Source organism: Ischnura elegans, chromosome 5 (assembly GCF_921293095.1).
Source record: "Ischnura elegans chromosome 5, ioIscEleg1.1, whole genome shotgun sequence".
Classification (NCBI taxonomy): domain Eukaryota; kingdom Metazoa; phylum Arthropoda; class Insecta; order Odonata; family Coenagrionidae; genus Ischnura; species Ischnura elegans.
In genome coordinates, this window is record NC_060250.1 from 26,230,216 (window position 1) to 26,354,757 (window position 124,542).

General features: G+C 38.9%; 2 protein-coding genes across 2 annotated transcripts; both read left to right on the plus strand.

Moving 5' to 3' along the window:
* Positions 1-64,337: 64,337 nt before the first annotated feature.
* Positions 64,338-67,167, plus strand: LOC124159800. Its single transcript, XM_046535718.1, has 2 exons — positions 64,338-64,672; positions 66,500-67,167. The coding sequence occupies exons 1-2, from the start codon at positions 64,657-64,659 to the stop codon at positions 67,111-67,113; spliced, it is 630 nt and encodes a 209-aa protein (XP_046391674.1). The 5' UTR covers positions 64,338-64,656; the 3' UTR covers positions 67,114-67,167.
* Positions 67,168-73,787: 6,620 nt separating this feature from the next.
* Positions 73,788-121,695, plus strand: LOC124159656. Its single transcript, XM_046535566.1, has 17 exons — positions 73,788-73,824; positions 86,546-86,751; positions 87,147-87,278; positions 88,385-88,588; positions 94,067-94,333; positions 98,798-99,130; positions 100,495-100,809; positions 101,458-101,638; positions 102,640-102,821; positions 104,035-104,224; positions 104,945-105,025; positions 110,057-110,292; positions 112,887-113,103; positions 115,347-115,600; positions 116,446-116,832; positions 118,828-118,929; positions 120,089-121,695. Exons 1-17 carry the CDS (start codon positions 73,788-73,790, stop codon positions 120,167-120,169), a joined length of 3,405 nt encoding a protein of 1,134 aa, XP_046391522.1. The 3' UTR covers positions 120,170-121,695.
* The last annotated feature ends 2,847 nt before the right edge of the window (positions 121,696-124,542 follow it).

Below are 124,542 nucleotides of genomic sequence, written 5' to 3' on the forward strand. Positions count from 1 at the left end.
TGATATACCATAGGCCTTGTTCACAACTTCGTGAACTTTTAGGTTTAATATTTTTATATTTTCTTTGAAGGTTGGTCCTTGCGCATCAAAAATCTTTTCATCACCGACATTACGTCAAATATTAAAGTTAAAATTATTATATGCACAACCAGCAGATTTACTCTACCTTATCCACATAAGACTGCTAGTTCCATAAGGCATACAATGAAGGTTTTATCAAAACATTATAATGTTGAGTTACATTTGCTATATTCTCCATAGACAGATTACAGTTATAAAGCCTTTTCTTTATAAATGATTCATGACTCATATCACAATACGACTTTCCTTCCTTTGATTCTCTTAAAGTGGTACTTCAGCGTTCTTCTTCAGAACTCGTTGATACGGTTTGTCCCTCTTACCTATCACTAAAGCCACTGCGCCTGATGTTGAGACAATCGTTTGGGTAAATATCGAACTGTGTAACCCAATTAAGATAAACGTTTGGTCTCGAAAATAGAATTCAAACATTGGATGGAGTGGTGTGATTAGTAATTACGAAATAGATAGTGTCTTTCGCGCCTCGTCCGACCTTGCCGATAGTGATCAAGTGAGTAAACGAACAGCTAGAAAACATTCATGATAGGAGCATAGGAATTCTTGTGACTTCAAATTTTTATATAAAGCTTTTTTATATAAATTAACTCTAACAGTAGAAAACCACACTTAGCTTCATGTTCCATCTGTAGATTATTTATAATGGCATGCTTTAAGATTTATAATGGCATGCTGGTATGGTATGGTATTTGGAGGGGGCGACCGACAGCTGAGGTCATTTGCGCCATGAGGGGAGGGTATGGAAGGAAGGGTAGAGAGAAACCCGGCGTCGGCATTAGCCTGCTCTTAACGAAAGGCACCAAGTGGACCACGGCTTAACGTCCCATCCGACGGACGAAGTGTTGCGCTTGAAATATCCTCCACACAACATTCAAGCAGGGATCGGGCAGTCTCTAAAAAATTCTCTGTCGCTGCCGGGATTTGAACCCGGGTCCAACGGGTGAAAAGCCAACACTCGAGCCACCACACCAACCCGATCCCCTGTATAATGGCATGCTGCAAGCCACGTCCGCTATTTAGGTGTTTCTGAAGAGCACTGAATATGAACCTTTCGGAAAAAACGCCGATCAATAATCCCCAATAATAGACGGAGATAAAACTCGAATTATAAAAAAAAGACGGAAAAGAAAAATTTTATGTTATTTTCTTGCTCAGTATTTTCTTTAAGTTACTGAGGAGGGCGTTGAGAAATTAAGGGGAGAGTATTTAACGGTGGAAATCAACTGGTCAATCAGTCTCTCGGGACATGAAAATGATGAAAAATACAGTTCTGAAGAGTTACATCTCAGTGGGCATCTCCTGCTCTTCCAAAAACCATGGAAAATATTTGCAAATCACATTTGTGGTCTTGCAAATCACAAAAAAAATGTCATTCGACAGCGCAACTTCAGAACTAAAAACATGCTTACAAATAAAACTCTAGCTGAGCACCCATTTTTTAAAATTACGGATTCTATGCGACCGTCTCTAACATCAACATTAATTAGACGAATTCAATAATCTCCACGACCATGTTTCAATGATTGTATCATACTTCATGGTGACTGAAAAATATTTTCGTGACGTAAACCAACTGATTAGATTCTTGGTTTCAGTTCCAATGAAGTAAGTAAAAATTATAGAAAAAAATCTGACAACAATTAGGAGTCACGCACCGAACTCAAAAAATATTTTCCTGGTTAAAAATCTTAGGCTTAGCCAAATTTTTAGGGGTAAGGTGGCAGATGGATGGGTTGGCATTTAACACGAGATGTTTTTTCACACTGCTCCAGCATCTAGTCAACATGCTGCCATCATGAATCTGAAAAGTCCGATGAGTGCCAAAACGCTTTACTACCGTGAAAATGGAAAAACATTACACCAGGTGAATGGAAAATACTTTTACCTTAGCCGAATTGTGGGAATATATACTTTAATTTTTTAGGTTAAGATTTCTCACTGTTTCGTAAGAAAATGATTAATAGCAATCCACATTCTAGTTATATTCTTTGCCTGGGTAGTTAAACGAACCTTTTAAATTGTGATACATCTATAATTATCGACCCTTATTGTGCATTGAGTTATACTGCATCAACTTAGATCATAGACCAGACGATGATATACGACGTCTCATTCGAATCTTACGCGCTTTGCTGTCACAGTCAACATTCATGAATCGAGCGTAATATTCGATCAAACAGTAGTCAACTTCGACGTATTAACAGATTTGAATATGAACCTTGGAAATTTCAATCAAGTAACGAAATTAAATCAAATATATTAACACCAAAGGAAAATATTTTCTGGGAAAAAATATTTCGTTGTGACCAGGAATGGTTTGAACTACGATTTATCGGCGGTGTATTGGAGCATGAAATAGCGAGAACGGATTTCGAGTAAAATTACTTTTTTACCCAGCGAATTCCTTCGAATGGCGTTCACATTCTTTCACCAATGCGCGTCTACGTGCGCGATCGCTAATTTTTAACTTTAATCGAGCAGAATTTATTCAATTCATAATTATATTAGCATCATTCTACTAAACCTAAGTTTAATAGCATTAAGTAATCACATAAGTACCCTTCCACTAAAAGTAACATTGGTGAAAAATAATAATATAATTATGAATATAAATAACCTCCAAAAAGTGACGTCTGATATTATTAAACATACATGTATAATTTATTGAACCATTCCATTTCCTACGACTTAAGAAGTTCTATCACATTTCACCGCTTCCTTGAGATCTTTACAGCCTTTTTGACCGCAAATGGTGATCACTAAGAGCTCTATACCAATTCCAATCACTCGAGTCCAGAAAAATGGCCACTATGAAAAATGCATTGCACGTATTGACCAGGTAATAAAGTAAGCAACTGGAATTCAAACACATTAGCCAAAAAATCGAGGGCAAAATCTTATTCATGAGTTAACACCTCGCCCGCGCAATGATCGTCTTTCAACCAGTTCGCTGAATATTAGCAGAAAGGTCTTTGAAGATGCGCCGATTGCTATGAGATCTATTGAATAGGTTTTTGATGCTACCAACATTACATTTTTCAAATCCAGCAAATCTGATCTGGTGCGAAAATCAACACCAACAGCCATGGATACGACTAATAGAGATGCAGCTCCTTCAGGAGCGATATCTCCAAATATCTACATCTACACAACTTAATGTGAATTTAGGCTTCGCCTAATTTCTGTGCGGAGATTATTTTTCGAAATGCACACATACCTTTACCAAAAGATTTTTTTTAAATCCATACTTACAGGCATTTGGTCATAATACTGCAACATTGAACTCACCTAAACCCAACAGAAAATGAGCCATTCTTCTACGAAAAACCAAATCTTTATGTTCGAGCGCGTATTTATTCTCCTGGGTTTCCGTATGGCTTATATAATTGAAGATTCACCTCTTCTATACTCAGCGTCTGTCCCTACTACTTCATAACGACAGTTTCGCCGACATTGCAGCCTGCTTCATCAAGTCGATTGATTAACGGTGAAGCATCTTCTCCGCCTTATAAATCCTACCCGTCGGTCAAGTTTCTCCTTATACGTTGTTACCAATAGCCCCGAGGCTTTTGATTCACTCTATATTTTCTTAAATATAATGAAGGTCAAAGGGAAACAGACTTAACGAGGTCCTTAACAATAATTAACGGCCCGCAAGAGACGTTTAGGCGTATGTTTGTGAAACGATGGGAAAGTATAATGGTTTATTTGCACTATCACAAAAAATGAAATGATACCGTAATACTCATGTGTATAGAAAAAACAGTAATGCCACCCAAAACAGCGCTAACAAACATACGTGAATTGTGATAAAATGATGAAATTGTCAGCCAGCCTACGCCCAAAAATGGCGGACAGACATTGCGAGTCCTTACTTGGTGATAGTTCGGCGCCAACTCAAGGTCACGTCCGCATTGTAGTCGAGCACCCAATCCAACGAAGTCACATTTATGTCAATCGAGCACTCATTTAACACGTTAGGCTTCACAAAGGAATTAATGGATCACCTCCAAATGTGATCTCGCTCATTCTGTCCTCGACCCCGATATCACACGTCCACATAAAATGTCAATCTTAACTCATATAATAGAACTCAAAGGAGTAATGTTGTTGATATCAAGGTAGATATTTCCTCAGTATTATTATGGCATGCCATGCATATACACATCAAAATTGAAGCTAAGCTTATTATTTAAAATAACAAAGTTAGCATAATACTTTCAGAATTCACCTAAGAGAAGAAGTCTCAGATTTTTAGGAGATTTTAATAAGACTACCTAAGCTATTTAGTCATGGAAAAATTGCGCCCGAAGTCTCTTCTTTTCACTACTCGCAATTCCGAGAGGGCGCTAAATCCAAAATGCGTAGACAAACTGAAGAATCAAGGTTTCGATACACAAACATTCATGTACTCAAAATATAAAGGCACATACATTCCTGCAGTCCCAAAACGCGTATTTGGAACAACGTAATATGCGAGCATGGTCGTAACGGAATAATATCTCAATCGAATACGTTTCAAGGACATATAACGGAAACACAAAGGGAAACTAACACTTACCTGACGTTAAGCTAAGTAATTTTATCAGAATCAGGGATTCACGATATATTTCCCAATTGTTTTTAAAATTCAAGTCCGAAATAAATAAGAAAAACGCCATAGAAGATGTGGTGCATGTTAGCATTCGTAAATGAAATCGTCATTCTATGCTAGCATTCAATTTCGGCATGGTATTGTGATAATTGCCCCATGAGTGCGGAAATGCCTCGTGCAAAATTACTTGTAATTTAATAAACCATTATACTCTGAAAATAAATAAGTGCACCGAAAGAGTAAACGGTGAAAAACGAAAAAAATTCCAAAAAGTTGAGAGAACGAAACTTCACTGAGAATATAAGAATAATCAACATGTGAATATTGATAAATACACACTGCGTAAAAAAACTAATTCTAACGATTGCATCAAAAATCAACGCTGCAGGAATTATTTCATGTCTCGTTGAAATCAATTGATGCCCAAAATATTAATGAGTTGGAGTGGTAATCGACTAGGTTTTTTAAGTGGTCAAATTCAGCTATTATTCTGCTCGCTCTAATCTCGAGTAATTCCCCCTTGAGTTGGCGGAAGGTGATGAGCATCGGCGGCAACAAAGAACACATGGAGCCAGTCCACTGGGGTAGGCATTAGAGACAGTCAAAGTGCGAATTAAATTGCGTGGCGCTATAAGATTTCAATGAATAAATACAAAATGAAATGGAAATTTTCCATTTTTATAAGGGTTTATTTAAGACTATTGACTTAAGACTATTATTAAGACATATACACATATGTATTCTTTTAAAATAATTAACGATATCCAAATGTGAAAATTTGTAAAATGATGATTACCTTAAGTAATCTTTCAATCATTTTTACCATGGGAAGACGCACTGCACGAGTATCCAAAATCCCTTGAAAGCACTGTGAATTCAATGAGAGCGAAAAAATGAAATTGACATATTTACCTAGTAAATATAGCTCCAGAGTCGGCCACCATAACATTGACAGACAGATTACAATCAATTTTAATTCAAAATCGAAGAGGAAAATCGTTCTGTTTACCAACCATGCAATGGAACTGTTCCTGCAAAATTCCTCAAAATTATAAGAGTATATCGATCCCTATACAAGTGAATCATTTCTTTATACAAAGTCTCTGAGAATTGAGTTAGCAGTAAAGTGGGGATTGGCTTGCATAATCTTAAATTGGACGCCCACATGGGCTCGCGAAAGGGACACTGGTCCGCCGTCGCCTCCGCTCACCTCCGGCGACACTCCCGCGCGTTGAAATCGCCGAATTACGTTCGGGAGCGGCGGCAGCGTGGGCGAGGGCCGTCGAGGGAGTGGTCGCCCGGGCGACAGTAATAACCCATTGGCCAATGACTAGAGCCCTTTGCGATCCCCTCCGTCCGTGTAAACACGTTGTACTTTATCACGAGATGGAGAGAGTAATAGGGGCGATAAAACAAGGCCTTGGCATAATGCCGCCATTAAATAGTTTCCCTTTGGACCACCAAAGCCCCCGGTCCGCAGCCACCGTCGCTGCTTTTAATTCACTCCGCCGCCGTCCCGATGCTTGAAAAATAGTCCCCTCGCTCGGAGCCGTGAGAGCAGAGGGAGGAACATGTGTCTGGCGGAGTGAGATTTGCCGTGGAGGAGGTGGGTGGGTGGGCGGCGGGCGAGGAAGGGGAGACCCTCCCGGAGCAGCAGCGTAAGAAGGAAACCATCAATCGCGTCGTCGCTCCAAAAGGTGGACTTAACATCGCCCTTAAAGAGGGTCTCGACATGGATTGGACTCGATGGGTTCGTGTCTCCCGAGGAGAAGGGGAGGGGGGGGGGACAAGGGCAGCGCTTCGGCCCGTGTCCCTCTCTCTCCCCCTTCCGTTGCCGCCAGGCGCCCTGCCAGCCCACGCGAAGAGCCACCATCATCCCACTCTCGGAGAGTGTGAAAACAGAGGGCCCAACGTGGCTGCGCAGTAGCCGAAATATGACGCCAACATTGGGACGAACTAAACACAAAATCATAACGATGTCATAAGGGTATATAAAGAATATAAAGAGGTATATAAAGACGTTGTAGCTTAAATATTTATATTATCATTGATTCTGTTTGGGGTGGCTATAACTGATACGGTGGAGGCAGAGGGTTTGGATGAAAGCTAAGCGAATAGGTTAAGCTAATAATAACGTGGTTGAAGTGGAATGTAAGAAATCGCGGGCAAGTGGAGGAAGAGCATAGAAATTGTCGACAAACTGAAGACCAAACGGCCTTGTTGTGGAATGAAAACGAATGACACTTTGAGATGGGCAAAGAGCCATGGTAATTTGTAAAATGCGCCGCGTAAACCTATACTAAACAGTAGAATACTTACATAAAATATCTAAATACACTGAACGGGTTAGGGAGTTACTAACTGGAACAGCACGTTTGAATAAATAAAAATGAAAAATTCTTCGTGATTTCACATCATAAGATTTATTAGAGCGACTCGGGTTCTGTCAACTCCGCGGGAATGTTCAGGACTATGCAAGCTACCTATCTAAAAACGACATCCGGTCAGGCCCCTTGTGGGAATAGAGTGTAAAAGAAAAACCGCATCTACTTCCCTATAAATGAAGACAACTAGACACAATATTTTGACTTTTGAGGACTTGGTTCTTTAAAATACAGTATCGCAACCAAATTTCAATAAAGTATCGTTCTCCCATCACAACGAGACAAAAATTAATCATATTTTAACTATTATAGGTTAATTGAGCATAAAAATGAAATGTTGATTTACTTTCCATTGAATTTTACGTAAGCTCACGGGCCGTCACCCTTTTTTTTTATAATTACAAGTCGTTATTTACACAAAAATAAAAATATTCGTAAAAATCAAATGAAATTTTAATAGTAAAAAAAGATATAATTTTTCACCGACGTCTTCTATTTCGATGAAGCTTTTACAAGCCAAGAAGAAGATATTCTGAAGTTAGCCAGGGCGCTAGATCAAGTGCCTTGGTTCGCCTAAATTTTAACATTCCTAATTGTGGTTTGTACCATCTGGGTCCAACATGAAAACATCCTCCTCATCCGCGATGAGTTGGGTTTTAAACAAAATTTTATGTAATTTTGTATCGCAAAAAATATTTTCAATTGATTTAGACTAATGAGGAATAGCTGAATAATAGCTTTAAAAAGGTTAAGATTATTCTCGGATTAGTAAAATCTTTTATTCGTTATGATATTAGTTGTTTATGGACAGAATTTTTAATTTCATATTTTTTTTAAATGATTTCAAATAGCCAGTAGTGACTATTGGGTCACAATCATGATTGTAAATTTTTACTAAGGGCCACATCACTCCTTATGGGACTGTTTAAATTTATTAAAACTAAACTCCTGCAGTTCGCTAGGAAATTTCAAACTGCCACATGATGGCTGTAGAATTCACTAATAATGCCGACAGAAAAAAGTTCGCTAGACTGGGAATCGAACCACAGATTTTTGACTTCTCAGTCACTGCGTATTATGCTGCTTGTTTCTCATTCAAGTCGTCAAACAAATGACATCATTAAGGAAATAAGTGAATTTTCCTCTACTATCGAAGTTGTGAGTTATCATATGCTTGCCTATTAATTGGAAAGTAAATAAGTAAGATCATAATTTATAAATTGGATAGCTCGCAAATGGTGAGGCTATCCACTTCAGCATTCACCTCAACTAAAAACAGGGAATTATTGGAGAGTGCTTTCAGATCTGAGTGCCCGGGTTCAAATCCCGGTCGTTGCGGAGATTTTTCAAAGACCTGCATGAGTGCTTCATTGAGGGCACCCCAAATGCAGCAATCCGTCCGTCGAATGGGACGTTCATCAGTGGTCCCGTTGGCGCCTTTCGTTGAGAGTAGACCAATGGTGTCGGGTTTCCCTCCACTCATATTTCCCAACCCTTACACGAGATCCTAACTGTCGGCCGCTTCCTCCAAATACCATACCATACTCATTCCTGAGGTCCCACCACTGCCCGGCTGATGGCGCCCGAATCGCCCTATGCCTGCTTGCAAGCCGAGGTGGTGAAATCGGCTAGGAGGAGGGCACTAAAAATCCCCTCGGAGTGAAAAGTCGTCAATCCGGGTCAATCGAAAATGGAATGAGGGAAGCAGAAGCACGAGTAGGAGTATAAATTACACAGTTTATTTTTCCTATTACGGCGGTTAAGCAGTAACTGCGGTAATTTATGGAGGTGCTGAGCTTTCTTACGATGGCAAATGCTCCTCACATTCATTCCCTGTTGTTTTTTATCCACCTCCTAATGCACATTTTAACGACTCATTTGATTCCCTCTCGATTTTTATCTCCCCTAGGCGTTCCATCCACGTTCAAAAAGCAAACTCACGCCGAACACTAAAATGTACGGCAAAGGATGATTTAAATCTAATTGCAATCCAATTTTCACACTTGAAAAATCATAATGCAAACTTCGAAACATACAGTGACGAAGGCAATAAAAAGCACTTTAATAGCAATTCTATAAAACTTAAATCAAAAAAGTATTGAGTACCCTCAAATATATTGAGTAAAGACTTGCCACATAGTATTCCACGTACATTGGAGTATTTATAAGTATTTTTAAATAATAATATACATTAAAACTCAGAAAGAGACATAAAGCAAACTTTACGAAATGACCTCACGCCTAATACTAAAATGTATGGCAACGGATGATTCAAATCTCATTGCAATTAAATTTTGCTATCTGAATGCAAAATTAATAACATTTAGTAACAAATTTATAACCAGCCAAGGGCAAAACTGTGTCGTAATCTGCGTTAAATTAAACTTAAAATCGAGAATTTTAAACGAAGATTAATAATAAAAATTCGCAATTTCCACGAAATCAAGCGGAACCGTTTATTTCTGAGTTTTAGTTCTTAAAGCAGCAAATCATTTCGTGCAAGTATAGAAAAAACTACCTTCCTTTCAACTTGTCAATTTTGTAATAGTTTTGAGATTTTCTCAACTAAAACCTAGCCCATTTTGAGTATTCAAACGACTAGAATAATTTTTAATCTAATAATTAACTTCCATTGGGTCTACCATGTATGAGCCCTTTTATATATCTAGCACCGATTTTATTTCTGCTTTTTCAATGGCTCCGTTATCAATAGTCTTCCATTCCGCTCTCATCATCAATGGCTAGTCCATTGTTATCATATGCCACTTGAACCTATTCTCACCTTCTTTTCATTGGGTTCAGGTTGATCAACTCTACTTCACATTTCAGTTTTTTGGCTCAACGGTTGCGAGAACATTCCGTAGCAATTTCACCTCATTAATCTTCCATATTTATCTCGATTTATTAAGAAAAAAATAAGAAAAAATCATCTCGTAAAACTTTCTTATTGATTCCAGCATTTTGATGCCAGACCATTAACAACGGCAAATATTTTAGTCATTGTTTTCGTGATCTACCACGTATTAATCGTTGCCTAGTCGTCATCTCATGGTAAAAACCAAATAATGATACCCTTAAAAACCTCCTCCTTACATAATGTTATATAATTTATCATATAATGTTGATTATCCTTATCAACATTATATGAGAGATTGAGGGGTGAAATATACGTTTGGGGGAGAAGAGGACTTGAGTCAGTAACAATAAATTTAATACATGCTACTTCCTCGTGATAATACTAAACTTTCGACCAATACCATTTCCTAGCGCTATAACGCAGAGTAATGATAAATAAAACAATTGATTAATACGAATTTTGTGCACATCTATACAGGGGCGGATCCAGAATTTTTACTTGTGTGGGGGGGGCAAGGATCTGATATGTCTTCTCATATTTGAGATTAAAACCAAAATGCAACTATTACAGTACCTACAAAATATTCTATTTATTTTGATATGAAAGTTATTAATATTAAATTACATGACTTAGGCTCCGCAATACTCTAAATAAAACGAACGTAGTGATAACCGTATTAAAAATCTTATCTATTCTTAAGCGTCTGGGGGGACGTGACTCCCCCCCTAAAATCCGCCTATGTATCTATAAGCATGTTGATAATATCCACACTCCGCCTAAAACAGTTCAGTTTCGGTCGCACGACGCTGCGCTGTGACTTAACTATAATCAAGCGTAAAGGAATTTAGCTCACAAAAAATTACACCTGAAATTGTTCAAATGTAAGTACTTAACGTTAAATATGGTTAATATATGTTACCTTCACTCACAATTTGAAATAAATAGACCTTTTAAAATACACAGTGCACATACCCTATCCATGATTTCAACTGAAATTATTGCTAATGACACTAACTTTGTTAACACTTGGTTTATGAATTGATCGAATCCACTGTTCCAATTGGTAATGTTTATATTTTCAAAAATTCAAATTCGAAACGTTCCTCATGCAGATCAAATACAGTATGAAAATGCGAAATCAATACAGATGAAAATCTATGAAAAATTCCGCATTTTGTTCAGGGAAGCAAGAAAATAGTTTCCATGCGTTCCACAATGCTATGGACCCGATGGCTCCCTTCAGACACATAAGTAAAGCCATCCAGTCTACGTCTTTGCGTCGTCCACAACCATAGCCGTCAACGGTGAAATAATTTGAAGCCTTTGAAATAACACTAGATCCTTCTTAATAATTGAATATGTATTTTTATAAATTAGCAATGCACATTTTGTCGGGAAATTTAAGCGCAAGACTAAAATTTGGTTTCAAGTCAATCCACAGCCAACTGCCCAAATGTTAATGCCAGTTTGGAGTGAATTTCGACAAATAAATGAAAGCGTAAGAGTTCAATATCCATGCTACATCCTCTGCAACTAGTGGCAGTTATCACGAAGTTTTAAAAGTCAGAATAATGTCCACATTGCGTTTGCAGCATCAAATCACCCGTCACTGAGATTTCATCCGTAGAACGTCTTGTCCGTTGCATAATACCTAATCCACAACACAACCGGAAAGTTGTGCCCTTGAGCAGTTTCAGTTCGCAATATGTCGACTGTGCTCGCAGATGTCCCGACGAAAGTAAACTCCATTCTACATAGGTGAGAGGTGGGCAAAGCATACTTCGGAGAACATGGGCATTTTGTAATTTGGTCCTTCAAGCGTTGTCATACTGCGACGGATGTGATTAATTTCATCACATCGGGGTTTGTGGGTTGAAAATTCCCGGTTGCATGAAAGCATTACGAGGCCAAAATTTTGGAAGACGGACGTTTTCAAGCAGTTCCTGAGCTGGCATCTTTCAGACTCTAATGAGGTTTGCGTTTTAATTTTTTTATTGCCACTGCATATGAGCTTAGGAGTATTACACCTACCATTCCCAGCAAGTGAAGCTTGCGTAACTTAACTACTTATGAGCCTCTCCAATAAATGAGACATTCCTTTCATCACAGTACAACCCGTGTATTAATCTCAAATCGATTTCAGAGGGATAGTTATCGTATATTTCGATAGAAAAGACTACCTTCCTCTCAACTTGTCAATTTTATAATATATTTGAGGTTCTCTCATCTAAAACCTAGCCCCTTTTGAGTATTTAACTCCATATTTAAGTTAAGTTAAATCAAATTCTTGCGAATAAAGCTTTCGCCATCCATTTTCGATAGATAAGCAAAATGACCTCCAATTACCTTACATAATATCGCCAAGTGCTTGCGAGCTAACTTCATGAAACTTGCTCATGGTTAAATAAATATAATAATAACTTCGTCTATTTCATGCAGTTGTACTTGGTACAACCTCGACTGGTTTACAACGCTCCCGTTTCATTTTCAGGAGAAAATAAAAGTCGTGTACAACTTGAAAATGACACGGGAGAGTTATACAGTAGTTTGGAATAGACAAAGTTATCACCACATTTATTTTACCTCACGTGATCATCCAACTTCCCATTCGAAGCGATCGAGACGAGCGACGCCTTCCCTTCACTCTAGCTTCTCCCACCTCACCTCTGCATGGACCATCTCCATCGGCTCCAAGGACACGAAAGACAGGGAGGTGGAGAGGGGAAATACAAGGGTTCGGCGAGGTGGCGTTGGTGCGGAGGGGCAGGAGGCGCCAGAGATGTAAGAGGGAAGGAGGAGGCGCCACGAGCGACGGCGCCTTAGAAACCGAACTAACAACCAACTTGTTGGAAATGCTTCATTGACGAGGGCGCCCTGGTCATCACTCACACCTTCAGGCTGGAATACAATGAGACATAAGCCATAAGAAAGAAAAATATATTCTATAATGGACAATATTAAAGTATTCCATCGATTGCGGTAGGTTTGCATGGAGTATTTAAGAAGTTTTCTTCGCTTCATTCACGGACTTCCCTGTTAAATTCAGAATAAGGCCTACTTCCATTCATTCAATATAAAAATTCTATTCTCTTCCTTCCTCTCCATCGTTTAGCCAACCTTCAACCCTCAAACACTGTTCTCAACATTCCCTCCCCGCTCAGTAATCGCTCCAGCTATACCTTCTGTCTCCTTATCTCATCTACAAGCTGCCTCTGCCCACCATGTCCAGCACTTCGTCGTTCCTCCTCCCCTCCGTCCACTTCACCTTGTCCAGTCTTCTCTAAACCCACTCATCGAACGCCTCCAGTCTTCTCTCGTCCTCCTCCCTTACTGCCAATGTTTTCATACCACAATAGTACATAAGCCATAAAATAATTACTCATAGTCTATCCATATATCCATAATAAAAGAACAAAAATGGTAAATTCCACACTTTTCATTCAAACCTCAACAACAGACCATGGTTTAAACACATTGTGTCATTGTAAAGAAATCCTTGAAATTTCATCCTTGAAAATGGCATAATGTGTTGAAACCATGATCGGTTGTTTAGTTTTGAATTATAAGGGTGGAAATCACCATTTGTGTTCTTTTATCATGGATCTATCGAACTTCCCAAAAATCGAGCCTGAAAAGATTTTATACGTATATCCATAAGTCTTACAGCTTACGTCTAGCCAATCAGAACGCGTCTTGAGCACAACTGCAGCCAGTGCAGCGTCTCTAAATCCAAAAGTTGTCGGAAGGTAATTCAGTCGATCACAACTGCATGTCAAAGAAATTAAAACTGTAAGAAATTTGGAATACATTAGTGAATGAAGTACTTTCATTTTAACCAGGACCTGAGAATAAATAAATAGCAACATCAACATTCTGAAAAGGTAACACCAACAATATTTGTGTTAAGACGCTCGATGTACATTAGAAGAATGAAAAATTATGTGAATACTAATACAGAGAAAGAGAGAGAGAGAGAGTACATTGAGTGTATGGAAGGATAAATTTTGTAAAAAGTGTTTCTGCAAACTTCGGCATCATGCGAAAAATCGTGATGAAAACATAAGTCTCGAGAGCCAGACATGATATCGGAACTCAACTGTTTCCGTCTGGGCCATAATTTAGAATTTTTTTCGAATAGCTTGCGTCCCACATTGGAGACAAGCAATTCTTTACGGCATACGTCTTATGTCAGCTTATGTCCCATTTTTGACCAGCCCTTAATCCTCTTCCTGCAATCACCTCCACCTCGCACCCCTTTCACGCCACCCAGTAAACGCTACCCACTTCCTATCCAAGGTCATTTTTAATTACTGCCGCTAAATCCGAAATTTTTAGTTGACGAGTGCGGTGCCTTGAATTAGCAAAGCTATAAGCACGGCTAAATATGCGCGGATTATATTTGGCTGGAAAGATAATTAAACCCGCCATGAATTACGGAACAGGCTATAAGTAACATGATCCCTCCATGGCTGCAATGAGAAAATAATAATTGGTCAATCTTATTCGTCGGTTTCTGCAAAAGCCTGCCCAGTGTTAACAAGCGTTGTATGCCTCCTAACTTTATAATTCTCTCAAACGCGGTATTTCTTTGAGAAATAAATATGCTTACAATGGTCTCTCTGATACGCAGTGACCACGATTTTTCTACTGTATTTCCTTCTTGAAGTATAATTATTACTATACATAAAAGCAGCATATAAACATTAATAGTGAGTAAAAAGTATTTTCTCATAGGATACAGCAATTTGAGTAAGGAGAGGTGGATTCACTGTTAATTCACTGCGCTACCATTTATGGTAATGTGAACTAATTTCTCATGCTTTTTCCGTCAATAATGGTAACATGTATTTTCAACATCTCAAACATAAATTTAACGCAGGTTCTAATTTATTTCAATTTTACATAGGGACAATTTTACATAAGGCTCGTAGTTTGATATAGGTTGTAAGAATAGAGCCATATGGCTCGATCCTTACTCCGATTTCCAATGTCTATTAGAAAAGTAAATATTTTTGTGATAAGTAAGCGATAATTAAATAAGAATAATGCTAGATGGTATATATGTAGGAGAGCTCGATTTTATTAAACGTAATTCCGTCTTTATGAGATACTATAGTCTATTGCGACTCCTGAATAACTTGAGTGAATCGATAGAATGACTTAACGGTGAGCGCGTGAAAAAAACGAAGACGTGGTTTTTCATTAGCTGAGGAGAACTAATGATTGCATAATGAGAGCGAATTGTGAAATGATGGGATAATTGGTTTCTTTTTTGCGCATTATATGTTTGCGAAAGATACAAGGACAGACAGGGAGAGTAAACGGCGAGCAAATGCAAGCAGGAAAATTGTAGAAGGAATGTGGAGAACATCAAAAAAACGGATATTTTTTAGGAAACTAAACTTGCGATATAATAGGGTGTTCTTTTAGCCATTTGTGGAGTTCACCCCGCTACACGAGAGCTCAGAATCAATCAAACGCAGTGATTCACCCTGAAGGCTGGTTTCGATAGGTAGGGTAGAGCTCACCAACCAAGCCACAGCGTTAGGGTAGTGAGGTCAATTCCTTTCCTTTGACCACCTCGTAATTCGATGACTTTAATGTGGGAGGTGTCCGAAGACTTCACCGGAGCTTTGCACCCGAGACCCCTCGTTCGGTAGCCCTAGGTTTTACCCTCTGGGCCACCACGCCACCAAACACAGAGTAACGTGTCATTTTCATTTCAGTCCATTTCACGATGAAAGATTTTCAAGAGTCGGGTGGTACTGATGATTTCATCAGTGACACACATAGGAAATACGAGCTTATTGTCGTTATTTTTCTGCTGAATCAATACCCTCCAATGGCCCTTCACTGGCTATTAACTACAGGGTAAATAGGACGCGCACTAATACACTTCATTATGTGAGAACAACCACTCGACTGACTCCTTTTATTCTACTATAAGTGGCAGCATAAATGCAAAAAAAAACAAATAAGTGCAATGATGAAATACAAATTGTTTGCGATGCTTACAATATTATACATGCAACACTTATAACGGATACAACCGCGTGCATACTTTCGCCGATTTGAAAAGGATACGCATGCACCGAGGATTAGACGAGAGTTACGAGGAAAATAGGAAAAATCCAAATCCTAAACAGATATTGAGTAAAGCGCAGCAAAACATCGCCCAAACTCGCCAATTTTCACTCGGCTGGCGGATGAAGCGAACGTTTGCACTCGACTCTCGAGTTAATCGAGGGCGGCTGTGCTCAACCACTCAATCGCCTCGAATCCACGGTAAAACGCCGATTATGAACGATTTCGGGCGACCGGAATTAGATTGGTAATTCCCTTACAAATTTGCTTTGCTTAGATCTGAGACAAGTATGGCTCGTTCCTTACTCCGTGGTCCAATATTTAATAGAAAGGTAAATATTTTTGCGATAAGTTAAGATGACTAAATAAGAATAATGCTAGATAGTATCGATGTGGGAGAGCTAGTTTTCTTTCGACGTAATTCGACAAGGCTATTTTTGAGAGAATTTTATATTGAGAGAATTTCGACGAGAGTAAAGAGGAGAGGTGGTGTTCTGAGAAGTTGACATCGAAAGAGAGAGATTTAAAATGTCAATCTTTCCTCGTACCATTAAGGATAGCAAAAGTGTCTCGATTAAGAAAAGCAATGGCGTCATTCACTAGTAAGACTCATTGCATATTTTATTTTTATTTTTCCATTGTTCTAAATTAACCCTGTATGGATTTATTATACGATTTATTGACAGTTGGTAAGTTTTACATTTGCAAGAATTTGCAGGCGTTTTTTTGCATTATGCGCAATATTATATGCCTGTGTGGTGTGTATGTGGGAATCCTCTTTCATCCCGGTGATTGTTCACCCCCGCAAAACAACCTTGAGGTGGCTCGTAAGGAATTATGTAGATGTAGATGTGTGCGGGATCTTCGCCCGATACGTCGTCGAATACGTGGAAGAGAAAATGACTCACGGGCATAGCACGAGCATAGGATGGTAGCCGAGTGCAGAGGCCGTTTTTGCAGAGCTCTAATAACGAGGTAAATTTTGTGGCGAAAGGTCGGGGAGAGAGACGGTGGTCCCTCCTTCATTTCGGGCGACCGGCGAAGGACGCCCCTCCTCAAAGATCTCCCCTATATTCGCGTTCGTTGGCCACGACGAGGGCGTTGGTTGTAAAAGTGAGGAAAGGGGGGGAGGTTGGGCGCCGGCAATGGAGAGACGCATAAATCAGGGATCGGGTGGGTTGGGTTGGGGTGGGAGAGATGGGAACGCTTCGATAGGGGAGGATATGCAGAGCCGGGGACGGCGGCGGCAGCGCAAAACGGAAGGCTGATGCGATTCCAAAAAGAGTCGCTTTTTTATGCAAAGGAGAGAGGAATCTCCCTCCCTCTCCCTGTATTTGGGTGAGCCGAGAAGCGAAAGTGAACCACGCGAAGGAAGAAGCAGCAGCAGCATCTCGCTTCTCGGCAGAAGACGGAGACGGGGGAGCACGAATATATGCTCGTCACACGACCCGTAGTCAAATAATTCATAGAATGTCGAATCAAAAAATCCTTGGAGATTTCACATTAGATCCTCCCCAGTATTTGCACCGGATGACGTCGCACAATAACAAAACTGGTCGATGTTAAATTTATTTAAGTGGTCTCTACAAGGTTTTTTGATTCGATATGAAGAAATGTCACGAAGTCACGCCTCAAACTATCAAATTCATAGAATTGCAATCCTAAATTGGTGCCACACGAATTTCAAGCCTGAATAAAACGATCATTTTTCCGTCCTTCGGAGAGATAGCTCCAGTGATAGCTTTTCAACGACGGCCAAAAAATGATCACTGGAGCCATCATTTTCTGAATCACTCGGTCTTTCCCACCGTCCCCTTTACCATCGCTTATTCCATCACTTTCCGAATTAAAAACTGTCATCCAATCAAAAGTTATGCGTGGCGTTACAATGGCTGTTAGCGGCCGTGCGTTCTGATTCGTTAAAGAACGGTGCAAGCTATGGTTTCAGCAACGAAAAAAAGGGATGGAAATTCCATCCCACGAGCCATCGCAGTAAATGATCTCGTGATACTGTCATTTTTTCTGCATCGCTGGATCCATCCCTCCAAAGGGATGAAAAAATTATAGTGTGATTCAGTCTTAATAGGAAGGATTGATCACAAACGTCACATATATGACAACCAAGGGGAATACAATGAGGAAGCTCCAGTCCGGACCGTAAAATTTTGATTTATGCTGCTACTTACGGTGCATTTAAATCTGTTTCCAAAAATGCCCGCAGCGCGGCGACGAGTGATGGCAAATATGACCAATGCGGTTTCAGAAAAGGAAAAGGCTCAGGAGGAGCAACATTGGCCTTAATGGTGCTCATTGAGAAGAGGATGAAAAAGAACAAGCCCACGTTCTTCGCGTTTGTAGACTTAGGAGAAGGTGCGTGGATTAGGACTGAATGCTTAGAATCCTGAAAGAATCTGGAATTCTTTACAATGGCAGGAGAATCATCCACAATTTACAATAACCAAGTAGTGGTTTTTAAATCAGGACCCAGCTGTGAGGAAACAAAAATTAGGATAGGAGTCAGACAATGCAATTATCACTAATTTTACTATCAAGAGGACTACACTGAGGAGGCACCAGTCCGTCTCGTACAACCTTAATTAATGCTGCTACTTAGGTTGCATTTAAATCGGTTTCCAAAAATTTCCACTGAGTGGCGATGGGTGCAAAACTTTTCTGTTATAAAATTCCAAGGTCATAGCGATCACCAAAGCGGCTGTGCCAATGCAAACATGCATGATGCTAAATTCTAGGGTTGGTCGGAGTACCAAGGCTCAGGCACTTAGCAAAGACATATTTTTAGCTGGGCGAGTTTTTAAGGATATTGCATTGCAAGGAATGAGCGTGGTTAAATTTTACTGTTGTTTTCCAGTACTTGATGCAATCAAGCTACCCTCTCTTATCGCAACATCTTCTTCACTGCAACGAAACAAGTCATAAATTTGCGGACTTCGAACTTTCAACCAAGCCAGCTCTCCGTATCTCATGAAAGTTCTGAAACTTTCTTGTGGCTCCTCTTTGCCGTATCCATCTGCACTGACCTCCAGTACCCACTTGCCTCTCTCTCTCGGTCTGCTCTTATTGGTCTGATGCAAGGGAATATTACTTAAATTTTCCCTCCATGATGCTTCCAACGTGATTGACGAGTCTCATGTCGTAGCCAACATACCTTGTACTTGGTGATGGTTTTCCGGGTTTACACCGCGTATCAACGCGGTGTAAACCCGGAAAACCATCACCAAATAAATAACCGCGGAAGCCTCCGTAATAATACCTTGTACTTGTTAAGGCGCATGGTGAACTACAGTTCCAGCTCTCTATACCTAGTCTGCATATTTGCCGATAACTCATTTAATACGTTCATTTTTCATTCACCATCTTCCTCTTCCAGCCCCAGACGTCGATGGTGACAGTTTCTTGATGAGAAACCACGCCAATAACGTTCTTCACCGTTGCAAAAGTGTACTGATTCTCCCGTAGTTATCAATAACTAATTTCGGGACTGGCGACGTAACTAATTATTTTCCCTTATTTTTGCAAATTTCTATACCGTTCGATGATACACATTTAACCAAATATACGCACGCTTTAAGAAGAATTAAAACACTAAATGGTCCAAATAAATATTAATCTTAAATAAATCGAAAGTCACGTTCTAAAAATTGATTTTAAGAGTTATGGAGCAACACCTGAATGTCATTTTGGGAATGAGACCTTCACTCACCGAAGGCTTATCTATACAAAAGATAGTGAGGAAACGTCAACAGTTGACTCTTAATTAAATATGATTTCTCCAGGCTTGTTCGTTTTCCTGATTTTCATGACTTTCAACACACAATGAAGTTCCACACGTGATTTTCCAGAAGAGTTGGCCACTTTGATATATTGATACTCGTGAACTCGCTTCTCGGAAGGAGAAGAAGAAAAGGAAGGTGAAGGGTGGAGTAGGGTGGGGTTATTAGGAGGGGGGAGGGCGCAAGGAAAGAGAGAGGGAAGGAGACAGCCAAAAATAAAATCGGGCGCTCGGCGGACCCCCACCCTTCCCCCCCCCCCCTCCCCCAAAGGGAGATCCGTGCGCCACTAAAAATGCGGCTGGAGGATTCAAAACTTCCAAAGGCTGACCTCTGGCGCCGTCGAGGCACAGCGCAGAGGCAATGACTGCGTGATTTATACCGGCCCGGGAAGAGAATCAAAATTCAAAACAAGGCACCATGCAAATTAACATGAGCAGGTACACTTCGTGTGTGAAGGGATACGGAGAACTTCATTTTGGAAAAGAGATCCCTTTGGTTCACGGCGAAGAGTAAACAAGGGAATAATTTGCGGCAATTGACGAAGGAACTCCGAAGCGTGTAAATTCATGCACTCAGATGCATCTTAACCATCAATTCTTCGTGGAGAATGAGTAGGTGCTAGACAAAACACTGAAATGATATCAACTGAAATTTGCTGCCATTTTTTGGAATAATAAAATGAAACAGCATAAAAAATCAAAATCTACTTTTTCTCGTGCACTTCAAAATCAATTATCCACCTTACTTTTAATATATGAGGTAGAGTAGGTAGTTTTTCCCTTTCAAGATTACAATAATGCGGACCCATCACCATGAAAACAATAGTGAATGATACTTGGAAATGAAACCAACATTTGTATGAATTGATGATCTAATACTTAAGTAATACTATGTAAAAATATATTCCAAACGCGTTGATAGGCTTAAATATACTAAGAAAATTGCGAAGGCAACAAACGGAAATATACAATCAACCATGAATAATAATTGTTCGACGCCTGTGACTGATATGTGAATGAATACAGATAACTCTCTTCTCAATAAAGTATTTGAGATTCTTGAACAGAAAGTTTGCTATTGGACTATTTAGGGCAAAATATTATCCCTCAGCAGAATGCTATTTCAAAAAACTAATACTAACATGGATAGTGGCACAAAATAAGAAAAATAGAAGGTATTTAGCAATATTTATAAGGCATTTTCATTTTTAAATATCTATCATAACTAAAAGATAAAAAATACTAAACGCACATGACTTTATTCAATGCGCATGTGAGCATTGAATAACACGCTTTCCGTCATACCTCTACCGGTTTTTGGCTATTATTATTAACTGTTTCGTTAATATTATAAACGTATATTTTCACATATATTTGTATAAATATTGCAAACATTTTTACATCGAGTGTGACAAAAAATTTATAAACGCAGATAATTATTTCCTTTACATATTGCGTAAGCCTCCCAAGCCATATGTGGCTCATCCGAAGGTTCTCTGCCTTTTATTGTTTTTCATTTTTGCAATTTAAATAAAAATTCAACAAGCGATAATATAAAAGTCATAGCTCAAAGGTTCAACGTCAGTTCCCTAATGCGGGAACACGCATGAAGAGGGATCTCATTTGCCATTCAAAATGGGATTCGGCATAATTTTCAAACGTGCAATTTCCTATCTTTCAAGGCACCAAATTCGACGGCAGTTTGGAGGAACATGGAGACGGCAATCAAGATAGAGAGGGAAATAAACGAGGGGATGAAGACAGAAGGGTTGGAAATATTCCGGGGAGGGGGGGAGAAAGCAGCGAAAATGAATGGGAGACGAGATAGACGAAGAGGTGAGACTGGAGAAGAACATGCAGCATAAGGACGAGAGAATGATTATCGCACATGTTAAGGATTCATTTCAGACGGCATGAAGGGAACTAGGTAACAGCGCTGAGGCAAGAAATTTTTTTCTCGCTGCTCAACCAGAGTGAACAAACAAAAACGCCTCGGGTATCTTGGAAACGTGGCGGAAGCAACAGAAATTAATGAGAACTTGGGCAAAAAGCCACGTAATAACATGCCTAAATAAGGGAAAAAGGTTTCAAAATGGTAATTAAAACGTTGAACAGTTTTCTATTGACCAAGCTACGTTTCGAAATTCAAAAAGTCACCATCAACGTGTAGGACATAGTTCATTATGCAAATAATGCAGAATAAAAAAATCTGTGGGACATAAAAATTGCCCTTATGTGACCGTTACTAGTTACTGAGTTCCATAAGTTATCGCCAGGCACTTATAACATGATACTACCTTAAGATAATTCTGCCTGGGGCAGTAACCTAATGCATCCTTTTGCTACCGAGGTATTAAGCTCCACCAGCAGGCGCAAAATTTTAACCACTCGGAAAAATTATTGGGGGGAATAATATTAGGGGCATTTCGGAAATACATAAAGGAAATATCCACTAGTCTGAATATTTTTACCCGTTTACAATAAATTGCAAACGGGTAAAAATATTCAGATATATATAAATTGCAATTATTATGCAGTCCCTGACCCGGTGGCGATCCCGAGAACTCTTCACTAAATTGCAAACGCATCGCGCGAGGTTAGTAATATTAGCATCGAACGTCGAAAGTATAATAGTTAATATATCAACTCCCTGTATGGATACGCTAAGAGACTTATCAATTAAATGCGGGGAAAAGGGATAAGGACCATTGGTTTTGAACGAGACTGCTCCATCACCATCGGAGGAAGTGAGAACCCCTGAGGGGCACACCGAAATTATATCCGCTCACAATTCGTACACGTATTTCAAGGGGCTGCGCCGACTCCATTGTGCGATAATATTTGCCACCCTTCAATCCAACTTTTTAGAGAAGAGCCCGCAAGCAGCATGCGGGAAGGTAGGCGAGGTCCATTGGGCGTCCGGCGGTGTGACGAGAGAGCCACTTCCATACATCCCGCCTCTTATCTCCCTCACTCTAATTATCCAGCCGGCCTCATGAGGTGCAAATGGCCTCTCGGCTCATGTCGAGCGCCCAGCCACCACGACTAATACCCGGCCCGCAAAACAACCCCCTCTCCCCTCCACACACGTCGTCCGCCTTCCCACTCTTTATCTAACCCTCTGCCTGCCTTCTTCGCCCGCCCACCAGCCCCGATCCGCATTCGACGTCTGGCGAATAAATCCTGCCCCCCCGAGAAACCACTCGGTCGCGCGTAATTTCAGGAGCCTACACCCCCCCTCCCACCCTCTGCCTCCCTATGGGCGGCCGGTTACGAAGGAGGGGAGGGTCGCGGCCGGCCCTGGGAGGCGGGAGTTGTTGTGGTTACGGGCTACCACCGAGAGGGGACGAACGGCGGCGGCGCGGCCGAGCGGTCCCAGGCCGGAGGATCCGTTGGCGTTATCTCGGAAGGGAGGAGAGAGAGACTTATGGCCCAGGCGAGAGGGAATTTGTTCTCATAATGCAAATCTAAGGAGGCACGAGAGGAAGGTGGGAGAGGTGGGGAAGGAAGGAGAGTAGGAGGGGGGAGGCGGTTAAAAAAAAAGGAAAAAATTGGCGTTGGATTTTTAACCCCTTGCGCTGTAATGACGAGTCTAGCTCGTCATGAGCTTTCGACGCCAAACCGCGCAATCACGAGTGTATCTCGTCATCGGATTTTCAAGATTTTAGCACTATTTAGAGGAACAGTATAATTATTTTGAAAGCTTAAAAATGTTTAAACATACATAGTATACATAAATAATTCATATTTTATGAAACACTATGCATTGGAAGGATTAAAATGATTTTACTCGAGTAGCGATAGCTGTGTTCTTCATGTTTAATCATCACACTTTATTTCACGGTTCTACGATTATTACAAATTACAAAATATCATTTCATAACCTACCATTTAAAGGAGAACTACAGAAAAAAATAAATAGAGAATAGGAGGACGATATTCGGAAAATTAATCGAATTGGAAGGGGTTAAGTGACGACGGAACTGAAGACCGCGAATACCACCGGTGACGGCCCACGGGGATAGTCGTGAGGGAGGAAAGAAAATTAGAAAACACCTAAAAACAAGCTCAATGAAACTGGAATACGGTGACTTCAAAATCATAAAATTTCTCATGATTTAGAACACCGCAAGGGAAAACTGACTGATCTGTTTTCGGAAGAAATTAGCAATACCAGTTTTAGCAATTTCCATATTTTAAAATATAAAATTAAATAAATTTAAATTATAAACATTTTACGCGAGATAAGGGATGAAAATAAAGTGAAGTTTGATTCCAATAGCTCACTATTGTGCTGTGTAATTGAGGGTAGTGAAATGCAAATCAATCCCTTCAGGAGTAGATTTGATAATTTAGGTTTGCAACCAGATTTCCCACTGGTGAATTACACTATCTAGAGTATATCCTGCATGGATGCCATACACATTACCAGCTAATACCACCTAACGAGAAGACTATAGTAAATATCCGAATGGCTGTTATGAAATAAATGATATAATAAAAAGTAGATCAAGAATATGATCATCATTTCCTAATCAATAGGATTATGTCTTTACTCGAGGCATTTTATTAATATCGGCTGGTCACTAAACCATTAAAAAAAAACTATTCAATTTACCTAACTATGATGACCATTCTAGATATCTACTGAATCAACCCCCTTTCATTTATGAGACCTTTTCAAAGCATAATCGATCCAATAAGCCTTTTCCTCTTGCTTCTCGATTCCTGTCACGTATTTTCCAGGTAGATATTCGCAGAGACTTAGTCGGTGATTCTTCCCATCCATTGGTCCTCATTGTTCTTCCACAATGCAACGCATCTCCAACCATTTCCACATGGCTTCAAGGCCTAAAAAAAACGTTCTCTATTAAGAGGTTTGGATCTAACAGTCAATTTTGAGTTGCCAGCTCTCAACATATTCATATTTTGAAGCAATATCTTCTTTCCTGGAGCTGTTCCCCTCACTGCATTTTCCTTTTGCCTTCCATTTCAATTTGTCGGCGTATCACAGCTATCCACTTAGAACATAAAAACACTTATTACATAAGAAAGCGTAGGGACCATTAGCTATGATGTGTAATTGGCCATGATGACTACAACGACGATAAAAGTTGAGCAAAAAATACAGTCTCCTTCGAAAAACGATGGCATTTTACAAGTTAAACAAACGAGTTTATTGGTATTTGAGCCTCATTGCATTATTTTCAGCCATATTTCAAAGAAACCGATTTGAAAGAAAATGACCGTTACTCATTTTCAGGATATAATTAATTATTACCATCCTACAGCGATAAAATTCAACGATTTGTAGATAGATTAATATTTCACGTCCTTAACAATTTAGTTAGTAATACTTACGCACGTCGGGGCAAGAAAATGCAGTTAAAATATCATTAGACCGAGTACAATTATTTCACATAATATGGAGGATTTGGCTCAAGTGCATTGTAATTATTGTTACCACAACAGCTGCCGATGTTTTGGCTTCGTCTTCATATGCATTACTACTTCAAGTTATAATCAGCCAGTACCTATATCCCGCAGCATATCACCATAAACCGTTGAATTCATCCTTTGAAAGAATTACCATGATATTCGTTTGTTGCTGCAAAATTGTATTTTGTATTTGTCCTTAAGGTCTTTACAAACCCCTTAGTTCATGATAAACTAGTATATACTGCATAATCCAGCCATGAATTCAAATTATTATTTTCACCTTTGAGATTCTAAAATGAATGTAACTGAAATGACAAATGGCAGTACTGTCTGTCCTTTTGTATCCATCTAAAACATCCTGGTCCTTCACTTTGTGCCTCTGAAGTCTGAAAAAATCAGTTTTTACAAAAGTATCTTACACTGCAGTTGCATTTTTAATCGTATAAGATGACCACTGATATACTTGAAGATGAAATGATACACAAACCTCAACTTCTATAAAAAGGCCCTTAAAAACGGACAAGGAGAATGTTCAGAACGAAGTCCATACAATGCCAATTACTTAATAGTATGCTGGGTTACGGAACGAAAATTGGAGGTCCCCATAATGCTAGCCAAATCAATGCAACTAGATATCATTATTGAAAGGCTGCGTGGATCTAGCTCTAATAGCACTCTTCCTAACTAGAGGAATTGAAGTATGAAACAACTACGCAACCTGAAGAACTTATTTAAATCCATCCTGTAAGCGTTATAATAAAAAGTATTTTTGAATTCCTCCGAAATTAATGTTCGGAAGTGTTTCATCAATTTTTATGTCCTGATATTTGGGACTTCATTTTATAATTTACTTGCTTCCCTTCAAATGATATGCTTCTTCAATGCTAAATAATATAATAATTCACGAAGCCACAAAAATATGGCTAACTTGTAACGGCATGTACTGCTAAATAAATAAAAAATAAGGGAAAATATTTTTAAATACACAAGTTTCTTACGGGCAGAAGTCAAAGTGAAGAGCATCTAAAAAGTTGGTGTTATAACGGCGTATAATGAGAGAATAAAATTAAATACTTATTAAAATGGGGATATGTCAGTCGGCGAGATAAACATCGGTTAGAAGATGAATAAGCCACATGACACACTGAAAAATACTGATGAGAAAAAGGTCGAATTTCTACCAAAATTATGACAGGCGGGTGTAAGCTACAAAATAACCGTAGAGTGGAGCATACATTCCACGCATAAAAATAAATAAAAGAAAGATGGCAAAAAAGAAACAAATATAAAAACGCTAAGAAGGCACTGGCACCATAAAATCACCTATTAATCAGGTTGTAGTACATCTCAAGATGAAAATAGAGCTTTATGGACCATAAAGTGAGATAAGTAGGCTACTTACGAAAGAGGGAAAGAGGTCCAGCTCGTTACACTACGCTAAGAGTAACAAAATAAACGAATTACCTATAAAATATACTTGCAAAACAGATTATCAAGTAGGCTGTGAAAGGGGCTCAGTATCCATGTGATTACAGAATTTGACACTACGAGAAAACTAACAGCAAGAATACGACATTAAAGCTTACAGGCAAATTGTAATACATAGCTATATTACATGGGGAAAAAAGGAAGATATCGTTGCTGTGGTTACCCAATCCATAGATAGGTTTTCCATTAGAGATGTTTATTTCGCAGTTTGTGATGCTAAAAAGAGGATTATGACGACATAAATGAAGTTTCATGATTCCTTCTCTAATAGTAAAAACCACATTTTACCTCTGCCCAGAATTTTTCTTTCAGCCCATTTTGCCATTCCCGCTATCACCTTCTCGTTCAAAATGATGATTTATGAAATTCGACCATAGTGGAAATGCCAGCGAAACGTCGTAAGAGGCATAAATCAATGCGAGGAAAAAAACAGATGACAAACCGTAGAAACATTCAACGTAAGGGCATAAAAAATATAATGGTTAAACTGTCACTATATCGCCTTCTAAAAACTATTTTCAATCCAAAAGAAAGCTGGAAAAACACGTCAGAGGAGATTTTGGGAATAGCTACAGCAAAATCAAGCATGGATAAGCATATAAAACTACATTAAAAGCAAAAATAAAGAAAATTCTTAAGAGGACTCGCATAAGAGAGAATAATTATTAGACTTTAGGCTTTACGGATGGTGAAGTGAATCATTAGGCATAAGGCAAAACTAAATACGCCAAAAAATCTGGAAAATCGAAAATACATGTATCTCTTTATTCAACCCCTCTACGAGTAATCTAACTCTAGAATGCGCCACGGATTAAAATTTGACTGAAGCCTAGAGGAGCGGTGTGAGATAAAAAACATTTTATTAGGAAGAATCGTTCATAACAGTGAGCATTGCCTTAACCGCCTTAACCACTTTGGCTTCTGATTGTGAGAGAGCTATAACAATTTGTACTTAAGAACCCTTTCTCCGGGAAGACTTTCCCTACCCAACCGACACTTTCGGTAAGGACATTTCCCTCAAACCAGCGATAACTGAAAACATTCAGGAATGCTAAAGCCTCCTTACATTAAAACGAATTAATTTACCGGTTATCTTCCTCCCTCTATATACGTATAATAGTACGAAGAATCAACTATAAGTTGCTTGTAAGGCGACCCAAAAAATTGATTTTCCAACGAAATGAATTTCCTGTGATGAAATACACGATACTTTTATCTCATCCTATGAAGTATCGCAGTTAAATGTACCGCACCGAATATGATGTGAAATAATGAATGAAAGAGACGATGCCGGTGATTAATCCATTTTCCGTGAAATACTTTCACTGAAGATAGAATAGCTTCAATAACAATGACGCCCAAGGAGGAATGGAGAAAAGATAATCACGAAACAAGGTGACCATATCCTACAGTTAATACAGTTCTACGCGCAAATATGAAGCTGTATCACCAAAAAAATAAACGGTTATCTAATCCTGCGAATGGATTTATTCCGACAAATATAAGCTTCAAAACTCGGTTCTCTGATTTTTAATCAAAGGATAAGAATACGTATGCAAAACAAAAGCTTGGCAATTTCCTATTCGTACTTGAAATATTCTAGACCTATGTCAAACACCAAGAAGTTGAGAGGAGGTTTGGCAGCAAACATTCAACCTCTTCCAAATAGTCTCACAGCAATGGAGACGCTGTTTGGAGCCAATTCGGGGCGCTTGTCTTCCGTCATTCTTCTTACGCGCTCATTCCGGTATTTTCCGCTCTCTTATCCATCCAGTGCTGTCATTTACGTTTTTTGCTTCCCTAATTCTGAGTCTCTTCACCGCGGTGCTTTATCAGTCAGCATTTTCATCACCATTGTAATCTACTTAATCTTCTGGCGTGCGATGGTTCTGCTTCATTCGTCACCACCAACACGTTCTATTTATGCACCTGCATACACGTGCCAAGTACTTTCACACAATAATGACGAAAACCTGGAGGCTAAGACACACTTACCTATACTCCACGTGTCTCTTCTAGAAGGTCCCGAGACTGGATACTTTGCTTCCAAGGTACTCGATAGAAACGCATTGTCCTAATATATGGTGCTGCCGATGACATGAGTGCAAGATATAAATCATGAATTTTGCAAATAGGTTATAAAATTTTTTAGCCATTGTGCTGATGGTAAAGTGCGAGTACCGTCTGAAAATTTCTCGGCATCGCTTATACACCAATGAAAATTTATATTTTACCGTACTGACACGTTGTAAAATCATTGACGCGTATAATTCCATGGCAATCCTCAGTAGAAGTCGGTAATCGGAAGTTTTTAAAATTATGAATCATATTCAAATACTTAAAAAAACAATGTTGATTCAAAACCTGAAACATTTTTATCAACCTAAAATTCTACGTAAAGTAAGTCACTGGAGAAAACCCTGCGCCACAATTCAAAGGATGCACTCGTCGGAATCCGCAGTCTCCTCCGTCATGGACAAGTTGAGTTGGGAGTAGCTCAGGTGACAACGGGGTTATTCATTTTGGTTGCACACGCAATAGCCAATGATCGCTCATATCTCTCTAGCCTCTGAATTAGTAACTTCCAGGATCATTTTTCCGCCACCAAAGGCGAGATTTAAATACCATATGCGAGTGATGAATCTCCACGGAGGGGATGAGAAATGCAAAGAAGAGGCCGCGTGTACAGGATGCGGACGAAATTTCTTCCAAAAACCTCGCACATTACACGGGAGAGGGACCGAATTGATATTCCGACCAGAGACCGACCATCCTCATGGCCAGCTCCCTCGAAATAATTCATCCACTCGGACAAACGGAGGAAAGGATCGCCTTCGTTCACTATTGCTCCCATTGTGTTCCCAAATGCCATTCCTAATGAAGACGGCCGGGGGAAACTATTCTTTGGGAGGTTATGGAAGAATTGGACCCCGCGGTACGAGCGGACTCCTCGACCGGGAAAGGAGCGTTTCTCGGTGTCCTTTCGAATGCGGATGGGTGGGAGGAGGAGGGGAAGAGAGAGAGAGAGAAAGATGGACGGGAGAATGGCGAAAAGAGCGGACGAAAGGGAGGGACGGCTTTATCGGGAGGGAATGGGAGAGATAGGCAGGCAGGAGGAGGGTGGGTGGGTGGGCGGTCGTCTCGGTGGGGAACGGTCCTTCACGCCAAATATGGGTGGCCCCCAGTGCAGGGGAGAGAGGCGAGTGTACTCGAGTACAGGTATTCGGTGAGATCGGGTAGGAGTGGTGGCTTCACACCCTGTGGACCCCGGTTCAAATGCCGGGGATGGCAGAGGATTTTCAGAGGTTTTCCGGTCCCTCCTGGAATGCTGTGTGGAGGGCACTTGATGCGCAACATTCCGTCCGTCGGATGGGACGTTCAGCCGTTTTTTTGTGGTGCATTTTTTTAAGAGCAAGGACTGGATTTTCCGTTGGATTGACGTTAACTAATTCAAGATAAATCCATTTCAACATAAGATATCATAAAATTACTAGAGAAACACCTTTATTCATTACGGTACTCAATTAAAGGGACACCAGAGCCCAAACAAGTATTTCAGTACCCAAGATTGTAGCGACTAGAGAAGCCATGGCATTCGAACTCCCTATCCTCCCAATTTTTTTGTGGCATACATACCGAGAGCCCACTTCAAAACATGGTTATTCTAGTACCTTTTTGGGCATTCATTTACTTTTCAATGTACTCGAGTACCATTTGGGAATTCGATTACCTGTATCCACCCGCGCCCCTCACATTTCCTTTCTCCAAGTCACTCATGTTGCTAGATATTCTGAATTCCGCCTGACACTAACCCATCTTAAAAACTTATAACGCCACAAAAAATAAAAAAGCAGTTTAAAATGGATGCGAGAAATGACCCAAAACGTCAACGGGAAGTTTTAAGCAAAGCCTGGTACTTAAAGCCATCTTCCTTGCCCATTTGCATCGACCCTTGAGCATAGTGAAGACGCAGGTATTTTCGAATTCCGTAAAAGGAAGATACAGGGAAATTACAACATACTATATCGTCGCCTTTATCACATGGTCAATTTCCCTCAAAGAAACGTTTACAACAAGTGAATTTTTTGGAGTGGTAAAATTTATTTTATATTATGCAGCCCTCCAGAGCTTACGTTGTGAATAAGGAATGTTTTACTCAAGCGTACATTAAATTCATAAGTCGATTTACAATTATTTCCCCCTTAACTTATTTCAATTTACTTACTTCATTTCCCCTACAGCAGCCCCCCAGAGGTTGCAACGGCTCCTCCTGAAGGCCGTTTTACACGGTATACGGAATTGCGCAATCTGACGAACGTACGAAGGCGCAATCTAAATTGCGTCGTGTAAAGCGGTGAATTGCTAGAACACATGCGAGAATGCGTGGATGCGAGACGGCAAAATAGCCTCTGTTCTAATTTCGTTCATGCATTCGCGCAATTCCACGCCATTTTAGAAATTAATGCAGCTCTAACCTGCGCAATTCCGTGCCCCGTGTAAAACGGCCTTAAAAGACCCTAGATCAGCCATTGCTCCCTTGACACGGACGGCGCGGCGTAGGGAGTTCCGATGTTGCCTGTTCCGGGAAGATAGGGGAGGAGGTGGGACCAACGAGAAGGCAGTAATAATCCGGCGAAGCAGAGAGAGAACTCGCCAATTTCTTCACGGTCGTCCCGATACGCCACGTCCGCGACGGTTACGCGTCAAAAAATTTGCATGACTATGGGACAAGAAAGGCCTGTCATCATGAGATGCGGGCGAGGCGTATTTGTGCGACTTATTTGCGACGATCCGTATGACACACAGCCGTTCGAGGTAAGCCTCGTGGGAAGAAATAGAGAGGTTGCACCATGGGACGAGGACACCGCCAAAATAGTCCTCGCCAGGCGATAAGACTTCGGCGGGACCAACTGGTCGACAAATGCCATTGTTGGCACGCTGGGAATTGAAACGAAGCAAATCGTTGGCATGACGTCAAGACTCATAAAATAATGACCAAGGTAAAATGATGGCGATATTAAAAAAAATTTACTTTCACGTCATCAGTAATGCTATCCAAAGACTGCATCACTTCCAAAATTGGAGCTAACTTAGATAAAAATTGAAATCAAACAATTACAAAAGAAACTATGGATACGAGGGAAAATATTCAATTTTTATTAACTTATGTAGGTATTGCAGATAGAACATAGCTTAAGTTACGTTAGTAGATAATTATAAAATGACTTATACCTTTAATGAACGTTTTAGTAAAGCATTGCTTATTCACAACTTGAGGGCCTGTTTCCAGAATAGCACTCCACTTTTTGAGTTTTTATGGACAAAAAATGTCAATTATGGCAAAAAATTACTACTTCAAATAGCAAAAATTGAGGTCAGCTTTTTCAAAACTCTATTTCATGCCAACGTTTTGGAACTATGAGTTTCAATTCCCTAAGCTACAATAAAATATAATTACATCAGAATGGCACTGAACAGAAATTCAGAAAAAAATACACGTAATGTAATAAAGGAGTTTCATAAAAAAGGAGTTATACTTAAAGTCTCATTATAACTTTTAATTCCACTTCTCTACTTTTGACAATAAAGAATGTACACCGCTTGATACAGAGTGAAGTACATTCGAGGCCGGAGTCACAATAAAAATGACACTGGCCTATTCAAATTCTCATTCGCTGATACAAGAAAAACAAAGAATTAAGAGGTGTGTCATCCCATGGATCCAATTTCTTTCCGCAGCAAAATTATTTATCCACAGACAGTTATCCCTGCACACAGAATGAGGGAATGACACGGTGATCCTATGTAGTTCATTGCTAAAACATGAAGTCCCCGAACGAGATCTCAAGCTACCTCCAAGAAAAACGACGAGCTAGCGATCTCATTTTAGCACTAAAATATTTCAAGAGGCACTTGCCGTAATCCCTTCCGGAGTAGCGCAACACTGAAGACATTGTGGGAAGAAAACCTTTCCAGAGGGCGCCTGCGTCGCGTCGGTGGCAGGCGAGGAGGACCGGAAAATATGTATCCCCAATGTGAGCGGATTACGGGCCAATTTCTCGGGAATATAAATAACAAGATGCTGCTGAAGGGATTTAACTCCTGCTCCAAACACCTTCTCCTTCGAGCAGTGACCGTCGTTAAAAATAAAATTCGGAGACACGCCGCCGCGGGTAACTCAATAAGAATTTACTGCGTGTGCCCAGTCACGTAATTAGGAAAATGGAGGATTTGTGTGCTGAACGGGGGTGAGGGGAGACAAGCAGGGGACTTGAGGAGTTGGAGGCGGACACAATCCGGCCGGAAATTCCGCATTCACGCGCGGCAAGTTGTCGTCATCTGTTATATGTTACGCACGCACCCTCCTAACCCGGCCATTTTACGTTTATGGCCATTGCACGCTTGACACACAAGAGGAATAAAACCGGCGGGATAGTTGGCCATCAGTTCCAGATTAGGACTTAAAAATGTATACCTTTATATATATATAAAAAAAAGAGGAACGACGATAAATCTTCCCCTCTTAAACGAAAGGGAAGAGACGTTTTCATTTTTTGGAGGTGGCAAAATACGATCCCGACCTCGCCATTCTTCACGGGCAGAATTCGCCCGTGAGAGGGCGCCCGCCGTTAACAAAGGACCGAGTCGGAGTGGACGTGGTGAGGATTAAAATAATTCTGCAGGGCCTTGCGGGTGAGAACCCATCGGATGAGGGAGAGGCGACAACGGGGCGCCGAGCGTGGCAGCACGATAAAGGGATCACTCGGACTAAAGTTACGATATGACACCACCGCGATGAAGAACGCCTCCCCCACTCCAGTGTAATAAGGAGGAGGAGGAGGGTGGACTTTCATCCGCACATCTAGTCGACGCATGTCAGTTTTACACCTCTACTGTGGAGGTTTTCGACCATTCAAGGTTAGAAACGTTGCTCAGGCAATATAATGGTCCCAACTTCACACATAAGGAGTCCCAGTATCATGAGTAACTTGGTCAAATTATGACGTCACACGCTCCACAATCTTACGTAACTATATCCAATAAAATAATTTTCATAACGATGGCAAAATAAGCCATAGAAGCCTGGGATTTGAATATACTAACTTGGATATTATCCACAGAGTTCACTATTTCCAAACGCCGGGAAAGTACCAAGCCCCACTTCACAGAGCCGGATTTAGTATGTGGGTGGCCCGGTGCCCATTTTGATGGGGGTCCCACTGTTTCAAGGTGTTGCAATTTAAAAATTAACAATAGGAAATGCAAGTAACACCATTTTCCATTTATTACGTCAATGTTGACTACACGTTAACAAAAAACAACCCAGCTTTACTTCGACGTACATGATGGTTTTTTTCTGATTTTCCTTTTTATGTCACCTCCACTCTATATGTTGGGTCAAGTTTGGTCGGGGTCCCAGGGCCCGCGAACCCCTTAGGTCCCCCTTGATCCGGCCCTGTCACATAATATGCAACACTACACTTTTAAGGAATTAGCATTATGTGCAAAAAATATTTTCCTGCTCATCTTTCGAATTGAATTACAATCACTCAATTAGTGCTTCAATCCAAAGGCAGGTTTATATAGCTGATGGAAGGGTCCACCCAAGACCAAGCCAAAAGCGTTTGAATTTCACACATTCAGGGCACGGGTATCATTTCCTTTCCTTGGGCCACTTGACTAAGAGAGGATTTTCGCTACGGTGTACCAAGGCTTCATCCGGGTTGAGATCCCGGGGCCCCTCGGTTGACCACCAATCTTTCTACCCAACAGTCCACTACGCTACAATAATCTATAATGATGACAATTATAATCAGTCACCATTTGTAGGGTTTTGCTGGCAAACAATTAATTATATGCTCTTTTTACCATTCTAATCCGGATAATTCTTTACGATTACCGGGCACTTCCCTTGAAGTTGATATAATACTTGATACTATGGACATCACTATCTAAAAAGGACACACAACTTATTCTCGACTGGTGTTTTTTTGGTGACGGATTAATCGCGTAAAACGCATGTTTTCGTTTTCCATTTTCAGGGTAAGGGGAATAGAACCTTTTCAACATTTTCCTGTACTTCAAATATGAAAAAATACACTTCAGAAAATGATTGAAATATAAAATTTTGAGATGCCTCGGAGAAATTTCAAAAATATTTTAAACTATTGTCTAGTTTTGACATTTAATAACTGCATATGCTTAAAGTTAGATTTTTTATGTCAAAATGATGCAAATTGTATTTCCAGGCATTTGATTTTTATTTTCCCGGACTCCCGTTACCCCGGAGGGGGTCGCCAACCCAGGCCAATCCATCCCCCCCCCCCCTATCCACCCAGACCAATCCATCCCCCCGCGTGAAATTTCGCGAATACATGAACGAAATTAGAGCAGAGGCTATTTTTTCATCTTTATGACAAAATAGCTGAATAAAGATATTTTTACATCGTCACTTACCTTTTTCCACCATTCAGCAAATTATTTTAAAGAATTTCGATTCCAGGTAAGAGTGAACAACCCCATTTTGATTCAACCTCCGTCCGCAATGTCTCGTGGTTATAAACTAAACTGACATAAGGAGAGGTAAGCCGAACTTTCCTCAATTTATGTGCAAAAAAGAAAGGTAGCGTAAACATTTCTAATCCATTAAAATAGTATTTTTCAGACTTATTGAAAAATAATAATCTTTAAGGGGTATTAGTGAAAAATTTTACATTTGGGTGAACAACCCAATCTCGCTATAGGATATTAAGTATTATACGGAGACATTTTTACGTTGTATAGACACGCGACATCTTCAAAGGTATGAATGGTGCAATCACGTTTCGAATATTCTAACTAGTATTATTGTTAGATAAATTATATGCATAGGCATACACTTACATACTGTCATCCATATCTAGATTCACCAAAATTACGCTTTTAGTAATCAGAGTCATTCAAAATGCATCTAAAGCTATTTGATAAGAGGAAAATAACTCGCTGACTCAAGGAAACTATTGATATTCCCTGTTTTGATGGCTTTAGACCGATCTAATTTATCCGTGAGCATTTCCAGAGGATATACGTGCGTGATTTCCCATTGACCAGGAAAATAGCGCACTATATCAAAGACAAGAAGGTGACCTTAGCGTCGTTGATTTCTGGCTCAAATACTCCACTTATTTCAAAACTATTGCCTTTTATTTCTATTTTCCATGCCAAGACGGCTGACATCATCGCCTTCACGCATTATTTTATGCCTTCTCTCCTCTAAGTCCTTCAACATGCCCTTAATCCTCACGTTAGCTTACACATTTCCATTTACCTTATCTTTCCGTGATTCTCCATTAACACACTCCGCTCTTTATCTCTACCCCTTTCTCAGAACTCAGATTTACCCACTCCTACGCCTCATAAGAAAAGTTTTCCTCAGTTCATACCTAAGCAAACAACTTCTGTAAACTTTACCTACACGGTGCTCTTCGTCCTTCAGAGCGCAAGAAAATCTTAACAACATAATTTATATTGCTTAATTCAGCATACCCAGCTAATGGTAGTTACGCATGCGGCAGCAGAAAGGATTAAGAAGGGAAAGAATAATCCCACGCCGAGAAAGTTTTCCATGAACTAGAGAGAGATATTTTTAAATAGAGGCTATGTAGGCACTAAGCTAAACTTGAACGCACGCTAAGAAGTCCAAATCCTGGTTAAAATAATATCACAACATTCAACGTGCGTAGTTCGCGGCTCTAAAAACATGCGATATTCCAAACAACCTTACTTGAGGAATAAATTTCATTCGCTCCGATTCGCGGATGATATTTCATGATTCAGAAACGGGATAGTTCTAAACATTCTTAAACTTTAAGAATATATAAATAAAATATCGGGTGATCATAGAGTTTACTTAAGAATAAGGAAGTGATTCCATCATTTCTCTTCCTAAAAAGTGCCCTTTGTCCTTTAGAGCTTAAGAAAATCTTAACACCATACTTTACATTACTTAATTCAACACACTCAGCTAATGGTAGTTAAACATACGGCAAATGAAAGGAATGAGGAAGGAAGGATTATCCCGCAGCGAGAAAGTTCTGCATAAGCTAGAGAAAAAAATATATAACTTATTTCCTGATCCAATTCCAAAACAAATCTCGTAAAATTTACATTTCAAGGGGAAGGCGAAGCTTTAACATTTTAGAGAAATCGTCTTCATAGTTTCTTCTATTTCTAAAACTATTATCATAATCATTTTCGTGAAATTTCGGCTTAGAGAACTGTAGCCCGAGTATTAATAACTAAGAATTTTCAAAATTTGGTTTTACAGGGAATGGGAACTCATGGTCATACAATTAAAAACAAGCCAAAAACTCTGGAAGAAAAAGACATGCATAGATTACCCATACCAGAACTGTCGCCTTAGGAACGTCATCCGATTACTTACCCGTGCTACCCTCCCAAATTGCTGGGTCGAACTTCCTCTAATAAGAAATCTAACAGAGAATTTCAAAATACATCTCCATTCAAAAGATTTAAGTCTCATTTTATAACCCTGTCACGCAAGTTAAAATTCAATCCATTTCAAAAAGCAAATGTGAATTAGTAGATAAGAGCAACATACACCAAGCACCAGCTGTATGGGTCAAAGGGAATGAAAATTAAAAGAAAAGAGCCAAATAATGCTGAAAAAATTTACTGACGCAGCCAAAAAAATCCTACTACGCAGCTGCATACATAATTATAGCAAGTTGATTTGACTTGGAGCTCAGTAGAATTTCTTCGAACAACGTTAAATGGTTCCAAACGAGGAAAGTTTGTGCAATATGCTGTAGTTACCACAAATGAATTATCTTCAAATATTTCCTTTCAATCCTAAGTAAATTTTTGACAACAATTCCTCACCGTCACCACTGACGTCATTTCCTTATTAAACCTATCCTTTCCAATATGGTTTCCAGATTAGCTCAAATTATTGGGGTATTGCCTTGAGGGAAACACAATGATAAATCTGACGAATATTTCTCGGGTTTGCAGCCAGTTTAATGCTTTTATACAAGCCGACGTTTCGGGAGACGACTTGTATTAAAGCATTAACCTGGCTGGAAACCCGAGAAATATTCGTCAGAAGTATTCACCAGGAAAAATTAAAATCGTTTACAATGATAAATAATCGTGGTAGAGCCAAGAAGAAGCTAGGGTTCTTCAAGCGTATTGTGGGAAGGTGCGAAAAGTTGAAAGAGAACTACTGATTAGCACTCGTAGGGCTGCACCTTGAATAAAACATTGCATGTGGTAAAAATATGGGATCAGGTCTAACTTGTTTCCAAACTCATGGTAACCCAAGTCGGTCAATACGGTCAAACCCTCAAAAAAGGGTACACTTATTGATGCAACTTTGATAGAAAAATAAAAAGCGTCTCTTTTAAGAAAATTTATTTTAAAAAATACAGAACTTAACATAGATAAAATTATGGTTCGATCATTTTTTCTCCATCACTTTTGCTTCCTAGTAACCGCATAGTATTCCAGCATGTAAGACGACCCCCAATTTTCCAGTTTGAACTTAATTTTGGGGTAGTACTCACCGTACACGACTACTCCCTTCCAACACACATCAACATGTATCTCGGAATAATATGTCCTTACTTTTAATTTAATATTGATTGATAATTGCTGCCCTTACTGGTATCATACAGACGAAGAACATGGCGGAGATATGAGTACGGCTGTTTTTGACCTTCCTCCACCGTTTGCAGCGGCTGTAGATGGTATAGTCTGGGATGAGAGTCAGAAAACTGGCACGATGAGAACAGACCCGGCGTATAAGACGACACCGGACTTTTAAGATTTTCCTGCATTAAAAAGTGGTCCTACATGACGGAAAATACGGCACTACTTGCATCCAAAATACGGAAGGAGTGATTATCGTTGAACTATTACCGACAAAAAAAATGTAAAATGACGCTTATGTCGTCCGACTCCCAAAAAAAAAACAACGCCCACGTGCAATCTACTGACATGAGACCTCGAATGCACTTTCAATGTAAGGGAGACGGGTGCGCAGCATCGCCCGGGCGAGTCGTGCAGACACGGAGACCACCGCCCCCCCGTGGGGACGCCAACCAGCCGTACAAGGCACCCGGCGCCTCGTCCGGGCGGGACGACAAATTATGCGTGGCGGCTCACGAGAGAAACAGGCGGAGAGAGAGAGAGAGGGAGGAACAGCCTCCTCCACCGTGGATACACGCGCGAGAGAGGGCAGATCACGCGCGCCACCAGAGCGCGCAGAGACAAGGGGCGACATGCGGCGGCAGTGGACGCAAGAACACTCAATTACGGTGGCGGGCCCGGAGGCTGGGCCGTGTTTCGGATCTATAGGCTAGGTGAGCGGGGGACACACCCCCAAAGGGTTCGAAAGGGGAACCGCGGGGAGGGGAGACGCAAGTAATGGTTTGGTGTACCGAGTAAGACCGGTCGTTCTGAGATACTGAGGAAGCTGAATCGTTCTGTTCCTGATGAAGTTGCTGAAACCATGGTCTGTATACATTACGATAATAAGAGATTAGTGAAAAGTTACCATTAGTTACGATGTTTGGAATACAAATGAGTGGGTGAGAAGCTAAGGGGTACAAATGATTTCTTTTTTCTACACAGAGTTACGTAAAGAAATTAGGCATAGAAAAAAAACGAGATCAATTAGATGTTTAGTGGCGCATTTAATTTTCCACTCGATGTCAGCACAGAACAGAGACTCACTCGTATCCCTTGGCAACCAAGTTTTTGTGTATTTATTCTATCAATTAACTTTATCTAACTCTGTTGAGAAAAATATCACTTGTACCCCTTGGCTTCTCAACCCCTCAAGTATGAATGTAGCAAAATACGAATAAAAATTGAACTCAGGGTTCTTAACTTGAGGAACGAATACGGCTGCAGGTATGAGCGCGTTCCGCCAGAGCTCATCCAGAAACGGGGACACAAATTACGAGGAAGGATGAACCAGGCTATTGAAATATTTTTCAAAACGCCCTCATATTTACTTGGCAAACAAATGATGACAGAAGAAGGATTTGGTGCTTTCCCGGCGAATGCTGTTGATGAAATCTTCACGGGAAATCAGCCGGGTAATGATGGTCATTGCTGCCAACGTTTCGATGGCCTTCTCTGCCATCGTCTTCAGGGCGAATGATGGACCTGGTTATTGCGGGCTTATATACACCGTTGGGGAGGTCAGGTCGTCTGTGATTGGTTGTGCACGGGACGACTTGATTGATGTCCCAACCTTGGCGAAACTTGGAATAAGCCCATGGTCCTTACACCGTAGGAGAAAGGTCAGAGAGCCAAGGAGCTTGGCTCTGTGGCAATAACCAGGTCCATCATTCGCCCTGAAGACGATGGCAGAGAAGGCCATCGAAACGTTGGCAGCAATGACCATCATTACCCGGCTGATTTCCCGTGAGGATTTCATCAAATGATGACAGGTTAATTATTTATTTATTATTTACGCTTTCAGAGGTCTTATTCTAACTAAAATATATTTATGTAAAAGGTAACGTACCAGGTTTCAATATGCCTCATCAAACCTCAAAGCTGTGGAGTTTAATAATTGTTGCTGACCACAATATATTCTCATTTATCGTCACCGGTAAAGGTTGATAACGAGAAACTCCGTTTCTGCGTCAAATGTACAATTAATACACAGGAGTCTTCTTTTTACATGTTAACTCACTGCTCACTTTTTCCAGTAGTATGCAAAAATGTTAATTACGCGAGAAAACTTAAGTAAAACATTTAAAAAAGTATAAATGCAACCCTATTATTATTGAAGAATGAAGCGTTTTAAAATATGCTTTCATTAACTTCCTGGTTGATTGCTTAAGATGAAGTTGATACCAAACACACCTTGTTGACACTATTTTTACCAAAAATAGAAGCTGAAATTTTACCAAAATTAGCCACTGAATAGATGTATCAATATTACCTGGAAACTGAACGAAAGAAATGGATCCTTGAACGGGCGTGTTTTAATCGGATTATAGGGTAAATCGGAGCAGTTTACCCCGTATGCCGTGTCTCTCCCCCCGCAAGCAGTGCTTACCCCCCTTAGTTTCTGCGTATCCTGATAGATTTCGGGCAGGTGCGCAATGAACGGGGCACAGCAGATGCCTGGGGATAATTGAGGATGTCTCATTTGTTTTTAATTAGCTATACATATTTTAAAGCGCAGTTACTGAGATAACTCTTGCTTTTCCCTTCAAAATTTTTCCTCGCCTTGCATTAAATTCGTATCGGACGTTAAACTGCTGCTTTATTACGATTTTTTTTAGGTTTGCAGCAACGGTAAGTTCCGCTCGGAATGTTTTCAGTCTAGTTACGTCACATTGGCCTCAAAGGCCATAGAGCCACGAGGTGCGGCGTCTCACTCGTAGAGAAAGGGAGAGACGTCACAATGAACTTCGGTGCACATACTGCATTTCTCTCACGCGGGATATACCCCGCACAGAATGAAAAATGATTTCAAATGAATTATAATACGTTTTTGGCAATGTTATAACTATTTTAGCGTATATACTAAAACTTAATTTTTTGTGCTGTTTAGTATTTAATTGCTTGCACGCATATTTTTAATATTACTATGATAAGTTTGTAGGCAACAGCAAGTTTTGACTGAAGCAAGGTATAACTTGTATTTTGGAATTCTAAAAAAAAAGTGGTGATGTGAGTCTCTGTTATCTGAACTTCTTCGGTTCAACTTGTATTTTCACTAAAAATTTGATAAATATAGCCCATGTTAGCTAAATTTCTTGGTTTTCACATGTGCCTTTTTTAATGTAACGACATAAATATAGCTCTAGTTTTACAACCTGCATTTCAGTTGCATTAAAAGTACGGTTTCAACAACATGCGGCCCATCACCCTTACAGGTCACCCGCAACAACAGGATAGACGCCGCGAGGTAATGTTTTACAAAAATAGTTCTTACAGCTAAGAGAAGAATGATATAAGTATACTTTTTTGATTGTACGTCAGAAACAAGACCAGTCACCATATTTACTACCTAGTTTAATCGGAAAAGCAAAATAGGACAAAATACAGTTTTTTACAAAATATGGGGCATATCTCCTTGATTTACCTACTGTATTTCGTAACGCTAAATACATGCCTCCTGGACTCGGCAGGGAATGCGCTGAAGAATCGGGGATACATACGTAGTCTGAACTGCTATGAAGATCAATAATATGATGCAATGTGAACACTCAAATACGATAATTTGTGCCTATCTGCCATGCTTGATTTTAACTCGAGCACATACAAACCCTAAATTAGTACATTAGGGACAACAGGAGCATAAGAAATATGTAAAAGAGAGAAAAATATCGAAGAAACGGACTTTTAATTGCAAGATTTTTTACACGCTAAAGATTAAAAAATCCAACAATTTCAATGAGAATATGCTGAAAATTTACTTTTTTGGAGTCACTGAAACAATGAAAAAGGAGTGCAGTTAAGAGAACAGTAAATTAGTGAATGACTATCTAAATAAAAACTACCAAAATAGCTTTAAAAAAACAACAATAACTAGGCTTAATACAGTGCCCCTCTTCATCTTCATATCCGATTATCTTTTATGCAAAAGTATTTATTTTCCAGTAATGAGAAACAATTGCTCTAACAAATATTATTCGTGAGGCCTTCCTTCATCATTTTAACGTGTTTTTCCTTCGATAACTGTCTCCATAAGATGACCATTGATGAAATATTATTATACGTTCTCTCACTTTATCAAAGAGTTAAACAGTATAAATAAATTTTGTAAAAAGACTAAAAATTGGTTGTTATCCCATGATAATATAAGTGTTATTTTTTGATGTGTTAGTGAATAATATTCATATTATTATATATTATTTTATATTTTTGTGAAAGTAGGAAAAAGAAATTTATTTTATTCTGTCCATATATTATCTTTGTTCTTGTTTATTGTAAGTTATTGTCACATATATGTTTCATAATGATAATGTTTCAAAAATTATATACACTTTCTTTTTGTTTTCTGACCTGCCTTGAATTTAATTTTGAAGATGGTAGCTTCCATGCTGGTTTTTTATTTTAACCATTGAAACTACCTTAAGCTCCTCCTTAATTATTTTTTGTTGTTAAAAAAGGGTACATTTCAGCTGGAGTAATAAATTCATTCATTCATTTACATGAGTAGGTACGCTAATATTTTCCACCTAAATTTCATCGAAGAATTCTTGGAGTAATCGATTGCGAAATCTAGTGATTTTTATATTCACATTATTTGAAGCAAAATGTAGCTGCAATTTTTATCTCAATAAATCGAACTTCCACCATGTAACGCCTGGATTGGTTCAACTCATTCACGTCATTTACCCATAAAATATGGAATGGACGTGCATTACTAGGCCACGGTCACAAAACTAGACGCTTAGTTTTACATTCACGAAAATTGCTGACAGCTAATGCGGGTGTATATATGGCATTTACATTTCACATTATACGGCATCAAACTGTGGTCGTAACATTGGTCTGTGGTCGTAACTGTGGTCTGCACCGTTATGCCTGGATGAAGCGATTTTAAATGGTTTAGAGTATTGAAAAAAATAGTCAACGTTAGTGGTCACTTTTCACTAGAGTGAAACGTGGCATTCAAGAATTCGGTACGACGAGACAGAACGAATAATACACGGAAGGTGGGACCTTAGCAAATCACCTCATTTGTGTTTAAAGCTCAACGAGCTCAATTATAAAGAAATAATAGCCCCTCTCATCCCATATTTTTCCACAAGACTTTCGTATTTTACCCGAAATAAAAACTTTTCCGACGATCATGGCTTTTCATCGCATCAATATCACGTGATATCAGTTTTATTTGGAAGGACTTAAAACAATGCCATATGCTATAAGGCTATGCAGGCAATAAGCATGCGTTGTATACAAAAAAGACCTCTAGCGTGGCTCGATGAACAAATAAATGCATGTTTGCTGAATGGCAAGGTTTTCTTAAAGTATTGAAAGACGATAAGCATGAAGGCAGTGGAGCAGTTATTGATTTACTTTAAATTGAAACAAAATTATTTTCTCGCTCGTCCATCAATAAAGGGAGAACTAAGTTCTATCTCTGTCCACATCACAGTCCGAAAAGCAGATAAACCCAACATATACAGCATTTAAGTATTGCCTGAAAAGAAACACAATTTAGAGCTGTTTTAGTGATTTGAAAGAACATTTTATTTTTTGCTCTAATAGAAAAAAATCGCATAAAAATCACCGACAAAACGCAGCTGCCTTAAAAGCGTTTCCTAACGGAAATGTTTTGAAGCTCAAGGCTGTAGAGATTATAGCTTCCCTGTTTCCGAAATTTTCCACTCTCAGACTTCCATAAATTCCCTAAGCTAAAAAAAACGGGGCAGTCGTGGGACTGACCCACAGAAGTGAAAACTGAAATCATTATTATCCATTTATTTTTTATATAGATTTAATATTATTAAAGAACTAATTTTTCCAGTAATACTCATTTTTCAACAAAAATTTAAATTATTTTTTCAGCAAAATGTTTATTATTAAATAAATATAAAAAATACGATGTGTATGAATAGAAAGTAACATCATTTACATATTAAAATATAATATGCTTTTATTTCTTTACCGTACAAAATTTTTACATCTATAATTTATGTTACAATGCAATATGCTTTTATTGCACTATTTTACAATATTTTTAAAACTAGTTTACATAAAACATTTTATACTTCTGAAAAGTTAACTTTCATGTACAATTCGAACAACACTTTCACCATCTTGACGACCACCACCATCATCATCAATTTGTAAAACTGATACAATAGGTTTATGGTAGCTAAAATAAGAAATGAACAATTTTGATTCAAATCTATTTAAATGTCTTGTAAAGACCGCATCTATTGCAGTTTTATATTTCATAATACTGAGATTGCGATCATTTGACATTTTTAAACCAAATTCATTATTTAAAAAATTAAATTAATGATATATTTTTATCGTCTGCAAAGTTTATGTTGAAATCTCCACTCAAAATCATTGGCAAATCATCAAATCTTTTTCCAATTTTTTTCTAAGCAATGCAGATGCGTCATGAGAATATATAAATAAATTTTCATACAAAAAGATTAATTACGTATAGCACGTAATGAATTATCCGGAGAAATGTAAACGGCAACCATAATGATGAACTGACTATCACCAGAGTGGCAACGACATATACACATATCGCCGATTTCAGAAGAAGTAGTGTTGAACATGCTGGCGTATTTCGCATGCACATCCATGTAATTTTTGCAATAATAAAGTGTGTCCACATTTTGATAAATAGCTACTCTTCCTGCTGGTCGATTATTTCTTTTGACACTTGCAACAAAGTTAAAATTTGGGATATTAATTATTTCATCGCTACCCATATGAGTTTCTGATAAAATTAACACATTCATCTTCTTAACAAGAGCGTCAATTGATAGATCCTGAACATGCATATTTGAACATGCATACTTTGACAATTTAATGTAAAAATAGATAGTGTATTATTCTTAGAAATTAAATCAAGGAGAGTTTTGGTGATGGTTTGCAAAGGATTGTCACGTAATCTTTTCAATTCAATAGATAAATCTTCTCGATGAGTTGACGATCTCTTTTGATGTATAGAAAAAGTACATATGTACAGTATAGAACTAGAAGCAGACAGATGCCAGTATTCAGTATGTAAAAGTATAGCGGTGACACAACCTCTACCATTGTACCTATACACTATACACACTATACATATGTATATCTCGCTGTAGCGATCGCGGTGTCGGGTCGGTGACGCTCACGCGAATTCTATGCTTTTTCCCCATCCCACAAAAGTGCTTAACGCCGCTAAAGAAGTTTTCACTTCAAAAATTTTCCTAAGATCAAAGCTTCGTTCCGTTTACACGTTTCATCAGCTGAAAAATTAATATTTTTCTCACCTTTCAAATAATCAATTTCGTCAATTCATTCTTCAACCACCCTCGATGCCATATTTATGACGTAATATCTCGTTTCTAGATGTAACTTTCATTGGTTATTCCCTTGGCATTCGAGTATTGAATACATCCAATACACAATTCCGTAAGGAGTATATGTGCAAAACCACATGATCTCACAGTCCTCTAATTTTAGCATGCAGCAACCTGTCTTCTTTATAATATCTAGCAAAGAAGTGACTCCCTTCGTTCAAAATTTGCTTTAACAGATTGATTGGATTAGGACTGGAAGATGTGGACCCGCGAAAGTATGAGAACGATAGGAAAGTCGGACTTCGAACGCAATATTAGAAACACGAGCGAATTCCAGCGCTGACATATAGCTACTACGAAGAAAAATGGAAAGTATGAAATTATTTAATACGTTTGAATTTAAAAACAAAATAGAAGTTAATGAAAAGAGAAAAAAACAAATCAAGAGTCTAGGCGTAAATAAGCACTGATCTACTGCATTTCGCGAGGGTAATTACCTTTGATATATCGAGGAAATTTGTCCTTCTTAAATCCTGCTGCTACACACTGAATTCCAGTTATTTTACTCTCAAAATCCATTTCACCGAAGTACGTCCTTCTATTTATCACAATCGTTCATTATCAGCATCCGCAAAATTAATGAATCAAGATATATATTATCGACACAGTAAACGAACTCAAATAATGAACTAATTTTCCTGACTGAAACTTTTTACGATTTATCCAAAGTATGAAATTCCATTCTCACAGCATGAAGTGGGTACATTATGTGCACTTTTCAATTCTTGAACGCTAATAATACATTAGAGGGTATTTTGCCACACTTCAACGTTAGTATTCATGTCCTCCCTTGTTAAACATCTAGAACTTTTCTAATCACCAATGTTCATATTTTGTAATTGATAATGGGTATCAAACAACATTGATACAGCTAAGGAAACTGAACGCTGTAAGACAAAGAAGAAATATAACCACACAATGAGATCCTCATTATTTATGCTACGATACCAGCTACGATTTTGGAAAAGAGAAGTTTCAAAGTTTCAGAGACTTTAACGCTCTCCATTATTCTCTAATGGGGTCGATCACGCAGACCAGAAATCGCAATTTATTTTTTTTAAATAGTATCAGTTAACGTAGATGTAAGGTAAATGAAAAATGTAAGAATGTAAGGTAAATGTAAGAAGGTAAGGTAAGATGTAAGGAAATTTAAGACATGTAGACTCATTAGCGTTGCTGCATATCATCAAAACAATACCATATTGAGCTTTATCTTCCGGCATATCCAGATGGAAAATCGAATTCGAGCTGCTACATCGAAATATCGCTCGATTTATTGTTATGTTGAGGAAAAACAGAATAAAAGCTAGCGTTGCATTAGCTAGTCTTCATCCTTTCAATTCGTATCCAAAGAGAAAGGTATCATGAAATAGAGACTAAATAGGATCCACTGCTAAGAATTTTTAGCATTACATTTGCAACTGATTGTGGGATAGAAAGTTCCCTGATAAGGACTCTTCACTCCCACTTGTCCGGTCCTACATCGTTTTTCTTTTTTGTCATATTACTTGTTTAAAACTTACGCTATATTAGAAATTCTCATGAACTTTACGGTGGATCCATGTCAACAGTGACATCAAGATAAAAAATAAAGACTATGCCTCAATACTTTCCCGGGGAAAAAAATTCATATTACAGAAACAAGTCAACGTTGGCAATGGCCTACCCAAAATACTCTGAAAATTTGAATATGTTACCATATGCTTCATACAAGTAATAAATAATTCAGCAAATCAGACCACTGGAGCGAGAGTGATTCTTTCTGGCCTTCAGCGTATGAAGACAGAAGTGTACGCCATCTCACGGCGCCATTGCCTGCAGTGAGGAGTTTGAGAGAGCAGAGTCACTCCACGTCGGCCTCCACTCTCCCCATAAGCCGAGGGTAATAGGAGGTGCGGGGAGGGAGAAGGGGTGGGTGGAATCCGACGGCGGGGAGGAGGCATTCGTGACGGGAACAGAGGAGAGAGGGATCAAGAGGCCCAGGGGCGCGCGCCCTCTCACATGACAGCCACCCACTCACTTCCCACCCCCACTCGCATTCCACACACGCTACCCTCCCCCGCCCACCTCCTTCAAACACTCTCCGACCGCCTCCCAACGGTCTGGAACTGAAAAAATGGGGGAAAAATCTCTACCATTGATTTTTAAAAATGATTGTTACATTTTTAATGCAATGACTTTTTAACTTTTTTTTTTAATTTCAAAAGGTGCAATTCACCGTTTTTCATTTACACTTTCAACTTCTGTCGGTAACAGCGATTGACTTTATTACATGCATTTCCTTCATTGAGGAGATCAGTGGGTCGGATAATAAGAGCAGCCCTCGGAACAGACTATCAAAATAATGACTTCGGAAATATGTACACTTCATTCACTTTTTTTCCATTTCATTCCACTGTGCCCCTCCATCGCCCTTTGCCCTCGCCGAGTGGGCCCTCCACTGAGGAGACTCCCGAGAACCCCAGAAGACGGAAAAGCCCCCCCTTCTCCCCCCCTTCGAGATCGCACAGTGCTTCGTCCCCCACTTCCACGGAAAGGATCGCCCACGTGAGTGAGTGCATTGTCGCGAATGCCGATCCCGCCCACTCCCCCGTCCGCCGTTCATGGTTACCGAAGTCCAGGATGTCAAGAGAGCGGCTCAAACCCACCACTCGACAAGTCTCGTTTCCTGGCTTGTCCCTAGTTCAAAACAATTACGCAGACATAAAAAAAAACTATCAGGGTACACTCTAGATCAGGGGTGTCAAACTCATTAACCTTGGCGGGCCACATTAGCCAACTCATACAGCTCGAGGGCCGCATATGTATTTCAGGAAAATTATATAATATACTACCGCAATTATATTATAATTATTATTATTTAAAAAGGCAACTGAAAGAGAAGAAAGAGTTTATTTACTTTAATCCCTGGTACTAATACTCACAGATACTTGACACCTATTTGCCTGTACAAGTGCATGAAGAAACGCATGTGGGTAATATGGATGAAGTGCCAGTAAGTTTTGATCTTCCAACTGCAAGAGCTGTAAATCTTAAAGGAGCAAAGGAAGTGTCGATTGCGATTGAAGAAGCCATGGTGCCGCGGATCGCGTGTTTGACACCCCTGCTCTAGACCCTTTTCGATCATCGCCGGTAACATAAGCATCAAAATTTTATCCCAGTAATATCTCTCAAATATTTTTTGGTAGCAGGTTGATTCCTGCAAAGTTATACTCCGCGTACCATGGGATGAAAATGAAAGTACCTTGATAATGACACAAATTATCGAAATCGGGTCGCTCGGCATTAATATTTTGTGGACATTTTCTACTGCCTTTCATTCTCATCCCATGGAAATAAGTCATTTCCACAAATTTTCGCCGGACACACTCACTTATTTACCATGTGTACCCTGAAACTTTCATGATGATAGCAATGCTTAGAAAAATAATAATTTTGTCAGGAAATACAGACAAAATACAATTCGGTTGCACGGGAATGATTCGTTCTCTTACATTAGTATGTAGAATATAAAATTTATTGCACTCCATTAAGAGTTCAATTACTTATTACCTTGTTTATTATTTTTTATTATGCGATTAATAGCAAGGTAACACTTCCACGAATAGCCACTTTCAATTAGGCAGGCAGCTGTACTCGAACTTACCACGAGTTTATACTAAGAGGGCAGTTTTTTTTACCTCCGATCGCTCAGCGTAAACGCTATACTAGCGACAGGCGGTCAGAGTGAGGGGAGAAAACTGCACTTCCCACGTACCATACGGTCTAGCATGTTCGGGCCTATGTTGTGTCTCTAAGTTAAGCTTGAGTCACATAAATTTGAACGCCTCAATTGATTCTCTCGCCAAAAGCGAACTGCGACAACCACAAAACTTGCCGAATAGCTTCAGCCTTGAATAGGGGACTTTTTAAAATCAATTGAAGCTGGAGATTATACATGTTTTCAATACGACGCTCCAGAAACAAACCAACAATCACAACAATGATGCAGAAAAAATCACCAAGCAAGCCAAGAAAATGCAGACTAACCTTAAACATTCAAAATTTTATGGATACCGTGTTTTGGGGTCAAAAATGTGTGTTGCTTGAGGATTTCATACAGCCGGGGATAGTGAAAATGCAACTGTCTGGTGGTGAACAATACGAATGACGGAGAGCCATTCGAAACAAAATAAGAGACTTGCCGACTCTTGAAAATGTTCTGATTGATTGTTCTGATCAGTGACAACGCCTAATTCCACAATTCTGGTGCAACCAAATAGCCCCTTGAGCAATTTCAGAGTGACATTTTCGCTCGTCTACCGTGCAATATCGACTTAGCGACAAGTGACTGCCATCTTTCACTAAAATGAAAATATAGCTGGGAAAGCAACATTTTTATCGGTCGATGAGCTTAATGACAACGATAAAACTCATTGAAAGATAATTGGAGCAATAATATATAAAAAAAGGTATAGCTAGCCCACGGGTACGACCAATGTATCCATTGTCGAGGCGATTATGTCTAAAAGCAGCCATATTTGTGCATAATTATTAGCCTTTGAACTAATGTTAATCATTCAATTTGTCTACTTAATAGAGGTAGTAAAAACTACCCTCGATAGATAGAAAAACCATATATATTCGATAGATAGAAAAACCGTAGTCAGCATTATTTCTACCCAAAATTGAGCGTTTGACTGCAACAGACTAATAAATTTTGCATTAAAATGTACCGCAGTACTGCCCTACATAAGGCAAAAATACGGTGAAGGAACACTCTCCAGAACATTAATTCCCGCTGAGACATCGTGGGCAGATTCACCTGCCAATGCATACATGATGCACGTAAGTATATCTATTCATAGATTGTATCGAAACGTATATTATGTACAATAATTAGATGAATCCATTCGTCAAAAGCAGTTTTTAAGAAGTTATGATGTCTAATCGCGGTTCTTCCAACCGCCGAGGTCCAATGTCAACATGTTTCTTATGAAGTGATTTTATTTAGCCCGAGAGTAAAGGGGAAGGATAACACAAGTGGCTGAAATAGATTTCTCTAGCACACGGCGAGACCGAAAAGCAATTCAGCATTATATGTCCACCCTAATTTACGGCCCCGTCGACTGGAAAGTTTCCATTTTCTCTCAAAAGAGACCGCTTTTGACAACACAAGAGAACTTCAATGGTCGACGCTCTCTTCAATGGAGCGCCACCTACAGGGATGACACTGCGGAAATGGAAGAGAGGCTCTGCCCACATCCATGTCCGGGTTTTCGCACCGTCTCCTTCCCTCCCTCTCAGCGCCCACGCCTTCCTCCGATCGCGAGAAATATATACCCGCACTAGGTTCTGTCGGTCAAAACAGAATCCCAGATATGAAGCGGCATCAAAATCGCTAGTTTTGAAAATTCAGATTCTCCTCTCGTGGTATATTATTGCAACGATAGGATAAATTTGTAATGTAGGAAATGATGAATTATTGAATGCAGACAATCGACTTCCCAATGATTAAAAAAGATGAAGTAATTCGTTTTCCACCAAAATACTCCCCTAAAACACTTATGACCATTCCACGACGGGTTTTTTAATGAGTTAATTCACGTAGTACAGTAAAAAGGAGGAAATTTTCTTACTTGTCACTCAAAGTATATAGTGAGTGCGCACATATTCCATACTTCATTTAAATTTCATTTTTCACGAGCTACGAATTTTGCCGTCGAAAAGACAAATTTGCGTAAATATATCATAAAATTCCAGTCATCGCATCTATGTCGCATTTATCGCATTTGCGATTTTCATGCATCTCTAATGATGATGAATCGAGCACTCACGGAGTCATTCAAGAATCCGTCTAAATCGGTAGGTATTTGTCTAATCGTCCGGGTACCCATGCATTGGTCGGGATTCTCGTATACCGAGGCGAATAATGGGTACTCGAGAGCCTTATATACTCTATAACTTGTAATTGGGCACATTTGATACTCTCCTTAAGCGCACAATAAGCTGAGCATGAGAGACTTCAACGGGCGAATCCACCGAATACCTACAGCGTGCACTGAATGAGCCACGAATATATATCATTTCACCCGCAAAAAAATAGAACATACGAATAAGGGAAATATCTAATGATAATTAATCCTCAATGTATGCTAAAATTCTTACTGATACGATTACCGGGGAAACTTCAACTATCAAGTTTTAATCCGAACAGTTTAAGTTTTAAGATTAACATTTTAGAAAAAATTGACATTCCTGCCAACAGCATTCACCAGATGTTGAATTTTAAAATAATTTCACTGATATTTAAGTTACATTACTACTTCACCGACTTATATTTCCCATTTTTCAACACATTCTACGATTCAGGTTGCTCTCCTACTCTTCCTCTTTCAAGTTTTTTTCCAAAATCATATGCGTTAAACTATTTAGGGTTCGCCGAATAGTTTAATTACACGGCATTTTTTTCATATTCTCCGTAGATATTATTTTATGTTTTACCATTTATGGCACGATCTACCCACTTCGCTTGCCCACTCGAATCTCTCGCCCCAAATCAGGTCCTAACACGGTGCACTACATAAGATACCTCTAATGCCCAATCCCAACAGTGCCCAATACTCACATTTTAATTTCCCGTAAAACGTTACAAACTATCAATTTATTTTGCTAACAATAAAACTAATAGATTAAAAATTTGTGACGTAACTTTTAATTATGGAACAGGTATTCGTCAGCAAGCTCGTCCTTACAAAATGGATGGATTTTATGAATCTAGGTACTGAAATTCAACTCGACCAACGGACATAATACTTCTGTTCGTCTCAAATGTGCGGAAACCAGTTGTGTACTAAATGAAAGTCGTGGTTAATTAATAAGGACTTTATTCGACGATTTGACTCGGTGTTGAGACCAAGATAAATGTAAATATTAACAAGGGTCTAATCCACATACCGGAAATGTTATAAATTAAGGAAGGCACATGGGCATACCTAGCGGGGGAGGAGGGGTTAGCTGCCCCCCCCCCCCCAGAATCGAAAATAAATTTAGTTCAAAACGGAAGCAAAACGAAGAAAAATGATAATATTATAAGACATAAAACTAAATAAATTAAATATATTATTTCTTCGAGCAAATAATTTTATGAACTAATAAAGCGCTGTCATAATTTTCTAAAAATGTTGGTCACATGAACCTTTTCTGTGCTAAAATGTTACAACTTGAACAACCACGGCTTTGCCCCCTCACCCCTAGTTTTTATCCTGGGTACACCCATGGGAATTTAGACTCCGCACTTCGCTGTGTTACCGATGATGAAGTCTGCCGCGGCGCCAACAGTCCAAGTGAGGCTACAAACAGACGAATTCTATGTAAAATTGCGGTGTTTCGTAATATTTAACTCCCAACAGAAGATAAGTGCAGACAGTTATGACGTAAATTATGGCTATTTCAGCTTAAAAATAATATTAATCGCACGTTGGTTAAAATGCGAAATATATTAATTAGTTTAAATCAATGACCTTCATATAAGATAGATAACTGCAATAAAATTATGCCACAATTAGTTAAATTTGAACAATGGATAAGTTAATACATATAAAATATCACCAACGAAGTTAATGTGTTACAAGCGTTGAATGCCACAAAGTACCTACCCTTACCCCATTACCCTTGAACAAACTTTTAGCCGTCATCCTGGAAATTTTCAAAGGACAAAACAAGACCTTTAACCCATTTATCACCACAATATAAATCAATTCTTCAACCAACTACAAATATCTGCCATACGACGCCATGCAATTTAACAATCGCAGTAGCCTCAGATTGCTCCCTCCTGTCATCTGGTGTCAAATAAGTGAAACTAAAAACACTGAACAAAAAAAATGAAAGCACGAGGAGCTTGGTGGGGCTGCCACATATCCTGAGAATTTCAAAAATGATAGCGTAAGTATTAAACAACCAATACGAGCCTAAAAAAGACCGGTCGAACTGGAGCTGTGCATCCTCGTAGGAGGAGGTTGCTTAGGTCGTCCCAGCCTCCTCCAACCACAACAACCCCTTCCGCTCAAAGCAGGGGCTGTCAAAAAGGCGTCTCGGGTCTTTATCCATGTGTGAGGTCTATCTGACAGTGAGAAGGTAAGGAGGATCTGGGCTAGACCCTCCTTCCGCCGGAACCATTCATCCTCGCGTAAGACGACACACTCTCATTTTCACCTTGAGTCTTTTTCTCATTTTCTCCACGACAAAAGTGGAGGAACTGCGGGAAGATAATCTCGCGTCAATGGCTTTCCGATTTTTCGGGCGGTGCATTTGTCACAGAGCCACAAAAGAAATCCGGCGGAAGCCGTACAAAGGATGTTAAAGGCTCATGATCCGACGCCTGGAAGAGCCAACGGCACAAATGAGGAACACGGAGATAGTGTTTGGAACACAAATAAGGACTGAAATTTCACGCGAATGGACTTTAGCTAACATTCTTCAGAGGAAATGGTTACCAAGAATTCCATCACCTAGTTTTACACCAATAAGATCCGCAAAAAATGAATGTTTCGGATGAAATTCCGGGAAGAAATTCTTTGCCACCATAAGAAAATACCATGACGGACCAGAAGTTTCGCATTCCAAAACTGCATCTAGTAGGGTAACGAGTGGATATAAGAGTTCTCACATACTCTTGACCGCCGAGCTAGTTGGGTTTGCGCCATGAGGAGGGTTCGACACTCGCTTTTCTACACTTAAAAGAGACTCCCTCATTCCCCTCACTCTCTCCTCACTGTGACCGCCAAGCCGTCTGAATGAGACCCACCTTACCTAGGGGGCTCTAAATTACAGGCACGGCTCTTTTTCGCCCAAAGGGCTTAGCAGAAACCAAAATACCCTTTATTCAATAGGCTGTGAGGCATGGTTGCGGACTTCCTCGAACGAATAACTTGTCGACTTTGAAGCAAATATATTTTAGAGCTAGTTTGAGCTTTCTCGCACCATTAGCATGCATGCCAATCAGGGTGAAAAACAACGCTTAAGAAATCAGCCTATCGTAGTGTTAGGATAAGTTAAATGAGAACTTGCATTATTTTCACTGAATTTATTTTCACAAATTCAGAGGAAAAATTGCAATGTCTTATTTAAATATTATTCATAACTTCCTTCAACATCGAGTCAAATATCATTAAAGATAATTTATGGAGTTAATTATTTTATTGAGGAGTTAAAAAACTATACCCTGAATCTCAACCCACGTTAATATGGAGTTAAATTAATTTGCATTTGAAAATTGTACTTCGCTATATGAGACTACGAATCCAGAGATGACTTATGACATCAATGCGTAGGCTTTATGGTCAACAAGCTCATGAGTAATGCGAAATTCCATTTATATTCATGAATATTTGAAGTTAAAAAAGTACACCTTGCACGGTGCACTCAAAAGGTTTATTTCGAGACGGGTTTCGATTCACAAAATCATCCAGATACACTTCAACAAATATAGTCCGTACAGCGTGTAATGCATACTTCATTTCCGATACAGAGGACTATTACGTAGTCGAGCCTGATATTATTAGTCATGAGAATGTTTATTGCAAGTAGGTTTTTATATGACTATTGTAAAATGATAACTCATTCAAACCAATAACTAAAATGTACACATAAGGACAAGTATTGACAAAAAATGAAAGATATGCTCTCTTGTTAAGATGATTAAGAAAATTAGTTGCAACAACAATATTAACACCACTCTCTCTGCCAACATTTTGTATCATTCATTTTGCTCATGAACGATGTATAAATGAGATGACAATGGAGATGACACGTTTCTAATCATCTTGCACTTGTTCACTAGGAATACTTATTCAGTTACAATTAACATTTCACTCATCCTTAGGCTATTTCTTGATTAATTTCGTATAATTGGATTTCTTGGAGACAAAAATATATTGTAAGAAAGTTTTTCCCACATTGGAAAAACAGCTGAAAAACTACGACAGGGCCACGGAGGACGAAAAATAGAGTATCACGGCTCCCTTTGGACAGTAATTGAAGGCGCAGAGTAAGGATGGGAAAGAGCCATATTTGAGTTCTGAGCATGCGGCCTAAATCGAGAAAAAAGTTACACGGAAACAACTGATCCTTCGAAGTTTCCAAGACAGGGAAGATATCTGATGGGCCGGAAGACTTGCATCCTCTCTTTAGACCTAGGTCTTCCTGGTGAGTAAGTTGGTTGAACGATAAATACTTTCGGGCATCAAACCGGGCCAAGCTGATTCGAGCCTGAGGAGGTTAGCAGGGTAAGCTGTCGAAACGTCGGCATGAAGCCAAATCTGACCCGGTTGGAATCCGGAGTCCAAGCGGGACTGACTGACTGAACCAGAATTCATTCACCTGATAGTCTGATTCTCTTATCAAAGTATTGGGAGTTCAATAGAGATGCGCACCTCATCTTTATTGATTTTAAGAAGGCGTACGACAGTATCAACAGAAACCAAATGTGGAAATATCTCAGGAGAATGGGAATCCCAAACAAACTAGTCAAACTGGCTCAGATATGTACAGAAAACTCAAGTTGCAAAGTACAGATAAATAATGAATTTTCAGAAGGTTTTGATGTAGTCACGGGGGTACGACAAGGAGATGCACTCTCACCATTGCTTTTTAACCTGTCATTAGAAAATGCACTGAAAGTCGTAAAGGAGCAACAACCGGGGATTGAAGTCGGCAAAAAGATAAATCTGCTAGCTTTTGCAGATGACGTGACCTTATTGGCGGAGGATGCAAATGGGTTAAAAACTCTTGCAGAGTCTCTGATAAAAGAAACCAAAAAAGTAGGATTAGAAATTAGCGAAGAAAAAACAAAATACTTAATTGTTGGTCGACACGCAGAAAATATAGAAGCAGAGGCTTTAAAAGTCCAAAATTATACCTTTGAAAGGACAACAAATTTTAAATACTTAGGAGTAACCATAGAACAGGAAAATAAAGAGGAGGTAGAGATAAATGCAAGGTTACTTCTCGGGAACAACTGTTATTGGGCTCTTAAATCATTGCTAAAATGCAAACTTCTGTCAAGAAAAACTAAATCAAAACTGTACAAGACAATAATACAACCAGTAATACTCTACGGATCCGAAACCTGGACTTTAACAAAAAACCAGGAGAGGAAATTGATAGTTTTTGAAAACAAGATCCTCAGAACAATATATGGTCCTATTAATGAAGATGAAGTATGGAGGATCAGAACCAACAAAGAGCTCAGAGAATTATATACAGATCCGGATATAATAGCGCAAATAAAAAGCAGGAGATTAAGATGGGCCGGTCATGTAAAGAGGAGAAAAGATGAGTCCATGCTAAGAATGGTATCTGAAAATCAACCCCGAGGAAAACGTCCGCTTGGGCGACCCCGACTAAGATGGCAGGACCAAGTGAAAAGGGACTTAGGGAAGATGAGAGCAGATGCAGAATGGATGGCGGATAGAGATAGATGGCGACATGTTGTTGGTGAGGCCAAAAACCTCCTGAGGTTTGAGTGGCCACATAGGTAAGGTAAGGTAAGATAGTCTGATTCCGTCGAGAGCATTTTTTTACTAGGAGTGTTGTGTATTTCGAGTGAAAATTATGCTCCCATTTGATGCAGGACTCACGATGAGGGAAGAGGTAGTACACTTTCAGTAGAACCAATTAAAAAGCCTTAAATTTAATAACTTTTTCAATTGTTATCCCAGAATTAATAATGACTTACCTTGTGCTTATTTTAGCATCGCCTTCACTACCGCTTCAAATTTTCGGTTTTCACTGTACAATCCAAAACAGTCACAAGTGGAAAACCAATATTCGTCAACATAAATCATTACAGCGCAAAAACGAGGGTATGCCTATTTTGAAACGTCCACGAAAATAATATATCCTACGTGACTTGGGGAGGGGGGGGGCTCATTAAAGATGCAAATAGTCCACAATGCTTTTGAATTTCTCAGATTTCTTGGCGACAATGGTGCATCGTAAAAACGTATTCTCCGACGTGAAGACGCCTGGAAAATTACGTGAGCTTCTTTGAGGAAGAGAAACTTGTGAACTTTTGGAATCCGTCTTTCCCGAAGAACGGTAATCGAACGGAAAAGAATGTTAAGCTGCACATGCTAACTTGGCTCTCCCGCCTCGAGCACATATGCCTCACATACTGGCGCTCATATAGTTCGTCAGGGGGTGGTCGAGGGCCAACAGATGACCGTTGCCAGGGGCACCCTGGAGCACTGGAAAGGCCCTCAATTCAACATGCCGACCCTCAAGAGGGGCCCCTCTCTAAGTCACCGCCGCAACCCCAACGCACGTTCATGGAAACCGCCTCCCCCACCCACTCTCCCATCCCCACGGGCAGCGCCCCCACCCCCCAGCCCTCAAATAAATCCTCCCCCGCGTCGGGCCCGCTTCCCACCCACGCCCAATCAAGAGAGGCACGGATACTAACGGCCTCGCCGACGCCTCCTCGTCCTCGGGGCGTCTTCACTCCACCTCCAGGGGGAGAAAGCAGAGTGATCGTCGTTTCGGGATCTTAAACAAATAAAATCCAAAGCTAGTTCGTTCGCACACAATTTCTAGTAAGCAACACGTAGGGTAAGGAGGACTTGAATATGGTACTGCTAACACTTTAAGTGCTTATGACGCAATATTACGTGCTCACGAAATTTCGTAGAATTACGATCGACTTAATATACTTATCGTATATTTGAATTTAATCGTCTTTTACATAGCCGCCGTAATATTACGCTCCGATATCTACCAAGCATTGTTCTTTAATCTAGTTAGTACATATAAAATACACTAAATGGTAGAGTCTTAGATATGGCAGTTTTCATTTAAACTTTCTATGTACTCTTTAAAAATTAATACGAATTTCTAAAATTTGGGGAAATTGCCCAGCACTGGAGTAAAGGATTGGGCAGTAAGGGCTAGCATTAATACTGTTAAATATTCTGTGGACAATGGGTAGATGTTAGCTTAAAATTAGCACAAAGAAAACTAAGGCATTGAATAAAGAAAAGAAGCATAACCTGGAAGAGGATAATTAATTCTATTGTTGGGAAGCATAATAACTGGCGATAAAAGAAACAAAAAAGAAATTATCAGTAGAAATAGCCCAAGCTAAGAGAGAATTCCACCCAAAGAAAAAAGCTACTTGCAGCGGGTAATTTAAACACAGAATGAAACAATTTATCAAAACTTACATTCGAAATATGCTTCTCTATGGAAGTGAATTATGAGCAATGACAGCAGTGAAGAAATCAATGTTGAAGGCGTTCGACAATTGGAGATAAAGAAGAAGGATGAAAACGAAATGGATCCACCCAGTGAGCCATGAGGAAGTCTTAAAAAGAGAATCCTTATAAAAACCTTAATAAGAAGGCGGAACAACTTAATCTACCATATCTAGAGGCATCATAAACACAATAATCGGGGGACAAGTTGATGGCAATAATGGAAAGGAAGACTTCGAATAAAATACATGGATCAGGTAAATATGGAAGTGAAAAATAAGAAGTACGTGGACGAGAAATGAAAAAAAAAACCTGACAGAAGAAATGAGTGGAGAGCTGCGTCAAACCAAACTTAGGATAGTTGACGGTGATGATGATTATGATGAACACGTATGCTCTTTCTCAACAAACAAATGTTTGTAACCGAGGCGTATTAAGTCAATGAAATCCGTACACGAACTGGATGTGAGCATCTCTTGGTTATTCATAATTTGGTTTTTTGTACGCCATTCGAGAATCCAGACAAGCAATACGCCAACTATTGGCCGAATTGGGAAGTAGAGCTCTGAGATAACCACATTCACAATTCATTGGCATTTCTGGGAATTTACTGATTTTTATAATTATATTTTTGGTATTAAGCCATCATAACGTCGCAAGTAATGTATTTTAAGCATTCATATTCATGTAAAATGCCTTTTCGGTTGCCATTTTTTGCTACAATTGTACTGGGACGGTGGTTTGTTTTTTTAATGCATTTGGGGTAACCGACGTATTGCAATTTTTCTATTCTAGTGGGCTGAGAATAATGTTATTTTTATCGCAGTCACTATGGTCATTAGGAACCCTTTGAGTAATGTCCGTGAGATAGTAGAGGATATTTCAGCTAAAATTTACTAATTCCTTAATCTTAACTGCTATTTGTCGTTGCCCATGGGGAATTGATATACCTCCTCAAAGCCAATAAAATCTTCTTAGATATTTTCTACTTTAATTATCGCAGTAGCTCGACGACTCATCCTATTGCACCTATGTTATCATCACAAAAATATCCTCTATGCTTCAGCCATATTGGCAAATTACGTCACTCCTTTCAGCGCCGCCATCGGTGATGTGAGTCTCGAATACTTTTCATCCTCCTCACATTGAATTTTCTTCTGCAATAGGACATACGCATCCAATCAATGAATCTGTTCAGTTCCACCAACTTCATTATTCATTTCAAAACCTTCCCTCAGATGGCGTCCTTATTCCCTCTCCGCTTCGTACAATCTCCACACTCCTATGCATATTCTCCAACAGTTTTTTTACCTCTGCCCCACCATGCGTAGAACTTACTCGCTTCATTTTCTCTCCGTTTCTTGCGTCGGTATAAGATGTTAAAACGTGGATTAAAGCGTAAAATTCGGAAACAGGCCAATGATGCATTGATTGACTTTTATTTCTTATACGAGTTTGACTGAAATGAAAATTTCTTAAAGTAATCCATTAGTTGGAAATACAGGTCTGAGTAATCACATTACTATATTAGGACAGGGTTCCCACACTAACTAAATTATAAAATTCACGGTCTGTTGATAAGCCATTTTAGGAAGAAATATTGATCACATAACAATCACTGGCCGCACGTTAACTAAAGATATAGCAAACGCGATAAACGCCGGGAATACAAACGCAGCAATGAAAGTGCACTTATGACGTCGCCTATTGTTAGCAAAATTTAGGGCCGGCTAAAGGTTGTGAGTGGGAAAATGGAGGATGACAGGGAAGTGAAGAGGTATCCGATTTCTTGCCAGGGTTAATGATCACTTTGGCTAACGGTCTTCCAAACACAGCCGGTATATTACACAATATTGGTCTGTGTGTCGTCATGGCACACAGACCAATATTTGCGCTTCGAATATACGTGTGCAGATAAATGCTTCGACAGTGTCTGACCTTGAAATATAATAATAATATGATCGACAATTCGATTTTTCTTTTTATCCGTCAATCGTAGATCTAGAATCAAGTTTGAGAGATTTTAAGCTTTATACTTCACGACCCCTTATTATATATATATATTTTTTTTTATATCACGAGATGTGGGTCAAATGTAAATATTATTTATTTTTTCAAACTTTGCCTACGTTTCGGACATTATATTTGTCCATCCTCAGGGCTTTATGTCTGATGTTGTTTTTATTTAAATAAATAATATTTACATTTGACCCACATCTTGTGATATAAAAAAAATATATATATAGAGAGATTTTAAGGTTTTACGACGAATTTCACGGCTATTTCCAGGTTTTTCACGGTAGACGGCATTCACGGCTTATTCACGGTTTCAAGGTTTTCACGGTTGAGTGGGAACCCTGTAGGATTTTATTGAAGAACTACAGATATGTGACACTAGAAGATCAGATGGACCTTTAATTTTATGAGTATGATAAGATGAAATTTCGCTGTAGTATGCCAAAATCTACGACCTAGGCTTGAAAAGTCAAAACCTTTCAATTAATACGCCCTAAATTTTAAAAAAGTGCTTATTTCATTGCAGAGAGAATAAAGTGCCTTTAAGAGAGAAGAAGAGCCTTTCCTCATGGAATTTATATTTTTAACGGACTATGTAACTCAGAGTTATGGCATTGCAAGGATATTTTTTATTAAAATTATATCCAAAATTTAAAAAAAAGTGCTTATTTCATTGCAGAGAGAATAAAGTGCTTTTAAGAGAGAAGAAGAGCCTTTCCTCGTGGAATTTATATTTTTAACGGACTATGTGACTCAGAGTTATGGCATTGCAAGGATATTTTTATTTCTTTTTTTTGGAGGGGAGACGCAGTGACTCGGTCGACAATACTTCACAGCCTTCAGAGAGCCGCCGAATAGTGAGAAATGTAATGGCCCGGAGATGAGGGAGAGGGATGCGTGGGGGGGGGGATGGTTCTACCCCCCCCCCCCCCCCCCACCGTCTTCGGGCGGACATTCCGATGGATGGCGCACTCGGGGGCTTAGCGAGCGCGTCGAATCATTTACGCTCCTTCCACGAACGTTATGACACGACTTGCGCTTCGCCGGACAGGACTCATTCGCCCCCCGTCGTCAGTGCGAAAGACTTTTGTGATTTGGATGGCACGATTATGTGATGAGGGGATTCAATGGGATGTGTGACTGACTCACTCACTCACTAATATATATATATATATATATCAATTCTATACCACTTTTACAAGATCTAGCCAGCTGAAATTTTGCAGTGAGGGGCCTACCGGAAATTACGCAGGGGAAAATTCCAAAATCCGCAAGGTTCCATCTCCTTGCATTGCTAAAAATTCATAATGGCAGATTTGACGATTTTCTTCGAGTTACGGTCTCAGGCTAATGTCCTCCAGCTCTGAAGCTACAGCATTAATTATTAATTTTTTGCATTATCTATGACCGGAAGGGTTAAGTCCATGTATTGTTCACATTTTTACCCGCTATAGGCACGAGAAAATGCTACAAAAATACGACATTTAAAAATACAAGCCGCATTTTTGATTCCTTCCGTTAAAAACTATTATTTGCGGGTTCGATCGGCATCGAATAACATGTATTATAAAATCCATTAACGATGTCTACATCGCATATACCGATTTAGAGATAAAAAAAGGTCGGGAGAAGAAGAGAATACGGCTTGAGCCCCTTTCCTTGGAATCCTTTGGAGAAAGGACCAAAAGGGGGTGTGGACGAGGCTGGGTTGGATCTCGTTGGCGCCTGCCATTCCACTCGCATTCTTCGTTCGGAAAAAAAATGAAGCAGCGGACCGCGGGACGGGCGGGGAGGCGATTAAATCACGGCCGTTTGTGCGACGTGCTCCGCGCGATTACTGCCAAGACAGGGACGGGGGAGGGGGAGGGGAGGATGGAGATTTTTGACGGTTTTAGTGTGACCTAAAGAGGGGAGAGGGGACCCACGCCGTTGACGCCGCCTCGCGCAGCGGTCGGGGCATCGCCGTTCGCTGGAAAGAGCGCTCGGTTCCCGGGATTTTCTCTTCCTTTCTCTCTCCCCTCCCACATATCCCCCACTGTTCCTTTCTCCGACGGCAGCGGAGGAGGGAAGCAGATGAGGAAAGTAGGGAAACGGGCCGATTCGTGGAAATCCTTTCCCACGTCCCCCATCGCTTCCCTTAATCCGCCTTCCCCCCCAGGGGCAGACGTCGGCGAAAGACTTTTTTCCATGCGGACGAAGTTATTTTGGCACTACGGACAATTCTGCTTCAGCACGGATGTGCTGATTTATGCTAGCTACCGTCACAATTTATATGATGGGGTTAATGTGAGGGAATGCAGCCTATAGGGTAGACCGAAGCTACTGCCTACTGACCGAAGTGTCCCGGATTCAAATTCCGGGTGGAGTCTTCAGACACTCCTAACTATGAATAAGCCTGCTTATGCACAATAAATTAGATATTATAGAAAATTAGAATTATAACATGGATAGTGATGGTATCTTCATTATTTGTAGAAAAGAAATCATTTACGCCAATTCTGACTATTAATTAGGATTAATTACCCTTTGATTGCTAAGTAAGGTATTTGATACATAGACGATAGTTAGTAAATATATTTTCAAGGATACTTCCCTCTCTTGCCACGGTAAATAGGCCAATTATGACATAAGACTGTATTCTTCAGTAGTTAATTTGGTGTACGAGGAGGCCAAAAGAAAGGGAAACCTTATATCCAAATGTGATATTCACACGCTAGAGGCTTAGTCTGTGATGCGCTCTACGTGCACCTATCCAAAACAACCTAACGGTTGAAGCACTTAGCGATGGAGAAATTGACGCACGGTAAAATTGCCAAACTTGTCAAATAATTTCAATAAATACGCGAATCTGAGAAGAGAACTTGACAGGTGGAAGCATTTGAACCTAATCTGCTTAAACTTTGTTGCCTTTAAAATGTGAATTCGTCCGGTTTAATTTAGTCCATTTTCGTTGTCAGTCAGTCTAATGGCTTCAGTCGTGGCAACATTCAGGAAAAAATGTGAACTTCATGAATACGGAGTATTGAGGATAATATTATGAGAACATGTTTTTCAAATATATAACAAATCACTATAGACTGAAGTGAATCACATGAGATAATTTTTTCACCGAGAAAGGAGTTTGATTTCTCTCATTAACTTACAGAATATAATGATTGTCCTTTGATACTGTGCTATGCGAAGGAACCCTCATTGCCGAAGTCTGACTGCTAAGGTAGTTTCCATGGAGTCGTTTACGTAGTTGATTAAATAGCATTTGTTTATTAGTTCATAATTTATAAGTCAAACCACATAAAACTGGAGTCGGAGAGGAACGGAATGCGTTGAGAGTGTCTAGCGATAAACAGTGGATCCATATCATTTCCTGATATTTTGTGAATATATATACTCTCTCGAGCAGCAATACGACGCGCGATACACTGGCTGTTACGAACCAAACTGAACCAAACCTTTAATTTGTTGAGATTAGAGACGAGTAACGACGACTGAAAACGACCACCCTCGTGCTTAGAACTGCATAAAGCATCAAAAATTATTATTCAACTGAAGCAGTGCTGTATTATCAGCGATCTACGGAAGTTTCTTGTATCCTAAAGCTGTTCCAATATGGGCCAATTTCTCGGTGAGTAAATAATTATACCCTATTAAACGAACAATTTTTGCACGCGTAATGCAGCTTATCTTCGAAACGGCAATAATGTTTTTTTTATTCGAGTATTCAATTAAGGATTTATGAGGATAGAAATCGATTATGCTTACAATTAGTTCCAGTTGAAAAATATGCATGACGCGAATTTGGAGTTGAGTACACATGGAAAATATGGAAGTAAATCTCGCAATAAAAACGAATGAAGACCCTTTCAAGCAATTTTAAAATAATAAAGTGACTACTATAGGTCTGCACGAAATAACGGGAAGTAAATAAATTTTCAAGCATTTATCTTTGAATTCCAACACATATTTAAACGAGTGAGATAATTTGTTTACGTGATAGTGCTCCAAAAAAACTAAACCTAAAAAACTTATCAACGTATAGTAGGCATGTACGCACAGATTTTTGTACAATGATTAAATTAGAAAAGATCAAAATATCGCAAAACGGCTTTCTTCTGATCATTATAATGCTGATTTAAATGTAATTTTGGGTAACAATGAGCATTTTCTTTCATTTAAAGAGGGTTTTGAACTTTTGAAAGGGTGCACTGAAAACATCTCTCAAAATTTATACGGGGGAATTTGAGCCCCTTACTTCCCTCTCTCCGATACATCAGCCTTAATCAAAATCAAAATAATAGACGATCAAAATATTTGACGATATTAATAGGTGATCGAAATAATTGACGAATGAAAGTCGTCACAATCTTTTAAGCCTTAAGCTTTTCATTGTGCGCAGACATATTTATGAATTAGTTTCCAGTGAGCAGGTATTTTCAACACAAATTAGAATTGACATATCGTCTTGGATGGCGAAAAGAATTCTAGGTATCAAATTTGTAATAAATAATGATAAACCTCATGTCTATAATACGATACTACCTTATATTCCTTCAAAGTAATTTATAAGTGCTTTCGCATAGGGTTGGGAGAATGAGTATGTGCATCGCAATGAAATTAATTGACTCCAAATGAAAATGGGCAATTTACTAAGAGTCGCTCACAATCCTTATCTCTTTATATGAATTCAATAGTCAAAACAAAGCCATGTTTTTAGAAAGTATTCCCTCAGTTAATAACAAAATAATTATTTATAAGGGAAAAGAGGAAATGATATTTTCTCTATATTTCCTATCCAAAGACATCTTAAATAGAGCCATATTATAGCCTCTAAATATTCAGCTAGCCCCATTTAACAGCATTCGCTAATTTTTTGCTCCGGCAGTAACAGCCAATGACATGTAATTTAAGCATCGCCATTATTACTTTATTTTACGAGATAGCACACCGTGTTAAATAAATGCATGCTACAAATAGGAGGAGAACAAAGATTCTTTAAGGTTATGGGCCCAGCGTAGATATGTTAATACGAATAACAGGAATCGCCGAGAAAGAAGAGAGATTATACTAGTACTGCCTTAAATAGCAGATCTAGGCGGACAGGAAGGGAATACTAATCAAATATCAAGAGAAGAAGGTTTTCCCGAGGCAAAAATATAAAATTCCTACGCAGAGCTTCTTACAAGAGAACGGGAAAGATTTCATTCATTCTCGAGCGTTATGTATAGACGACAGGCAGCATTATACAACTCAAGCAATCCTGAGAGATGATAACGGGCGAAGAAGGTGAAGTCGTTTACAGCTGGACGAACTGCGAGTAACCTTCGCGTTTTCGGATACCTTTTCTGAGGATATCTTCCTGTCAAGGGAGTCTCCGCTGAAAGATTTATGCCACAATCAGCCTCTGGATACCATACACTTAGGCGTAATCGTCCACTACCTTGTTTCATTACAGGTGCCTGTATGAGACATCAGAGCGAGGAGGGAAGAAAAGTTGACGGACGAGAAGATAACGACATCCTGGTGACGGAAAGGCTTACACCCTCCCTTACACCCCCTGCCATAGAGCAAGAACTATGTTCGATTTATACTACTGGACTTAGGTCCAACGAAGAACTCAATGTCAACATAGACATACACTCCGCCGCAGAGCAAAATTTCACGGCCAGTGTCGAAGGTGATAGTTCGGAGTCCTCACACAAAACCAGCTCCACTTCAACCAGACGTGCCATACCATCATCATCTTCGGCCCCGACCCTGAATCAATACGAACCGTTCATTTATCGATTCACCTCCTTACTATGGCGACCATTAACGGTTACGATCCAACGTCCAAATTCTAAGGTATTAATTATCGGCTCCGGAAGATCGGCGTTCCCCATTCATCGAGTCACCTCTTCCCCTCAGCTCAAAACTCCTAGCCTTCGGCGCAACACTAACGCCACGACTTCCTCAGCAATCTGGACCGTCACTCGCGGCAAAAGTCTACAATGCATACACCTTCACCCCCAATATCTCATAGCCAGGAGCGACTCTTGGCCGGATCTAAGAGTCATACCGGATCGCTGATGTGGAGGGAGATGGAGTGAATGTGAGTTCATCATTATATTGCAATTATTTTGAAGGGAGTGGTATATGCAAAAACTATTGCTTAATAATATCTCTTAAGTTCATTCAGAATTAGTTATTTCATTTTATACCTAACCAGTCCTCAGACCTTTTCCTTGCTAGGATAATTTCTCATTATCTATTTCATACGATATACGGATTTATAGATGTTTTAATGCCTTGCAGCATCATCAGGAACAACAAAGTAACTTCCATCGCTAAGGATATAAATTCCGCAATGTAGTGAAAGGCAACGTGCCCGTCGTATAACACAAATTTTTCATAATTAAATTAAAAAAGAAGAACTTTGTGCTTTCACATTAAACAATCAATTTTAACAAATTTTTCAATTTTACTTATTTATCGCTTCTTCTTTTCTAAGAGAGGATGTTTTAACGCTAACAACATGAAGATAATATTGACCTTAAACTGATTAGTATACAGTAATTTTACAGGCAGTAGACTTTTCAGTATATTAAAAAAAAGTGTTTTGTTTAACTATATGCATGCAGAATATGGCAGTTTTAGTTAAAATTGAGCCAAGCATGTTTTAACTTTAAAAAATTTACCCGCAAAAAGATACATATATTCTATAAACCTTATCAAACGGACAATATCTGCTTTCACGTACAAATCGACTTCAAACATTCAGGCAAACATAGAATACAAATATTTAAAATTCAGGGAGGAAACTTTGATTTTTCAAATGGCGCATTGCCTCAATTAGTGCGATCCAAAATAGGGCGTATTTCTGTCACTACGGCAGGGAAAGGAATCTAGTACACTGAAATATTCCGCAGTATATAATATTCTGGATGAAAGTTATGAGTACGATAAGTCACCGCTAGAGTACTGAATCACGTTTCATTGGAACCGATTGAATTCAAATTCGACGAATTCGTACGGCTGAAACGCACACTGCCAGATCACCGTTTCCGTTGAGCGCAGCTGCCATCTATAGGGCAAAATGGGAGCTACGAGCTGATGCAGCCATTCGGGAAAAAGCGCGTAAGAGCAGTCAGTTTAATTAGAAACCAGCTGGCAAAAAGGAATGTGACGTAGGAATAACATGCATAAATTACGTGGATATGTAAAAACACTCATTCTAGATAAAATGGTGCATCAAACAAGACATAAGAGTAACAATAAAATCCAGATAAATAGACGGTATTCCCACAAAATGGCATTGCACCAAAGACTACTCAACATCAACATAAAACATATTCTTCTATAATACCAAGTCTGTTGTGTATATTGCTTTTTTAAAAACCTAAAAATAGTGGATAACATTTTGGATAGTTGCTATTCGGAAAAAGAAAATTTGACAAAAGAAATGATAACATTCCTACGAAACGCCTCGAAGAAACTGTGCCATTACTTTAAAAAAAAGGAATAAAGAAACATAAGCTTGGTTAGAGCAAAGTCATCACTAGATTTTCGATATTTTATCAAAATAAAAACATATAGTTTTTTATAACAATTTTCTTGTTTCAAAGAGTCAATTTTAAAGCTTTAAATGTGATTTAATTTTTTAAAAACTTAAATTAAGTGACCTAATGGCCTGCGGCAAAACACACAATTTTTGCACAAAAAGTCATCAAAACTTTTTTCTCTCACACCAGTCTTCTTTCACATCATATAAATAATTACGCCAACCTCTAAACTCAGAATAGTAAGGTGAGATGTAAGTGAAAAGCCTAAGATTAAAAGGTTCGATTGCGGTACATACGTTTTACGAAGCAAATCCAAAATTCATAGACAGTAAAACAAGACATATGTGGGGTTCTTGTAAAAAAAAAAGTACTTTTTGACGAATGGCTTATGTGCTCCTGAACATTATTTCTCTTTAAATTCACTCCCACCAGCTCTTACCTTGTTTTATCCATGTTGATAAATCTTTCGTATTCCCTGCAAAATTACGACTCCCTTGCGTAAAAATAAGGGAATAAATATTGGGGATTCACTAGATTTTTAAATAGGCATAATCTCGATAAAAATTAAATAGTAATAGAAAATTGATACGCTATTGCCAAAGAGGCAATTAGATGCATAAAAATATAAGTGCCCGCTGAGGAAAACAAAGAAGATCGCTGATGGCTTTAGAATTCTATGCAGGGAGCTCTGTAAGAAAAAAGGTGCACTACATTTTACGAGGCACTCCAATTGTTAATACGTTTAGATTACAAGTGAAATTAGTCATTTCATTTTTTTATTTGGGAGAGCATTATATTTTTCAGCGCGGAGGATTTTTCGTTGGAGAAACGAATGAATTATAGGGTGAGCACTCTCCACGTGGGACGCATTTGATCTTTGAAGTAGGTGTGAAGAATTTCAAAATATAAGCGAAGCAACAAAGGATATAAAATTTAGCTTAGATACGGTGGTTTGATTCATACCAAACGCCCAATAAATTTAAAGGTCAGAGGTGAGTTCTGATGAAGGCTGTACTGGATGAAAATGGAAATAATAATGCTTCTTGCGTCAAATAAATAATTAAAAATAACTATTTAAATAAAAATAAACCACGAAATAATACGGCAGAAATGCATCGTTTCAACGCATTTCCTACCAAATGGACATGTTACAACTTACTACAATCATTTACAGTCATCACTTATGTCACACTGAGAAAAAATTCGTAATTGGTTCATTGGTAATGACAAAAATACGGAAATGTGAAGTTAACTGCCTTTAATCAGAGAGGACAATCATCGCTTCTATCCATAAATATGACACAAAAGTTACCGGAGGTCATCTCATTGATAAAAATGGGAAATATAATTAGCATGTTTAGGCTCCCACTCAATTTTAAATAATGACTGATATTTCCATACCTAATCTCTAAATAAACCAAAAACTTTCACTCAAAAAAAGGCTAGCTCCGACTAAAAACAGTAACTGGTTTTGATCTTCAACATCAGGCAATCTGATCACCATTTGTTATAAAGATGTAATGTGTGTGTGAACACGCCGCAGAGGGACATACCATCGATGTGGGCAGCCCAAAAATTCTCGCCAGGGAGAAGTACTTTAGAACGAGGATTTTCCGGGAAGCCTTAGAAATCAAAAAGCATAAAAACAACTTCAACAGAGACAACGGGCAGAAGATCAGTGACACATGGCTTCCGGTCATTTCCAGAAAAACAAGCTTCCAGAAAACTCCCTAACACCACCCACCACCTATAAATTGATGCGAAATATATACAACACGGTCATTTGCCCTGATGAGGTCTCCGGGATAGGAGAAGAAACGTCGGCCATTTTAATAACCTGACGCGGGATATTCCCAAAAAACCATAAATCTACATGTGTGTGTGTGATTTGTTCCGCATTTTAACTGGTCGGTTAATCTGTGCACTTTCTACTTTCCAGGATCGCACTTCCCTCAAATATTTTCTTTGCACACATAAAACGACAATTGTCTATCAGTGCTATGTCATAAAACTTACAAACTGAAGACAGTTCTGAGAAGTTATATGAAATAAAGCAAAATGTTATCAGGTGAATTGAATAACCTCTCATGTACGCACTAATTAAGTTTTAATATACGTTTGGTCTATTACCAATTTCAAATGAGAATATTACGTAGTGCGCAAACTGTCGTGAATATTTTCAATACAAAACTGAATCAAGTTCACAATTTCTACTTCACAATCGATGATAAATTCAAATCTTTACTCTATGCACTTATCAAGGGGAAAGAGAAGCAGCATCTATTTTATCTAGTGTAATAATAATACTATAGAAGTAAAAATACATGATTATTTAGATACAAATATCTAAAACGCAAACTATGTCAGAAACACTCATTCTGGACAGAACACCACTTGTATTGTGAACCCATTACTTGTCACTTTGGTCACGAAAGGAAGTAGCTCATCCAAGGAATTCAGGAAGGTATTAGGAAGGAAGCTATCCCCCCGCTTATCCATCACGTCTCATTCCGTCATGCGCCAGACTGTGATAAGAGTGAGTGCTGCGTTTTCTCAATAGAGGGACCCAGAATATAATGCCTTTCGAAGACAGTGAGTGGCCGATTCGCCGACGTGGAAGGAAGCCCCGCCAAATGATGGCAAGGATAGCACCATTACCCTATTTCCTCGCACATCCATCACGATCGCTTTAAAGCGCTAAAGGAATGGAGAATTTTCGTTGAGGGACGGCGGAGACTTCCCCAGCTATTGCATACTTGCCTTGAACGTGGCTGGGCAATTCACTCGACCCAATTCACTTTATTTCGCACGAGGGCAATTGGCCAGTTAGTTCCGAGAATTAATCGCGTAAAATAAAAGAAATTTTGACGCAGTCGAAAAATCTGCGGAAATAAAGGCGATGACACACTCTGGACGTTCACGCTCCACAAATGAAGGAGTTAGATAGATACGACGGCTACAGGAGACGTATGCCATTGCGAACGCATTGGAAAAAAACGACGAAATTATTTCCTCGGCATATTACCATATTTCATTACCATTACCATATTTCATTCATATGAGATTTAAAATTCACATGTTGAACACACAAATATACCCATTTCGAACAATTATCCCTTGAGAACGCTTCAAAATTAGCTTATCATTGGATAAGCGTAAGATGCACATGAAAAATTATAAGGGAACCAATATTTTTATTTTAATCACCACTTTTTTAAACTGTAAAAATGAAAAATGGCTACATAAACATTTTAAAAGTTTCGTTCTTTACCGCAAAATTCTCTAAAATCCAATAAATTACTATAGAGGGTTCAAATATCGTGCGCTTTAATGCTCTTTGATCGCAATGCTAGTAAAAGTAACGTTGGTGGGATATTAAAAAAATATGAATTAATTCTATTCTGAAGCTTCATTCAGTATCTACCTATTGGGAAAAAATCCGACTAAATATCTATCAAACGTCCACGCAATTCTACAAAATGATTTCCTTCATGACTGAATAATTATTTAAGCAGGTGTGAGAGTGTAATGAATGAAGTAGAAGTACCATACGAAATATTAGTTCTGTCTTATAGGTTGCTGAATTATTATTTAAAATAAAAACATCACCCGTAGTCATGCCTGATTGCGTATGATACTACATTTCAAACCTCAATAATATTTTAATTCTTGATACTTCAAAAAACTGTAGGTATCAATAATGTCAATCTTAATTGCTCAACAAATAGGTTCTTTAACCCTAAATAGCCGCAATAATTAACACATCTCCACAAAAGCGACCAATTTTGAGATAAAAATAACTAAATAATTATTATTAAAAGAATTATTAGATGAAATAAATTTCGGATGGAAGAAGGAAGTTAACGCTTCATTATGCTTTAACTGGCATTGAAATAAAAATAAACATAAACAATTTAAAATGAAATATCCAGTAGGTAACTTTCCCATGTCTTTTACTGCTACGATATTCATTAGCCATTACGTATCCGGCATGAACTAGGAAACTCGTCTTCAACGGGGCTCATATTGCATAAGTAAGGCCAACACGTCGTAGGTTACCTTCTGCTTTCCATGAGGTTATCGTGCGGCACTGCGTAGTCATCTAACTTGAAAAATGTGAATGTAATATGAGGTACTGTGATGCAATTTCCAACTTCATCTAATCTGATTTCTACTCCCTTAAAGTACAGTTGACTTGTTTTTTATAATAAATGAAAACTTATGTCGAAATGAAATAAATGAAAGCTTTTGTCGAAATTTCTTAACTGCGAGACAAAAACTCGGACAGGTTTTCATCAATGTGGGAATGGAATCAAACCCGTTATTTTGAAATTCGTTGACAACTTACTCTGGCTGTTCACAATTGTGTGGGTGAATTTATGATAGTAAAACCGCATCTCGGATTTAAATAGTTGCAGATTATTTAGTTTTTATCTATTCTTTCTGCATTCTATCAAACAACGCTATTCCTACTTACAATTTACTAACTAACCTTGGAGATAAAATTGTCCATATGGTGGAGTAGGAATAGCCTCTATACCGTTCCGGTACCCAAAATTTTAGAAATTAAGCTCTGGTGGTAGGCCACAGAAGACGGAAAAGAACGGGGCGGAAGGAGCGGATTTTTGATTGGTTTATTCGTGAAATGAGGCGGGGTTTGGTCAATGGAATGGGAAGGAGGGTCTGTAATTTCTCCTGAAGTTGATGCCAGAATTGAAACCTACCTCGCGCCAAAATTAAAATTTATAAAGAGAAATTCGCAAGTTCTTTACTTCCGCCGTGGAAAATTTTCACGCATTTACCCCTGAAATCCTTCTATTTGATGATTGCAAATTAATATTTTTTAAATCACGAATTATTCCTTTAGATCCGCGGTATCGGTTTCAATACCATCAGCTTAAATCACTTGGGGGTGACTCACGCCGCCACGCCTGACACCCCTACCCCCCAACGGACCTTCCATCGGCGAGGGTGGGAGAGTGCGCAGTTATCGGCGGAACGGAGAGGGCGGGAGTCGCATCCCTTCACCCCTCCGTGCCAACACCGCTGAGGGGTTCCCTTCGCACACGCCCACCTTCCGCCCTGACGAGTGGACACGAGCGGCACGGGGTACTCTTCACCACGGGGGAAGTTGGATCCTCATCGGAAGGGCGGGGACGGTGGCACTGGGGGCGGGGGAGACCCCGCGGACGCCCACTGACCATGCCGCAAAGACAACGGCCCACCAAGTACCGCAAAGGTGAGTGCATGCAAAGCGCATCTGCCCTCTTCACTGAAGCCGATCAAGCACCCAAAGAGCTGTGGATGGAGAAAAAGCAATATACGGGACGCATAAAATCGTTTCAGGCTTGATTTTGTGGAATATTGCTATATCCATGATAAAAACACAAATGGTAATTTCCAAGCTATTTCATTTAACACTTAACGATCGACCATGGTTTCGAAACTTGGTGTCATTTTTCACATTGTGTTAAATTAAATAGTGGGGAAATTACCATTTGTATTTTTATCATGGATATGCAATATACCGGCTCTAGCGTCTAAAATAGGGGTCTGCAAACTTTTCGCCGCATTAGTTATGCAATGCCATTTATAGGGCCGACAACACTTCGACAGTCCAAAAAACAAAGTACCAAAACATGTTGCTCGGCGGCGCCATGTAAGTGGCGGATGATCACCGCTGTGTGCATGTAAATTTCCACATTTTTTTCCTGCGATAAAAAGATCTCCACGGGCCGGATGAGAGGGCCTCGCGGACTACACGTGGCACGCGAAACGAATTTTGGAGACCCCTGGTCTAAACGAGCACACCGAATTCAATGGACCCAGCAGATATACAGAATATGTATCATTTTCCACGATTTTTTTTCATAATTTTACTCATCCTCCGAAACGTCATACTTATGTAACTTATATTTTCCTGGTTTTAGTTAGTGGAGTCAGGCTGAAAAAGTATTTTCATCGAGATATCAATCAGGAGAGGAGGTCCATGATTACCGAAGTTTCGTTGCTCGAATCGTTTCTCGTCACCACAGTGAATGCCACAAATACTATCATATAATACAACTTGAAGGAGACAGAGCATAAACTCTGACATTCCTCAGAAAATGTTTTGGTGATATTCAAATTCCGATGGCCTCACCTGGAACCGGCGAACCATAAGCTAGTAGTTTAGTATGACAGTAGTAATGCTCCAATCACTAGTACGCCAAGCCTCCACCCCCGGCATTTATATTAGTCTTTCCATCGGCCTTCACCACTGTAAAATAAATTTTAACTCTTTATCTTGAGAACTCTCTAAGCAAAAAGAATACCACCTCGAATTCTACTCCGCCCTTCCGTTTCCAATGACCAAGAAATAGATTGAGAAAATACTACACGACTCTTCTTTCCATGCCGTCTCATGTAATTTGCCTTTTCTACAGTCGGCTCCACAATGAATGAAAGATAATCATTTCTCCACTATGAACGTACTCTCAGCACTAAATACTGCACTAATTACCTCCTCGATTCCGTTCAGTTATTGAGGATGAGCGTCACAATTAAGGCCATCATCACTCGCGCTCAATCGGTCTGATTTCCTCACGTATTTCTTCTTTTAAACGCACGCTGTCACCTTGCCATTTTCATAAAACCTACCCTATTACAGTCGGTAACTGCCTACCTATACATTATTACAACAGGGGTAAGCAAGAGAGAAGGTGAGTAGGGCGCCGCCAAGCTCTCGCGAGGGTGAAAATTTTGTTCTACACTGGCACTGATTGAAAATTATCAATCAATTAACGAAAAAAAATTAAACACTAACTATGATACAGTATACTATTGATTTTTTCACAGTAAAAATAATCGATTATATTAGAACGTTAAATAAGTGAGGAAAAAATGAACAACAAATCATATAAATAACAGTTAATACTTAATCAGGATAAAAGTATTTGTAAAATAAGCCTGAACATTGTTATCTTTAGCATGGATAACCCAAGTCAGAAAAATTAAAACTCTGGAGACCTTTGACGCTTTGCAAGGGCCTTTTCACTTCATGGTAATAAAAACATAGCATATTCTTTTTCAAAATCAAATGATATATATCATTTTCGCCTTGCGGCGACGATCACAATGAAAACAAAATAACGTTCGAGATGTACAGCTGAACCCATTCAGTCATTGCGCACATTTTTGGTAAGCAAAAGAGTGACAATGACACGCTAGTTTTAATTTTATCTTATTTTGTGATTTAAGACAAAAACTGACGTAAACCGAAAATTGGAAGGTCAATAGCAAATTTGGAAATTTTTCATTCAGCTCCATAGTTAATTTATTTTCAAGCAACGCAAAACAATAATTATTTTCCAACAAGTACATTTAATCCTCACTTTCTCCCGTGGATCAAAATAAATTAGTGGCAGCATAGAGAATAAAATCCCACTAAAAGCTAATGTAAAGTTCACCTTCAATTAAATTATAGGGTTAGGTTAATGGTTTTACAAAAAATTCTGGAAATATAATTCGAAAATTATAGAAAGGAGATTAACTAAAATCAAAAGGGAGGCTTTTGAAAACTATACTACGTTGTATTTCTTTCTCTAAAACTAAATTCTACGTAATCAAGCCGCACAAATTTCCTGGAATTTTTTCGCTCCCTTCTTCAATTCATCCATCTTCTATATTATTTCTACTGTATATATATACCTTTTTCTCAACTTATACGCAACCAAACTCTACAAATTAGGTACCAAAATGCACAGAATTTATCAGAGAACATGCGACGGCATATCTTACTTCCTAAATATTGCTATTGTTTCCTGAAATTGGTTTGTAAATAATAATAAAAAACAAAAAAACAAAAACCGGTAAATATTCCTCACGCTAACGGCGCACAAACTGATACATTTGTTCATTTGCAACAATATCTCGCATTCTTTAAATAACTTTTATCAAAATGCGGCTGATTCCACATTCAAGTCTCCTGTTGATACGTAAGTATGAGTCATCATGTGCGTTTAACAGAGGATGGTGTAATTACTTCCAATGTTGTGTTTAAAGAGGTCCTCAATTTGTACATCAACATTCCAATTAAATTTGTACATAAGACCCTGCCTTTTTTTCTACATTTTAAAATTAGAAACGCGCCTATCCCTTTTGTGGATCTGCATTGAAAAGAGCGGAGGAAGCCCGCTGGGAGCGGGCGCATCACGCTCGTAGCTATAATTTTAACTGTAGCTTCAATAAAATCCAGAGTTCGGCCTAAATTTATGTTTAATTATTCTCAGGATGAGTTGAAGTAGCTATTATAATTTTTTTCATTTCTCAAGTGCGAATTTAAGCGAAAGCCTAACGACGTACATGAAAAACTGCATAAGTTACTAACAAGTAGAAGATATTTGCGGTTATTGATTTTGACATGCTTTTCCTCGCGTCGCTATCCGTCACGAACGCGCAGAGGAGACGTTTGAGAAAGAGGCATAAAGCTATTTCCAAGTTCACTGAAAATGACGGACAACCCAAGTAAAGCGAGAGGATAATGCTCCACCCGGGTACAAAAGAAAGGCCTTCAGAATAATTGAAAAAAAAGCAACTTCGCTTGAGTTCGAAGGTGGACAACCGCGTCCCGGCGACACCAATGGCAAGAGCCAACGTCGATCGACTGCCCTTGGGAACGCACTCGACATGCACGACCTTCCTCGGTGACATCGTTGCATAGTTAACGAAGTAACCGTGCTCCCGACGTTCTAGCCGATTTCCCACGCAAAGGTGCCGCCGTCAATACGAAATTAGAGATACATCGATTGAATGTAAGTGCAACTATGGTTTGCGTGCGGGAGATCGAATGAAATGCCATTTCAATTTAACCTATGACCTTCCGCAAGTAAAACATGACTATATTCTTGTTCCGAAACGTTATAAAATATAAGACATCGTACCAAGTAGATGGAAGTCTTCCATTTTTTTCAGGCTTATGCGATGAGAAAATGTTGAATAAAATTTTTGAATTACCAAAAAACAAAATATCACTCCAGAATTTACCGCACTCAGAAATTTTCCTCTGCATGCCTCAATTTACAAACGTCTTTTTAAGTACAAACACCAAGAGGCTAGTGGTAATTTAAATAGGGGTAGTAAGGAAATAGTTTTGGTATACCTAATAATTACCTCAATAACTCAAAGATTCAACCCGAAAGTAAGTTTGCATAGGTGAGGGTAGAGCTCCACCATACTAAGCCACAAGCGTTTGAATATCACACCGGGCCACCTCACACATCGAGGATATAATTCGGGGGTGTCCGAAAGCTTCACCCGGGATTCGATCCCGGGACTCTCGATCAGCAGTTAATGCCTCTACCCAACAAGCCACAACGCCGCCCAGTAATATCTACTTAGGAGAAGAAAATTAATGATCATTATTCTTTATTCAGTATGGCTTCGACATTCTACAACATACAATCAGCTAACATCTAGATTAAAATAATTCGTGAGATGCGATGAAGGTCATGAGGAAAGTCATACATATGCAGAACCAAAGCCTTTACTGATAAACCCCAAATATACTCTACGTTTGCTACTATTTAAAGAACAGATTTCCCCTTTTTGCCATATTCATATATAAACTGCCTTAAAATTTTTACATCAATTACATCAATGCAGACATCAATTATACAATGACAACAGACCAAACGATTGCGATATTTTTTACACTAGCAACGTTTTTAAAATAAAAAGAATTTCATCAACCTTCACCGAAAGAATATCCTGCCATGAAAATCAAAATATGAAATTAAATTCACAAAAAAGTTGCAAAGGTTTACTTAGTCTCATCATCGATTTGACGTATGAAACGAGAATGAATAAATAAAGGTTGGATTTAAGAATCGACTTATTACACCATGAGAGACAAGGTAAATGGCAATGCTTAATTAGGAAGCCGCCCTCTGCTGCGAAAAAAAGAGTTAGGAGCACAATGACGACGATTTACTCGAGTTGGAAACAGGCAGATCATAGATTACCACTAGGCATTGCTTTCATACCGGCAATGAAAATCTGTGGGAACACAGTGCTGCATAACATTTGCTTCCACTTCAGTACGACTATTTGGATATTGAAAGAATTCATCACACTAAAGCTTCGTCCATTATTGTACAGCATCACATAGAAAACGAATGCTCCTGAGTACCACATGTCAGGTATGCAAAAAAGATCAGAATATAGCAATAATAGATGAAAAATAACAGTACACTAATTCAAAACAATTTATAGACGTACGTTGCAGTAATGCATTTCGCCATTGAGACAAATACGCCAATTGTGTGTTCTGTAAATGCTAACGACCACAGTATCTGCGTCTAGAATTTCAAGCATTGCCTCATTCGCATTTTGAGTTAATGACTACTGCAATTAATTCTTATGGAAACAATAGCAATTTAACTACGTGAAATCTAAAAACGACAAAACAGGAATATATTTTCCAACAGCAAAGCGAAATTCGCACACCACGGCCCTAATCTGAAACTAAGCGAGAGAATATGCAGTAACCTTTTGAACATTACTATCATAAATAAAATTGTAATCAGGAGCATCCCATTTAAGGCCGTAAATAACGCAAATTAATTACCCAACACACCTTTACGGCAAATTTTCAAACGACAAAACTGGGTACATTTTTCAAACGATTGGCGCCTCCTGGCCTTTGGAAATGATTTTCAAAAGATCGAGTTAAATAAAATAATAGCCTAGAGGACAATGTCATTATAGTAATTAGAACAATCATAAAGACAATACTCGAACGAAATGCAGGCGGATCCAAAATCGACCAAAATTACTCTACAGTTCTAAAAGGCTCTACAGTTGAAAAAAGCCCGATATTCAAGTGGATGTTGGGGAGTAATCCTTCGAAAAGAGAGCAAGGAGTAGATCAATAATTAAAAATAAATTCAAAGAATCCAAAATATAGAAGGATTTTCTATCCGGAAATGAAGAAACTCCTCTTTAAAGACTGCACGCAACCAATGGTTTGAAAGAGACTTATAAGCAGCCACGTCAACCGAAAAAAGGATACTCCAACAGATGTCTTTCTTCTTCCGTGACTACCAATATCACCTCCCCTTTCCTCACGTTCTCGCTCCAAGGCGCCTATCCATCCTCGACGATTCCTTTCCTCAGTAGACGAGGAGTGGAACACTTCTCAAAGGGCTATCAGCGGAAACAATCAATGGAGTATTTTCCTTAGTTCATCAAGCATTCAGTATTTTGCTTAACGCCATGACACAACGTAAACGTGAGTCTTTTAATCGACTCACATCAAGGTTTTGACGACCTTCAACGGAAAAGGTGGCACACACCAATTTTTCAGGTAACTGCTTGATGCATTGTTTTCCGAGCTATTTACAGAAAATATACAAAACAGATTATTTCGAAAGACATTGGGCAGCTGTACGAAGGGACACCAACAAAGACTGTCCTTTCGACACACAACCTTGTCGATAGCTAGCAAATAATTTCTATTCCTGCGCCAAGCAAATACCTACCGATATTCCTACAATGAACCTGTTGATTGAAATTGTCTTATAGTTTTTAAGTGTACACATGTACGAACATCGTTTACTCATTGGTTTATTTTCAATTTTTACTATTCATTTTGCAAATACATGCAATTACAACGATACTGAGTGGCAGGCACAAGATAAAACCTATATATATTTCGATAAAATTTGAACTAATTCTTCGTAAATATCACTTCAATTTCCTTATAGTTAAGATTAGTCGTAACGAGTTATCAGATAGTGCATTTCTATAACTATTATTATAAACTGACAGTGTAAAATATAACGAATTCGAATATGAATGATTTACGAACGCGAAGAAGTTTTCAACCATGAACTCACCATCACAAGAAAGGAAAAAATATAATTTTAAAACTCACAATCAAGGCATCATTTATCACAAATAAAATATGTTAGCCTTGAATAAAATTACGGAACCAATCATTAATTTCACTCTCAAACGGAGTACTCTCCAGTGGGTCGTAGCGAAAAGCTTCAACATCTTGACCAAGTGCTCTTTGAAAAACCTCTATGTTTCCCTCTTCGTCCAACCCTCGTTCTCATTTTGCAAAAAACGTCCATCTCTATATACACCGTAGGCCTGGAGAAAAATTAAGTAAGGCGTCATGAAAAACCTTAGCTCGGGGCGCAACTGCTCGCAGATACAGAGGAAAAATGCTCTCAGTACATTGACTTTTTTATAGGTCAGAACTGAGCAGGCACTAAAGGGGAAATGAAAATCATCAATTCGATCAATGATTTTAACTGCAATAAAATTACAATGTCCTTTGAGTTATGAAAGACGTAAGGTCTTTCCCTGGGATTGCAATCATGCATGTCTCAATATTACCTCAGCATATATTATGGTAAGATATACGGGATAAAAAAGATTTTGGAGGAAGGCGACGTATAAAAGTCTATGCAAGTAAATTACACTGACTATTATGCAGAAGTCACAAGGAGTAACTTGCATTCCTTACTTGTCTTCTCAATGAGTTGACAGTCTGTTTTGATTTCGTAAAACCAAGCCTTCACCAGAGAGACCCAAGGTATGACTCTTGAGACGTTGATGCTCGATCAGGTGAGGAGAATGAAAGAAATCGAAGACACCATTCCATGTACCCAACTAGATAACCGCTGAAGCCATTAGAGAATGCCATTAGCCAATTGAACACACATTTCAAGGCAACAGACACCAACTTCATCGCTATTCTATATAACCCTGAAATTACCTAGTTTTTTTCAATTCAATTCCCTGTCCATTAATCTGTTAACAAGTAGGTACAGTTTATAGTATTCCACGAGAATTGTAAGAGCTTCTTCTCCATCAAATTTCTGAAGAAAGGAAACAACTTGCAAACTGCTTTCGTATTACCATTACTTAATACCGTATTTCCCATTACTATCATAAAATGTTCTGAACATAGGAGTAAGGAATAAATTCCAAGTTCCCCAAAAATTTAAAAATTTTCTTACGACCTCACAACTTGACAGAACGACAGGTATTATGACAATACACGCTGGTATTTAGTTTGGAAAGACAACACGCATTACATGAAGTCTTTACGAGAATACCAAATGAGTGTGAACTATTTTTTATACGGCACGCCAAATAAGAAAACGACTGATTTCCACCCACAGTCGCCTCACTAGCGACTTATCTCTCATTACAATTACGAGTGATCATCTAGAGTTCTACATAAGGGGAAAGTTTCTAGAATTGAATATAAAGGCAACTAATTAATTTTTAATTTTTTACATAAATTAATTGTTAATTTTGGACAGATATCTTACGGGTGACCTAATTGTTAATCAAACTATGAGTAATTAACACATTGAGCGAATAAACAACGAGAATTACGTTAGGTAGTCTAACAGTATCTACAAAAAGGATTGGAAAGTCTTCTTAATATGCAAAAAAAATCGAAAGAAGGCGGAAATATTTAAGGAAACTGCTGTTTCTGAGCATATTACTACCAATTCGAGGGCCTCCGGTCAATCAATGTCAAGGCACAGTGGGAACCACGGCGTGTGAAGAGACAGTCGTCGGGTGGGAGGGCTCTCACACCAAAAACATCATCAAACAATCAATCGACACCGGATCAATCGATAAGATGGGTCGATTCGTTCCCCCTTTGCGAGATAGGACGGTGGCGATTCTTCTCCGATTTCTGTCGAGGAGTGAGGCGCCGCACAAGTGGGAGGCACTGTAGTGGGGAGGGGGGACACCTTTCGCGATCGGGCCGACTCAATAATTCACTGGTGCGTCGCAACGGTCGTGTTGTTAGCAACGGTTAACAGTGGTCGGGGGAGGCGGAGAATGGGGTTGCAACCCCCATTCTCACTGCTGGACGCCCAAACAACAGTATACCCATCGAATTTGGGCCACGAATGGCATTTGGGTCAAAATTTGGACAGGTCTAGGCTTTCAGGAGGTGTATGCTTTTGGCTACAGACCTGATTGTCGCGGGCCAAGTTGCTGGTCGCTGTCAGCAAAAATTCCTCGTGGTACGAGGTGGATCAGGGAAAGAAACTGGCCGTTAACCCACAACCCTGAATTTGAGCAACTTGTACGCCTCTACCTAAGTTCGGAGTGGCATCTATCCTCACTTATCCAAACCAGCATTCATGATGAAGAAGTTAGGCATTTCTATAGGCAAGCTAGGCAAAGTTTAATTGAGGAAGGCAAAAATTCACAGACAAACACCTCAGAAAATGATTTCTTAGTCTTTGAACACATTGCAGAAGCAAAGCAATGACTTATATTCGGGAAGAGTAAAATTACAGGATTAGGTACTGTTTTTTTATTCAATATTTTCCCATCGTAATATTTTCCCATCAACAAGCAAAAAAATAAGTAACATTATTTTTAGACCAGTTATTCAAATTTAAATGATATCATATGAATATATATACAAATTTCAATTTTTTTGCAAAAGTCATTACAGGAGGAGGGGAATGTTTCTCAGTGTTTGCCTTAGGTGGTGTGTATTGATATATTGCTGTGAAAGGGACTAGTAGGAAAGGTGGACGAGGGTGGGCGGAAGCATTATATTTGAGGTGCTATGGAGCGGTATCAAAAATACTTTTGACAGGTAAAATATTCAGCAGCGAGGTTTTCCAAAAAAAACTCTAAAACACCCAATCCCTAGGGAGAGCCTCAAACGGAACGGACGAATGGATCGGACAGGTCCTTCGACACGAAAAATGGGTCATAATCATGAATGAGAGTGATTTTCAGAGAAAAATAGAAGAAGACTACCTAATTACAAATATGTTATTCAAGATAAAAAAGACCTTGGCAGCTAATCCCAGTCTTGAATAAAACGGCAAGCAGAGGTCAGAAATTTATGGAGAAACGTGACAAGCTACCAACCAGGCTTAGGGCTGAAACTGTAATGGGAAGACTTTCAGCTCGTCGTTGAGGGTTGATACGAAGCAATCCACTACTTCCGTAAATGGAGGAGAGGACAAGTAATGAAAAACAGCCAACGATAAGAAGCCAACACTTCTTCCCCGTATTTCAGTATCATATTTGGGCAGCAAGGAGAAGTGAACGCGTGAATCGAAACCTACCAAACACCGCGACAGTATGCGATGAATGAAAAAGGGGAATGACGGAGCGAGGGTGACAGCTATTGGGGCCGCGGAAAATTGAATGAGCAGAGCAGGATACATGGTCAAAAGATTAACAAAATGGAACGAGAACTGAGGTGGCTCAGTGGGATAAGAGAGAGGCAAAATAAGGTCAATGGTGGCCCTCAAAAGAGTTTCCCTTGGCTAAAAATGAGATATATGACCAAATGGCTATAAGCCATGGTCATTAGAAGAAATTATGCTCGAATGCTAGGTGAGTTTTTGACCTAATTTTAAAAAAAAAATATTATTTAATTAAGTTTCGAAAAGGTCTATAATTTCTTCAAAAGTTAGGTTGTTCACTACGCGACCGAATGAAAAGCCAGTGAAATCTTCAAAAATATCATGCGTCAAGAAAATATAAATCACTTTCTACTTAATTACTGCTCATTTTGCTGCGGTACTTATCAAGTAATAGAGAAAGAATAGTCATCCAATGGCGAGATAAAAACGCATAGAATTTAATTTTCATGAAAACGTACCAATAATGATAACATTAACCGTAAGAGCTATAGGAATGCGTGGGTTCGGTTTTTCGGTTCCACCTGTTCTGGAGGTCAAAACTAAAACCATCGGTAACGAGATAAATGGTGCGAAAACCAGTTTGAAAGCAGTTCAATCGTTGAAAGAGGAGGGTTTACAGCACAGCCGTGAACTAAATACTTAGGCGCATTTAAAGTGGAACTTATGAATCATAGACAAGAAAAAATAAAAACATATCATGAATTACACAAATTGAATAGGAATAATGACTGCCTATTCCATGTTCTCTGATTGACACATGTCAATTGTAATCTCAACCTTGTATGGAAGTGGCCCTCTTAAATTTTATTTTCGGAATTACGACATAATTTTCATACATTCACTTACTCGTTGAACATAGCATTCGTATTTCTACTCATCAGAAAATTATTCTTCATCCGTGATCTATTGTCAACTACACCGGTAAAAAGGTTTCTTAAAAAGGTTTTCCGCAATAGGCAGCGGACAAAAGTCTTGAAAATGATAGGCACCAGAGTTAAAAGACAACTGCAAATGGTAGACACCTTAAATATGCTCTCTATCACGACATGCTTTCGATAATTTCAATTGTGTAACTGACTTGAAGGACAGGTTTGTGAAATATCTCCAAGTGAAAGGGTGAATAAAGGAGGAAGCCAGAACAGGGAACTGTGTAAGGGAAGAATCTGGCCCTCTAGATTGGGATAAGGCATAGATCAAAAATCTACCACCCATCTAGTCACATGTCACTTCAGCGACAGTAAGAGGCCGCTCCTCAATGTTTCTTCGCATTAAGAAAATTTAAAGATGAATTTTACGATAAAATATGAAAATACTAATTGAAATTTGAAACCGGAACCTTCGGGGCAGTAGCCCAACTAGTGAATACATTAAATGAAGCTTTAATAACCATTTTTCTCTCTACCATCCCCTAAGATAATTTTTATACGTCACGATATTTTTCACCCCCCATCCATAACACTATGTGGTGGAAACTTAATTATTGAACAAGAATTCACTCACTAGTGATCTCTAAATAATGAGCCTTTCTTCGCTTGCGACGATGATATCTGTATAGTTAAAATTTTCAAGAGGTGTGAACACGGGTCACGGGATAGTTTTCAGTCTTACCTTAGCAGCCGTTTTGAGAGCAAGCTTTTTCTAATAACATTATTATTCAAACATCGACCTTGCCTGATTTAAGCATTATGAATAAAAATTAGTTCCAGATCGAATACTTCTAAATGCTTTATTCCTTCCACCCCTTCCAAATACAAAATGAATTTATGCCGAACGATGAATTATACGGCTCATATTAAAAATCAGAATGAATACGATTAAAAAAATTAAAAAAACAATAAAATATACGCACATGCATTTACTTCAGTTATGTTTTTAGCCTTAAATATTCGAATAAATACGGAAATGTTTCAATATTCGACTAAATGAGTTATTTGATTTGTAAAACAATACTACTAAAGGCATTGTGATATGAAAATACCCCCACATAAAATTGAAGGACAGATTTACATATTACAAAGGAATTTTCGTGTTTACATTAGTAATTTCAAGGAACACCACTAGATTTATGACCACTCCCTCAAAAAAAGGAGAATAAATCAATATGCCGGAGTGGGGTGATCGATCAAAACGCGTGCTTTACGAATGCGCTCGACAAGAGGAAGCGACAGGTAAAAACACTTAATTTTCCACTCTCCACTGAGCAGGCAAAAAGACATTCCCTGCCCCCGCCATCCCTCAGCAAACACGGCTTCCTGCAATAAAAAGGGGCGCACTCCTTCCGCAGAGCGTCACACAAGACCGTAGCGCACGCATATCCCCACTCGGCGTCTGTCCCTAACCGAGTAACACAGAGAGCTAATGTAACACTTACTGCGTGTCCATTTGATGACGCCATCAGGGCACAAACATACATGAGCTGATTATGCTCGGGGAGAAGTAGGAGAGCCAACACGACAGCCGTATTTCAGACAATGGCCGCTGCTCAATACAATATATTATAATACAGTCACCTACTACATCTGAGGCGCGTTTAACAAAGACCGATAAGTGTCAAAGTGTGTTTTCTCTGGCAAAAATGTCAAAATGGATAACGCGATCTATATCCTTGGGCTATGCAACCAGCTCATCACATATGGTCAAGTGGCAACTCGAACTGCGTACACTTCGCATCCACAGCGAATTTGTGCTCGGAAAAAGTGACACATCTGAGTGAACACCCCCTCGCAAACCACCCATTATTTTCCTTCCTTTCCTGGGGGACCGCAGGGACGTCTGTGGACGGCGTGGCTTCTGGGAGCAACGGGCCGAGAGGTGGGCCACCGGCCCGTGCCCACATACGCAAGTGGATCCACGAGAGAGCGGTGCCGCGGCTGCGACAGGTCGTGTGGGAAGGACACGGCAGCAGACTCCTGCCGGAGACCTCCGCTACGCCCTCAATCCGGAAGTTCCTCGCGGCCGTCCCAAGGGTTCTGGTAAGGATACCTCTTATTTCATTATTCCTTTGCACATTATAACCAAGGGAACGACTCCAAGTCAACTTCACAGAATATATGGGATGCATCAAATGCGTGAAAGTGTCCACTTTCCACCCAAAGATGAGATTTGAACGTTCAAACGCGAGAATAGCCCTAGTCGCACTTATTCAAATGAGCCTTTTTGTACGCAGAAATGGGTTGGAATCAATCAATTTTTTTAATGGTTCTGGGGAATACTTCGAAATGACATTCGAAGATAGTGCAATTCTTACCGTTTACTTTTACAACAGCCATCACCAAATTTGTACCTTACAAAGAAGTATACAATGAAAATGTTGGCAAATATATGGATATTTTAAGTGTTTTTTTATCATTTCCTTCTCCCAAATGAGGCTGCTATCAAGGAGGTGCACGTCCTGGCAATTTCTGACGGCGCTGACCTCCTTAAGGAACGTTCAGCACCACCCGCGCCCCGGGAACTACTCCTAAGCCGTGACGCCCATGGACTAACTCCGCTGCATAAGGTGAGGGAAACCCACGATGAAAAGAAATATGTAACTCAGGAAACCCGGGCCAGGGAGCAAATGAAGTCATTTTTGCGTAGTTTCCACTTAAGAGACTGACCCACGTGCAATACAGAAAGTAAAGAAATACGACTTATTTAAAAGCAACGACGAACAACCCAGCGATTGAAATGCATAAAATCATTCAACTTGGCCATGATTAATAGCATACCATGATTAATAGCAGGGTACTATCGGCGCCAAGAATTTCAACCATAGGCAGCTCGATAAATGTTCATCGCTGACTAATCAGATATTGTTTAAAAAATGAGTCAAAGAGCTACTTAAGCGCTAAACTTAAGGATTGTGACGCATTGCGTACACTGTTACTTTGCATTTTAATACGTATGTTGCGCAGTATTTCATCATAGTTTCCTCTACAAGCCTAAATATATCCAAAGGGATGAATGTGGCTTGGTAATTCGTAAAATTCGGAGGTTTCTGACTTAAATCCAAGATAATGCCGGTATTTTTGCAATTGCGCAATTTTATAAAACTAAACTACTACTACTACGCGCTTAACTCATTGTACTCCTTCGCTGGACAGATTAAAATATACGGGCTCTTTCGGAAACGGTAAACGACCGACTTCAAAAATGTAAAAAATCTTTAACGCTGAAGTGTGACTTACTTACAAATACGCAGTTTTCTCAAAGATGGTAAATTAGTCGAGAGTCAAACGTAATGAACACACGAACTTCTTCACGTGAATTTTTCTAACCCTTCCCCATTCTAGTCCACATAATTTTCATTCTTTTGCATTAACTGTTTTTTTCTCCTTCAGGAATTTTAATTGGACAGTAAACTTTCATTGTAAATTCATTTTCATATTGGACCTTCCTTCGATATTTTAGCTTCCTACACTAGTATAATTCCCCTTTTGCTCTGCGTAGCACATGGAGCTCACACCACCCAAATTAAAGGGCTACGTAGATCTATGTTATCATCAAAAGGAAGAAGTTCAAATATGGCGTACTGAATTTTAACCCCAGTCCAGAAAGTTCTTCAGGTATTATGTACACGTAGATTTGGGATTCTGACATCATTGTCTCGTTCCGCGCCCTCAGGCTGCGGGGTTGGGGAACGTGGCGAGCGTCAAGGTTCTCTTATCGCGGAATGCGGACGCCGTGCGGGCGACGGACGACGAGGGTCGCCTGCCCCTGCACTACGCCGCCTCCGCCGTCGGCTCCAGCGACGTGAGCGAGGAAAGCAAGGAACTCACGTACCACGTGCTCGTCGAGGCGGGCTCCGACGAGGCGCAGACGGACCAAGTAAGTGCAAACTCTCTTTATATGGGCTTGAGATACAAAAAACTGTGTCAAACAGACCATTTTTAAGGTTCCCACTACCAGAGTAACAGCAAATGATCGTTGAAAGTGACAGGGTACTAGTTGTCACTGGCTTCAATAACTACTATGTATTAACAGTGACTAGATTTAAACATGCTGCATTCTAGTATCCGATAGCAAGCAATTTTGTTGTTCACGTGATTCAATTGCTGCTGAAGTGTCTTTTAACTCTTTGTCTAGCAGTGTGACACAACAAGCACATGTAGTGGTCACACATTAAGACGCGCATTCAGAGGGGGTATATTCCGGTGGCATGACATGGCTTCAACATTGACATGTATTGATCTTTGTGCCGATAAAGGATAATTTTTTAAATTTTGAACGTCAATTATGCTGCTCAGTGTGAAACATTACGCCCATTATCATTTTTTTAAATTTATGTACAAAGTTTAAGCCCTGGTGATGGTTTTAAATAAACAGAAACGTTGGCTATAACTTGTTTGTGCATAACATACGTTGACCTAAACTCCAGGAAATAATTTAACATGTATTAAACGAGGTCATGATAAGAAGAAGAAAAAAAATAATTATTCTCATTTAAGACAAAAGAAGATACATGCGTAATGCGCAGGCGCAGACGGACCAAGTAAGTGCAAACCCTTTTTATATGGGCTTGAGATACAAAAAACTGTGTCAAACAGACCGTTTTTAAGGTTTCCACTATATTTCCAGTATTATATAAATGACACACCACTCAAAAGAGAGCGCTGAAAACATCTTGAAATATCAAAAAATAATACTCACGTGAAGGACAGAGTTATTGATTATTGTTGAATAACACACAAAAAAAGTACCTGAATTAAAATTTTACTTAAATAACTATTTGGTTTCTCAATTATGCTTGATCAGCGGAATCGTATATCCTCCGATAGTTCACATTTGTTAAGAGCAATTAACAATATCATTTTTATTACGTTCTGCGTTGAATAATACTCAGTATTTTAACAGGAAAAATTTATATAAAGTAAGTTTTAGAGCAAGACATCTACGAGGGCCGTTTTTCCCGATCATTCGGCAAAAACACCATACATGCGATAGGCTGGTACTGTGCGGATTGGGCAACTCCGCGTCCTACGCTCGCTCGAGTCATTTCTGACTGTAAATTGCTGGTTTACGGCAATCTCATCAACTACACTGCCTCAATTTATTCTCCCGCCAAGTGTGCACTGCGGAGCGACAGCCATAAACCTCACGTAATGGCTTCAGCATTGGCATGTATTGACCTCTGTACCGATAAAAGAAATTTTTTTAAATTTTAGACGTAAATTCTGCTGCTCAGTGTGAAACATTAAGCCCATTCCCATTCATGACAAAAGAAAAGACATGCTGACTTCTAAAAGCGTTCTCATACATGACAACGCCCGTCATCCCAGCGCTGATCCAGCTCTTCCCAGATGGCACAGAATCCTCCGTATCTAATTCGTATGCAGATAGTATCCATTGACTACCGCTCCGTCGCTTTTTGTCAATGGATAATATCTGCATACGAATTAGATACGGAGGATTCTGTGCCGTCTGGGTTGCTGCTCCGTGAGCAATTTCAATGGGACATTTTCGATCAACCGCCGCAAAATACCGACCTAGTGCCGTGTGACTTCCATCTTTAAGCTGAAATGAAGATATGGCGAGAAGCGTTTTCAAATGGGCGATGAGCCTCAGGATAAAGGCAAAATTGATCTCTGCATTTTTCCAGGGTTTTCTTCCGCGTCAGGTTGTTGGTTGATTGACAACAGTTTCGCTGGCTGTCCTGCCAGCGTCTTCAGGTCGAAGGTGTCGGCTGTTGGTTTCTGCCTCGCTTATATACTGTAGGCTGGATGGTAGCTGCACTGTGATTGGCTGTCTGACTGGGTGCTTCTCTCTGATTGGCTCTCTCTTTGATGACTCTTCTCCAGGCGCTGTGAAGGAAGTATCCATCTTCTCTATTGAAATTCAAAGGTGTTTTTTGAATTTCTATCGCTTCCCTGATTTGTCTAGGGAAGTATCGGCACTCCTTAACTAAAAGTTTCTTCTCCTCAAATTTTATGTCGTGGCCAGGTTCCGACCATGCATGTTCGGCGATGGCAGAGAGCTGAAACTGCTTGTTATTGGTCGCCCTTTGATGTTCTTTAATCCTCACATGCATGGAGCGGCAAGTTTCCCCTATGTAGGATTTTCCGCAGGAGCAGGGCACCTTGTATACCCCCTCATACAGTTAGTTCTTGGGGAATGATATCCTTGGGCCCGGGGAGGAAGTCTCTTATCTTGGTCACACAGTTGTATCTGGTGACCACGTCATGCTTTTTTAATATTCTGGCGATCATCTCTGACGTTCCAGCAATGAAAGGGATGGTGACGTATAGCTTCTTTGACGATTCTTCTTCTCCAACGTCATCACTTTGGTTTTCAATGGTGGCCTTGCGTCGCTTTTCCTCTTCCTTCGTGGTCCTTTTAAGGACCAATTCTCTCCTATAGCCATTTCTCTGCAGTGCCGTAGTGAGGTGCTTTATCTCCGTGGAGAGGGAGATATCGTCGGAGATATTATACGCTCTGTTAATTAATGTAGCCACTAGTGAGGCCTTCTGACTGGGATGATGGTGAGATGCTGCATTTAGGTATCGGTCGGTGTGCGTAAGCTTTCTGTAGACAGCATGGCCGAGTCTCCCGTTGTCTTTTTTGGTCACGAGGACATCCAGAAAATTTAATGACTGCTCCTTCTCCATGTCCATAGTAAATTGGATTCCATGATGTTGTGAGTTCAGGTGTCGAAGGAACCCTTGTAATTCTTGTACACCATGCGGCCAGATGACGAACGTGTCGTCCACATATCTCAGCCACAACTTCGGCTTCTTTTCGCAGGATTCGAGTGCCTTCTTTTCGAATTTCTCCATGAAGAGATTGGCTGCTACTGGTGATAGTGGTGAACCCATCGCCGTGCCCTCCGTTTGTTCGTAGTGGCAACCGTTCCATAGAAAAAACGAGTTCCTTAGGCAGTGCTCGACCAGTTCCGGGAAGTCCTTTGGAATGCCATCGGATGTGAGCGATCTTACAACTTCAACTGCATCTGGAATTGGAATGTTGGTGAAAAGCGACACCACGTCGAAGCTCACTAAAATATCGCTTTCTTTGATGGAGACATTTTTTATAATGTCAATGAAGTGAGCTGAGTTCTTCACATAAGACGAAGTTTTTCCAGCATGTGGCTGTAGGGATTGAGCCAGGTATTTCGCAAGATGATATGTCGGCGCGTCAATTTGGCTGACTATAGGTCTGAGCGGCACTCCTTGCTTGTGTATCTTGGGGAGTCCGTATAACCTCGGTGGCTTGGAGGCACGCGGCAAAAGTCCTCGTTGTTCTTCAGTTGGAATGGAAGACTTCTTTATACTGGCCTTGGTGCTGCGTTCCGTTTTGGCCGTTGGATCGGTCTTCAGTTTTTTGTAGGTGGTATCCTTGAGAATGTCACATATCTTCTGCTCGTACTGCTCTTTTGTAATCAGGACTGTGGCGTTGCCTTTGTCCGCTGGTAAAATGAGAATATTCTTATTTTCACGTAGCCTCTTTAAGGCTTTCCTCTCCTCGGCAGTGGTGTTCGGCTTCGGTGGCTTGGCGGCGCGATGGACGCGAGCAACGTCTTCTCTGATCTCGTCCACGAAGGAAGAGGAAAAGCGACGCAAGGCCACCATTGAAAACCAAAGTGATGACGTTGGAGAAGAAGAATCGTCAAAGAAGCTATACGTCACCATCCCTTTCATTGCTGGAACGTCAGAGAGGATCGCCAGAATATTAAAAAAGCATGACGTGGTCACCAGATACAACTGTGTGACCAAGATAAGAGACTTCCTCCCCGGGCCCAAGGATATCATTCCCCAAGAACTAACTGTATGAGGGGGTATACAAGGTGCCCTGCTCCTGCGGAAAATCCTACATAGGGGAAACTTGCCGCTCCATGCATGTGAGGATTAAAGAACATCAAAGGGCGACCAATAACAAGCAGTTTCAGCTCTCTGCCATCGCCGAACATGCATGGTCGGAACCTGGCCACGACATAAAATTTGAGGAGAAGAAACTTTTAGTTAAGGAGTGCCGATACTTCCCTAGACAAATCAGGGAAGCGATAGAAATTCAAAAAACACCTTTGAATTTCAATAGAGAAGATGGATACTTCCTTCACAGCGCCTGGAGAAGAGTCATCAAAGAGAGAGCCAATCAGAGAGAAGCACCCAGTCAGACAGCCAATCACAGTGCAGCTACCATCCAGCCTACAGTATATAAGCGAGGCAGAAACCAACAGCCGACACCTTCGACCTGAAGACGCTGGCAGGACAGCCAGCGAAACTGTTGTCAATCAACCAACAACCTGACGCGGAAGAAAACCCTGGAAAAATGCTGAGATCAGACCATCGCCGCGGAAACCTACGCTCTAAAAATAAAGGCAAAATTCATTGAAAGTCATTGGCTGCAACATCCTTTAGTAAAGCTAATTCCTCAATTGCCGAGGCGATTATGTCGAAAGGATATCACAAGTGTGATCAATATTTAGCAATGAAATAATTTTGAATTAAGTAATTTTTAAATTTCAATAACTTTTTCTTCTGTTCATGACTCATCGGAGGTTGAAAAAAAACAGTCCTCGCATATTAATTTTCACTCATTCTTTATGGAGGAGCTAATGCGGTACTGAAATCATTCGTTTATTATGACTAACTTAGTACTCTGTTCATAAGCTAAGAAAAAATGCTCAGAAAAAAATACGTATGTATGATCATTACAGAAAAATAAGACGTTGACTACGTTTACCTGCCAGTCGCCTGCGAGTTAGACTGCATTTTCTACTGACGTGCCGAAGGAGTTGCATACCAACCCGGTAATGACTCGACTGGCCATACAGACTTATCGTTGCACTTCTTCCTATCAAATCTACCACGATTGACTCAGAAGGATAAAATCAAGAGCATTAATATAATAATTTCCTCAATTGATAGCAACTAGCAATTGAGTTTTAATGATATGGTTCTATACAATGGAAATATGAATCAGATTTGGGACGATGTTATGCTGTGATACAGATTGTTGACTTTGAGCCTATGCAAATGGCATACATAAATAAAGCCGCATGAGTGACCCTTAAATTTGGTGAACTTTTAACACATTAACAGCAACCCTCGGTGAAAGGCTCAACAAATGGTCAATGTCTTATCAAGCACTTCCATCAGTCGATGAAGACAAAATATTTTTTAAACTACAGATCAAAAATGAATGAGAGAGGAAAAAGACGTCGGATCAAAAAATGTTAAATAAGTTCATTCACAAATCTATTCTTGGTCGAGTTAATCTCCTGATGAGCACTGCAACTTCATTTTCACCAGAAAAAAAAACTCAAAATGCCCGGCTAACCCAGACTCATTCGTTTCTTTCGCCTTCCAGCGAGGTAAAACGGCCTCCTACTACCTCCAGCATCCTGGGGAGATTGATTCTTCCCGGCTGAGATTCATTCCCGAAGCCCCGCGGATAGCTCAGGCCGCTGAGGAGACAGGGCTCACAGATTCGGCCTTCTGGGTGTCGTGGCGTCTGATTGCACCCCCAGCACCAGGGAGGAAAGAGGGGAGAGCTGGTGAGAGGAAAGAGACGGCTGAAGAGGAGCGGCCTCCACTGGAGGAGGCAGAACCGCAGCCACGTGAGACAGAGACTTCGGTACCCGCTGAATAAGAGCCCAGACCATTGGTGATTTTTGACGCCCACATACAGCTAAAACACACACTAGTCATACCACTGGGAGGGGCAACTCCCCACACTGGCCGTCAGTTTCCCAACTCTCACGAAGCTGGCCTTTCAGGTTCTCTCCTGTACTTTTTGTCATGATGGACAACACATCTCAAAAAAGTTAGTTCTCTCCTCTATGTTGAAGACAAAGTATGATGAACCATGAAGAAAGAACAGAAGATTGAACCCAAAATACCAGCTTATTCAGTGGCAGAACACATAAGCCATCTTTTCAACAAATTGTCCTTCATACTTGGTTGATTTTGGTTCAGAATATGCACTGATAATATTAGTTTCAGAAATTATTTAAACTGAAGAGAACAAAATGGAAGCTGATATATTGAAGCTGAAGCTATGCTCAAATTCAACTAGCAAACTTCATTATCATCATCAGAAGATTGGTTCAATGCAGATCTCCACTCAATTCCCCTATCGGCTAATCTTTTTACACTTAGATATTTCTTCTCTTTCACATCCTTCTTTACCTTTTCATATAATTTGTTCAAGGCCTTTCATTTCTGTTCTTGCCATCTAATTATCCCAAAATGATTGTCTCCCCATCATGTCTCAAGATATGACGGATTAGGTTAGCAAATTTAACAGCACTAAGCAATAATTGGAAGAGGAACAACATTGCTAATTCAAAGTGGATGCATTTATTTTCCCTTTTCACTCCCATAATTGATTTTGAAGTAAAATACCATTACATTTTCTCACAATCTGATTTATCTCTATTTCCTGATCATATCTCCTCATTTCTCAGTTATCCAGTTACATATTTATAAAGATTATTCAACCTCCATTCAACAAAAGTTTAACCTCAAGGTCTCAGATTTTGATGACAATTGCTGACTGGGTGTATATTCTTCTCAAAATAAATAGGTACTCTGATACTGTTTTGTGAAAAAAATTGTGTGATTTTCCTAAATCTTTTTTTTTACATTTTAGCTTAAAAAAGGTGTCCTGAGTCATATACATAATTCCATCTGCTTCTCCACAAAATTGCCATAGTGTCATGACTTATGAGTTATTCTAAAGCTAGATTTTGCTTTGATTGATTTATTGATACACGTAAAAAATTTATTTAACGATCTTTTCCTTTTACTATTAAATTAAAACGTCAAAAAAGTTGTTAATTAGCTTAATATCAATACTACACCTTAGATTTGTCCAAAACTTTTAGTTTAAAAACTAGAAATATACATATTGCATCCCAAAAATAAAATTTAATGGCAACTCATAAATGGATTTTTTTATATTTAAACATTTACATATTTTACCTGCATGGCAGGCTCCCCTATAAGAAATACATAAGAAATACATACAAATCTATGAATATGTTAATTGCTCCATACAGATGTAATATAACATGATACTTCGCTTCCTACCAATACTATTAACAAGATGTACTTCAATAATACTATACTGCCAATATTTATATTTTTTTAAACATCCTTCTGGAAAAATTTATGTGAGGGCTACATTAAAGATTTGGATGAGAAAAAAGACTATTATAGATACCTCCACTGCACAAACGCTCAACAATCGCCCACTGAATCAAATCCGCTCATCTAGTAGCACTAGTAGTACTAGATGAGTGGATTTGAATTGGTGGGCGATTGTTAATCATTTGTGCAGTGGAGGTAATGTTATGACTACATGTTCAAGTTTACCTATGCAATAGCGGTTGAATAAGATATTGTCATCATGCAAAGATAAAATATTATTTAAAAAAAAAAAATTGTACTGCATTGAATTCACATGGAGTAATCCCAGAGTTTAAAAGTATTTTTTTATTTTTATAACAGATCTAAAATGGTTGTCTGTGCATCATTCCATAACTGCAATATGTAATTCTAACAGCATCATTTACTATAGAAACATTACAGTGTATGCCCTCTGAAATAACAATTACAATTACTTAATCATAAGCAAACAGAACTTCTCATAAAAAATAGACATGTCCACTGAAATAATAGTCTACTCCGCAATTTCAAATAATAAAAAAAAAACTTCAAATAATTATAATACTGAGCCCAATAAAAATAACTTGATACATCCGAAATTATGAATCTCATTTCTTCATGTTGCTAGCAAAGTTATGGAAACAGATGTAAATAAAGATAAAATAAATTGAAGTAAACTTACATCAGGAAACAATATCACTGTAGCCCAAACCAAAATTTCCTTAATGACTTAATACTAGGGAATTGCGAATGCTCGAAAATTCGAGTCGAGTAGTTAGTACTCGACTTGAATGATTTGAGTAATATCATGAATGTCGAGTGGAGTCGAGTAGGTAGTTTTGGTTAATGAGATGACGAGGCCAGTAAGTTCAGAAATCTGCCGATGGGAGGTGCTAGCAGAAAACTCACGTAATAATATCATTTTCAAAGTCGATCAGTCAGTCTAATCCCATGGCCTATTAGATTAAGCTTGTAGTATACGTAGCAATCAACCACAACAGTAGTCAACGTGGGTGCCGAATACCTTTTCGTCAGCTGCAGTGGCCGACCGTCTTCCGGCCAGGCGGTGTAAACGGGGTGGACCGCTGTACCGCTGATATTTTCTTATGCGATACTTTACCCTACCATACTTTCTCTACTCCAGGCCGAGAGAATGCATAAAAGTTATTTAGATTTCTATGGAAAAAAATGCAACTTTTAGATTCTAGTGGACAATGCCAGTTTTCCCTGTGTTCGACGGCACAAGTGAGTGCCATCTTTTCACCTTTTTGAGTACTACATATGTCCGATATTGGTTTTCGTTTATTCCTTTATTGTGTTTAGTTCCCTTCTTGAATTTACAAGAAAATGTTGTAATGGTTGATGTCAAAAGCTGCAGCCTGAGCATTTAGAGCAATTAGTTTTTCTACAATAGGATCAAATATTTCATGATTCATTTAGGTACATAATCTTAATTACAATTGTACAAATGCCTTTACTGAGGGTTCTTCTGAGCAGTTTGGATACATATATTAATTAAACTGACGACATATGAATACAGCTTAATTCATTTCAATTGTCCATAATGGAACTGTTAAACACAAATTAATTTTCATTCACCTCCTAATTCTGACACAATATACAGCAGCGTTCCTCATTATCTTTTCCTTTATACATCAAGCTAAGCATTCGGAATAGAAAATTCACAAAGGAGTAGGAAAAATTAGAATATATGTATAGGATCATGCATTGCTGTATTGCCTGGTTCACAATTGCCATACTCGACTAGACTCGATACTAGCAAGTAGTTTTGAACTCGACTCAATACTCGCGAGAAGCTTTCAACTCGACTCGAGATCAAAAAGTACTACTCGCACATCCCTACTTAGTACCATTATACTTAACTATTAACAGATAACTCACCTTGTATGAAATTTACACCTACAAGGCAGCTGCCAGGGATGTGAATCACTTCCTTCCATGTGGGAGAATGGCCATAATAAACCAATGAATTCCTTACTTCCACTCACATTCTTCCCTGAAAAAAGCTATCTCTACACAGCAACACTGGGAGCACAGACAGTCGTATAACATGTAACATCAAGTATCAGTTAACAACTACTCTTGAGAAGAAAATGGTGCCCAGCATAGAACATATAATCAGACAAGTGTTTTCTGAAATATAACTAGAAATGAAAGATATTTGAAACTTCTGACAATGTAAAACTTCTGCATTGAGTCAATTATGTTGTGATGAAAACAAATTCTCTTCCATTGTTTGAAACTCCATTCTCCCTAATGAATTTGTTCCTTGTGAAGCCCCATTAACTTTCTTCCTTCACACTGCGTTCACATTATGCTATTTTCAGCTGAGCATAATACATTTTTAAGCAAAGCATTTCTATTTTTTTAAATCAATGTTTGGCATAGAAATAATACACACAATAGTAGAAAAATTTTATCGGCATAACAGCTGATGCAACATCACTCCCATTAAGACACTGTGATTAACAGAGATTATCTCATCTTGTGTGATGGATTAATTCCCTATTGAAGAAAAAATGGGTGATTTCCCATTGCTACTATTTCTGCAATTTCTACGCACCACTCATGATTTTGAATTTTACCAACCAAATATTTCACTTAATTCAAAAGGGTTGATAAAGAGGAAATCACTATGACCTTCTCATTCTCACAGCATTTCAATACTTGAACTTGTACATGAAAAGTAACCTAAAAAAGTATCAACGTAAATTAAATTTATAATCATTTTGAGTTTAAAAAAAACTACACAAATCATATGAAAGTTTTTAATGACTGTAACACCTGAAAAAGTCATCAATTTTCCCGCCCACATTCTTTAATCTAATAGTCATCATGAGATAAATCCCTAGCGATTCCCTTTGAAGTTTCCAAAAATCACTGTGACTACCTATCTTCATCCATTTAGAATCATAGAGGACCAAAGCAGCACAAAGATAATGAAAGCCAAAATCTGACTTCAGTGGAGGAAGTTTTGGCACCACCTGAGACAGAAGATACAGTCACAACTTCCCATCAACCTCCGGGGACTCAACTGGTGGTGGATGCTGCCACATCCACCAACTCAGTCCCTGCCACACCTCTCCCTGCACCAACTTCCTCACTTCCGACAATTGTTGGTGAGATAAGCCCACCAGTAGCTCAGGAAAACTCTTCCAGCCCAGATGACAACACCAGCCCTAAATCGCAACAGGCACCAACTGACAATAACCCGGATGTCCTTAGAGGAGCCAAAGAGGAGGTGAGTAAAGAGAAATCTCTGACAAACAAATTATGATGCACAGCAATTTTCCCAGCATTGAAAAGTTGGAAAAGAAATGATTCATTCATTTCTTTGCGACAAAAAATTAAGAAAACCAACTTTAACCATTTCAGTAATTTTAATTCCATTCACTACGGAAGCCATTGTCACAGTTTGCAATAATAACCTGTAAATAGACTTTGCTTTTATAATGTGCCTGGATTAATATTTAGAGGTTTCATACATGGATCTAATATTAAAGAAATGGAAAAACAGTATATTTAGGGTCAGAGGTAGATTCAATGGAGGACACCATAGAGGCCCAGACATCCATAAGAATGGAGATATTTGATAATTGTGGACTGAATTACTCATACTAGGTAATTCAATTGCTTTCAGAACGAATAATGCACCATGTCCCTTTAATCGTTGCAACATTAAGGACCCACTTTTCATCAATATTGTTCATAACTTGTGAAATAACACTCTACACCATTACTCTATCACACCTACATTTCACTCGTACACAATCAAATGATTCCAAATAACCTTACGTTAGTTTCAAGAATTACTGAATCATTCATGATGATACAAATGCTAAAATATGTAATGATATTACCAAATATACCCTCTAACATTTTTAGAAATTCTATCTATGCCAAGTACACAATTAAAAAAAGACACTGATAGTTTCAGAACTCTCTTAATTTAACATTTCCATAAAAGATGGCCATGCAAAACTTGCATTTCCAGCGACTGAAATACTCTTTGAAAAGATGATTCCTGGTGAAATCAAGTGCGCTAAAAATGCTAGGAAGTCAAAGATATAACTCAGAAAGAAATTACTTTTACTGAGTCTAGAATTGCAAACATAATGTAAAGTATTTCCTTCCACATTTCCATTTCTCTATAAAAATGAAAACTTCAAAATAAAAATTTAAAAACAAATTAGACTAATACAAAATCACCGGAATGTCATCTTTTTTGTTTTTAACATTACAAAATAAGCTTCAAGACAAATACTGTTTGTGCAATTTCTTGGCAGCAGGTGCTCTTGCCTACAATGTCCAGGCTTTTTCTGTGTATCACCAAACTTCTACTGTTTCAAAGAGATGGTTTTTCACTATCACTGCAAAAACAGCTCACTTCAGCAATTTCCATAATTCTTCAACCATTACAATTTGTGTGGTTTTCCAAGTGCAATTAAATACACATTTTTAGCTTTCCATTTCAGACAGCTAACCAACAGCTATCTTTAAATGAAGCTGTAATTTCTTTTTATATTTTGCTAGAAGAGTTCATAATGTTGGTATCGAAAAAGTGAAATCAGAATTTACCTGTGATGTTCCACTTAACCATTTCAGAGCATAGTACGCCAGTACTCCTTTGATGAAGAAAGGTCACATATCACTGAGGAAGCTAAGGAAGCTGAGGAGGCCAACATGGCTTCAGATACAGCCCAAGAGTCCTCCGTGCCACAAGTTGTCGAGAGGAAAGACAGCTTCAATGGTATCCGCAGGGCCATCATTGATGACAATGAGATACAAAGGGCAGCACAAGAGGGTGACATTGGTGTCATGGTCAGTGTGGTGCTATCTGGTGAAGGGGAGAGGCTCTTGGGACTCACATCACCAGACCCCAAAACACAGAACTTTTTGTCCAACGTCCCAGTTCATATGGTAAGGCAAGCTGGAAAAAAAAGTACCTCTATGAGCAACCTTCCTGAAACCCATTCCACAAAAACTCAAGTCAAATGAAATTACATATAAATTAACACACATATACTGTTTCAACTCAGCAATAACGACCAAGTCACTTAAATTTGAGGACACACTTTCCTATTGTGTTTCTCTTTCAATCACAACTTCCCTATTTATATTTCTGGCCTCCTATTGTTTACCTTTGCAGCTCATAACTGATTGAACTGAGTATGTATTACAAGACCATAACACAAACTGAGTAAAGTAAGAGCGAAACAAAGAAATTTTATGCAGCATAAAATAAAAATATTAGAATAAAAAAAATATTCATTAAAGATAGTGAATAATTACCCAATCAGGCATACCTTTGAAAGCACAGGGATATTAATGCCAACTACAATGAGCTACACTTATTCAAATCACAAGATTCTGACCAAGATCAATGATGTGCATAAACTTATATCCAGATCAAAAGTGGTACATTTCCCCTATGGTCCAGCAATAGATCCACAATATTAAAACCCCTTCCAGCTTTGCGATTTTGTAGCTATCTAGTAGGTATAATATCTATGGATAACAAGAGTGATTTTCTAACAGAGATAACACCCTTGCTATGGCTAATTTCAGGAGATGATTAGAAGCATCCACGAGGCGGCATCAAAGGGGAGACTGAGAGAAGTTCAAGCTCGACTAGATAGACGGAAATTCGCCATTGCCAAGGAACCTCTAATTGGAGCTACGCCACTACACTCAGCTGTGCTAGGTGGCTGGATGAGAAAAAAATCACTACAGGACAAAGGAGAGGCAGGTTAGTAAATACGTAATCCAACAGCATTAAACTCACTCACTCCATATAATTAAGATTGCCATAATAGAATTTAATAACACATGTTCTGGATAACACTTCTTTGGTGAAATAGTTGAAGATCTTATTTTCAAGCTAGATATATTGGCAAAAGTTAAATCAGAATAAAAGTTCGATAAGACACTTCATTCCCGAGTAACTTTATATTTGATGAAATGTCATCAACAGCACATTCTGCATTAACACATTCAATACAGCCGATGAAATCTTAGGATATGAAAAATGAGAAAGAAGAAACTTTAAGCTTTCACATGAAATATTTATTCACACATCTACACAACCATGGTTTCAACTTAAGACGTCATCATCACTTGATGGTCGTGTAGATGTGTGAATAAATATTTCACGTGAAAGCACAAAGTTCCTTCTTTTTCATTTTTTCATAATGAATCGCTTTCACAAAGATACGCCTCAAACCATCAAAATCTTAGGTGTTCCAGGTGACGAATTTTATTTTAATTAACAGATTTTTGTATTTAAATTTGATATTGAAGTTTGCCGATAACCAACCGCAAATATTTTTCTTAAAACTCTTTCTCGTGACCTTTTAAAATGCCATCTGTCATAATGAAACAATGAACGTTTGCAACCAGTGCTACATCATGACCTGCAAATATTATTATTCTATTTGCAACGAACTCTTCTTTTATTCTTAAGTTCATTTTGAATTAAATTTGCTTACATAAAAGAATTATTAATACTGGTTAAAATCTAGAATGATGGATTTTAATGCATTAAAAGTATGAAAAGGATATGGATTTGGAAAGGTTGGGCTCAAAAGACAGCATAGGTACAAAAATATTAATCATAATATTATATGATTCTTATAATAATAGGATTAGGTCATATTATATTTATGTTATTGTAAGATAATTTAATGTTGATGGATAAAAAATGGTAAGAGAACAATGATCTCAGCTAATTCAAGTGTTCATTGTTATTAGCTTCCGATGTGAAAGCAATGGTACGTTACTTGGGAGGCCGCTTCCCAGAAAGCATAAACCAGAGAGATCGCTCAGGAAGAACACCTCTCCACTATGCCTGTGGCCTAACCGAAGAGGAAGATAGGAGGAGTCTTTATGAAACACTGAAGAAACTGGGGGCTGACCCCACCATCGAAGACAATGTAAGTGCAGCACCTATACCTCACATCAAATATTTATCCCAATGTAAATGGTAGTTTTCAGAAAGATGGATTTCAAAGCTTTAAATGTATAAAAAGGATCGGGATTTGGAAAGGTTGGGCTCAAAAGAGGGCACATGTAAAAAAAAAAATCAGGCAGATACATATTATGACAGTTAGGTGATTTATTAATCGTGGTTTTATGCTAAAATGTTTTGTTGATAAGGATCTTACTATGGTAAGTGTGCATATTTTCCCAAATTGAACATGAGTATTTTAACCCAATACCCAATATCATATATACATTAAAAGTAACCTTAATTTCATGCAGTAAGATGGACCAAAACACGAGTGCCATGTAGAATCAAGAGTTGATAAAAAGTTGACCTCATGCAAGATGAACCAGCCGGCCTTGGATATTGCCATGTAAAATTAAGAATTGTGTATGTACAACCGAGGCATGTAAGATCAAAATTTTTTATGCATATACCATCATTATCATATTATTAATTGAAGGTCCTCGTAGAACCCCACACCTATTGTATAAGGACCTCCTCACCCCACCTCGAATCCCCACCACTTGACCCACCACCTTAGGTTAACTACCTCCTCATCCCTCTCCTCACCTTCCTCTCCCTGTGGCATCCATTTGGAGTGATAGTGTAGAAAACAAAATGCGTAGTTGAGTTTTGCAATAAAGAGGAGGAAAACACAAAGTTGCGTTCATATTTTAATAGATCATTCTTAGATCAATCAATAGCTGAATGCCATTTCCCTACCACAGCATTTTAGTGAAAGTTTTTATATCAAAAAGTAAGAATGTCGTGGGATATAATCAGGGCATTAATCACCAACTACTATCGACAATCTGCTTTACAAATAAATTTTCATAAGAGAATTTTTGTTCGGAAATTTTTTTCATGAAAAAATTTGTGTTATTACTTTATCAAAAATTATTAAAGAATTGCAGATACATAATTGAAATGGGCAACTCCACTCTCTGTGGCCCTATGTCACTTATATTGGCAGGTTAAAGAATTATTTATCCCCGTACGGGCAGATATCAGTCATTGGATTTAATTGTGCTAAATACAATCCATTCAACAAAATAGGATCCTCGACTTTACAGATAAAAGACTTGAGTTAAAACTTAAGAAAATATTAAAAAGACACTAATAGACATGGATTGCTATAAGGCTAATTACTTTACTCATAGCTTGGACACACTCCAGCCTACTACATGAACAACCCAGCTGAATTTCCACATGCGGACTTACTTCCTATCATTGAGCAACTACAAGGAAAGGATGCAGCCTTAGAGCCAAAAGCCAGACTGTCATCATCAGAGGACCAAAGGATCACAGCAACAGATGAGAGCCAAGAATCTTCCACAGAAACGGATGAGGGTAGAGATTTTAAGTACTATGTAAATATTAAAGTTAGACTACACCTGATGTATTCTGATCATCTCCCACACATTGCCACACATTTCTTTCGCCAACTACATAAAAGCAAGTGCTCATAAATTTGCACCTGGGCATGTCATTCCTTTACAAATTACCTGTTTGTGCTATGTTTCATATTGGTGCCTAAGATCTGTTCAACTGGTTTGAAAACCCCAAGCTACACAGTCAATTTTTTTACTTTGGCCCTTCAGTTTATATGTATTAATAATTTTTACAAGCACGTTAAAAATTATTACTAATGAAATCCATTCTAGAAAAATGGAAATTCTTAGTAATTGGATATGATTAAAATTTGCTCTTAAGGACACAAATTTCCACAAGTATGCATGTGTAGATATGGTGCTGCCTTAACCCTTGCGGGAATGTTTTTATACATTTTGCAAACTGAGTGCGGCATTTACCAAAAATTTTTATTGCTGCCTGGATATCTTGCACTAGGGCATTTTCCCTCACTCCAAGGATTGCAAATGGGCTTTACTAGACCAACCCTCGTAGCAGGAGGTGTCTCCTGCAAAGTGCGTCTCTTCTGCACTGGCTGAGGGCTAAAGTCGTGGACTCCCGCAGCCCTAGGGTTAAATTCATTCATAAATGAACACAGCATGCATAATTATACACAATGACTGCTAAAAATGTAATAAGTGATCAATCTTATGATTCCAGCATCAACAAAAAGCAATGACAATGAACAGCCAATGGACCTACCTGTTTTGTGGACAGAAGAGGGGCAATATCTAGCAAAAAGTGAGTTGGGTTACTGATGATCTTCTACACATTTCATGAAGCATGATACATTGATGTCATTGAAGGCTCTTGCTGGCAACACCATGATTTAAACTGCTACCTGACATACTGCATCATTCAATTTGTTTGATTCCTCGCAACTCGTGCTCTGAATGTTCCTGTGCTTGTTTCTCTTTCATAATTAATTACATAACGATATGTATTGCATTTTTGATTGTAGACATTGGTTTGTTTGACCACCATCTTTTCACCTGGCATTACATTAGTGTATTTTATCTCCTACAATGGGTCCCTGCTCTTATCTTGAAGTCAGCCTGAATCTGAATTTGTGTCGTATAAGTTGAGTTGTATGTGATTGAATAAATGTTGATAGATATAGCCAATGAATCCATTCCCACCAAGGAGGTTGTAAATATCTGGAGGGGGCACCACTGGTTTGGAGCTTGGAGCGAAGTGTGGGCAGAATGGGGGTGCTTGGGTAGAACAAGCCACGCCCACTTTGACCAAAACATTAACTATCCCATAAGGGTCAATGCTTACTATGTATTTGGTGAAATTTTTGGTCATAGCTCGTTAATACATAAAATAAACTATGGAATGCATATTTTAAACCTTTTTTTTCTTACTTCATTGATAGGCTTTGCAAAGTTATGACTCAAATATCTTTTCCCAGGGCAAAATTATTATCAATCACCATGGTTACATTCTACAACCAGCTCAGCTGAAAATAAAATTTTATGAGACTAAACTAGTCACTTACCAGCACTTAAACAGGTATTGCATTTTATCATAGCCAATGGAAATTAACAAATACGTAATAATGTATATTTTCAAGGATATTCCCTCTATTTAAGTGGCCAACAGACACAGAGTTTATACATTAATAGAAGTATTGCGAATGATGAGGAAAATCCTATGACAATCACCGGTGAAATACTAATGAATATGGTAGCATTTTTCACTTAATTTAGTTCATTTTTAGAACAAATCTTAGACACCACAAAATATCAGTCGGAGACAGAGTCCAAAAATTTTATAACTAAGATAGCGAAACTTTGACCACGCCAAAAACTCAGAAACAGAACCTACAGATATTTACAATCTCCTTGATTCCCACCTACAGAAGAATCAACGTTAATCACTCCACATATAACTACTACACATATTATGTTACTTCATTTTCTGATGACTTAACACCATGAAACTGAAAGCCTATGTGGCTTTCATCACCTCATTTAACAATACCTTTCTGCATTTACAATGTATCCATTTCTCTAACTCCTCAGGCTCAAACATTGTACGGGCTTCATTGCATGGACTTCATTTCATGGGTAATGGGGTAGTTTTCTTCATCAAAGAAAATGAAAGGCATTGATTGTCATTCGTTACCCACCATTAGTGTATTCATAGTATACAAATTATTTGGTTCTAGAAATCCCACATTAGACGAGTGTTATGTAAGGCCCCTATTAGCCGAGGCAACCCAAGGTGGAAGGCACGATTGCGGGGCTCAGGCGACTGGAAAGTCTGGTGGCACGTCTGGTTGCCTCGGCTAATAGGACTCATTTGATTCTATGCCCCACGACTGACCAGTTCCACCGGACGCGCAACCGGTTGCGCATCTGGTTGCCTCGGCTAATAGGGGCCTAATGGTCAATTAAACCTTATTTGAAAAAAGGCCACATTGGCGCCCATGTGATGCCACTGCACGTGACATCACAGGGACCCAGATGCTATACAAGTAGTCAGGAGTTTTACATAGTCTGAGATTACCAACACATGCATGAGGCACAGAGCTCAGGGAAACATCTCTTAATAATCACCAATTAAAATTACCTGTGGTTGAAAAGTTTCCTTCGTTTGATAGGGTATTAATAATCCTTATTTAAGCCAAGCACTACCTGCTAGCAGCCTGCATCATAGTGGCACTCATAGCCTCGCACCAAGGTGGCCTCACACAGCGGCAGCCGGAACCAGAGTGGCATCACAAAGGCTTTTCCCAGCATTCATAATTAGCCATCACATTTCCGCGTGCTTGAAAATTTTCACTTTTCATTTAATCGCTAAAAATAGATATCATCATTTAAAAATCTAAAAGTGTGAAATACTCCAGGAGTAATAATCTTTCGATTCAGGCATATTAAAAAATAGGAAACTACCATATTATTATGCGTTCCAGAGAAGTAGACAAGCCACACACTAAAGTAAAGTTGTTATCAGGTGGCAAGATAGAACAATCCATGCCAAAAATGAAGGCAATGAATAGAAGGATATTAATAGAACAAGAAGAGGATAAAAATAGATGAAAGGAATATAAGAAAGAAATGTATGCCAGTGGGAACAGGCCAAAGAGACTAAAAATTGAGGAGAAAAGAACAGTGGATGAGGATAGCCTCAAGGCTGGAAATTTGATGTGAAAATAGAGAGAGCCCTCAGAATGTGGTCATAAAAAAATCTCATCTGAGTTTATAAAGACTACCACATGGAAGGTTACAAGAATCTATCTTACACTGGACCTCCGGAGTTATGAGGAAGGTGTTTTAGTCGGGGGACTTGGAGTTGGAGCATTCAAGACGACAGTTATAATTCTACAACCAAAAGAGAAGGGCACCATAGAGTGAAGAGATTACAGGACCATTAACCAACATGTACAGCAGCAGTGGAGCTATAAATTGAGAATTAATAGACGAATGGAGAAGAGGAGAAACAATAACTTGGGTATCAATAAGCTCAGATTCAAGAAGGGAGAGTCTACCAATGATGAAGTAGTAGTGATATGGACCATAGAAGAGAAAGGAACCTAGGGCTATAATCCACAACTTGACTCAATTTTGAGTCCTCACTCTACCTCAGTGGTTCAGATCTCCGACTGATGTTGAGTTTAAGTTAAGAGTTCGTTTTTTTAGAAACTTAACTTCAACTCAAATCCTGAATCCCTGACGACAATGGGCAAGTTGCACATCGAAAAGTCAGAAGAAGATGTAGAGGACCTTACCTGGTGTGAGACCCAAGACATCTTCACTGCCATTATTTGTCATTTGCCGGGAATTTTTTTTTATTACTTTCACTCATAGCCTTCTGATCATCAAAAACTAGCATGACTATAATACAACATCACACCCGGAAGTATTTTTACAAGAGTAAATCATTTTACAAGAGTATTTCATTTCAAAAAGTGAGGCAATGGCAGCAGATTTCTTGGAATTTGGGCATTCAATTGAAGTTGAGACTCAACTTATCAACAGTGGAGTAGACGCTTAGGCCTGAATCACAAGATTATTTTTCATGTACAAGTACAATGATCATTTCAGCTTCATATTTTTTATGCTTAAAATGGTTGCTTAAGTAATCACACAGTTTTTTGAGGCAGACGGGTGCTATGTTTGTTATCATAAAGCTCAATGGCAGCGTCATCATATGTGTACAGTCTCATTTGCTGATTAGCTGTTGCTGTATTTCACATAAGTATTCAGTAATGGAAAGTGTGATGGTAACAAATGATGGAAATAGGGAAAGGGAAAGAGGGACGGTGATCCCTATCATTGCCACCATCCCTTAAGTTGTACTTGAAAAATCATTGTGACTCAGGCTTTAGCAAAATTTGGGACTTGGTTGAGTGAGGTCTCAAAATACTGATGTGGCAACTGAGTTATGTTTGAGTCAGGATCAAGACTTAAGTATTGCTCTTCCCCTAACATATATGCTGCCCGTATAACCAGGAAGTGTATATGTACTTCCTTTATGGATTTTGAATAAGCTTGTGATAGAATAAAATGGGTTTTGTTATTGGGCATTCTTAACAAAATTGGTGCGGCTCTGAAAGCTAGGCAATTTGGTCATGCTCTGAATGGCTCACACTGCAGTGAGGGTAGCCAACAGGTACTAATTAGGGCACACAAGCATTGGCAAGGCTGTTCACTTTTAGCATAAATGCAAAGGAAATGGTAAGGGAGGCATAGAAATGTTAGGGGTGGGAGTTGAAGTGTGATATTTTGATTAGTAAGTTTCACAGGTGATCAAGGATTCATTAGCCAGCATGAAAAAGGTTAACAGACAGTGGTTGATGTGTCTGACTAATAGCGCAAGCAATAAGACACGAAGATTTACCTTAAGAAAATAGAGCTGCGTGAGTCCTAAATTTTAGGGATATGAGCATGAGTACTGCTTGACTCCCACTCAATTTCACCGTCAATAAAAATGTAAAATAGCTATTGAGCTTGTCTCAAGATAGCTCGAGATCTCCATCACGGTCAATGTAATTTTATAAGATCTTCCTTCTTATGCAAATTAGTGAAGTAATATCTATTTATTCCCTTACATTTGCGCTACAATTTCATGGTATCATGCCACAAAATACCAAGAAATTTCTTCCTTTTGGATATAAGAAGTCAACAGATTCTTTGACTTTGTACATGGCTGAAACGAGCCCTTGTTCCATTTCATGATAGGAAAAATAGTGCTTACTACGAATTGACATAGAAAATTTCCACCTATGAACGTAGCTACTTAACTTGCAAAATTATAACAAGATACGTATGTTTTTTTTAATTAAGGCCTCGCCTAACTTCATGTTGCATACCATTGCTTCCATGATCGAAGTTCTGTTCAAACTCAAAGATATTTTGCCATCTTTGATGCCAACTATCATATTCTAATACACATTTGATGAGTATTCAGTAGACACACTAGGGATACCACTCTCCACAATACAGCATCTTCAACTTCCCTTAACCACTTTAGAAAGTGGAGAACTCCTACATTCCACTCTTTCATGGTGTAATTTGACATCATACCTTTGGCCACCTTACCAGGTGATAAAACAATCTATAAAATATCAGGTTTCACCAGATTTGTGAAAATGCAACAATGTTATTGCATAATATGAAGTTTTTGCGAAGGCCAATTTTCACATGAAACCGGATTTAGTACAAATCCTCATGTAAAATCAAATGACAAACCCATTTTATTCAGTGTCTTCATATAAACTCATCCAGTGAAAGGTTCATTAAGACACATCACTTTTCTATTAAGGTCTTGGAGAGCCACTCGTGAGGGGCTTAGCTGAAGTATCCCAAAAGAGGCCGAAGGACCCCATCAAGTTCCTAGCTGAATACCTCCAAGCCCTAGTAGCAGAGGAGAAGGCTCAGCACACTCCTGTGGAAAGGAGCAGCACCCCAGATAGAGGGCCACTCACAGTCCAGCCCAACTCACCACAGCTCACCCCAGATGACAACCAGCAGTATACTTTCTACAGCAGGGAAGAACGGGTTGGTAAAATGCAGCCAAAAAAGCAATGATAATTCCCTGATTTATAGAGGTACTTCCTCTAATTCAGGCCCTACCACACTTCTTTGTACATAATCACTTGAATTTCACTACTTTCAGACTGTATATCAGTGATCAAATATGCTTTCTACAAATCATAAAAAAATTTACACCCATGTCTCGTATAGCGCAATTTCGATTAGCGCAATTTCGATATAGCGCAAATTTGTTCATTGGGGAAACATTGCAACGCAGGGTAGCCTAATCAAAAATCTTAAACGCTCTCGTGATAAAACGTGAACTTGCGCTAAGTACACACGAAATTTCTATCATTTTACGCATATTAATATTATTGCTTGCCTCAAATTTTCTTTTTTGTTTATATATTAATCGAAATCCATTGCTGTGCAATGGCCAAAAGTATTGCTCGTCATTGGGTCCAGATAGCCGGCCTACCGAAGTAATTTATCTCGTCTCCTTAACAGAATGAGTTAATTTAGATCATTAATTAAGCGTGGGGCTAGTGGAAATGAGTTTTTTTTAAGCAATACTGGTTGAGACGTAATTTTTGCCGCCATAGGTTATCGGGCGATTGACTTCCAGGTAGAGGGTCTACGCTAAAGCCTTCAAGGTCATCGGTATTCACGGGGGAGAAATGGAGCAGTGGCCGAGTTGCGCATGAATAGCATCAACATGTAAGAGGGTCCGCTATAGAGTCTCAAACACAATAGCTTCGTTCCCTCCCCGCAGTCGTAGGCTCTCTGCGTCTCAAGAATACAGTTCAGCAGTAGAAGGTGATTTCGATACAGCCATGCAGAGTAAAAACCAAGAGAAAATGACAAAAAATAGGAATGCGGATAGAAAAATCAAGAATTAATCAAGAAAAACCATAAACCTTGAAGAGAAATTGATATAGGTCAATTGCTTTGAAAATGGAGAACGTCAAAGCGATATTGCGCGAAAGTTAAAACGCACGATGCCTTATTCTGAATAAAGACGAAGTTAAAACATCAGTGACCTCAGCCGCACCAACTTCAACCAAGCGGTCTACACATACGGAAAGTTCATAGAGAATCAGTACAAAAAGACGAGAGTGGTAATCGCCCCGAGACATTTAGTGAAAGCTCCGGTTGGTTCCAGAATTTAAACGGCAAGCAGGCATTTTCAGTGCGGCGATATCAGGTGAATCTGCAAGTGTTGATAGCGCAGTCACCACAACATTTTCTGATGAACTCCAAGCTGTGATTGAAAGTGGCTCCTTTTCCCCTCAACTAGTGTTTAGTGTTGACGAGACGACATTCTTTTAGAAAAGAATGCATTCTCGTTCATTCATTTTCAGGGAAGGAAAACCTGGGTCAGGTTTCAAGGCATTTAAAGACTGTTTCACGTAGCTGCTAAAGACTCGGAGGATTTCAAATTAAAATGATTTATCATTCATAAACTCCGCTAGCTATAAAATGGCATTCAAAGTAGCATTTGCCTGTCATTTCGATGAGCGACAAAAGGGCCTGGGTGACACAATAGTTGTTTTTAGACTGGTTTGAAAAATCGTCAACTGCCGGCAATGTATTACGAACCCCTGAGATAGCAGATGTTAGCCCACCCGCACGACAGGAGGGAATTTCAAAAGCACATAAGAATTTTTTTAACGTGAATAAAAGTCTTCAAATGCGTGCATACTATCTTTAAAGATGTTTTAAACTATAAACATTTATATAAATAATGTTTTCTAAGGCTATTTATGGGAATATATATGTTTTAGAGGAAATTCAATATCCAAGACCTATGCTACCAGGAACGCATCCCTATCTTCCCAACGTTAAAACGATCTCGTATAACGCAAATTCGTATCGCGCAATGACCCCAAGGAACGCATCCCTTGCGCTATACGAGACATGGTTGTATAAGTAACAGATTGGCAATATTTTCATGTAACAAAAAAACTCGTATTCTTGAAAATACATATGCATACATTCATAGAAACATTAAAATCCTGCTCTACGTTTCATTGCCCACATCAATCAGATCGTTCCGTGATTAATATTTTTTTCATAAAAAAGATAACAATCCCTCCGATAATTTCTATTTCTCAATTTCTAAAATTACTGTTTACATAAAAATGAGAGAAAATAATAGCAATAGTACATAGAATATCTTGGCTTGAACCAAACTGGCACATTTGATCCTTTTGCCGAATTCCGCTTAAATTTTAGTCACCAGGCTACGCCAAAACTTCAGAATATGAAAAAAACCTAAAATTATTGCCATGAAATATGAGCAGCAGATTTTTAATTACAAAGAAATGACAGAAAAAACGTGCCAAATTTGCCAAAATGGCACTTCCACTGCTTCTATTATTCAGAAAGGTAAAAGAGTATCTCCTGATTTATAGGTACCTTTGTGTATACATAAATATGTGTGCAACACAACTCTCCATGCATAGTGTAGAAAGGAGTGATTTAATATATATAGTTACCCTTTTCATTAGTTTTTTTTAGAATACGGCCAGAAAAAGGACACAGAATGAAGAGATCTAGATTCAGGCTAAAAGATGAATGTCACTGCAAACTCACCTATCTCATTTTATGACCTTTAGGATGAGCATGGCCAAACATCCATTCATGTGGCTGCAAGCCGAGCAGGTAAGAGAGGCGCACTCCTACAACTCATCCGAGAAACTGGAGCAAATGTCGCTCTCAGGGATGATCTCTATAAGACTCCAAGGGATGTGGCTGTGATGGCTGACCTTCAGCAAAATGTTCGTGAAATTGATTCATGGGTCCAAATGCTTGCCAGGGCTACTCCTGGAAATGGTAATTAATTCCTAAATATTGACTAAGTAAACATTAAATATATATCTATATATATGTATGCACATTCATGAGATTACATCCCTTTGCAAACATCCAGCAATCAAATAACTGTTTTAATTATTTTTTCCTGTTTGAGGAAAACCTTCAAATTCAAAATATGGAGTACTGCCCCAGACTAAATCTTAAATTTCTCCCGCAAGCACAGAATAAACCCAGCGCTCTATAACCAAAAATATAATTTAGAAAACAATACATAATAAACTCATTAGGATATCATCAACTCTCGATTATATGTATATGATAATGAATTTAAGGCGAGACCTGAATGATTGAAAATCATGGATAATCGAGAATGTAATTAAGGTGGCCAGAATAGGTAAAGGTAGTTTTGTATTGGAGTATGGAAAATATCTAGGATGCATACATTTATATATTTAGACGTGTGGATGCATTTTAGTGAGATACATTGAATTTTTTAGAGGGTAGCTATTACTGCTTTCAGACTATTCTTGAAAATTCTAGGTGCATGTAGGAGAAAAGAGCTCTGATAATCCATTAACCAGATGATTGTGACCGGCAAGTAGGCCATACCATTATTTTCTGAGCATAAGCAAACTAATTATCAGATTAATAACTTAAAATTTCAACCTTAAAAAATGTGACAAGCAGACTTATGACCACTGTCATTACACAACCATATCTACCTTATTTACAGTGCAAATCTAGCCATAGGGAGGAGATGGCTGAGGCAAAACAAAATCTGCGCTATCATCATTTTTTCATTCTCTATGCACAACTTGCAATAAATTATTAGTGTAACAGCTGTAATATTCAACAGCCTTTTAACCAATCATTTCTTTTAAGCTTCCACCCATTCGATGGAAATTGTACAAAACAGAAGCCTTCTTTTTTCTTCAACAAACAACTCCATAAAACAATTCCATACAAACCCTCATAACACAATATGCTTAACTTACATGTCTCCAATAATACAATGTTGTATTTAAAAAACAAACACAAAAAACATGCTAAAACAAATAAAACATAGTGAAAAATGTTAAAGCAGTGATGAATAATATTATTATGCATGATTTTAACGTCAATCACAAGGTAAAATTTAAATAGCATTTACCTGTTCTGGGAGCAGTACAAAAATCACCTGGCAAGGGTTCCATCATGTCCAAAATCTTCCTCTGCCAAGTGCTTCATTAAAGGCAGCAATAAAGTAGAATTGGGGCTGAAAGACAAAAAGAATTCAGGAGGAATATGAACCTGGCCCTGTTTGAATGAGGAAAAGTTGATAGACACAGGCACAGCAATATTTCTTTAACTGAGCTTAAGCTGCTCATTTGAATGACAACAAATTCTTTGCACTCTTGCTGACAGTTTAATGCTCCATACAAGAGTATCAGAGTATTGGCAATTAAGATGGGGAGGTTAGCCCCAGCTTCTTGGAAAATTGCAGATACTGAGGATGAAATTCACCATGATTATCTCTTAGCTTAGCAGAGATTTGAGCTATGAGTGCCCAATTGCTGGTCATTTGAGCTACCAGTTACCATACAAAGTGAGTGCCTCTGTATATACCACCGATCCAAGCTAACTTCTTCCAAAGAAAATTTCAGGCTAGGTTCTCCAAACACGATTTTCATGCCTCAAGTCCTAGTTGAGACATATGAGATCATGCTTATTAAACCACTTTCTGATGGAAACATGTACCCTATTTTTTTACTATACAAAGAGGAATATTTTACAAAATAAAACTAGGAACAGAATTTTTTAACAGTCAAGCACACAGGGGCAAGGTTGAAGTTTTCTTTGAAAGAATAGGGTTCAAGTGTAACCAGAAGCATACCAGACTACCAATTTGAGGATTTGAGTTTGAATATAGGCTGCACCAAATGATTTTTTCAGGGAGGAAAACATATTTATGTTTCTTGAACCATGCAGCATAACAATGATTATGAAAGTTATAGGTTACCTGTTATACTGACTGTCGGCCATTAGACCTAACCATATTTCATCATGATGTCCAGGGCCAGATTTACCCAGTTACACTATAGGCACCTCTCCATTGAGCACCCCCACCCGATTTTTATAAGGCACAGTCACTTGCATGAGGTGACAGAAGGCACCCCTTGGACTGCGACGCCCCTAGGAAGGTCCCTATTTTGTATAACGGTAAATCTGGCCCTGAAGCTGTCAAGCAGTAAAGTCAGTTTTAAATGGAATTGATAGCAACTGAAATTATTTATCTTTTCCTATCTTGTACTTTCACGCAGATAGTAGCAAAATACAAGAAGCAGATATGGCAGCAAGAACGCTAAAATCACTCTTGCTTGATGGGTACGATCACATACTGGATGCCACTTCATTTTATTCAGATGAAGACAGTGATGAGCGCCCATTTTCAAAGAAAAGAAACCCTATGGATGTTGAGAAAGAATCTTCGTACCTCCCAATCATCACTCTCATCAAGACCATACCAATATTTGAGGTAAGGCTTTCTTCAATCACCATTTAGTTCAGATTGATCTGCACCTAATCAAGACTCAATGTCATCTGGACATGGACTTTATCAATATATGTATGAGGTATCGAAAATAATGGGGAAAAAGGATGCTTATTCCATGATAAGTTTCTATAAAGATTTTAAAACTGTAATGAATTAACACTTTTACTGCCAGCCTACCTTGAGTAGGATTTGTGGCAAAATTAAAATTATGTATTTCCATTGCTTGATTTTATTTGGTGCCATCTAAATATTACCCCAGTGATATATGTAATTGATAGATGAATCAGGTTACGGCAGTTTTTGTGCACCTTTTGACAACTGAAATTTTGGCCTTCTGGAAGGGAAAGGGTTAAAAATGAGAATTACAGGATCTTCTCACTTATATGTATGTGGTATGGTTAAAAGAATATCAGTATTCACCCTCAACACATTGTGATGATTAGCACTGATTACTTCTTATTCCGCGAATCAGTCAATTTTGGAAACTTCAAAACATCTAGACAAATACAATGAGATGCTTTTCAGTTGTATGCTTCTATCAATGAAGGGAGGTAGAACTGAATCACCATCCATCCATCCATAACAAAACATATCAGCAAGCCTTAAATTAATTGTTTAATACGCACCAATAATATATGTAGAATTTATACAGCCTTCTTTCAAATGGAAAGATACTCAGCTCCAAGAGATAATATTCAATCTTATTAGGTTTGATTTTTTCAACTTTTTCAAAATTAAGAATGAAGCATATAAATGTAGGTATTTTATTTTTCTAAATTTACATTTACGAAGCTCATACCGTTTAATAAGTAACTTTCCCATTACAGGAGAGAAGAGAATGGCTGCACAGTGCAATCAGGGCTGGAAGTCTGGAGCACACTCAGGAAATCCTATTTTCTGAGTCAGAATCTTTTGATGAAACTAACAGCCTAGTTGATACACCCCCACCATCACTACCAAATTCACCCTCGCCACCAAATAGCGCAACTAATGACCAACAAACACAAAAAGAGAAAGTGAAATGGACATCTTTGGACTTCAGCCAGAGTCAAGACTCTAGCACCTCACCACTTGTGCTAGGACCAGCAACTCTGGCAGTAGCAAAAAATCGTCGCAGCCGCTGCTCAATGCATGTAGCAGTCTTGTGCCAGCACTTGGAAATAGTGAGATTTATTGCCCAACATTTCCCACAGACACTTCATGTTGGTGATAATGTGAGTACTACATTAGTATTCACACATTCAGAGAAACATGAAAAAAACTGAGGGTTATGTCTCACTCCCATTACAGAACAGATTTCTGGGTCACACATAATTACAGTGTAGGTAATAAATAAACAGTAAAAAAATTTGTCTATCCAAAATACAAGGTACCCAAACTGGAACTTATTGGGGTAAAACCATAACATGGAGGCACGCTGGCTTAGGGCTGCCGTTGTAACACTTGAGTCATCATATTTCAAATACAGCTAAATTGTATCACTCTACAAACACTCAAAATCAACTGCTTGCAACGAAAACAGATGCCTTAGTACTTTTGGAGCTCTGCCCTCACCTATCCAAACCTACCTTTAGGTGGAACCACTGAGTGTGAGCTTTGCACGTTAATAACTTAATAAGATCAATCATAACATCATAATTCATGGTGGAAGGGGCACCAAGTAGGATTGGATACAACCAGGTTACATACAGTAAATGCTATCCAATATAAAAAATTTCAAAACATCATGAAAATATAAAGAATGAACATGAGTGATCCTTTTATAGCTCTTTCATCAGCCTCTCTTTATATCCCTGCACCATCTTGCTCTTTCTCAGAGTCATTTGTCGAAACTCTAAAGTAGGTATTCAAGAGACCAGTCTCATGCCATTTGTCAATCATATTAAGCAGGGATGCTGACTAACAAAAACTCTATTGGGGGGGCCCAAACCGGGGATCTTGCCCCGGGAAATTTTATAAGTGGTGAGTTTAAGTTTTTTAAGCATTTAAGAAGAGTCATATGATCAACATAGAACTCTGATAACTCAAATCTCGATATCTGGACTCTCTGGAAAAATCGACAAACCTGACACATTTATTTTTTCCTCACACCCATAACAAATTTTTGAGGGGGCTCATGCCCCCCCCCCCCCCCCTACCACATTCGGTGCCACTGATACTAAGTCAAATGTAAGTGCTTGTCTGCAGTTTGGCATACACACATATGCCAACTACTTCTTTCAAGTCAACCAGCACCCGGACTCCCTTACAAACACCTAAATATGTACAATGAACTGCATGGTGATTTAGGTCAGACGTATCCTATTTTCCTCTGCTCAGAAACATAAAATGGGTGATTAAACTTATATGTACCTATACATAATCTAATGAAATCATTTTGGAGAATCTCAGTTTATTAGATACTAGCAGGCCAATCGGCGTTGCTCAGGAAGGATAATACTAAGAGAAGTGGGAAACTTGGAACCTGAATTTCATGGTCATATAGGATTTTTATGTTTTCTCTATTAGCGTGTGAAGAGGTGTGCCTACCCAGCAGGATGTCCAACCACAAAGTTGTATGGCACAATGTATTAAACAGTAATGAGAAAATGATGCAAAGGACACAACCAAAAGTAGCACTACAGGGTTAGTGAGCATGAGGTGCACCTATGTACTGACTTAGGTAGCAACTCATGCAGCCACATGGAAGCACGGAGTTAACAGACATCCTCTTCCATACATATAGATACTCGAAGCTTCCACCACAGTGTACCTTATGAAAAAATTGAACTGCCACATCAAATAAACCTCAGTTATTGTTTGTCTACTCAGGCATAAGAGAGAGAATTTTACGACATTTACAGATGGCCATTCCCTGTAGAACCAGCAGTCAAAGTGCAAACTTCTTGAATGCACCATTCTTTAGCTATATGAGAATAATTCAACAATTTGGAACACAGAAAAGTAACAACGTTCAATGTGGAACTAGTCAGATACTTCAGGGAGTGATACATTTTTAATTAGCATTCTATAAAGAGTGATTAAAATGGGATGAGCATTGTCACCTTCATAGCTTTCAAAAGGAAAATTGAAGGAATAAATACATACCTACAACAATCATTGCTTTCTCAATACCTTTCCAAATGCAATAATTCCAGATTCAAAATACCATTTCTATGCAAACCTAACAATATGAACTTTCATTTCTAAAAATAAAATTTACATTACAGCTGGAGAGAACACCACTGCATTATGCCATGGGAGTTGAGTCAGTGGATAGCCTCAGTTCTGTCCTGATCCAAGCAGGAGCAAAACGAGTACAGAAGGATTTGGTAATAAAACTTTGACACAACATGTCCAGAATTCTATATGTACCTATCTCAATAATGCATCTCAGCAATTGATAACTCAATAGTTTCATTCTAAGTAAATTATGCCAACAATTATACTTCCATTGACTAAAATTTCTTCATATCCAAGTGAACAATATGTCTTCAATTACATACTAGTATAAGATAAAATATGGCTGTGCAGTGGGGTCGATCAGATACCTTTTTTTTAAGAGATAAGCGATTAGTGTTCTAAGATGGTGATTGGTGCTCCTCACAACCCATGCAAAAATTCAACTTGTCGCCTAATATGAAGTATGTTCATCAATTTCATTGAGCTCCTCCTTATCGTTATCGTTTGTCTCCAATAAACTGAAAAATGAAGACTTGAGGTATCAGGAGTTGTGGTCAAAAACACACTAATTCATAAGCAGCAGACAAAATAATGAAGACAGGCTCCTGAAGCACAGGCTATGATAGCGGGAGAGCAAAATAGCACAGAAGCTTCTGCTATGAAACTCATGTTGCCTTGCTCATGGTGGTCATGGCAACCAACGATGCTTCCATGTCTCACACGCTCATTTCCCCTATTCCCCACTCACAACTGAGGAGCAGTATCCTTCACTAGCCAAGGTGACTATCAAGCTACTAATGATGGTTTCAGCACCCCTAGTATCTACACTACTTTCAGCAAAACTGTATACAATTTTACGTTAATAATGAAATTGAAACAGCCAAATAAATTCAAACTTAAGTTAAAATAGGCCTTCTTACTAATTCTCTCGAAATAAAGGCATTTGACTAACTTTACCTGATGAACTATTATTACATCTAATTAAACATTTTGCCTGATTCAAACATTCAACTGATAATACTTATAAATAATCAATCAATTCATATATTTATTTGAAATAAAAACACTTGTGAAACATGAAGAATACATCAGGTAAAATGGTAAAATTATGTTTTGTTTCATAAAATTTGCAATTTTGACAAAGGACAGCCCAAACATACCATGTAATCAAGTAGAATTTTTAATGGGCTACGTGGACCACCAACCACAAGCTGCATGAGTTGAGAAAAAAAAAATTTCAAACCACCCAACTGTGCAGCAATGAAAGTAATGGATATTCATCTAATTTTTTTCTTTCATGATTTTCAGAGGGGAAAACAGCCCAGCTACTACTTCATCAATAAATCTGACATACAGAAACTACAAGATGAAGAAATCTTTCGGGAATAAGAAATCATAACATAAGTGAAATACACAAGTCTTGAACAGGGAAGTCCAGAACAAAATTGGCCTTTGGCAATTGCAATTATCATGTCTAAATCTACCATGTAATACCCGAGTGGAAAGTATACATAATTGCATACACATGGAAGCAAGAACAAAATAAACGACAGCAAGACCTATCCTTAATAGTGAGCCTGATCATCACAGAAAAGTAAAAAATGTATAATTTTACTAGTTGAACAATGCAAAAAAAAACAGTGAAAAAGTTCATGTTTGACTGATAGTTTTATAACTGCTGAGGAAATTCCTAGGAGTGCCCATGAGCACCATAAAAAATGGTGATGTTCTTTAGGAGAAACAGTATTAAGTGTAGCATTTACCTGAAAAGTGTTACCCTCCACATTATTCAAACAGATTCTTAGCCAAACTTTCTTTACTACGACTATATTTTTGCATGAAGATGCCTTAATCAGGGTGAATTAGTACATATTAAAATAAAAACTCAATATTTCAGTTATATATGCCAATTATTCATTGATAATTTTGTGACGCCTGAGACATCTTTGTATATTGTAGGCAACCCACAACACAATAATTTCTCTTAGCCTTCTCAAAATATTTCTGTATAAAAAAATATAATGCCCAATTTTTATCCATCTAGTGCCATAAAAGCATTGCAAAAAATCATCAAGGTAAGTCAGAGAAAAGGTAAAGTAGGTTATGTTAGGCCTGGTCTTGAAGTATTGAAGCAACATAAAAATCTGTGAAAACTGGTAGGTCAGCAATGGTGAAGCCGTCTCTTGTTCTGACAATGTTTGTAAAATCCAGTGTTTGTATGTACTCCTTTATGGAATGGTATATCTGCACCACTGAGGTGTGTATGGGTTTGGTTTTTTTCTTCACCTCTCTTTTCCTTTCAATTTACTGCTGGAAGTTTTCCATGCTCAATGCTCATCCCATTGCTCTTTCCAAGGATTAACTACAGCAGCATCCCTTAGATTATCTTGTAGCCAACACATCAAACTGACAACTTTTATTCTCCGCTTCATTCTCCCTTACACTCTTCATAATAGGTTCATATTCATTCTTCACTGTCACATTCAAGTACTCTGCAGGTCTGAGGCAACTTCACCTTCTGTTCCAAAAGTTGATTATATGCACTTCACTGATGTCCTCTATGAAGTATTCCCTATCTGGATATCTAAATAGAGCACCATGTATTCCTTGAACAATATTTTACTCAAGAGGGTTCCAGCACATGTTGAAGTAAGAAATATATATGTAGTGGATTACCTGGAACTCTACAGAATAATACCTAATGCGGTGATGTGTCACCCTCTGGCTTCTCAAACGTAATGAGATCTAGCAGTGGAGATTTCTCGGAACTCACACCAGGTAAGGTCCTCGATATCTCCTTCCTCCTCCTTAAGGTCCTCCCATCGTCTTCAGGGATTCGAATCCAATGGATTGAATCATTGGAAATCAAAGGATAGAATCATTACATTCCTGAAACCCTGAGGACAATAGGCAAGTTGCACTTTTGAGGCACGATGGTCTGATGAAGACAATCGTTGAAGGACAAGTGGAAGGGAAAAAGGGCAAGGGACGGCCCCGAATGAGTTATATCTGACAGGTTATAAAGGATGTAAAAGAGAATAAATATGTAGCTATGAAGAGATTAGCGGATAGGAGAGAGAAATGGAGAGCTGCATCAAACCAATCTTAGGATTGTTGACTAATGATGGTGATGCACATCCAAACGTCGGAAGGAGATATAGAGGACCTTACCCTGAGTAAGACCAGAGAAATGTTCACTGCCATTGTTCTCCAGAAAAAAACCAGATATGTACATATTACATTATGAGATCTACTTTGTACCATCAAAAGCCATGTAAGTGTTGAAGAATTTACCATTCAGGGTATCATGTAGTCTTTTGTTAAAAAATATCAAAATTACAGCTCTTCAATATAATGATAAAATTTTAAGGAATTGACAGATCACCTAATTGAATTTAAAGGAGTTGGATGAGTAATAGTCTCTGCTATTCATGACATTTTCAAGACATGATGACAAGAGTTGAGTCTTCTTCCCACAAGTGATAAACATTCGTTCAGTATTTCCATCCTAAGATTGTTATGGATGGGCGAGGGTAGGGCTCATCTGAAGACTAAGCCACATGAGGGTGAATATCACACGTTCATGGCAGTAGGGAAAGTTCCTTTCTTGGAGCCATCTCGCACTTCAAGAATTTTATTTGGGGGTGCTAAAAGGTGTTACCTGGGACCCTTTGATCAGCAGCTAAGTGTTCTTGGCGAGTTCTGGATGGTGTTCACATGAAGGCAACAGATGATGTGAAATATCTGAGGGTTTCAATGATTTAGAACCTATAATGGGGAAAACCCATGAGAAATATTTGTGACAGAGCTCTGAAGAAGCAACGATTCATCAAGCATGTGGGAAAATTTTCAGATGAAAAAGTAATAGAGATTCAGCCACATCTTGAATATGCATCCAGCATGTCAGATCTGGAGTATAAGGGATTAATCCCACAAACTAAAAACTAAGGAAAGCTGCACAATATGTCAAAAACTGAGATGGGTGTACAGAAAGCATTACACAGATTTTAAATTATTTGGCCGGGCTAACGACTCAGAGGCTACGTGCTATTTAGATTGCTTAGGCAGTGAAGAATAGATATCTTTCTGAGCGACAAGGAGAACATCATAATAGAACCTCACAGTAATTCAAGGCCCACCAGAAGCGATAAATTAAAAGAGATATTTTGCTGTATGGATAGGTGTAAGAATTAATGAAGGGCTTACATAAATGCTGGGCAGAACTTCATACACTTGTATCCTAAAACACTCACATAGCTTGCAGGGTAATACATAGATGTGGATGAACACAGCCATATGAAAAAACAAACCAAAGAGATAGCAGTATAAAAAAGAATAAAACATTATATAACCATCATGCATGGGGGCCACTCAAAATTGGGGGGGTGAATTTCGCGAGCAGAGATATTGCGAAATAACCCGAAATCAGTAAATAAAAACGAAATTTTGCATTTTTAGGTGGATTAGCGAAAAAATTACTTGTGATAAGTCATAATCTATTAAAACCTAAGCCTTCATTTTTTAGCACTGCCGACATTCATTTGCTCTGTCTCGTTACGATTCCAAGGTCAATTGGCTCGTTTAGTCCTGCGCATAACGCATCCACATAATATCGCGCACTGTAGTGATTTCTCCGCCAGAATTTGCCGTTAAATTTATCACAGGGACCTCATGTACAAATCCTGAAATATTTAGAATTAGGCGCTTTCTCACCTGAAGAATTAGATATTATGAACTAAAAATGTGCGGAAAGAAATTTAACGCGGCCGCCGAAGAGGGGCAATACGAGCTCATGCGCCCGGTACGCATCAATGCCGAACAGTAATTCCGGTGACTCACTGCGATGCATTAGACAGCGTTATTGGATAACTTGATGCAGGAAAACCTTGAGTGTGGGTCTACTGTAACAATTTCTTTGACTTAAACAAGGCTGGGACCGGGCCGCCGTTCATGGCACGGCCCACAGCATGGCAGAGTCGTCTCCTCTGAAAGCGGCCTGAATTTCACGGCGTCGTGATGTGAACAGCGGCCGACAAAAAGTCGTTTCGTCAGAAAGCGGCCTCAATGTAGCACTGCCTGTATTTCTCACCGTAGACCTACCGCCGGACCGGATTGAAATAGGCACCGTGGTGACCACGGCTGCCGTGCCGTCAACTGCACAATTTGATTTGTTTAAAGACATCCATAGACATGCATGGTTATTTGAAAGCATGAAGTGCTAGCAGTGGAGGACGGGAAGGAGGGAACGGAAAGGATAGGAGGAGAGGGGGTTCTCCTTATTAGCGGACAGATCGCTGGATATTCGGCTCTCCACTGAGCTACAATGCAAAAAAAATCATTTCGACATTGGCCGAATCTAATATCTAATACTTCAGGTGAGAAAGCGTCTCATTCTAGATGTTTCAGGATCGATAAATGGGTAATATTGTTTCCAGTTTCTTTGAATCCGATTATGTTTTGTTATGTGAGCTTCTTTCACTGCCTTTCCTGACCGATTTGCAACAGCTGTAATCAAAACTAAGCGATTTTGTTGTATCTAGCTGCTGTCCTACCTTCCCTTTCCAAGATTCCTTTCAAAGGAGTAGATGTTGCACCACAAATTTTGACTATCAATTTTCTTTTAGTAAGGTAAGAATTGAGCCAAGCCAACATTGTTCTATCCATGGGCGTACCCAGCGAAGGGCAGGAGGGGGCATCTTCCCCTCCCCTAGAAGCAAATATCACAAATGTCTTTAAGGAAAATAATATTTTTTCAAGCAAAT

Excerpts from the sequence above, each read along its gene's own strand:
- LOC124159656 (XM_046535566.1), top strand. The coding sequence starts at position 73,788 with ATGCCGCAAAGACAACGGCCCACCAAGTACCGCAAAG. Across the intron at positions 87,279-88,384 it reads GACTAACTCCGCTGCATAAG|GCTGCGGGGTTGGGGAACGT; the intron begins GTGAGGGAAACC and ends CCGCGCCCTCAG. Across the intron at positions 118,930-120,088 it reads AACGAGTACAGAAGGATTTG|AGGGGAAAACAGCCCAGCTA; the intron begins GTAATAAAACTT and ends CATGATTTTCAG.